Below are 144,179 nucleotides of genomic sequence, written 5' to 3'. Positions count from 1 at the left end.
TGAGCGTGCGTATTCATATCAATGTCAAAGCGTGCAATAATAACATGACGACGACGATGTCGATGGCTCCCAGGAGGAATGCGTGAGAGGTGGCGGCAGTGGTTGCACGTACTCGCTGGGTGAGTGGGTGGGAGGGGGCAGCTTGTGACCGAGGTAATTAAGGTATTGACACCTGCGGCGGGCGGGGAAGGGGATCAAGGGGACGCAGGGAGAGCTGTGGGAGGGGCTGCTGAGTGGCAGCGGTAATGTGTGGCGGGGAGGTGGCTGGCAGCCAGGGCCATTGAAGGTGCCGCGCCCCGCAGCTGGGGTGTTGGAGTTCGCTCTGTGAGCCCGCCTGCCCCCCTACCCCACACGCACAGCGCGCCCACGCTGGCCACACGTTCCTCGCACGGCCCGCACGCCCCGCACGCCCCGCACGCCCCGCACGCCCCGCACGCACCAGCAACGCGGAGACGCGCACGGCCGCGAGTCGCCCGGGAGTTTCTTGTCAGAGTTAAAAAATGGTGTAGTAGGGGGGGGGGCGATGTCCCCACCAAATTATTCAATGCCCCCCGCCCCCCTGCACCCGCCTCCCCCCCTGCCCCCCTCGCCAATCGCGCGGCCACGTGGATCGTACGGGACCGAGTCCGCGACACGCGGCTCGCGCCACCGCCAAGACTCGGGTTCGGGCGCACCGTGCCCGGGTCTGGTGAGTGGCGCAGCCAAGCACACACGCGCACACGCACACACGCACACGCGCACACGCACACGCGCACACGCACACGCGCACACGCACACGCGCACACGCACACACGCGCACACGCACACGCGCACACACCTGTCACCTGTCCCACCCGTCACCCGGGCGATGTCACCGCCGTGGCGCCTGCCACGCGGACTTTTGTTTTGTTTGGCACCGGCCGCTGCTGCCGCCGCGCCGCGTTTGATTGCAGAGATGGGGCGGGGAGGAGCGGTGGGTGTTTAATTGCGCTCCTCGGCGGTGGTGGTGGTGGGGGCTGGGGAGGGATGTGCGGGCACGGTGGAATGGTGAGGGGCGGGGATGTTGACTTTGTTTATTTGTAACTTTATGATACGAGTCAAAAAGTCAAAGTTATATCTTGAGGCGGTTCTCATCTTCCGTTCACAGCCCTGAGCCAGTGCTGGGAATTCCACATCGCTACGGAAGGCGGCAAGTCCACCCAGGCGACACCGACTGTCGTTGACTCGCCCCCACAAAGTGACAAAGCGATGCTCGTTTCAGCGACCCCGCGAGCCGCTCGCTCTAGCGCTGAGCACCTCCCGCCCCTCCCGAGTTCCCCACCGCGGCGCATGGGTTGGGGTCACGCGCCAGGGTTGGTCACGTGCATGGGTTGGGGTCACGTGCAAGGGTTGGGGTCACGCGCATGGGTTGGGGTCACGCGCAAGGGTTGGGGTCATGCGCAAGGGTTGGTGTCACGTACATGGGTTGGGGTCACGCGCAAGAGTTGGGGTCACGTGCAAGGGTTGGGGTCACGTGCATGGGTTGGGGTCACACGCATGGTTTGGGGTCACGCGCAAGGGTTGGGGTCATGCGCAAGGGTTGGGGTCATGTACATGGGTTGGGGTCACGCGCAAGGGTTGGGGTCACGTGCAAGGGTTGGGGTCACGTGCAAGGGTTGAGGTCACGTGCATGGGTTGGGGTCACGTGCATGGGTTGGGGTCACGTGCGCCGCGCGCTCCACTATGGCGCGTCTCCTCGGGCTGCCCGGTGGCCTCAACTACAGCAGAGCCACGCGTCACGTGGCTCTGCTGTCGTTGGTTCAGGCCGAGGAAGTTCTGGTGGTGTGCACGTGTGTGTTGTTGAATCTGTCCGTGCAGAAGTGCTGTTGCTGCGATGACATTCAATTGTTTACCCAGGAGAGCCACACTGAGTCGCAGGATTCATTTTCAGGAGGGTCCTTCTGCTGTTACATTGGGTTTTTAATTTTAAGATGTTATCAGTCCATTAACGATTAATTGTGTTTATTATAAACGTGGGAGGAAGCAGGAGCACCCGGGAAAAAAACCCACGCATGAGAGGGGGCCACACACTATTCCTGTACAGATGGAAACAAGATAGCAATTAGTCCACTTGCAGTACTGCCTTCTGGCAGCGCCAGGGTACGGCCCGTCCTGGACACCCACGGGAAGGGGTTTCGGTACATCGCTGCGTTTGATCCACCAGCCCTCGCTGCGGCTTCCACAGTGCTGGATAGCAGGCTACCACGTGCAAAGCCACAACTGTTCAGATGTCTCGTCCGTCGGTTACAGGTGTGAATTCGCGTCTTCATTCCGTCGGCTTTTCGAGCCTTTGACTCTTGTGCGAAATCTCAACTCGTAAATCACGATTGGAGGTGGAGGGTGGGGAGGACGGTAGGGGTGGGGAGGCGGGGATCGGGGGGGCTTGGGTGCCCTGGCGCTCCCCTCCCGGGTCCCGCCGTAGTCGGGGAAGAGCCGTGCGGATGTGGTGTGGTGTGCCGCCCGGCCTGCCACACACGCGGCGCGTCACTCACGCGCGGCTCCCACTGCAGTGACTTGCCCGGGCCCAGGCTCGAGAAGCCGGGGTGATCGCAGCTCCGCGCGAGTCTGTGGCTTTCCCTGCGAGTCTGTGGGTCCGTATGGGAGTCGCTGGTTCTCACCCGGTGGGGGGGAGGGGGTGGCGAGCCGCTCTGTGGTGGTGATGGGGTGGAGGGGGTTCACAGGCTGCGGAAGAAACTTGCGGCGACAAAGTGCACCCATGCGGCGTGAAGCACGTGGACGCGTGTGGTTGCCCGAGTGACAACGTTGGAGGCAGCAAGGAATTGCAGGGCTGCACCTGTACCCAGTCACGAAGTGTTCGGCACGCGGTGAGGCGCCCGTGCCCACGGCGCCTCGGCTCACCTGGGGAAGGTGCGAGGCGAGCGGGCGCCGCGCAGAGGAAAAACGAGTCGAGTGGCTCGTGGCGGCATGCCGCGGTCACGTGGATCCCGGGCCCCCCTCCAACCCCCACCGCCCCCTCCGCGACAGGCGCTGCTGCTCTGCTTTGACGTTTCTATTCGGGAGAGACAAACACGGCTGCCTCTCGCTGCCCCTGGCCATTCATGAACTGTCATGTTTCAATTAGAGAGTGCGATGAGAGGGGCAGGGCTGTGGCAAGGTGAGAGGGGCAGGGCTGTGGCAAGGTGAGAGGGGCAGGGCTGTGGCAAGGTGAGAGGGGCAGGGCTGTGGCAAGGTGAGAGGGGCAGGGCTGTGGCAAGGTGAGAGGGGCAGGGCTGTGGCAAGGTGAGAGGGGCAGGGCTGTGGCAAGGTGAGAGGGGCAGGGCTGTGGCAAGGTGAGAGGGGCAGGGCTGTGGCAAGGTGAGAGGGGCAGGGCTGTGGCAAGGTGAGAGGGGCAGGGTTGTGGCAAGGTGAGAGGGGCAGGGTTGTGCAAGGTGAGAGGGGCAGGGCTGTGGCAAGGTGAGAGGGGCAGGGTTGTGGCAAGGTGAGAGGGGCAGGATTGTGGCAAGGTGAGAGGGGCAGGGCTGTGGCAAGGTGAGAGGGGCAGGGTTGTGGCAAGGTGAGAGGGGCAGGGTTGTGCAAGGTGAGAGGGGCAGGGCTGTGGCAAGGTGAGAGGGGCAGGGTTGTGGCAAGGTGAGAGGGGCAGGGCTGTGGCAAGGTGAGAGGGGCAGGGCTGTGGCAAGGTGAGAGGGGCAGGGCTGTGGCAAGGTGAGAGGGGCAGGGCTGTGGCAAGGTGAGAGGGGCAGGGTTGTGGCAAGGTGAGAGGGGCAGGGCTGTGGCAAGGTGAGAGGGGCAGGGCTGTGGCAAGGTGACATGAGAAGGACCCGTGTTGAATTCAGGGGCAATGGTTTGAATCCCATTGTGAGACGGCGAGGGGTGTACACGCCAGCGTGATGAAGGGGGTGGACAGGGGAGTGGGGGTGGTGAGGGGTGGGGGTGAGGCTCGGGTTGCCGGGACGCGACCGCCTCGGTAAACTCCGCATCGCGCTCCGTCACTCGGACCGCGAGACGCCGCCAGCGCCGTCACTCAGAGCGGATCCGCGCCGCCAACATCCCCGCTCGACAAACACGCGGGCGGGCAGGTGCCAGCCAGCCCGGCCAGCCACCCTCCCTACACCTCTACCCTGCTCCCCCCGTCCCTCCCGCCCGCGCCTCCCCATGCTCCTCTCCCCTCCATTTCAACCTCCGCACGCCGCACGCCTCCGGGGGGAACGGAGAGGGCGAGGGAGGGAGGTGGGGGTCCGGGCCGGCAGGCGGCAGTGCCCTGCAGTGTGCGGCCCCCACCTGGCGGACTGCTGAGAGCCCTGCAGCATCACTGCAGCTTGACAACAGAAATCCTGAGGCTCCGCACGTGAAATTACTACAGAATGACTATATACTACCAAATAATTACGCTAATAGACCTTTACATAATTACTATGATATACCCACACAGAATTAACAAATTACCGTACTAAAACATGGCAATTTTTTTTCCAGTATCAAAACTGCCTACCGTACTACAGAACTATCACAGGATTACTAAATAATAATTATTATTATTACAGCAGGATCGATTTCGTTTATGGATGGAGTGGTGGCGCAGTGGTTAGCGCACTGCGCTATCAACACAGCGAATCGAAGCTCCTTTTCCAGTGAACAGGTCCGGGGCTCCGACTTTACCATCCGACATTGTCCAGCGTATTGAGGTATGGCCAAGGCAACCTTTATTCGCCGCTACGCTCACGACGCCGTGAAGCATGAACATCGATGCTTGGTTCCATCGCAGAGACTCGCTGCCCTACAATTGAACCTCGACGTTTATACGGCGCGCGACTTGCCCCCTGCGTGCTGCGACCGTTCTCGCTGGGCCGATGTTGCGCCCCCGTCCCGTGTTAAACGTTGCGACAGTTGCACGTTACCAGGCAGGGGACACGAGCACAGAAAAACCGGCGCGAATCCTGCCACAAGTAGCGATTCGCGGATGCTCCGAACCCACGGAGTGCGAGACCCACAGTGTCCTCGTGCATTCCAGACACTCCGGCCGCGTGACCCCTCACTCCGGCCCCGTGACCCCTCACTTCGAACTCGTGACCCCTCACTCCGACCCCGTGACCCCTCACTCCGACCCCATGACCCCTCACTTCGAACCCGTGACCCCTCAGTTCGAACCCGTGACCCCTCACTCCGACCCCGTGACCCCTCACTTCGACCCCATGACCCCTCACTTCGAACCCGTGACCCCTCACTTCGAACCCGTGACCCCTCACTTCGAACCCGTGACCCCTCACTCCGACCCCATGACCCCTCACTTCGAACCCGTGACCCCTCAGTTCGAACTTGTGACCCCTCACTCCGACCCCGTGACTCCTAACTCCGACCCCGTGACCCCTCACTCCGACCCCGTGATTCCTCACTCCGACTCCATGACCCCTCACTTCGAACCCGTGACCCCTCAGTTCGAACTCATGACCCCTCACTTCGAACCCGTGACCCCTCACTCCGACCCCGTGACCCCTCACTCCGACCCCATGACCCCTCACTTCGAACCCGTGACCCCTCAGTTCGAACTTGTGACCCCTCACTCCGACTCCGTGACTCCTCACTCCGGCCCCGTGACCCCTCACCCCGGCCCCGTAACCCCTCACCCCGGCCCCGTGACCCTTCACCTGGCTAAACAACACGCGGTGTAGACTTAAACATAGCCGCGACGTGTCCTGTCCGAGCACAATTCCTTGTATGGTCAGTGAATGTGATATATTTAACCTGCGTATATTCAATAATGTACGTGTTGTATGGGGTTGATTATAATTACACTATGTAACAATTTTTTTTTCTAGGTAGTAAGTGTTATTTCGTATGTGCTTATGTCTAAAAAGTATCTCAAATGACTATTATTCCCCACAAACTTTGCTTTTGTGAAGAGGACAGTAATATTTTGAAATTGACCTTTTTTCAATGAGAAAACGGGCGAATTTGTGTCTTTTCGTTCAGATAAAGTAAAAAAAACCACATGAATCGAAATTAACATGCATTTATACTAAAGTAATAAAAAAATTACTACAAATATTTAAAAGTGAGTAGTTTTTCGAGATTTACGATTTTCATGTAAATCACTTTCTCCAATCAGCCACCAAATATAGTCTGGTAGCGGCGTTCAAAGTCCAGTATATCCTGGTGGAAGCGCTCGCCTTGCTCCTCCAAGTACGCTCCCATGTTCTCCTTGAATTTATCAAGATGAGCATGAAGGATATGGACTTTGAGGGACATCCAACAGCCCATTGTGCCGCAGTTTTTCAACCAGCTCCACGTAGTTTTCGACCTTGTGATTTCCCAGGAATCCACTAACCACCGCAACAAAGCTCTTCCAAGTCGCTTTCTCCTTACTAGTGAGCTTCTTGGGGAATTCATTGCACTCCAGGATCTTCTTTATCTGTGGTCCGACGAAGACACCGGTTTTGACCTTTGCCTCAGAGAGCTTAAGGAAGAAGTCTTGAAGGTACTTGAAGGCTGTCGACTCCTTATCTACAGCTCTAACAAATTGTTTCATAAGGCCCAATTTGATGTGCAGTGGTGGCATCAACACCTTCCGGGGGTCCACCGGTGCGGTAGTGCGCCTTGGTGTCCCTGCTGTCCCAAAGGCACAGATAGCAGGGAAACTTGGTAAAACCGCCTTGGAGACCCATCAGGAATGCCACCATTTTTAATTCTCCGATAACCTCCCAGCCGTACTCACCATACTTCAAGGCGTCCAGCAAGGTCTTGATGCTGTTGTAATCCTCTTTGAGGTGTACAGAGTGAGCCAGGGGAAGAGACGGGTACTTGTTACCATTATGGAGCAGTACGGCTTTGAGGCTCCTGGATGAACTGTCAATGAAGAGGCGCCACTCATTCTGGTTACAGGCGATTCCGATTGCCTCGAACAGACTGGTCACATTGTGGCAGAAGCAGAGCCCATCTTGACGGGTGAAGACGCTGCAAAAGGTTGGTGACGCTTCCTCTGATCTGCGACTTGCACACTTGCATTCAACAAGTTCCACTGCTTGAGCCTAGACGTCAAGAGCTCGGCATTGGACATGGTGAGACTAAGATCTCTGATCAAGTCGTTGAGGTTTTTTGGTTGGGGTAGTATGGGTTTCTCTCCTTAGCTCCACCTCTGAAATTGTCATCTGGATCTACGTCTTCCTCGCTCTCTGACTTGCTGCTCTCTTCTAAAGACGGCTGCTCTCTCCCCGGAGGAGTGGGTACGGGGAGCTCATGGCAGTGTGGCACCGGGGCGATGGATGAAGGAAGGTCCGGATACATGATGGCAGGTGCATTCTTGCCAGTCCGACGTTTGGAAGGGTCCACCATGCAGAAGTAGCAGTTGCTTGAGTGGTCAGTGGGTTCCCGCCAAATTCTTGGGATAGCGAACTTCATGGCTCTCTTTTCCACTCTGTACCATCCTACAAACATACATTATTTCACCCATGACTAATGTGTAAGAGATTCTCACAACGTTTTTCATATATGATATATTTTTTCAATAACATTGAAGATTGTAAAACATTTTAAAATTAAAAACTTTTTAACAATTAAAAGATTTATAACAAATTTTATAACGTGAAGTTCCGAGCAACTCCTTCCGGAGTGTTTTTGCATTGCTCGCAGGGTTTGTCTTGATCCCCGACAGGCATGCTGAAATATGCCTTGTAGGCCTCACACATCTTAGCACATGCTTCCACAGAGTACTTTTTCGCTCTTGTCTTGAGAAATTGACCACAGACGTAGCAAAATGCGTCCGCTGGATGCTTGCAGCCTCTTGATGCCATCTCAGAAAAATGCAGATATGTATCCACTTTGGCAGCTGGAACTAAACTTAGCGGGTGGGCTTAAGGCCCCTGTATTTATACTACTATTTATATTACTGGAAAGTTCTAGAATGTTCTAGAAGTTACTCCAAGTTTACTCAGCACTGAATCTATCTGGAATGTTCTGGAAAATAGGTCAATTTCAAAATATCACTGCCCTGGTCACAAAAGCAAAGTTTGTGGGGAATAATAGCCATTTTTCTGTACTTTTGAGGCATAAGCAATTCGAAAATAACACTTACTACCCAGGAACAAAAATAAAAGTGTTATACAGTGTTATTCCACTATTTTTCAAGAGGGTCCTGCCAAGTAGTGGCAGTAGGGGGGAGATGTTGCTTCTGTGCGTGATCCCAATTCAGTTTGTGGGTCAATGCAGAACGGGGGGAGAACACACACACTCCACACAGAGAGGCAACCGAGGAGAGAATCGAACCAAGGAGCTTCATGCTGTGAAGCAGTCCGAGCTAAACAGAGCAACACGAACTGCAATAACAACAGCATCGTTGCCAGCAACATGATTACCATCAGGAGGCTAGCTACGTTTAATTTGGGGTGAATACAAGCTACCAGGGCAGTCGATCAGCTGAGCCTCCACTCTGTTAAGCTAATTTTCTCATATCTGAACAACTTCGAATTGTAGAACACTGCGCATATGATCTTTAAACTCGTTACAAGGAAGATGTAACACCATCACTGTGATGTGCAAGTGTGTGCACTGAGGAACCGAGGGCTGACAGGCGAGGTGCTGGCAACCCACCTCCTCGTCTTCCGTCCCAGCCTTCATTAGGTGCTCGCTAACAGAACTCGCCTCAGCCGTATGTGAGGCGATACGGAGGATATGTTTCTTCTGTGGTGCTAAAGCAGCGAGGTGGCGGAAGTGGTGGTCGCGGTGATCGTGCCGGTAAAAGTTGCGGTGGTGGTGTTGGTGTTGGTGGTGATGGTAGTCGTGACAATACCGGTGGCAATGGCGCCGTCAAGCGGCGTGGGTGTTGGCAGTGGAGGTGGTGGGAGGTAGTCTTGGTGGTGGTGCTGTGTACAGGTAAAGGGGCGTGGTGGTGGTGGTGGTAGCGATGGGTGGTGGAGCGAGGTGTGGTAGTGGTGGTGGTAGCGATGGGTGGTGGAGCGAGGTGTGGTGGTGGTGGTGGTAGCGATGGGTGGTGGAGCGAGGTGTGGTGGTGGTGGTAGCGATGGATGGTGGAGCGAGGTGTGGTGGTGGTGGTAGCGATGGGTGGTGGAGCGAGGTGTGGTGGTGGTGGTGGTAGCGATGGGTGGTGGAGCGAGGTGTGGTGGTGGTGGTGGTGGTGGTGGTGGTAGCGATGGGTGGTGGAGCGAGGTGTGGTGGTGGTAGCGATGGGTGGTGGAGCGAGGTGTGGTGGTGGTGGTGGTAGCGATGGGTGGTGGAGCGAGGTGTGGTGGTGGTGGTGGTGGTGGTAGCGATGGTTGGTATAGCGAGGTGTGGTGGTGGTAGCGATGGGTGGTGGAGCGAGGTGTGGTGGTGGTGGTAGCGATGGGTGGTGGAGCGAGGTGTGGTGGTGGTGGTAGTAGCGATGGGTGGTGGAGCGAGGTGTGGTGGTGGTGGTGGTAGCGATGGGTGGTGGAGCGAGGTGTGGTGGTGGTGGTAGTAGCGATGGGTGGTGGAGCGAGGTGTGGTGGTGGTAGCGATGGGTGGTGGAGCGAGGTGTGGTGGTGGTAGCGATGGGTGGTGGAGCGAGGTGTGGTGGTGGTGGTGTCGATGGGTGGTGGAGCGAGGTATGGTGGTGGTGGTGGTAGCGATGGGTGGTGGAGCGAGGTGGGTAGGTGGGGGCTGTGACCCTCCGCCGCCGCCATCTGTGGCGCGTGCTGCGCGTGGCGTCACGGTAAGGAGAGGTGACAGGCAGCAGAAGTCGCGACATGTGGCTCCGTCAGCCTCTCCCCCCCACTCCTTCACCCACCCCCATCACTCCCCGTGCCCCACCTCGTCCCGTCCCGTCCAAACACAGCCCGCGGCACCCCCACGTCTACACAAGACGCATCCGACACCCAGGGTCCCCTAGGACCCCCGAGGTCCCGATAACATCAGCCAGGATCTCTTGGGGTCTCCCATAGTCCTCCGCAAAATACCCAGATTCCCCTAGGACCCCCTTCGTCCATGTCCCAGCACCCGTGATCCCACAGTCGTTGATTCAACACCTGTACACACTTGGGTACCTGACGAGGCCTTCATTCAACTTCATTTTCAAGAGCGTCCTGCATTGGAATGTTTGGCCATTCCCCCCCCCCCCCTCCACATGGGAGACACTAAAACAGCCTACGCCACTCATACGAGGGGATGCCACTTACGGTCCGCACTGACGGGTTCACGAAGCAACCTTCTTGCTGTACTTCCATCCCATGGCCACCACCTCGTAGCCACTGCGAGATTAGGAAGTTTCATACAATTTCAACGTGATCCACCAACCCTGACCTCTACAGCGCTGGATGACAGACACGTCCATTGCCACCACACCCCAGAGAAGATGATGAAGGTCGTGGTGGTGGTGAATGCCGTGGTGGTAGACAAGGAAGTGGTGAAGCCCTGGTGGATATGAAGGCCGCGATGGAGATGAAGGCCCCCCCACATTCGCGCACAGACACGTGGCCGCGGGCCGCGACTGTCACTTCCCCACGCGTCACGCGAACGGCCAGACCCCCCCCCCCCACCACTCCCACCCTGGGAGGGACTGCGGACCTGCACGGTCCTTCACGGGCCTGCACGGTCAGCAGGGGGAGGGGTTGGTGGTCGCACGAGATATGAGCGCGGACAGGGCCGCGCGGCCTCGGGGCCGAACCTTTCCATGCGCGGGGAGATGCGGCCCCTCCTCCCCCTCCTCCTCATCCTCCTCATCCTTCTCCGCGCGTTCACCCCTCATCGGGGGACGGGGTGGGGCTACGGTGGCAGTCGCCTCATCCCGAACACGTGGCCGGGCCGAACTGTAAAGGGCAGAGACCGAGGGCAGCGCTGCCCCTGGGCACTGAAGGTGGAACTCGCAGAGGTAATGAGGCAGCGGCGGCGAGCGGCAGCCGGCCGAGGCTGGGTCCGCGGATGAATGTCAGCCCGTCAGCGTAACATTTGTGATATCTCGAGCAGTAAATACCAGGCGGGGAGCGGGGGTGGGGGCACGAGTTGTAGGGGGGGGGGGTGGGGGGGCAGCACAGATTGCGTGGGGCGCGTACCTGCGAGGCTTGAGAACTGAGGACTCGGTGTGACCGTGCGGTGTGGGGAGGGGAGCCGTGGGGGGAGGGGGAGACAAGGATGGAGTGGGGGAGCGATTCGATTGTCTGACGGGGGGGGGGGGATGGGGGGCACGACTGGGTCACGCGCGCCCATCCCCGCCCCACAGATTCGCTGTGCACGCAAAGTTTGTGACTGCGCAGGGGACGCGTGCGCGCACTGCTGATGGCACGCACCGTGCCGGTGGCGGAGGAGCGCGGGGAGAGCGGGGTGAGAGGCGAGCATCGAGAGAGGGGAGCGTTCAAGGAAACGCACGGCACAAGACGGGAGACGGTAGATGAGAGAAGAGAGGACGTTGGAAATGGGACGGGAGCGCGGAGGAAGGCGAAGGCAAAATAGAGAGTTGAGAGGGAGAGAAGGGGAGAGGAGGAGATGGAAGAGAGGGGAGAGCAATGATATAGCGAGTGGACAGAGGGGACGGAGACAGGGAAAAGAGAGAGTTTAGGGAGAGAGAGGATAGCGAGGGGCGAAACCGAGGAGAGTGCGAAGGGAGAAGTGAGAGCAAAACGGCGGAAAGGATAACTCGATGGAGATAGAGAAAATAAGGGAGATGGCCAAGAGAGAGAGAGCGAAGCGCAGCCCGATGGGAAAGGAGGGGGGCGTGGGGTGAGAGAGCTTGAGAGGGGAGTGAGAGCGAGGGGAGAGGCGCGCAGGACTGCGTGGCCGACGCTAAGTGCGCGTGACAGGCGGCGCTCCGCTGCCGCTCGGCCAAACGCGGAGTCGCCGCGCCGCCGCCGCCGCCACCGCCGCCTCGTCCCAGTTCATTAGCGGGTCGCGGCGCGGCGCGGCGCGGGTAATCTAATGACGGGCCCCGTGGGGCCGCGCTAAAAGCGCGCGCGCGGCCGCGACTCGCGCGCGCGCGCGAGGTGGCCGCGAGGCGAGCGGAGCGCGTGCCGGTAACGAGAGGCGACAGCCGAGAAGCCAGACCCCCTCCACCCCGCCATGCACCCCCGCCACCACGACACAACGCCCACCAAACACCCGGCCGGCAACACCAACCAACCAGAAAGGACGATGCCACCACCCAGCACCCATCCCGCACGCGCAGCGCGCAACAGCCGCCATTCGCCACGAAGTGGCAGAAACGTGACCCCAGCGCTGCACCAGGTCTGGTGCACTTTGAGGTCACGTCAAGTGGAAATGCTCGCTGGCAGGAGATCACGGGACAGACACAGGTGTCGTTTGTTGACTTAGATAACTGACAGGTGTACCACCTGTGCTCCCTACTGTGTCAACTTGCTGCGTTTTATCCGCCCGGCGCTCCGCTCATTGTGAGCGTCGCTCTGCTGCCCCTTACGATGTTAGTGGCCGACTGCCTTGAACTGCCCAGTAGCGTCCTTCACGAGTCTCCTCTACCGAGGCAGATTTTGACACCAGTCATCGGCAAGTGAAATCAGCTCCACAGCCCCCTATTCTAGCCCGTGCTGTAGCCCGTCTACCCCCCCCCCCCCCTCTATCCACTCAAACAGAAGCTGCTTGGGCGTGCGCTGGCTGGGCATGACGCAGCCAACGCAGCCTCGCCTGCCGGAGGAGCTCACCGATGTGACTGTGTCCAGATCTTTCAAGGATCTGTTACCTCTTCACATAATCCACCATAGTTAAACCCAGGATGGATCGTTTCAAATAGACGCAGATGTTCCTTCAGAGGGGTCCGGGTTTCGCCAGCAGCGATAAGGGAAGCCGAAAAAACCGGGAGCTTTGTGTGTAGAGCCACAGAGCAGGTAGCTGCCACACAGCATTACGCATCGAATGAAAAAACATGCCGCTCGACCCACAGAACCACCATACACATCTACCCACCCCAGCCGCTACCGTGTCACAGGATGCACACAGCACCCCCGATACAACAGTGAGTGGTCAGTACAGGCACGCGCAGCGTCACCCAGCACACAGGGCCCAGGGGATATCGCCCACACAGCACACGTCACCCACCCAGCACCACCAGACAATGCAAACCAACACCACCACCCAGCCAGAGCCCAATCAACGCCACCACAACCAGCACCCAGCCAACATGACCACGACTCACCGTACCACCTACCCTCTCCTCCCAATACCCGCGCCACATCCCGCACTCCCTCCTCAGCCTCCTGCTCACACCTCAAGCAATCCCTCTCGCTACCCCCAGCCCGTCACGACCCCTACAGTAATCCTCACCCCCTACCCCACCCCACCCCTAAAATAGAGATGAACACTCTACCACCTCTACCCCCCCCCTTAAAAAAGAGATGAACACTCTACCACCTCTACCCCCCACCTAAAATAGAGATGAACACTCTACCAACTCTACCCCCCCTAAAATAGAGATCAACACTCTACCACCTCTGCCCCCCCTAAAATAGAGATGAACACTCTACCTCCTCTACCCCCCCTAAAAAAGAGATGAACACTCTACCACCACTACCCCCCCTAAAATAGAGATGAACACTCTACCACCTCTACCCCCTGCCCTAAAATAGAGATGAAGACGCTACCACCTCTACCCCCCCTAAAATAGATATGAACACTCTACCACCTCTACCCCCCCTTAAAATAGAGATGAACACTCTAACCTCCTCCACCCCCACCCCTAAAATAGAGATGAACACTCTACCACCTCTACCCCTCCCCTAAAATAGAGAGGAACACTCTACCAGCCCTACCCCCCCCCCCCCAAAACAGAGATGAACACTCTACCACCTCTACCCCCCCCTAAAATAGAGATGAACACTTTACCCCCCGTAAAATAGAGATGAACACTCTACCACCTCTACCCCCCCCCTAAAATAGAGATGAACACTCTACCAACTGTACCCCCCCCCCCTAAAATAGAGATGAACACTCTAAACCCTCTACCCCCCCTAAAATAGAGATGAGCAATCTACCTCCTCTACCCCCCCTAAAATAGAGATGAACACTCTACCACCTCTACCCCCCCCCCTAAAATAGAGATGAACACTCTACCAACTCTACCCCCCCCTAAAATAGAGATGAACACTTTAAACCCTCTACCCCCCCTAAAATAGAGATGAGCAATCTACCTCCTCTACCCCCCTAAAATAGAGATGAGCACTCTACCACCTCTACCCCCCCTAAAATAGAGATGAGCAATCTACCTCCTCTACCCCCCTAAAATAGAGATGAACACTCTACCACCTCTACCCCCCCTAAAATAGAGATGAACGCGCTAACACCTCTACCCCCCTAAAATAGAGATGAACACTCTACCACCTCTACCCCCCCCCCTAAAATAGGGATGAACACTCTACCACCTCTACCCCCCCTGAAAAAGATATGAACACTCTACCACCTCTACCCCCCACTAAAATAGAGATGAACACTCTATCTCCTCTACCCCCCCACGAAAATAGAGATGAACACTCTACCACCTCTACCCCCCTAAAATAGAGATGGACACTCTACCACCTCTACCCCCGCCCCCCTAAAATAGAGATGAACACTCTACCTCCTCTACCCCCCCTAAAATAGAGATGAACACTCTACCACCTCTACCCCCCCCCCCCCTAAAATGGAGATTGACACTCTACCGCCTCTACCACCGCCCCCATAAAATAGAGATGAACACTCTACCTCCTCTACTCCCCTAAAATAGAGTTGAGCACTCAACCACCTCTACCCCCCTAAAATAGAGATGAACACCCTACCTCCTCTACCCCCCCTAAAATAGAGATGAACACTCTACCTCCTCTACCCCCCCTAAAATACACTCTACCACCTCTATACCACCCCTAAAATAGAGATTAAAACTCTATCACCTCTATCCCCCCCTAAAATGGAGATTAACACTCTACCTCCTCTACCTCCCCTCAAATAGAGATGAATGCGCTAACACCTCTACCCCCCCTAAAATAGAGATGAACATTCTACCACCTCTACCCCCCCCTAAAATAGAAATGAACACTCTACCTCCTCTACCCTCCCCCCCCCCGCTAAAATAGAGATGAACCTTCTACCACCTCTACCCCCCCCCCCCCCGAAAATAGAGATGAACACTCTACCACCTCTACCCCCCCTAAAATTGAGATGAACACACTACCACCTCTACCCCCCCTAAAATAGAGATGAACACTCTACCACCTCTACACCCCCCCTAAAAGAGAAATGAACACTCTACCTCCTCTACCCCCCCCCTAAAATAGAGATGAACCTTCTACCACCTCTACCCCCCACCCCCCGAAAATAGAGATGAACACTCTACCTCCTCTACCCCCCCTAAAATAGAGATGAACACTCTACCACCTCTACCCCCCCTAAAATAGAGATGAACACTCTACCAACTCTACCCCCCCATAAAAAAGAGATGAACACTCTACCACCTCTACCCCCCACTCTAAAATAGAGATGAACACTCTACCTCCTCTAACCCCCAACTAAAATAGAGATGAACACTCTACCACCTCTACCCCCGCCCCCCTAAAATAGAGATGAACACTCTACCTCCTCTACCCCCCCTAAAATAGAGATGAGCACTCTACCAACTCTACCCCCCCTAAAATAAAGATGAACACTCTACCTCCTCTACCCCCCCTAAAATAGAGATGAGCACTCTACCACCTCTACCCCCCCTAAAATAGAGATATACACTCTACCACTTCTACCACGCCCCCCTAAAATAGAGATGAACACACTACCACCTCTACATCCCCCCAAAAATAGAAATGAACACTCTACCTCCTCTACCCCCCCCTAAAAAAGAGATGAACCTTCTTCCACCTCTACCCCCCACCCCCCGAAAATAGAGATGAATACTCTACCTCCTCTACCCCCCCTAAAATAGAGATGAGCACTCTACCACCTCTACCCCCGCCCCCCTAAAATAGAGATGAACACTCTACCTCCTCTACCCCCCTAAAATAGAGATGAGCACTCTACCACCTCTACCCCCCCTAAAATAAAGATGAACACTCTACCACCTCTACCCCCCCTAAAATACACTCTACCACCTCTACCCCCCTAAAAAAGAGATGAACACTCTACCACCTCTACCCCCCCCAAAATACACTCTACCGCCTCTACTCCCGCCCCCCTAAAATAGAGATGAACACTCTACCTCCTCTACCCCCCTAAAATAGAGATGAGCACTCTACCACCTCTACCCCCCCTAAAATAGAGATATACACTCTACCTCCTCTACCCCCCCCCCCTAAAATAGAGATGAACACTCTACCTCCTCTAAACCCCCCCTAAAATAGAGATGAACACTCTACCACCTCTACCCCCCCCTAGAATACACTCTACCACCTCTATACCCCCCCCTACAATAGAGATGAACACTCTACCACTTCTTCCACGCCCCCCTAAAATAGAGATTAAAACTCTATCACTTCTATCCCCCCCCTAAAATGGAGATTGACACTCTACCGCCTCTACCCCCCACTCTAAAATAGTGATGAACACTCTACCTCCTCTACCCCCCCCCCCCTCAAATAGAGATGAACGCGCTAACACCTCTACCCCCCCCCTAAAATAGAGATGAACACTCTACCACCTCTACCCCCGCCCCCCTAAAATAGAGATGAACACTCTACCTCCTCTACCCCCCTAAAATAGAGATGAGCACTCTACCACCTCTAACCCCCTAAAATAGAAATGAACACTCTACCACCTCTACCCCCCCTAAAATAGAGATGAACACTCTACCACCTCCACCCCCACCCCCTAAAATAGTAATGAACACTCTACCACTTCTACCACGCCCCCCTAAAATAGAGACTAAAACTCTATCACCTCTATCCCCCCCCCCTAAAATGGAGATTGACACTCTATCGCCTCTACCCCCCACTCTAAAAAAGAGATGAACACTCTACCTCCTCTACCCCCCCCCCTAAAATAGAGATGAACGCGCTAACACCTCTACCTCCCCCCTAAAATAGAGATGAACACTCTACCACCTCTACCCCCCCCCCCCTCTAAAATAGAGATGAACACTCTTCCACCTCTACCCCCCCTAAAATAGAAATGAACACTCTACCTCTTCTACCCCCCCTAAAATAGAGATGAACCTTCTACCACCTCTACCCCCCCCGAAAATAAAGATGACCAATGTACCTCCTCTACCCCCCCTAAAATAGAGATGAACACTCTACCACCTCTACCCCCCCTAAAATAGAGATGAACACTCTACCACCTCTACCTCCCCAAAATAGAGATGAACACTCTACCACCTCTACCCCCCCTGAAATAGAGATGAGCACTCTACCACCTCTAGCCCCCCCCTAAAATAGAGATGAACACTCTACCTCCTCTACCCCCCCCCCTACAATAGAGATGAACACTCTACCACTTCTACCACGCCCCCCTAAAATAGAGATGAACACTCTACCTCCTCTACCCCCCCCCCTAAAATAGAGATGAACGCGCTAACACCTCTACCTCCCCCCTAAAATAGAGATGAACACTCTACCACCTCTCCCCCCCCCCCCTCTAAAATAGAGATTAACACTCTACCACCTCTACCCCCCCTAAAATAGAAATGAACACTCTACCTCCTCTACCCCCCTAAAATAGAGATGAACCTTCTACCACCTCTACCCCCCCCGAAAATAAAGATGACCAATCTACCTCCTCTACCCCCCCCTAAAATAGAGATGAACACTCTACCACCTCTACCCCCCCCTAAAATAGAGATGAACACTCTACCACCTCTACCTCCCCAAAATAGAGATGAACACTCTACCACCTCTACCCCCCCCCTGAAATAGAGATGAGCACTCTACCACCTCTAGCCCCCCCCTAAAATAGAGATGAACACTCTACCTCCTCTACCCCCCCCTACAATAGAGATGAACACTCTACCACTTCTACCACGCCCCCTAAAATAGAGATGAACACTCTACCACCTCTACCTCCCCCCTAAAATAGAGATGAACACTCTACCTCCTCTACCCCCCCCTAAAATAGAGATGAACCTTCTACCACCTCTACCCCCCACCCCCCGAAAATAGAGATGAACACTCTACCTCCTCTACCCCCCCCTACAATAGAGATGAACACTCTACCACTTCTACCACGCCCCCCTAAAATAGAGATGAACACTCTACCTCCTCTACCCCCCCCCCCTAAAATAGAGATGAACGCGCTAACACCTCTACCTCCCCCCTAAAATAGAGATGAACACTCTACCACCTCTACCCCCCCTAAAATAGAAATGAACACTCTACCTCCTCTACCCCCCCTAAAATAAAGATGAACACTCTTCCACCTCTACCCCCCCTAAAATAGAAATGAACACTCTACCTCCTCTACCCCCCTAAAATAGAGATGAACCTTCTACCACCTCTACCCCCCCCGAAAATAAAGATGACCAATCTACCTCCTCTACCACCCCTAAAATAGAGATGAACACTCTACCACCTCTACCCCCCCTAAAATAGAGATGAACACTCTACCACCTCCACCCCCACCCCCTAAAATAGTAATGAACACTCTACCACTTCTACCACGCCCCCCTAAAATAGAGACTAAAACTCTATCACCTCTATCCCCCCCCCCTAAAATGGAGATTGACACTCTACCGCCTCTACCCCCCACTCTAAAAAAGAGATGAACACTCTACCTCCTCTACCCCCCCCCCTAAAATAGAGATGAACGCGCTAACACCTCTACCTCCCCCTAAAATAGAGATGAACACTCTACCACCTCTACCCCCCCCCCCTCTAAAATAGAGATGAACACTCTACCACCTCTACCCCCCCCTAAAATAGAAATGAACACTCTACCTCTTCTACCCCCCCTAAAATAGAGATGAACCTTCTACCACCTCTACCCCCCCCGAAAATAAAGATGACCAATCTACCTCCTCTACCCCCCCTAAAATAGAGATGAACACTCTACCACCTCTACCCCCCCTAAAATAGAGATGAACACTCTACCACCTCTACCTCCCCAAAATAGAGATGAACACTCTACCAACTCTACCCCCCCTGAAATAGAGATGAGCACTCTACCACCTCTAGCCCCCCCTAAAATAGAGATGAACACTCTACCTCCTCTACCCCCCCCTACAATAGAGATGAACACTCTACCACTTCTACCACGCCCCCCTAAAATAGAGATGAACACTCTACCTCCTCTACCCCCCCCTAAAATAGAGATGAACGTGCTAACACCTCTACCTCCCCCCTAAAATAGAGATGAACACTCTACCACCTCTACCCCCCCCCCCCTCTAAAATAGAGATGAACACTCTACCACCTCTACCCCCCCTAAAATAGAAATGAACACTCTACCTCCTCTACCCCCCCTAAAATAGAGATGAACCTTCTACCACCTCTACCCCCCCCGAAAATAAAGATGACCAATCTACCTCCTCTACCCCCCCTAAAATAGAGATGAACACTCTACCACCTCTACCCCCCCCTAAAATAGAGATGAACACTCTACCACCTCTACCTCCCCAAAATAGAGATGAACACTCTACCACCTCTACCCCCCCCCTGAAATAGAGATGAGCACTCTACCACCTCTAGCCCCCCCCTAAAATAGAGATGAACACTCTACCTCCTCTACCCCCCCCTACAATAGAGATGAACACTCTACCACCTCTACCTCCCCCCCTAAAATAGAGATGAACACTCTACCTCCTCTACCCCCCCCCCCTAAAATAGAGATGAACCTTCTACCACCTCTACCCCCCACCCCCCGAAAATAGAGATGAACACTCTACCTCCTCTACCCCCCCCTACAATAGAGATGAACACTCTACCACTTCTACCACGCCCCCCTAAAATAGAGATGAACACACTACCACCTCTACATCCCCCCAAAAATAGAAATGAACACTCTACCTCCTCTACCCCCCCCTAAAAAAGAGATGAACCTTCTTCCACCTCTACCCCCCACCCCCCGAAAATAGAGATGAATACTCTACCTCCTCTACCCCCCTAAAATAGAGATGAACACTCTACCGCCTCTACACCCCACTCTAAAATAGAGATGAACACTCTACCACCTCTACCCCCCCCCCCATAAAAAAGAGATGAACACTCTACCTCCTCTACCCCCCCACTCTAAAATAGAGATGAACACTCTACCTCCTCTACCCCCCCCCCCCCCCACTAAAATAGAGATGAACACTCTACCACCTCTACCCCCCCTAAAATAGAGATGAACACTCTACCACCTCTACCCCCGCCCCCCTAAAATAGAGATGAACACTCTACCTCCTCTACCCCCCTAAAATAGAGATGAGCACTCTACCACCTCTACCCCCCCTAAAATAAAGATGAACACTCTACCACCTCTACCCCCCCTAAAATACACTCTACCACCTCTACCCCCCTAAAAAAGAGATGAACACTCTACCACCTCTACCCCCCCCAAAATACACTCTACCGCCTCTACTCCCGCCCCCCTAAAATAGAGATGAACACTCTACCTCCTCTACCCCCCTAAAATAGAGATGAGCACTCTACCACCTCTACCCCCCCTAAAATAGAGATATACACTCTACCTCCTCTACCCCCCCCCCCTAAAATAGAGATGAACACTCTACCTCCTCTAAACCCCCCCTAAAATAGAGATGAACACTCTACCACCTCTACCCCCCCTAGAATACACTCTACCACCTCTATACCCCCCCCTACAATAGAGATGAACACTCTACCACTTCTACCACGCCCCCCTAAAATAGAGATTAAAACTCTATCACTTCTATCCCCCCCCTAAAATGGAGATTGACACTCTACCGCCTCTACCCCCCACTCTAAAATAGTGATGAACACTCTACCTCCTCTACCCCCCCCCCCTCAAATAGAGATGAACGCGCTAACACCTCTACCCCCCCCCCCCTAAAATAGAGATGAACACTCTACCACCTCTACCCCCGCCCCCCTAAAATAGAGATGAACACTCTACCTCCTCTACCCCCCTAAAATAGAGATGAGCACTCTACCACCTCTAACCCCCTAAAATAGAGATGAACACTCTACCACCTCCACCCCCACCCCCTAAAATAGTAATGAACACTCTACCACTTCTACCACGCCCCCCTAAAATAGAAATGAACACTCTACCTCCTCTACCCCCCTAAAATAGAAATGAACACTCTACCACCTCTACCCCACCCCCCCTAAAATAGAGATGAACACTCTACCGCCCTTACCCCCCTCCCTAAAATAGAAATGAACACTCTACCTCCTCTACCCCCCTAAAATAGAAATGAACACTCAACTGCTTCTACCCTCCCCCCCTAAAATAGAGAGGACCACTCTACCACCTCTACCCCCCCTAAAATAAAGATGAACACTCTACCACCTCTACCCCCCCTAAAATACACTCTACCACCTCTACCCCCCTAAAAAAGAGATGAACACTCTACCACCTCTACCCCCCCCAAAATACACTCTACCGCCTCTACTCCCGCCCCCCTAAAATAGAGATGAACACTCTACCTCCTCTACCCCCCTAAAATAGAGATGAGCACTCTACCACCTCTACCCCCCCTAAAATAGAGATATACACTCTACCTCCTCTACCCCCCCCCCCTAAAATAGAGATGAACACTCTACCTCCTCTAAACCCCCCCTAAAATAGAGATGAACACTCTACCACCTCTACCCCCCCTAGAATACACTCTACCACCTCTATACCCCCCCCCTACAATAGAGATGAACACTCTACCACTTCTACCACGCCCCCCTAAAATAGAGATTAAAACTCTATCACTTCTATCCCCCCCCTAAAATGGAGATTGACACTCTACCGCCTCTACCCCCCACTCTAAAATAGTGATGAACACTCTACCTCCTCTACCCCCCCCCCTCAAATAGAGATGAACGCGCTAACACCTCTACCCCCCCCCTAAAATAGAGATGAACACTCTACCACCTCTACCCCCGCCCCCCTAAAATAGAGATGAACACTCTACCTCCTCTACCCCCCTAAAATAGAGATGAGCACTCTACCACCTCTAACCCCCTAAAATAGAAATGAACACTCTACCACCTCTACCCCCCCTAAAATAGAGATGAACACTCTACCACCTCCACCCCCACCCCCTAAAATAGTAATGAACACTCTACCACTTCTACCACGCCCCCCTAAAATAGAGACTAAAACTCTATCACCTCTATCCCCCCCCCCTAAAATGGAGATTGACACTCTACCGCCTCTACCCCCCACTCTAAAAAAGAGATGAACACTCTACCTCCTCTACCCCCCCCCCTAAAATAGAGATGAACGCGCTAACACCTCTACCTCCCCCCTAAAATAGAGATGAACACTCTACCACCTCTACCCCCCCCCCCTCTAAAATAGAGATGAACACTCTACCACCTCTACCCCCCCTAAAATAGAAATGAACACTCTACCTCTTCTACCCCCCCTAAAATAGAGATGAACCTTCTACCACCTCTACCCCCCCCCGAAAATAAAGATGACCAATCTACCTCCTCTACCCCCCCTAAAATAGAGATGAACACTCTACCACCTCTACCCCCCCTAAAATAGAGATGAACACTCTACCACCTCTACCTCCCCAAAATAGAGATGAACACTCTACCACCTCTACCCCCCCTGAAATAGAGATGAGCACTCTACCACCTCTAGCCCCCCCCTAAAATAGAGATGAACACTCTACCTCCTCTACCCCCCCCTACAATAGAGATGAACACTCTACCACTTCTACCACGCCCCCCTAAAATAGAGATGAACACTCTACCTCCTCTACCCCCCCCCCCTAAAATAGAGATGAACGCGCTAACACCTCTACCTCCCCCCTAAAATAGAGATGAACACTCTACCACCTCTCCCCCCCCCCCCTCTAAAATAGAGATTAACACTCTACCACCTCTACCCCCCCTAAAATAGAAATGAACACTCTACCTCCTCTACCCCCCCTAAAATAGAGATGAACCTTCTACCACCCCTACCCCCCCCGAAAATAAAGATGACCAATCTACCTTCTCTACCCCCCCTAAAATAGAGATGAACACTCTACCACCTCTACCCCCCCCTAAAATAGAGATGAACACTCTACCACCTCTACCTCCCCAAAATAGAGATGAACACTCTACCACCTCTACCCCCCCCCTGAAATAGAGATGAGCACTCTACCACCTCTAGCCCCCCCCTAAAATAGAGATGAACACTCTACCTCCTCTACCCCCCCCTACAATAGAGATGAACACTCTACCACTTCTACCACGCCCCCCTAAAATAGAGATGAACACTCTACCACCTCTACCTCCCCCCTAAAATAGAGATGAACACTCTACCTCCTCTACCCCCCCCCTAAAATAGAGATGAACCTTCTACCACCTCTACCCCCCACCCCCCGAAAATAGAGATGAACACTCTACCTCCTCTACCCCCCCCTACAATAGAGATGAACACTCTACCACTTCTACCACGCCCCCCTAAAATAGAGATGAACACTCTACCTCCTCTACCCCCCCCCCCTAAAATAGAGATGAACGCGCTAACACCTCTACCTCCCCCCTAAAATAGAGATGAACACTCTACCACCTCTACCCCCCCCCCTCTAAAATAGAGATGAACACTCTACCACCTCTACCCCCCCTAAAATAGAAATGAACACTCTACCTCCTCTACCCCCCCTAAAATAGAGATGAACCTTCTACCACCTCTACCCCCCCCGAAAATAAAGATGACCAATCTACCTCCTCTACCCCCCCTAAAATAGAGATGAACACTCTACCACCTCTACCCCCCTAAAATAGAGATGAACACTCTACCACCTCCACCCCCACCCCCTAAAATAGTAATGAACACTCTACCACTTCTACCACGCCCCCCTAAAATAGAGACTAAAACTCTATCACCTCTATCCCCCCCCCCTAAAATGGAGATTGACACTCTACCGCCTCTACCCCCCACTCTAAAAAAGAGATGAACACTCTACCTCCTCTACCCCCCCCCCCTAAAATAGAGATGAACGCGCTAACACCTCTACCTCCCCCCTAAAATAGAGATGAACACTCTACCACCTCTACCCCCCCCCCCCTCTAAAATAGAGATGAACACTCTACCACCTCTACCCCCCTAAAATAGAAATGAACACTCTACCTCTTCTACCCCCCCTAAAATAGAGATGAACCTTCTACCACCTCTACCCCCCCCGAAAATAAAGATGACCAATCTACCTCCTCTACCCCCCCTAAAATAGAGATGAACACTCTACCACCTCTACCCCCCCTAAAATAGAGATGAACACTCTACCACCTCTACCTCCCCAAAATAGAGATGAACACTCTACCAACTCTACCCCCCTGAAATAGAGATGAGCACTCTACCACCTCTAGCCCCCCCCTAAAATAGAGATGAACACTCTACCTCCTCTACCCCCCCCTACAATAGAGATGAACACTCTACCACTTCTACCACGCCCCCCTAAAATAGAGATGAACACTCTACCTCCTCTACCCCCCCCTAAAATAGAGATGAACGCGCTAACACCTCTACCTCCCCCCTAAAATAGAGATGAACACTCTACCACCTCTACCCCCCCCCCCTCTAAAATAGAGATGAACACTCTACCACCTCTACCCCCCCTAAAATAGAAATGAACACTCTACCTCCTCTACCCCCCCTAAAATAGAGATGAACCTTCTACCACCTCTACCCCCCCCGAAAATAAAGATGACCAATCTACTTCCTCTACCCCCCCTAAAATAGAGATGAACACTCTACCACCTCTACCCCCCCCCTAAAATAGAGATGAACACTCTACCACCTCTACCTCCCCAAAATAGAGATGAACACTCTACCACCTCTACCCCCCCCCTGAAATAGAGATGAGCACTCTACCACCTCTAGCCCCCCCCCTAAAATAGAGATGAACACTCTACCTCCTCTACCCCCCCCTACAATAGAGATGAACACTCTACCACCTCTACCTCCCCCCCTAAAATAGAGATGAACACTCTACCTCCTCTACCCCCCCCCCTAAAATAGAGATGAACCTTCTACCACCTCTACCCCCCACCCCCCGAAAATAGAGATGAACACTCTACCTCCTCTACCCCCCCCTACAATAGAGATGAACACTCTACCACTTCTACCACGCCCCCCTAAAATAGAGATGAACACTCTACCTCCTCTACCCCCCCCTAAAATAGAGATGAACGCGCTAACACCTCTACCTCCCCCCTGAAATAGAGATGAACACTCTACCACCTCTACCCCCCCCCCCCTCTAAAATAGAGATGAACACTCTACCACCTCTACCCCCCCTAAAATAGAAATGAACACTCTACATCCTCTACCCCCCCTAAAATAGAGATGAACCTTCTACCACCTCTACCCCCCCCCCGAAAATAAAGATGACCAATCTACCTCCTCTACCCCCCCTAAAATAGAGATGAACACTCTACCACCTCTACCCCCCCTAAAATAGAGATGAACACTCTACCACCTCTACCTCCCCAAAATAGAGATGAACACTCTACCACCTCTACCCCCCCCCCCCCCTGAAATAGAGATGAGCACTCTACCACCTCTAGCCCCCCCCTAAAATAGAGATGAACACTCTACCTCCTCTACCCCCCCCCTACAATAGAGATGAACACTCTACCACTTCTACCACGCCCCCCTAAAATAGAGATGAACACTCTACCACCTCTACCTCCCCCCCTAAAATAGAGATGAACACTCTACCTCCTCTACCCCCCCCCTAAAATAGAGATGAACCTTCTACCACCTCTACCCCCCACCCCCCGAAAATAGAGATGAACACTCTACCTCCTCTACCCCCCCTAAAATAGAGATGAACACTCTACCGCCTCTACACCCCACTCTAAAATAGGGATGAACACTCTACCACCTCTACCCCCCCCATAAAAAAGAGATGAACACTCTACCTCCTCTACCCCAAACTCAAAAATAGAGATGAACACTATACCTCCTCTACCCCCCCACTAAAATAGAGATGAACACTCTACCACCTCTACCCCCCTAAAATAGAGATGAACACTCTACCGCCTCTACCCCCCCTAAAATAGAGATGAACACTCGACCACCTCTATCCCCCCTAAAATAGAGATGAACACTCTACCACCTCTACCCCCCCCTAAAATAGAGATGAACACTCTACCACCTCTACCTCCCCAAAATAGAGATGAACACTCTACCACCTCTACCCCCCCTGAAATAGAGATGAGCACTCTACCACCTCTAGCCCCCCCCTAAAATAGAGATGAACACTCTACCTCCTCTACCCCCCCCTACAATAGAGATGAACACTCTACCACTTCTACCACGCCCCCCTAAAATAGAGATGAACACTCTACCTCCTCTACCCCCCCCTAAAATAGAGATGAACGCGCTAACACCTCTACCTCCCCCCTAAATTAGAGATGAACACTCTACCACCTCTACCCCCCCCCCTCTAAAATAGAGATGAACACTCTACCACCTCTACCCCCCCTAAAATAGAAATGAACACTCTACCTCCTCTACCCCCCCTAAAATAGAGATGAACCTTCTACCACCTCTACCCCCCCCGAAAATAAAGATGACCAATCTACCTCCTCTACCCCCCCTAAAATAGAGATGAACACTCTACCACCTCTACCCCCCCCCCCCCTAAAATAGAGATGAACACTCTACCACCTCTACCTCCCCAAAATAGAGATGAACACTCTACCACCTCTACCCCCCCCCCCTGAAATAGAGATGAGCACTCTACCACCTCTAGCCCCCCCCCTAAAATAGAGATGAACACTCTACCTCCTCTACCCCCCCCCTACAATAGAGATGAACACTCTACCACTTCTACCACGCCCCCCTAAAATAGAGATGAACACTCTACCTCCTCTACCCCCCCCCCTAAAATAGAGATGAACACTCTACCTCCTCTACCCCCCCCCTAAAATAGAGATGAACCTTCTACCACCTCTACCCCCCATCCCCCGAAAATAGAGATGAACACTCTACCTCCTCTACCCCCCCCTACAATAGAGATGAACACTCTACCACTTCTACCACGCCCCCCTAAAATAGAGATGAACACTCTACCTCCTCTACCCCCCCCCTAAAATAGAGATGAACGCGCTAACACCTCTACCTCCCCCCTAAAATAGAGATGAACACTCTACCACCTCTACCCCCCCCCTCTAAAATAGAGATGAACACTCTACCACCTCTACCCCCCCTAAAATAGAAATGAACACTCTACCTCCTCTACCCCCCCTAAAATAGAGATGAACCTTCTACCACCTCTACCCCCCCCGAAAATAAAGATGACCAATCTACCTCCTCTACCCCCCCTAAAATAGAGATGAACACTCTACCACCTCTACCCCCCCTTAAAATAGAGATGAACACTCTACCACCTCTACCTCCCCCCCTAAAATAGAGATGAACACTCTACCTCCTCTACCCCCCCCCTAAAATAGAGATGAACCTTCTACCACCTCTACCCCCACCCCCCGAAAATAGAGATGAACACTCTACCTCCTCTACCCCCACTAAAATAGAGATGAACACTCTACCGCCTCTACACCTCACTCTAAAATAGGGATGAACACTCTACCACCTCTACCCCCCCCATAAAAAAGAGATGAACACTCTACCTCCTCTACCCCAAACTCAAAAATAGAGATGAACACTATACCTCCTCTACCCCCCCACTAAAATAGAGATGAACACTCTACCACCTCTACCCCCCTAAAATAGAGATGAACACTCTACCGCCTCTACACCCCACTCTAAAATAGGGATGAACACTCTACCACCTCTACCCCCCCCCCCCCCCCATAAAAAATAGATGAACACTCTACCTCCTCTACCCCAAACTCTAAAATAGAGATGAACACTCTACCTCCTCTACCCCCACTAAAATAGAGATGAGCACTCTACCACCTCTACCCCCCCTAAAATAAAGATGAACACTCTACCTCCTCTACCCCTCCCCTAAAATAGAGATGAACACTCTACCACCTTTACCCCCCTAAAATACACTCTACCACCTCTACCCCCCCTAAAATAGAGATGAACACTCTACCACCTCTACCCCCCCTAAAATACACTCTACCACCTCTACCCCCCCCAAAAAATAGAGATGAACACTCTACCACTTCTATCCCCCCCTAAAATGGAGATTGACACTCTACCGCCTCTACCCCCGCCCCCCTAAAATAGAGATGAGCACTCTACCACCTCTACCCCCCTAAAATAGAGATATACACTCTACCACTTCTACCACGCCCCCCTAAAATAGAGATGAACACTCTACCACCTCTACCCCCTAAAATAGAGATGAACACTCTACCACCTCTACCCCCCCTAAAAGAGAGGTGAACACTCTATCACCTATACCCCCCCCCCCATAAATAGAGATGAACACTCTACCTCCTCTACCCCCCCTAAAATAGAGATGAACACTCTGCCACCTCTACCCCCCTAAAATAGAGATGAACACTCTACCATCTCTACCCCCCCCCCTAAAATAGAGATGAACACTCTACCTCCCGTACCCCCCCCTAAAATGAAGATTAACACTCTACCACCTCTATCCCCCCTGCCTCAAATAGAGATGAACACTCTACCTCCTCTACCCCCCCTAAAATAGAGATGAACACTCTACCACCTCTACCCCCCCTAAAATAGAAATGAACACTCTACCACCTCTACCCCCCCTAAAAAAGAAATGAAAACTATACCTCCTCTACCCCCCCCCCTAAAATAGAGATAAACACTCTACCACCTCTACCCCCCTAAAATAGAGATGAACACTCTACCTTCTCTTCCCCCCCCCCCCTAAAATAGAGATGAACACTCTACCTTCTCTTCCCCCCCCCTAAAATAGAGATGAACACTCTACCACCTCTACCCCACCGCCCCCCCTAAAATAGAGATGAACACTCTACCACCTCTACCCCCCCCTAAAATAGAGATTGAACACTCTACCACCTCTACCCCCCTAAAATAGAGGTGAACACTCTACCGCATCTACCCCCCCTAAAATAGAGATGAAGACTCTACCACCTCTACCCCCCTAAAATAGAAATGAACACTCTACCTCCTCTACCCCCCCTAAAATAGAAATGAACACTCAACTGCCTCTACCCTCCCCCCCTAAAATAGAGATGAACACTCTACCACCTCTACCCCCCCCCCCCCCTAAATTAGAGATGAACACTCTACCACCTCTACCCCTCTCCTCTATAATAGAGATGAACACTCTACCACCTCTACCCCCCTCCTAAAATAGAGATGAACACTCTACCGCCTCTACCCCTCTCCTCTATAATAGAGATGAACACTCTACCACCTCTACCCCCCCTAAAATAGAGATGAACACTCTACCTCCTTTACTCCCCTAAAATAGAGATGAACACTCTACGTTCTCTACCCCCCCCCCCTAAAATGGAGATGAACACTCTACCACCTCTACCCCACCCCCCCTAAAATAGAGATGAACACTCTACCGCCTCTACCCTCACTAAAATAGAGATGAACCCTCTACCACCTCTACCCCCCCCCCCTAAAATAGAGATGAACACTCTACCACCTCTACCCCCCCCCTAAAATAGAGATGAAAACTCTACCACCTCTACCCCCCCTAAAATAGAAATGAACACTCTACCTCCTCTACCCCCCCTAAAATAGAAATGAACACTCAACTGCTTCTACCCTCCCCCCCTAAAATAGAGATGAACCCTCTACCACCTCTACCCCCCCCCCCCGTAAAAGAGAGGTGAACACTCTACCACCTCTACCCCCCCTAAAATAGTGATGAACACTCTAGCACCTCTACCCCCCCTAAAATAGTGATGAACACTCTAGCACCTCTACCCCCCCCCTAAAATAGAAATGAACACTCTACCACCTCTACCCCCCCTAAAATAGAAATGAACACTCTACCTCCTCTACCCCCCTAAAATAGAAATGAACACTCTACCTCCTCTACCCCCCCTAAAATAAAGATGAACACTCTTCCACCTCTACCCCCCCCCCTAAAATAGAAATGAACACTCTACCACCTCTACCCCCCCTAAAATAGAAATGAACACTCTACCTTCTCTACCCCCCCTAAAATAGAGATGAACACTCTACCACCTCTACCCCACCCCCCTAAAATAGAGATGAACACTCTACCACCTCTACCCCACCCCCCTAAAATAGAGATGAACACTCGACCTTCTCTACCCCCCTAAAATTGAGATGAACACTCTACCTTCTCTACCCCCCCCTAAAATAGAGATGAACACTCTACCACCTCTACCCCACCCCCCTAAAATAGAGATTAACACTCTACCGCCTCTACCCCCCCTAAAATAGAGATGAAAACTCTACCACCTCTAACCCCCCCTAAAATAGAGATGAACACTCTACCGCCTCTACCGCCCCTAACATAGAGATGAACACTCTACCACCTCTACCCCACCCCCAATAAAATAGAGATGAACACTCTACCACCTCTACCCCACCCCCCCTAAAACAGAGATGAACACTCTACCGCCTCTACCCCCCCTAAAATAGAGATGAACCCTCTACCACCTCTACCCCCCCCCCTAAAATAGAGATGAACACTCTACCGCCTCTACCCCCCCCTAAAATAGAGATGAAGACTCTACCACCTCTACCCCCCCCTAAAATAGAAATGAACACTCTACCTCCTCTACCCCCCCTAAAATAGAAATGAACACTCAACTGCTTCTACCCTCCCCCCCTAAAATAGAGATGAACTCTCTACCACCTCTACCGACCCCCCCCGTAAAAGAGAGGTGAACACTCTACCACCTCTACCCCCCCCCCTAAAATAGAGATGAACACTCTACCACCTCTACCCCCCCTAAAATAGTGATGAACACTCTACCACCTCTACCCCCCCTAAAATAGAAATGAACACTCTACCACCTCTACCCCCCCTAAAATAGAAATGAACACTCTACCTCCTTTACCCCACTAAAATAGAGATGAACACTCTACCTTCTCTACCCCCCCCCCTAAAATAGAGATGAACACTCTACCTTCTCTACCCCCCCTCCCTAAAATAGAGATGAACACTCTACCACCTCTACCCCACCCCCCTAAAATAGAGATGAACACTCTACCTTCTCTACCCTCCTAAAATTGAGATGAACACTTTACCTTCTCTACCCCCCCCCTAAAATAGAGATGAACACTCTACCACCTCTACCCCACCCCCCTAAAATAGAGATGAACACTCTACCGCCTCTACCCCCCCCTAAAATAGAGATGAACACTCTACCACCTCTACCCCCCCTAAAATAGAGATGAACACTCCACCGCCTCTACCCCCCCTAAAACAGAGATGAACACTCTACCACCTCTACCCCCCTCCTAAAATAGAGATGAACACTCTACCTCCTTTATCCCCCTAAAATAGAGATGAACACTCTACCACCTCTACCCCCCCTAAAATAGAGTTGAACACTCTACCACCTCTACCTCACCCCCCCCTGAAATAGAGATGAACCCTCTAACACCTCTATCCTCCCCCCCTAAATAGAGATGAACACTTTACCTTCTCTACCCCCCCCCCCTAAAATAGAGATGAACACTCTACCTCCTCTACCCCCCCCCCTAAAATAGAGATGAACACTCTACCTCCTCTACCCCCCCTAAAATAGAGATGAACACTCTACTGCCTCTACCCCCCCCTAAAAGAGAGATGAACACTCTACCACCTCTACCCCCCCCTAAAAGAGAGATGAACACTCTACCACCTCTACCCCCCCGCACCCTAAAATAGAGATGAACACTCTACCACCTCCCCCCCTATAATAGAGATGAACACTCTACCACCCCCCCCCCCCAAATGGAGATGAACACTCTACCACCTCTATCCCCCCCTAAAATAGAGATGAACACTCTACCACCTATACCCCCCCCCCCAAATAGAGATGAACACTCTACCTCCTCTACCCCCCCTAAAATAGCGATGAACACTCTACCACCTCTACCCCCCCCCGTAAAAGAGAGGTGAACACTCTACCACCTCTACCCCCCTAAAATAGTGATGAAGACTCTACCACCTCTACCCCCCCCCCTAAAATAGAAATGAACACTCTACCACCTCTACCCCCCTAAAATAGAAATGAACACTCTACCTCCTCTACCCCCCCTAAAATAGAGATGAATACTCTACCACCTCTACCCCACCCCCCCTAAAATAGAGATGAACACTCTACCGCCTCTAAACCCCCCCCCTAAAATAGAGATGAACACTCTACCACCTCTACCCCCCCTAAAATAGAGATGAACACTCTACCGCATCTACCCCCCCCCCTAAAATAGAGATGAAGACTCTACCACCTCTACCCTCCCCCCCTAAAATAGAGTTAAACACTCTACCACCTCTACCCCCCCCCCTAAATTAGAGTTTAACACTCTACCCCCCCTTAAAGAGAGATGAACACTCTACCTCCTCTCCCCCCACCCCTAAAATAGAGATGAACACTCTACCGCCTCTACCCCTCTCCTCTATAATAGAGATGAACACTCTACCACCTCTACCCCCCTCTAAAATAGTGATGAACACTCTACCACCTCTACCCCCCCCCCCCTAAAATAGAAATGAACACTCTACCACCTCTACCCCCCCTAAAATAGAAATGAACACTCTACCACCTCTACCCCCCTAAAATAGAGATGAACACTCTACCTCCTCTACCCCCCCCCTAAAATAGAGATGAACACTCTACCACCTCTACCCCCCCTAAAATAGAGATGAACACTCTACCTCCTTTACCCCACTAAAATAGAGATGAACACTCTACCTTCTCTACCCCCCCCCCTAAAATAGAGATGAACACTCTACCACCTCTACCCCACCCCCCCTAAAATAGAGATGAACACTCTACCGCCTCTACCCCCCCCCCTAAAATAGAGGTGAACACTCTACCACCTCTACCCCCCCTTAAATAGAGATGAACACTCTACCGCATCTACCCCCCCTAAAATAGAGATGAAGACTCTACTACCTCTACCCCCCTAAAATAGAAATGAACACTCTACCTCCTCTACCCCCCCTTAAAGAGAGATGAACACTCTACCACCTCTCCCCCACCCCCCTAAAATAGAGATGAACACTCTACCTCCTCTACCCCCCCTTAAAGAGAGATGAACACTCTACCTCCTCTCCCCCCCACCCCTAAAATAGAGATGAACACTCTACCTTCTCTACCCCCCCTAAAATAGAGATGAACACTCTACCACCTCTCCCCCACCCCCCTAAAATAGAGATGAACACTCTACCGCCTATACCCCCCCTAAAATAGAGATGAACCCTTTACCACCTCTACCCCCCCCTAAAATAGAATTGAACACTCTACCGCCTCTACCCCCCCCCTAAAATAGAGATGAAGACTCTAAAACCTCTACCCCCCCTAAAATAGAAATGAACACTCTACCTCCTCTACCCTCCCCCTAAAATAGAAATGAACACTCAACTGCTTCTACCCTCCCCCCCCTAAAATAGAGATGAACACTCTACCACCTCTACCCCCCCCTAAAATAGAGATGAACACTCTACCTCCTTTACCCCCCTAAAATAGAGATGAACACTCTACCACCTCTACACCCCCCCCTAAAATAGAAATGAACACTCTACCACCTCTAACCCCCCTTAAATAGAAATGAACACTCTACCTCCTCTACCCCCCCCCTAAAATAGAGATGAACACTCTACCGCCTCTACCCCCCCCCCTAAAATAGAGATGAACACTCTACCACCTCTACCCCACCCCTAAAATAGAGATGAACACTCTACCACCTCTACCCCCCCCCTAAAATAGAGATGAACACTCTACCTCCTCTACCCCCCCCCTAAAATAGAGATGAACACTCTACCACCTCTACACCCCCCCCTAAAATAGAGTTGAACACTCTACCACCTCTAACCCCCCTTAAATAGAAATGAACACTCTACCTCCTCTACCCCCCCCCTAAAATAGAGATGAACACTCTACCGCCTCTACCCCCCCCCCTAAAATAGAGATGAACACTCTACCACCTCTACCCCACCCCCCCTAAAATAGATATGAACACTCTACCGCCTCTACCCCCCCCCTAAAATAGAGATGAACACTCTACCACCTCTACCCCCCCCCCCCTGAATTAGAGTTGAACACTCTACCTCCTCTACCCCCCCTTAAAGAGAGATGAACATGCTACCTCCTCTTCCCCACCCCTAAAATATAGATGAACACTCTACCACCTCTACCCCCCTCCTAAAATATAGATGAACACTCTACCGCCTCTACCCCTCTCCTCTATAATAGAGATGAACACTCTACAACCTCTACCCACCCTAAAATAGAGATGAACACTATACCACCTCTACCCCCCCTAAAATAGAGATGAACACTCTACCTTCTCTACCCCCCCCTAAAATAGAGATGAACACTCTACCACCTCTACCCCACCCCCCATAAAATAGAGATGAACACTCTACCGCCTCTACCCCCCCCCCCCCTAAAATAGAGATGAACCCTCTACCACCTCTACCCCCCCTAAAATAGAAATGAACACTCTACCTCCTCTACCCCCCCTAATATAGAAATGAACACTCAACTGCTTCTACCCTCCCCCCCTAAAATAGAGATGAACACTCTACCACCTCTACCCCCCCTAAAAAAGAGTTGAACACTCTACCTCCTCTACCCCCCCCCTAAAATAGAGATGAAGACTCTAAAACCTCTACCCCCCCTAAAATAGAAATGAACACTCTACCTCCTCTACCCTCCCCGTAAAATAGAAATGAACACTCAACTGCTTCTACCCTCCCCCCCCTAAAATAGAGATGAACAGTCTACCACCTCTACCCCCCTCCTAAAATAAAGATGAACACTCTACCACCTCTACCCCCCCCCCCTAAAATAGAGATGAAGACTCTAAAACCTCTACCCCCCCTAAAATAGAAATGAACACTCTACCTCCTCTACCCTCCCCCTAAAATAGAAATGAACACTCAACTGCTTCTACCCTCCCCCCCCTAAAATAGAGATGAACACTCTACCACCTCTACCCCCCTCCTAAAATAGAGATGAACACTCTACCGCCTCTACCCCTCTCCTCTATAATAGAGATGAACACTCTACCACCTCTACCCCCCCCTAAAATAGAGATGAACACTCTACCTCCTTTACCCCCCTAAAATAGAGATGAACACTCTACCACCTCTACACCCCCCCCTAAAATAGAAATGAACACTCTACCACCTCTAACCCCCCTAAAATAGAAATGAACACTCTACCTCCTCTACCCTCCCCCTAAAATAGAAATGAACACTCTACCACCTCTACCCCCCCCCCCCCTGAATTAGAGTTGAACACTCTACCTCCTCTACCACCCCTTAAAGAGAGATGAACACTCTACCACCTCTACCCCCCTCCTAAAATAGAGATGAACACTCTACCGCCTCTACCTCTCTCCTCTATAATAGAGATGAACACTCTACCACCTCTACCCCCCTCCTAAAATAGAGATGAACACTCTACCGCCTCTACCTCTCTCCTCTATAATAGAGATGAACACTCTACAACCTCTACCCCCCCTAAAATAGAGATGAACACTATACCACCTCTACCCCCCCTAAAATAGAGATGAACACTCTACCTTCTCTACCCCCCCCCCTAAAATAGAGATGAACACTCTACCACCTCTACCCCACCCCCCATAAAATAGAGATGAACACTCTACCGCCTCTACCCCCCCCCCTAAAATAGAGATGAACCCTCTACCACCTCTACCCCCCCTAAAATAGAAATGAACACTCTACCTCCTCTACCCCCCCTAATATAGAAATGAACACTCAACTGCTTCTACCCTCCCCCCCTAAAATAGAGATGAACACTCTACCACCTCTACCCCCCCTAAAAAAGAGTTGAACACTCTACCTCCTCTACCCCCCCTAATATAGAAATGAACACTCAACTGCTTCTACCCTCCCCCCCTAAAATAGAGATGAACACTCTACCTCCTCTACCCCCCCTTAAAGAGAGATGAACACTCTACCACCTCTACCCCCCCTAAAATAAAGATGAACACTCTACCACCTCTACCCCCCCCCCTAAAATAGAGATGAAGACTCTAAAACCTCTACCCCCCCTAAAATAGAAATGAACACTCTACCTCCTCTACCCTCCCCCTAAAATAGAAATGAACACTCAACTGCTTCTACCCTCCCCCCCCTAAAATAGAGATGAACAGTCTACCACCTCTACCCCCCTCCTAAAATAGAGATGAACACTCTACCACCTCTACCCCCCCCTAAAATAGAGATAAACACTCTACCTCCTTTACCCCCCTAAAATAGAGATGAACACTCTACCACCTCTACCCCCCCCCTAAAATAGAAATGAACACTCTACCACCTCTAACCCCCCTTAAATAGAAATGAACACTCTACCACCTCTACCCCACCCCCCCTAAAATAGAGATGAACACTCTACCGCCTCTACCCCCTCCCCTAAAATAGAGATGAACACTCTACCACCTCTACCCCACCCCCCCCTAAAATAGAGATGAACACTCTACCGCCCCTACCCCTGCTAAAATAGAGATGAACACTCTACTGCATCTACCCCCCCCCCTAAAATAGAGATGAAGAATCTACCACCTCTACCCCCCTAAAATAGAAATGAACACTCTACCTCCTCTACCCCCCATAAAATAGAAATGAACACTCTACCACCTCTACCCCCCCCCCCCGAATAAGAGTTGAACACTCTACCTCCTCTACCCCCCCTTAAAGAGAGATGAACACTCTACCACCTCTACCCCCCTCCTAAAATAGAGATGAACACTCTACCGCCTCTACCCCTCTCCTCTATAATAGAGATGAACACTCTACAACCTCTACCCCCCCTAAAATAGAGATGAACACTATACCACCTCTACCCCCCCTAAAATAGAGATGAACACTCTACCTTCTCTACCCCCCCCTAAGATAGAGATGAACACTCTACCACCTCTACCCCACCCCCCCTAAAATAGAGATGAACACTCTACCGCCTCTACCCCCCCCCCCTAAAATAGAGATGAACCCTCTACCACCTCTACCCCCCCTAAAATAGAAATGAACACTCTACCTCCTCTACCCCCCCTAATATAGAAATGAACACTCAACTGCTTCTACCCTTCCCCCCTAAAATAGAGATGAACACTCTACCACCTCTACCCCCCCTAAAAAAGAGTTGAACACTCTACCTCCTCTACCCCCCCTTAAAGAGAGATGAACACTCTACCACCTCTACCCCCCCTAAAATAAAGATGAACAGTTTACCACCTCTACCCCCCCCTAAAATAGAGATGAAGACTCTAAAACCTCTACCCCCCCTAAAATAGAAATGAACACTCTACCTCCTCTACCCTCCCCCTAAAATAGAAATGAACACTCTACCTCCTCTACCCCCCCTAATATAGAAATGAACACTCAACTGCTTCTACCCTCCCCCCCCCTAAAATAGAGATGAACACTCTACCACCTCTACCCTCCCTAAAATAGAGATGAACACTCTACCTCCTTTACCCCCCTAAAATAGAGATGAACACTCTACCTCCTTTACCCCCCTAAAATAGAGATGAACACTCTACCACCTCTACCCCCCCCTAAAATAGAGATGAACACTCTACCTCCTTTACCCCCCTAAAATAGAGATGAACACTCTACCACCTCTACCCCCCCCACCCCTAAAATAGAAATGAACACTCTACCACCTCTAACCCCCCTTAAATAGAAATGAACACTCTACCCCCTCTACCCCCCCCCCTAAAATAGAGATGAACACTCTACCGCCTCTACCCCCCCCCTAAAATAGAGATGAACACTCTACCACCTCTACCCCACCCCCCATAAAATAGAGATGAACACTCTACCGCCTCTACCCCCCCCCTAAAATAGAGATGAACACTCTACCGCCTCTACCCCCCCCCCTAAAATAGAGATGAAGACTCTACCACCTCTACCCCCCTAAAATAGAAATGAACACTCTACCTCCTCTACCCCCCCCTAAAATAGAAATGAACACTCTACCACCTCTACCCCCCTAAAATAGAAATGAACACTCTACCTCCTCTACCCCCCCTAAAATAGAGATGAACACTCTACCACCTCTACCCCCCCTAAAATAGAGATGAACACTCTACCGCCTCTACCCCCCCCTAAAATAGAGATGAACACTCTACCGCCTCTACCCCCCCCCCCTAAAATAGAGATGAACACTCTACCACCTCTACCCCCCCTAAAATAGAGATGAACACTCTACCGCATCTACCCCCCCCTAAAATAGAGATGAACACTCTACCGCATCTACCCCCCTAAAATAGAAATGAACACTCTACCACCTCTACCCCCCTAAAATAGAGATGAACACTCTACCGCCTCTACCCTCCCCCCCTAAAATAGAGATGAACACTCTACCACCTCTACCCCCCCCCCCTAAATTAGAGTTGAACACTCTACCCCCCCTTAAAGAGAGATGAACACTCTACCTCCTCTCCCCCCACCCCTAAAATAAAGATGAACACTCTACCGCCTCTACCCCTCTCCTCTATAATAGAGATGAACACTCTACCACCACTACCCCCCTCCTAAAATAGAGATGAACACTCTACCGCCTCTACCCCTCTCCTCTATAATAGAGATGAACACTCTACCATCTCTACCCCCCTAAAATAGAGATGAACACTCTACCTCCTTTACCCCCATAAAATAGAGATGAACACTCTATCAACTCTACCCCCCTCTAAAATAGTGATGAACACTCTACCACCTCTACCCCCCCCCTAAAATAGAAATGAACACTCTACCACCTCTAACCCCCCTTAAATATAAATGAACACTCTACCTCCTCTACCCCCCCCCCTAAAATAGAGATGAACACTCTACCGCCTCTACCCCCCCCTAAAATAGAGATGAACACTCTACCACCTCTACCCCACCCCCCCTAAAATATAGATGAACACTCTACCGCCTCTACCCCCCCCCCCTAAAATAGAGATGAACACTCTACCACCTCTACCGACCCTAAAATAGAGATGAACACTCTACTGCATCTACCCCCCCCCCTAAAATAGAGATGAAGACTCTACCACCTCTACCCCCCCCCTAAAATAGAGATGAACACTCTACCACCTCTACCCCCGCCCCCCTAAAATAGAGATGAACACTCTACCTCCTCTACCCCCCTAAAATAGAGATGAACACTCTACCACCTCTAACCCCCTAAAATAGAAATGAACACTCTACCACCTCTACCCCCCCTAAAATAGAGATGAACACTCTACCACCTCTACCCCACCCCCCTGAATTAGAGTTGAACACTCTACCTCCTCTACCCCCCCCCCCTTAAAGAGAGATGAACACTCTACCTCCTCTCCCCCCACCCCTAAAATAGAGATGAACACTCTACCACCTCTACCCCACCCCCCATAAAATAGAGATGAACACTCTACCGCCCTTACCCCCCTCCCTAAAATAGAAATGAACACTCTACCTCCTCTACCCCCCTAAAATAGAAATGAACACTCAACTGCTTCTACCCTCCCCCCCTAAAATAGAGAGGACCACTCTACCACCTCTACCCCCCCTAAAATACAGTTGAACACTCTACCTCCTCTACCCCCCCTTAAAGAGAGATGAACACTCTACCTCCTCTACCCCCCCCCTAAAATAGTGATGAACACTCTACCACCTCTACCCCCCCTAAAATAGAAATGAACACTCTACCTCCTCTACCCCCACTAAAAGAGAAAAGAACACTCTACCTCCTTTACCCCACTAAAATAGAGATGAACACTCTACCTTCTCTACCCCCCCCCTAAAATAGAGATGAACACTCTACCTTCTCTACCCCCCCCCCCTAAAATAGAGATGAACACTCTACCACCTCTACCCCACCCCCCTAAAATAGAGATGAACACTCTACCACCTCTACCCCCCCTAAAATAGAGATGAACACTATACCACCTCTACCCCCCCTAAAATAGAGATGAACACTCTACCTTCTCTACCCCCCCCCTAAAATAGAGATGAACACTCTACCACCTCTACCCCACCCCCCCTAAAATAGAGATGAACACTCTACCGCCTCTACCCCCCCTAAAATACAGTTGAACACTCTACCTCCTCTACCCCCCCTTAAAGAGAGATGAACACTCTACCTCCTCTACCCCCCCCCTAAAATAGTGATGAACACTCTACCACCTCTACCCCCCCTAAAATAGAAATGAACACTCTACCTCCTCTACCCCCACTAAAAGAGAAAAGAACACTCTACCTCCTTTACCCCACTAAAATAGAGATGAACACTCTACCTTCTCTACCCCCCCCCTAAAATAGAGATGAACACTCTACCTTCTCTACCCCCCCCCCTAAAATAGAGATGAACACTCTACCACCTCTACCCCACCCCCCTAAAATAGAGATGAACACTCTACCACCTCTACCCCCCCTAAAATAGAGATGAACACTATACCACCTCTACCCCCCCTAAAATAGAGATGAACACTCTACCTTCTCTACCCCCCCCCTAAAATAGAGATGAACACTCTACCACCTCTACCCCCCCCCCCCAAAATAGAGATGAACACTCTACCTCCTTTACCCCCCGTAAAATAGAGATGAATACTCTACCACCTCTACCTCACCCCCCCCTAAAATAGAGATGAACACTCTACCGCCTCTACCCCCCCCTAAAATAGAGATGAACACTCTACCACCTCTACCCCCCCTAAAATAGAGATGAACACTCTACCGCATCTACCCCCCCTAAAATAGAGATGAACACTCTACCGCATCTACCCCCCCTAAAATAGAAATGAACACTCTACCACCTCTACCCCCCTAAAATAGAGATGAACACTCTACCGCCTCTACCCTCCCCCCCTAAAATAGAGATGAACACTCTACCACCTCTACCCCCCCCCCCTAAATTAGAGTTGAACACTCTACCCCCCCTTAAAGAGAGATGAACACTCTACCTCCTCTCCCCCCACCCCTAAAATAAAGATGAACACCCTACCGCCTCTACCCCTCTCCTCTATAATAGAGATGAACACTCTACCACCACTACCCCCCTCCTAAAATAGAGATGAACACTCTACCGCCTCTACCCTCCCTAAAATAGAGATGAACACTCTACCATCTCTACCCCCCTAAAATAGAGATGAACACTCTACCTCCTTTACCCCCCTAAAATAGAGATGAACACTCTACCACCTCTACCCCCCTCTAAAATAGTGATGAACACTCTACCACCTCTACCCCCCCCTAAAATAGAGATGAACACTCTACCACCTCTACCCCCGTAAAATAGAAATGAACACTCTACCGCCTCTACCCCCCCTAAAATAGAGATGAACACTCTACCACCTCTACCCCACCCCCCTGAATTAGAGTTGAACACTCTACCTCCTCTACCCCCCCCTTAAAGAGAGATGAACACTCTACCTCCTCTCCCCCCACCCCTAAAATAGAGATGAACACTCTACCACCTCTACCCCACCCCCCCTAAAATAGAGATGAACACTCTACCGCCCTTACCCCCCCCCTAAAATAGAAATGAACACTCTACCTCCTCTACCCCCCCTAAAATAGAAATGAACACTCAACTGCTTCTACCCTCCCCCCCTAAAATAGAGATGAACACTCTACCACCTCTACCCCCCCTAAAATACAGTTGAACACTCTACCTCCTCTACCCCCCCTTAAAGAGAGATGAACACTCTACCTCCTCTATCCCCCCCCCCCCTAAAATAGTGATGAACACTCTACCACCTCTACCCCCCCTAAAATAGAAATGAACACTCTACCTCCTCTACCCCCACTAAAATAGAGAAGAACACTCTACCTCCTTTACCCCACTAAAATAGAGATGAACACTCTACCTTCTCTACCCCCCCCCCCTAAAATAGAGATGAACACTCTACCTTCTCTACCCCCCCCCTAAAATAGAGATGAACACTCTACCACCTCTACCCCACCCCCCTAAAATAGAGATGAACACTATACCACCTCTACCCCCCCTAAAATAGAGATGAACACTCTACCTTCTCTACCCCCCCCCTAAAATAGAGATGAACACTCTACCACCTCTACCCCACCCACCCTAAAATAGAGATGAACACTCTACCGCCTCTACCCCCCCCCCCTAAAATAGAAATGAACACTCTACCTCCTCTACCCCCCGCTAAAATAGAAATGAACACTCAACTGCTTCTACCCTCCCCCCCTAAAATAGAGATGAACACTCTACCACCTCTACCCCCCCTAAAATAGAGTTGAACAATCTACCTCCTCTACCCCCCCTTAAAGAGAGATGAACACTCTACCTCCTATACCCACCCTCTAAAATAGTGATGAACACTCTACCACCTCTACCCCCCCCTAAAATAGAAATGAACACTCTACCTCCTCTACCCCCGAAAATGGAGATGAACACTCTACCTCCTCTACCCCCCCTAAAATAGGGAAGAACACTCTACCTCCTTTACCCCACTAAAATAGAGATGAACACTCTACCTTCTCTACCCCCCCCCCTAAAATAGAGATGAACACTCTACCTTCTCTACCCCCCCTAAAATAGAGATGAACACTCTACCACCTCTACCCCACCCCCCTAAAATAGAGATGAACACTCTACCACCTCTACCCAGCTCCTAAAATAGAGATGAACACTCTACCTCCTCTACCCCACCCCCCTAAAATAGAGATGAACACTCTACCTTCTCTACCCCCCCTAAAATAGAGATGAGCACTCAACCGCCTCTACCCTCCCCCCCTAAAATAGAGATGAACACTCCACCACCTCTACCCCCCCCCCCCTAAAATAGAGTTGAACACTCTACCTCCTCTACCCCCCGCTAAAATAGAAATGAACACTCAACTGCTTCTACCCCCCCCCCCTAAAATAGAGATGAACACTCTACCACCTCTACCCCCCTAAAATAGAGTTGAACACTCTACCTCCTCTACCCACCCTTAAAGAGAGATGAACACTCTACCTCCTATACCCACCCCCTAAAATAGTGATGAACACTTTACCACCTCTACCCCCCCTAAAATAGAAATGAACACTCTACCTCCTCTACCCCCCTAAAATGGAGATGAACACTCTACCTCCTCTACCCCCCCTAAAATAGAGAAGAACACTCTACCTCCTTTACCCCACTAAAATAGAGATGAACACTCTACCTTCTCTACCCCCCCTAAAATAGAGATGAACACTCTACCTTCTCTACCCCCCCCCCTAAAATAGAGATGAACACTCTACCACCTCTACCCCACCCCCCGAAAATAGAGATGAACACTCTACCTTCTCTACCCCCCTAAAATTGAGATGAACACTCTACCTTCTCTACCCCCCCCTAAAATAGAGATGAACACTCTACCACCTCTACCCCACCCCCCTAAAATAGAGATGAACACTCTACCGCCTCTACCCCCCCCCCTAAAATAGAGATGAACACTCTACCTTCTCTACCCCCCTAAAATTGAGATGAACACTCTACCTTCTCTACCCCCCCCTAAAATAGAGATGAACACTCTACCACCTCTACCCCACCCCCCTAAAATAGAGATGAACACTCTACCGCCTCTACCCCCCCCCCCTAAAATAGAGATGAACACTCTACCACCTCTACCCCCCCCTAAAATAGAGATGAACACTCTATAGCCTCTACCCCCCCTAAAACAGAGATGAAGACTCTACCACCTCTATCCCCCTAAAATAGAGATGAACAATCTACCACCTCTACCCCCCCCCCCCAAAATAGAGATGAACACTCTACCTCCTTTATCCCCCTAAAATAGAGATGAACACTCTACCACCTCTACCCCCCCCCCTAAAATAGAGTTGAACACTCTACCACCTCTACCCCACCCCCCCTAAAATAGAGATGAACACTCTACCACCTCTACCCCACCCCCCCTAAAATAGAGATGAACACTCTACCTTCTCTACCCCCCCCTAAAATAGAGATGAACCCTCTAACACCTCTACCCCCCCACTAAAATAGAGATGAACACTCCACCACCTCTACCCCCCCCCTAAAATAGAGTTGAACACTCTACCTCCTCTACCCCCCCTTAAAGAAAGATGAACACTCTACCTCCTCTACCCCCCCGCACCCTAAAATAGAGATGAACACTCTACCACCTCCCCCCCCTATAATAGAGATGAACACTCTACCACCTCCCCCCCCCCCCAAATGGAGATGAACACTCTACCACCTCTACCCCCCCCCCCCTATAATAGAGATGAACACGCTACCACCTCTACCCCCCCCCCCCAAAATAGAGATGAACACTCTACCTCCTCTACCCCCCCTAAAATAGCGATGAACACTCTACCGCCTCTACCACCGCCCCCATAAAATAGAGATGAACACTCTACCTCCTCTACTCCCCTAAAATAGAGATGAATACTCTACCACCTCTACCCCACCCCCCCTAAAATAGAGATGAACACTCTACCGCCTTTACCCCCCCCCCCCCTAAAATAGAGATGAACACTCTACCACCTCTACCCCCCCTAAAATAGAGATGAACACTCTACCACCTCTACCCCCCCCCCTAAATTAGAGTTGAACACTCTACCCCCCCTTAAAGAGAGATGAACACTCTACCTCCTCTCCCCCACCCCTAAAATAGAGATGAACACTCTACCACCTCTACCCCCCCTAAAATAGGGATGAACCCTTTACCACCTCTACCCCCCCCCTAAAATAGAGATGAACACTCTACCACCTCTACCCCCCCTAAAATAGAGATGAACCCTTTACCACCTCTACCCCCCCCCTAAAATAGAGATGAACACTCTACCACCTCTACCCCCCTCCTAAAATAGAGATGAACACTCTACCACCTCTACCCCCCCCCTAAAATAGAGATGAACACTCTACCACCTCTACCCCCCCCCCCCTGAATTAGAGTTGAACACTCTACCTCCTCTACCCCACCTTAAAGAGAGATGAACACTCTACCTCCTCTCCCCCCCACCCCTAAAATAGAGATGAACACTCTACCACCTCTACCCCCCCTAAAATAGAGATGAACACTCTACCACCTCTACCCCCCCTAAAATAGAGATGAACACTCTACCACCTCTACCCCCCCTAAAATAGAGATGAACACTCTACCACCTCTACCCCCCCTAAAATAGAGATGAACACTCTACCTCCTCTACCCCTCTCCTCTATAATAGAGATGAACACTCTACCACCTCTATCCCCCCTAAAATAGAGATGAACACTCTACCTTCTCTACCCCCCCCCCTAAAATAGAGATGAACACTCTACCACCTCTACCCCACCCCCCCTATAATAGAGATGAACACTCTACCGCCTCTACCCCCCCCTAAAATAGAGATGAACACTCTACCTTCTCTACCCCCCCCCTAAAATAGAGATGAACACTCTACCACCTCTACCCCACCCCCCTAAAATAGAGATGAACACTCTACCACCTCTACCCCCACTAAAATAGAGTTGAACACTCTACCTCCTCTACCCGCCCTAAAATAGAAATGAACACTCTACCTCCTCTACCCCCCCTAAAATAGAGTTGAACACTCTACCTCCTCTACCCCCCTTAAAGAGAGATGAACACTCTACCTCCTCTACCCCCCCCCCCTAAAATAGAGATGAACACTCTACCACCTCTACCCCCCTCCTAAAATAGAGATGTACACTCTACCTCCTCTACCCCCCTAAAATGGAGATGAACACTCTACCACCTCTACCCCCCCCCTAAAATAGAGATGAACACTCTACCACCTCCCCCCCCAAATGGAGATGAACACTCTACCACCTCTACCCCCCCTAAAATAGAGAAGAACACTCTACCACCTCTACCCCCCCCCTAAAATAGAGATGAACACTCTACCACCTCTACCCCCCCTAAAATAGAGATGAACACTCTACCTCCTCTACCCCCCCTAAAATAGAGATGAACACTCTACCACCTCTACCCCCCCCCCCTAAAATAGAGATGAACACTCTACCACCTCTACCCCCCCCCTAAAATAGAGATGAACACTCTACCTCCTTTACCCCCCCTAAAATAGAGATGAACACTCTACCTCCTCTACCCCCCCCCCCCTAAAATAGAGATGAACACTCTACCGCCTCTACCCCCCCCTAAAATAGAGATGAACACTCTACCACCTCTACCCCCCTAAAATAGAAATGAACACTCTACCTCCTCTACCCCCCCCCCCATAAAATAGAGATGAACACTCTACCTCCTCTACCCCCCCCCCCTACGGTGCGAGTCGCGTGCTGAAATGGCCGTTACCGCTGCCACCTGCCCGCACGACACGAGGAAATTAATCAAAAATTAAATTCTAAGTTAATAAACAATGAGCACCGGAAAAAGCGCGAGGTGTTTGGGACCGAGAGCCACTGCCATGAATTATTTCTGCCCACCACCCACCCCACTCTACCCTTGCCCCATCCCTCGCCCCTCCCACCCCCTCGGTGCCCTCCTCCCCCTCCTCCCTGCTGCTCGAGGAGGAGGAGGAGAGTGCGAGGGTGTCGCGCGCACTCAGACCAGGCCATTGTTTTATTCATCCCGAGCGGCGATCTGATCTAATCTTCAGTCCTCGGGCTGGGGGAAGCGGGCGGGAGTGGGACTTCGAGGGGGCGGGGGAGGGGGGAGATGGGGGGGGGGGCAGGAGGAGGCAGAGCGAGACGCGGAGGATCGGGAATCTAATAAGGACACGGAGCGGTCCGTGACGCGACCCTCAGACCTTTGTGTAAAAAGTCAGACCCCCCGCCCCCCACCCCCCGCCCCCCACCCCCCCGAACCCTGACATTTGCCGCTCGCAACAATGCGACGTGGGGCTGGGGGGGCTGGGGGGTTGGAGGGCGGGAGCCGAGGATCGAGTCCCATCGCATCCATCAGCTGTCGCGTCCCGCGCGCGCCGAGACGCGACGTTCACCGGCACGCGTGGCACTTAGCGGGACAAGAGCACGCGCGCAGTGACACAGGGACCGTGCGCAGTGACACAGGGACCGTGCGTAGTGACACGGGGACCGTGCGCAGTGACAAAGGGACTGCGCGCAGTGACACGGGGACCGCGCGCAGTGACACAGGGACCGTGCGTAGTGACACGGGGACCGCGCAGTGACATGGGGACCGTGCGCAGTGACACAGGGACCGCGCGCAGTGACACAGGGACTGTGCGCAGTGACACAGGGACCGCGCGCAGTGACACAGGGACTGTGCGCAGTGACACAGGGACTGTGCGTAGTGACACAGGGACCGTGCGCAGTGACACAGGGACTGTGCGCAGTGACACAGGGACCGTGCGCAGTGACACAGGGACCGCGCGCAGTGACACAGGGACTGTGCGTAGTGACACGGGAACCGTGCGCAGTGACACGGGGACCGCGCGCAGTGACACAGGGACTGTGCGCAGTGACACAGAGACCGTGCGCAGTGACACAGGGACCGTGCGCAGTGACACGGGGACCGTGCGCAGTGACACAGAGACCGTGCGCAGTGACACGGGGACCGTGCGCAGTGACACAGGGACTGTGCGCAGTGACACGGGGACTGTGCGTAGTGACACAGGGACTGTGCGCAGTGACACAGGGACTGTGCGCAGTGACACAGGGACTGTGCGCAGTGACACAGGGACTGTGCGTAGTGACACAGGGACTGTGCGCAGTGACATAGGGACTGTGCGCAGTGACACAGGGACCGCGCGCAGTGACACAGGGACTGTGCGCAGTGACACGGGGACCGCGCGCAGTGACACGGGGACCGTGCGCAGTGACACAGGGACCGTGCGCAGTGACACGGGGACCGTGCGCAGTGACACAGAGACCGTGCGCAGTGACACGGGGACCGTGCGCAGTGACACAGGGACTGTGCGCAGTGACACGGGGACTGTGCGTAGTGACACAGGGACTGTGCGCAGTGACACAGGGACTGTGCGCAGTGACACAGGGACTGTGCGCAGTGACACAGGGACTGTGCGTAGTGACACAGGGACTGTGCGCAGTGACATAGGGACTGTGCGCAGTGACACAGGGACCGCGCGCAGTGACACAGGGACTGTGCGCAGTGACACGGGGACCGCGCGCAGTGACACGGGGACCGTGCGCAGTGACACAGGGACTGTGTGTAGTGACACGGGGACTGTGCGTAGTGACACAGGGACCGCACGCAGTGACACGGGGACCGTGCGCAGTGACACAGGGACCGTGCGCAGTGACACAGGGACTGTGCGCAGTGACACAGGGACTGTGCGCAGTGACACAGGGACTGTGCGTAGTGACACAGGGACCGCGCGCAGTGACACGGGGACCGTGCGCAGTGACACAGGGACTGTGCGCAGTGACACAGGGACTGTGCGTAGTGACACGGGGACCGTGCGTAGTGACACGGGGACCGTGCGCAGTGACACAGGGACTGTGCGCAGTGACACAGGGACTGTGCGCAGTGACACAGGGACTGTGCGTAGTGACACAGGGACCGCGCGCAGTGACACGGGGACCGTGCGCAGTGACACGGGGACTGTGCGCAGTGACACAGGGACTGTGCGTAGTGACACGGGGACCGTGCGTAGTGACACGGGGACCGTGCGCAGTGACACAGGGACTGTGCGCAGTGACACAGGAACTGTGCGTAGTGACACAGGGACTGTGCGTAGTGACACGGGGACTGTGCGTAGTGACACAGGGACCGCGCGCAGTGACACGGGGACCGCGCGCAGTGACACGGGGACCGCGCGCAGTGACACAGGGACCGTGCGCAGTGACACAGAGACCGTGCGCAGTGACACGGGGACCGCGCGCAGTGACACGGGGACCGTGCGCAGTGACACAGAGACCGTGCGCAGTGACACGGGGACCGTGCGCAGTTGCACACTGAACACGGACAGCGGCACGGGCACAAAAACGCATACAGTAGCACAGAAACCAGGGCTAGTGGCACAGGAACCAGGGTAGTAGCACAGGAACCAGGGGTAGTGGCACAGGAACCAGGGGTAGTGGCACAGGAACCAGGGGTAGTGGCACAGGAACCAGGGGTAGTGGCACAGGAACCAGGGGTAGTGGCACAGGAACCAGGGGTAGTGGCACAGGAACCAGGGGTAGTGGCACAGGAACCAGGGGTAGTGGCACAGGAACCAGGGGTAGTGGCACAGGAACCAGGGGTAGTGGCACAGGAACCAGGGGTAGTGGCACAGGAACCAGGGGTAGTGGCACAGGAACCAGGGGTAGTGGCATAGGGACACGGGCAGGGAGTGCTTTTGGTGAATGTCACGAAGGAGTTCAGGGAGCGACCTCTTATCCTCGCCTCTCTCACCTCCTTTCTTCTGTCATCCTTACTCCCCCACTTTGCTCTCACATATCCCACATCCCCCATCCCACCCCCCACCCGCCACAAATTGGCGTGGATCTTGATTGGGGGAGATGGAGCCGCGAGGAGGAGCCACGGATCCCAGCTCCATGCTGCGATTCGCGCCAGGAAATGAACAAAACCTCAGCGGCCAGGAATTCCACCCCGAGACGCGCGCGCGTGTGTGTTTGTGCGCGTGTGTGTTTGTGTGCGTGTGTGTTTGTGTGCGTGTGTGTTTGTGTGCGTGTGTGTTTGTGTGTGTTTGTGTGCGTTTGTGTTTGTGCGCGCGTATGTGTTTGTGCGCGCGCGTGTGAGCGCAAGTGGGGAGCGGTAGTGTAGCGGTTAGCGCGCTGCGTTATGAACCCGGCGACCCAAGTTACATTCCCTCTCCTGGCCAACACCAGCGACGAATATCTGAACCGGTCCTGGGCCTCCCTTAGGTTGACTCAGCCTCAAATAATTACCTGGTGGGTGTGTAAACATCGCCACTGGGGAGACAAAGGCAACCGGGCATGGTGCTGGCCACCCACCCCCTCGTGTGCCGTTACGGCCTTCATACAGTAGGTGCTCCCTGACAGCACTTGCCCCTACAGTCTGTAAAGGCTATACAGGGGATAGTTGTGAGCATGAACAAATGTGCGTACGAGTGAGTGTGCGTTCGTGTGTGTGCGAGGAGACATCGTATGTGTGCGTGCTTGTGTGTGTGAGAGTACAAGTGGGCAGCGGTGGCGCAGCCGTTAGCGCACTGCGCTACAAACCCGGCGACCCGAGTTCCATTATCGCTTACAGTGGGAACATCGGTAACGAAAGTCTGAACCGTTTATGGGCCTCCCTCCGCATTGGGGAAATAAAGGCAACCGAGCGTTTAGTTGGCCACCCACCCCCTCGTGTGCCGTGCGGACCTTCATAGGTGCTCGCTCACAGCATTCCCCCCCGATAACCTGTAAAAGTCTAGGACTTGTGTCTGCCTACAAGTGTGGAATCTGTGTGAATATGCACATACTGTATTTTTTTACACAGTTGCCGAACACCAAACGGCCAGCGACAAACATCACTCCAAAAATGATCAATAAGAGTGTGTACCTGGGCGAGTGGGCACTTCCTACACCCAACCTCCCACGGATCTGAGAAGCAAAAACCGAACTCCTAGCAACATCACCACTATCACCAGCAACGCTAGAAAGAGTCGTGCACAATCTACCACCACCACACATTCCACCAGGATGTTAGAACAAGCATCCACCATCTCCCCACCAGCACCCGTGTCCCTCCACCTCCTCGCGCCAGTCTAACAATATTACACTACACACGAGGAGCACCCTCCCCCTCCTCTTCCCCGGGTTTATTACACACAGCGCACCCACCCACTCCCACCTCCCTCCCCCCCACGCCTGTCTCCTCTCCTCCCGCGTCAAACGCGGCTGTAACAGATGACTACAGCAGCAGCAGCAGCAGCAATGACGCGGCGGCTGCTCCGTCTACCAGACGCACACCGCGACGGCGGTGGCGGCTGTGAGCGGGGAGAGGAGAGTGGGGAGCGGGGAGAGGAGAGTGGGGAGCGGGGAGAGTGGGGAGCGGGGAGAGGAGAGTGGGGAGAGGAGAGTGGGGAGCGGGGAGAGGAGAGCGGAGAGAGGAGAGTGGGGAGCGGGGAGAGTGGGGAGTGGGGAGAGGAGAGTGGGGAGAGGAGAGTGGGGAGCCGGGAGGAGAGAGTGGGGAGCGGGGAGAGGAGAGCGGGGAGAGGAGAGTGGGGAGCGGGGAGAGGAGAGTGGGGAGAGGAGAGTGGGGAGCCGGGAGGAGAGAGTGGGGAGCGGGGAGAGGAGAGCGGGGAGCGGGGAGAGGAGAGCGGGGAGAGGAGAGTGGGAAGCGGGGAGAGGAGAGTGGGGAGAGGAGAGTGGGGAGCGGGAGAGGAGAGTGGGGAGCGGGGAGAGGAGAGTAGGGGGCTCATCCCGCGCTGCCTCTCCCACAACAACAAATAGGGAAGAAGGAAGTGGCGGTGGTGCTTCTGGAAGAAACAAAAACGCACCAAACACTGCTGATGAGTTGCAATGTGGCTGATCCTGACACCCCCGCTGTTTAGAGTTCTCGTGCCGGGCGCATGTGGGTCTGGACAGGAGGAAGGAAAGGGGAGTGGATGAGGGGGTCCGGCTCTACCCCCCACTCCCCCCCTGGATAGTTTAGGAGCCATTCCGCTCGTTCAGTGCTATGACCCACAAAGCCGGTCGCAGTGAGGGGGGGCATCATGGATATGAACCCGCGCAGTGTGAGGGATGAGACTCGAGACGAAGACGCCGTCGTGGCCAGAACCCTGATGCCACCCCCCCCCCCCAACTCTCGCCCTCGCCACAGCCCTGTGCCAGGTCCCGCTGCTGTTGCGGGGACTTCTCCAGGCCCCGCAGAGGTCTCCGCGAGTCCGATGACCCCCCCCCCCCCACCGCCAGGGGATGAAACGAAGGAAAGCAGAGGAGTGAAGGTCACAACAAAGGAGTGGAGGTCACGGCAGAGGAGTGAAGGTCACGACAGAGTGGAGGTCACGACAGAGGAGTGAAGGTCACGACAGAGTGGAGGTCACGACAGAGGAGTGGAGGTCACGACAGAGTGGAGGTCACGACAGAGGTGTGAAGGTCACAACAGAGGAGTGGAGGTCACGGCAGAGGAGTGGAGGTCACGACAGAGTGGAGGTCACGGCAGAGGAGTGAAGGTCACAACAAAGGAGTGGAGGTCACGGCAGAGGAGTGGAGGTCACGACAGAGTGGAGGTCACGGCAGAGGAGTGAAGGTCACAACAAAGGAGTGGAGGTCACGGCAGAGGAGTGGAGGTCACGACAGAGTGGAGGTCACGACAGAGGAGTGAAGGTCACGACAGAGTGGAGGTCACGGCAGAGGAGTGAAGGTCACGACAGAGTGGAGGTCACGGCAGAGGAGTGAAGGTCACGACAGAGTGGAGGTCACGACAGAGGAGTGAAGGTCACGACAGAGTGGAGGTCACGACAGAGGAGTGAAGGTCACGACAGAGTGGAGGTCACGACAGAGTGGAGGTCACGACAGAGGAGTGAAGGTCACGACAGAGTGGAGGTCACGACAGAGGAGTGAAGGTCACGACAGAGTGGAGGTCACGACAGAGGAGTGAAGGTCACGACAGAGTGGAGGTCACGACAGAGGAGTGAAGGTCACGACAGAGTGGAGGTCACGACAGAGTGGAGGTCACGACAGAGGAGTGAAGGTCACGACAGAGTGGAGGTCACGACAGAGGAGTGAAGGTCACGACAAGCCGCCTGCGCAACTGCTGCGGGGCCTGGCAGAGAGAAGGCAGCGATGGCGAGGTTCGCGCGATGCATTTAAATGTCTCCTGCACTGTCCGTGATGACCTCGCTAACCTCAAGTTGAATGTCTCCCCAGCCGGATTGGTGGGGGGGGCTCACGGGGGGAGTCAGTGGGGCGAGGGAGTAATTCTGTTAACTAGGGGGAAGGGGGAGAAGCACAGGCCCCCACGTGACACGTGACACCCCCCACCCCTCTTGAAACCCCATCACAGTATCGGACCCCTGCAGGTAAAGAGCCCCCCCCCCCCATCCCCTCACTCGTGTTGTGGCTCTAACCGCGGCGGTGGCTCTAACCGCATAAATCCATGAGCTACGACTGCGCCCCCCCCCCCCCAACCTCCCCCCTGCCCCCCGCCCCCCGTCCCGAGCTGTGCGTTAGACGCGGCGCTGCATCGCGCGCCGCTCTGGAATCAATTTAAGCGCCAACAAAAGCGCGCGACTGGGACGCGGGGCACTTAGCGCGGCGCCAGGTCCCCTCGATCAGCAGCGCGGGGGACCCCCCCCCCTCCCCCCCACCACGTACCCACCCCACCCCCACGTATCCTCACTTCTACATTCACCGGCAGACCGAACCCCACACACGCAGCACACCGCACACCTACAGGGCACCGAACGCACGCACAGTGCAGCTCACACACGGAGCAGGGCACTCCTCGCACAGCGCACACCCGACGGGACCAGCGGCAGCGCGGCGCACACCGCACGTGACACGCAGCAGCACGCACAGAGACCCAACACACACACGCACGGAGTCTTATACACACGCAAGTTACATAGCAAGTCACACGCACACACACCTCGAACAAGTCACACACACCTGGAACAAGTCACACCTCTAACAAGTCACACACACACACCTCTAACAAGTCACACACACACCTCTAACAAGTCACACACACACACCTCTAACAAGTCACACACACACCTCTAACAAGTCACACACACACACCTCTAACAAGTCACATACACATCTCTAATAAGTCACACACACACACCTCTAACAAGTCACATACACCTCTAACAAGTCACACACACACACATCTAACACGTCACACACACCTCTAACAAGTCACACACACACACACCTCTAACAAGTCACACACACACCTCTAACAAGTCACACACACACACCTGGAACAAGTCACACCTCTATCAAGTCACACACACACAACTCTAACAAGTCACACACACACACCTCTAACAAGTCACACACACTCCTCTAACAAGTCACACACACACACCGCTAAGACGTCACACACACCTCTAATAAGTCACATACACCTCTAACACGTCACACACACCTCTAACAAGTCACAAACACTTCTACCAAGTCACACACACCTTTAACACGTCACACACACCTCTAACAAGTCACACTAACCTCTAACACGTCACACACACACACCTCTAACGTCACACACACACACCTCTAACACGTTACACACACCTCTAACAAGTCACACTCACACCTCTAACACGTCACACACACACCTCTAACATGTCACACACACCTCTAATAAGTCAAACACACCTCTAACACGTCACACACACCTCTAACACGTCACACACATACACCTCTAACACGTCACACACACCTATAACACGTCACATACACACCTCTAACACGTCACACACACCTCTAACACGTCACACACACCTTTATCAAGTCACACACACCTCTAACACGTCACACACACCTCTAACACGTCACACCTCTAATACGTCACACACACCTCTAAAACTTCACACACACACACCTCTAACAAGTCACACACACACACCTCTAACAAGTCACATACACCTGTAACAAGTCACACACACCTCTAACACGTCACACACACCTCTAACACGTCACACACACCTCTAACACGTCACACCTCTAACACGTCACACACACCTCTAACACGTCACACACACACCTCTAACAAGTCACACACACCTCTAACATGTCACACACACCTCTAACACGTCACACACACCTCTAACAAGTCACACACACCTCTATCAAGTCACACACATTTCTAACACGTCAAACACACACCTCTAACATGTCACACACACACACACACCTCTAACACGTCACACCTCTAACAAGTCACACCTCTAACAAGTCACACACACCTCTAACAAGTCACACACATCTCTAACAAGTCACATACAACTCCAACACGTCACACACACCTCTAACAAGTCACACACACACCTCTAACACGTCACACACACACACCTCTAACAAGTCACACACATCTCTAACAAGTCCCATACACCTCTAACACATCACACACACCTCTAACACGTCACACACACACCTCTAACAAGTCACACCTCTAACATGTCACATACACCTCTAACAAGTCACACACACACACCTCTAACACGTCACACACACCTCTAACACGTCACACACACCTCTAACACGTCACACACACCTCAAACATGTCACACACACACCTCTAACACGTCACACACACACATCTAACACGTCACACACACTTCTATCAAGTCACACACACACCTATAACAAGTCACACCTCTAACAAGTAACACACACACCTCTAACACGTCACACACACCTCTAACACGTCACACACACACCTCTAACACGTCACACACACCTCTAACAAGTCACACACACACCTCTAACACGTCACACACCTCTAACAAGTTACACTCACCTCTAACACGTTACACACACCTCTAACACGTCACACACACCTCTAACACGTCACACACACACCTCTAACACGTCACACACACACCTCTAACACGTCATACACACCTCTAACACGTCACACATACACTTCTAACACGTCACACACACCTCTATCAAGTCACACACACCTCTAACACGTCACACACACACACACCTCTAACATGTCACACACACACCTCTAACACGTCACACACACCTCTAAAAAGTCACACACACACACCTCTAACACGTCACACACACCTCTAACACGTCACACACACCCCTCTAACATGTCACACCTCTATCAAGTAACACCGCTAACAAGTCACACACACCTCTAACACGTCACACACACCTCTAACACATCACACACGCCTCTAACACGTCACACACACCTCTAACACGTCACACACACATCTCTAACACGTCACACACAGCTCTAACACGTCACACACACACACCTCTAACAAGTCACGCCTCTAATACGTCACACACCTCTAACACGTCACACACACCTCTAACACGTCACACCTCTAACACGTCACACACACCTCTAAAACTTCACACACACACCTCTAACACGTCACACCTCTAACACGTCACACACACCTCTAACAAGTCACACACACACACCTCTAACAAGTCACATACACCTCTAACAAGCCACACACACCTCTAACACGTCACACACACCTCTAACACGTCACACACACCTCTAACACGTCACACACACACATCTCTAACACGTCACACACACAGCTCTAACACGTCACACACACACACCTCTAACAAGTCACACCTCTAATACGTTACACACCTCTAACACGTCACACACACCTCTAACACGTCACACCTCTAATACGTCACACACACCTCTAAAACGTCACACACACCTCTAACACGTCACACCTCTAACACGTCACACACACCTCTAACAAGTCACACACACACCTCTAACAAGTCACATACACCACTTACAAGTCACACACACACACACCTCTAACACGTCACACACACCTCTAACACGTCACACACACCTCTAACACGTCACACCTCTAACACGTCACACACACCTCTAACACGTCACACACACACCTCTAACAAGTCACACATCTAACACGTCACACACACCTCTAACCCGTCACACACACCTCTAACACGTCACACACACACACACACACATCTCTTACACGTCACACACACACCTCTAACAAGTCACACACACACCTCTAACACGTCACACACACCTCTAACAAGTCACACCTCTAACAAGTCACACACACACACCTCTAACACATCACACACACCTCTAACACGTCACACACACCTCTAACACGTCACACACACACACACATCTCTTACACGTCACACACACACCTCTAACAAGTCACACACACACACCTCTAACACGTCACACACACCTCTAACAAGTCACACCTCTAACAAGTCACACACACACACCTCTAACACATCACACACACCTCTAACACGTCACACACACCTCTAACACGTCACACACACACCTCTAACACGTCACACACACACCTCTATCAAGTCACACACACACCTCTAACACGTCTCACACACACCTTTAACAAGTCACACCTCTAACACGTCACACACACACCTCTAACACATCACACACACCTCTAACACGTCACACACACCTCTAACACGTCACACACACACAACAGGATGCAGCAAGCACACCCCTCACCGTGCACCCCATATCACTCACGCGTGACGACAGCGCACTAACTCGGGTGCTTTGCTGGGGCTGATGGTAAGGTCCCCACCTCTTTGGTGGCAAGCTCCAGGTTCAACAGCAGAGTATCCACATCCTTCGCAGAGTAAGCAGCAATTACCGGTGTATCAGCATAGATAGCATGATTGATGGCACCTGGGCATCGATCAGCCTCTCATTGTATCTGTAGCAGATGGACATGCCACCGGTAAACCCATGGGTACGTAGTGAAAGGAGATGTTAAACAGTGTAGAGGCCCAGAGGACATCCCTGTCGCACCCTGAAGTGAACAGGGAATGGCTCAGACTCCTGGGCACGCAAATTCCTCCGGGCCTGTCCACCATCTCGAAGGTCCTTAATGATGATGATTATCAGAGAAGTCACAGACGCACAAAAAGCACAAATAATAACCCGTAAGCTCTGGTCTATTTATGATAAAGTTAACTTTGATCAACGTTCTACCACTGCGTGATCCAGCAGATGTCCTTGCTTGGCCATGGCATGCACCCAAGATGTTTTGTGGATGTGTCAGTGATTAAAAGCCCATAGGCTGCACAGAAATATCACAACCGCATACCATTATTGTTGAGCCGATTTGGCCCACGCCTTACAATCACTCTTGCCCAAGTGCTCGTGTCGTGACCCACTCGGGCATTAAAGTCATCTAATCAGATGACTATGTCCTGAGGGGCCACTTTAGCCAACAACAGTGGACAGAATGTCATGGAAGGCATCGGACTCGACAACTTTGCCTGCGTCCCTCCACCGGCGTTCACATTCAATTGGGACATAGACAACCACCACCACTCCGGCTCGCCTCCTGTTGATGGCGAGGCGATCCAACAACATTCTGGGACTGACGGCTTCCCACACCTCGCCTCCACCCTCTCACGCCTCCTTCAATCGCGTACTCCGTGACATTAACTCGGTGTTGTCCGATGTTGACGGTATCGTGCTCGGAGTGGAGGACTGAGTTGAGGACTCTTCACCCCTCGTGGTGGCCAGAGCCAGAACCAGTCGATCGGACCTCCCTGCATTCCTCAGGAGGTGCAAACGGTACCGATCCACCTCCCCCGCCCCCCGCCTCACCACTGAACTCTCACCCCGTGATACTCCACCCCGACGCTCTCGGGACGCTGTTGACAATCAGGGATCAGTCACGTGGCGTTCTTCACCAGGCCGCAGGTGAACGACCACGCTCATCCCAGTGACACGAACACAGCCCCCCCCCCCACACCTCCCCTCACCTCTAGAGCCCCCGCCCCTCCTGCCCTGCTCCTCGGAGCCGCGACTCGAGGCAGGCGGACAGTGACCCCACGTGGCGGCACGCCGCACTCCTCGCCAGCGGCGAGCGCATCGCGATGTTGGTGATGACGGATGATGATGGTGATGATGGCTGATGATGATTATTGAGGCTGATGATGATAGCGATGGCCTTGGAAATAATTTCAACATTGACTTCAGGTCTGACTCACGGCGTTGTTGGAGTCCAGCTCGATTTCACTGCAGATGCCAAAACTAAGTGGGGGGGGGGGGGTAGGAGGGGGGTGCTGGCAGAGGGTTCCGGCACACGTAACACTGAAAGGCCCCCCACACTCCGATGTCTGCACTCAGCCCCCCACTCGCCTCTACCCCGAGCGGACAGGCCTTTAATGCGAGGCGTGAGGCGAGGACCCCAACGAGGACCTCCCTGTCAGAAACAACCATCGCCCTCTCACCGAGCGGTGATGGAGGGAGGGGGGCTCCTGGCCTCCCCCCCCAAATGCGTGCACAGTTAAAGAGCGGGGTCAGCGGCACGGGAGAGGAGTGAAGGGAACGATGAGAATGGAGGAAGTGTGAGAGAATGGAGGAAGATGACAATGGATGGAGATGAAGGGTGTAGAAAGAATATGGGGGGAGGGGGTACTGCGCCTCTCCTCCCCCCGGAACCCGCGCCGCTGCAGACTTAGACCCCCAGTATCGATCCCCCTCTCCCCCTTCCCGCGTCTCGGCCGGATCGATCCCGTCCCCTCGCATCGCTCACGCCGCTGTGAGGCTGCGCCGCCTCCCTTCCCGTCTCGTGTTCATCTCGGGCACTCTCACCCAAGGGACTCGCGTCTCGTGCGGGGAGAGAGGGGAGGGGGGTCTCACCTGGGTACAAAGGATGCGATGGAGTGAGTGACACGATTGATGGAGGGGGGTTGGGGGGGGGGGGCAAATGAACAGCAGCCGCAGCATCATCGGTACGTGTTTGGTGTCTCCGCGTGTGGACTGGGAGACGCTCGCTTGAGGCACGGCGAGTGCCCGCTCTGTGTTTCCACTGTAACGGGGTTCAACTGGGATGAAGAACACAGGGAGCCACAAGGATAGATAAATAGGTAGGGACCCCCCCCCCTCTATCCCCTCCCCCGTCATCGGCGTCAGCGCGGGGAGGGAAGTGGGGTCCTGTCTGCAGTGGAGGGCGCGACGGGGAGGGGTGAGCGGTGGAGGGAAGGAGGAGGGGGCGGGAGCCATCGTCTCATGGTGGAGGTGGCGCGCCGCGCGTGCGTGAGACGCGCGCGACCTTTCCGCGACAACCCGGGCGGAATAACGCGACTCGAGTCCCGGCGGAGACGAGATGCGGATGTCGTCACGGCACAATACACACACCCACGTACACACACACGTACACACACACACGCACACGTACACACACCCACGTACACACACAAGCACATGCGCGTATACATGTATACAAAGACACACGTACATAATATACATGTACTCATAAACAAAAAGACAAAGATACCCAAATAGCCTTAGATTATGGGGGCAAGTTCTGTTCGCGAGCTCCAACGAAGGCCATAACGCGGCACGAGAGGGAGTGGCGTCGACCGCGCCACGCTCGACTGCCTTTGTCTCCCTAGTGTTAATGTCTATACGTAACACCAGCTACTCATATGAGGCCGAGTCGACCTAGTAGAGTCCCAAGACTCGAACTCAAGTCGCCAGTCTCGTAGTGCAGCGCGCTAAGCGCTCCAGGACCGCTCATGAATAGCTGACACACACGTGCGCCTGCACCACTCGTCACGGCCATCAGAAGGAGCGCGCCGTCCCCCGAGCGCCTTGCCCTCAGACCGCTCCCCAACCCCGCCCCCCTCGCCCATCACGGCCAAACAACGCGAATGCTCACTCCTTAAACTCGGGGTGAACAACGTTGCACTCGCAAACTTCGCCAGGGCAGAGCTCATCCAAACCACCCCGCCCCTCGCCTCGATGCCCCCATCACCCCGCCTCACCCGACCTGCCCCTCCCTCCCGTCCCGTCCTTAAATCGCCTCCGCTGTCCGTCGGTGTATGCAGCGCGGTAGTGTGTCGAGTTCGATGTCAGAGTGTTTGCGAGTTTGAGCGAGTGTGGTTGTCTAACTCGGGGGACCGTCGAGTCTCACCGGACAAATGGAAGGAGTTACGAAAGGGGTCTCCAAGTCCAATAAGGGGCCCACAGCCCTCACCCCTCACTCCGGGGCCACGTCTCCCCGTCACCCCGCAGCCACGATCTCTCACTCAAGGGCATCGCCCGCTCGAGCACAAACGGTGCATGATGGACGCTGTCGGTGAGGATGGATGAGGAATGAGGATGGATGAGCAGAAGACGCGCATGGGGAGGCTTCGCTACGCGGCGCAGCATGCGGCGGAGCGGCCGCGCAGAGCCGCGAGAGAGTTTGTGGAGGCTCCGGGGTTACAATGCCATGCGAAGCTCGCCGCAAACTCTGCCGGTGGGCACCGAGCGCAGCTCTCACATCCGCGGGGTCGTGACTACTCCCCCCAAGTGTCGTGTGACTTACCCCATGTAGCCGTGACCGAACATCGACTGTGACCCACAGCGACCCGCCCGCCCGTGCCGGGGCCACCCACGGGCGCCTCGGGGAGGCGGGGGGTGCCCATCACCGCGCCGCGCTAATTGCGCAGCGCGGGTCCACTCCACTGCGAGTCCTCCTCCATCCTAAACGCGCGGCTCCTCCCACGGATTACACCCCCAACTCGCCCTCACAGTTCCTCATCCAATCTCGCCCCCAGTTCCTCCACCACCACCACTCGCCCCCAGTACCTCCCCCCCGCGGGCCCTAATCGGTGCTGACGGCTCCCCGCAGCCGCGCTCCGTGTCTCCATTTCCCCGCGCCGCGCCAACCCTGTTACCCGCCAGAGCAGAGGAGGAAATCGCGGGCTAATGCGCCGCGCAGAAATCGCATTAGCGGGGAGGCGAGGCGAGGCGAGAGGGAAACGCGAATTCGAGTCGCGGAGAAAACGCGGAGCGCGACGCGGGGGTAGCGCAAGGAATTCACGGCCGCGTGCCGCGCGCACACAGACAAAGATCCCCCGTGTAGCCTTTGACAGGCTGTTGGGGCAAGCGCTGTCAGCGTGTAGTACATATGAAGGCCCGGTATGGGGGGTGGTGGTCACTACCTCGCTTGACCGTATTTGTATCCCCAGGGCTTATGTTTACACACCGCACGAGGTACTGCTCTTTCTGACTCCGAGGCCACCGAGGCCAGTCAGGGGAGGAGCCGAGACACGGTTCAGATCTCACTCGCCACTGATGTTAGCCGTGGTCGAGAATTGACCCCAGACCGCAGGGTTTGCAGGGCAGCGCATCTAACAAACCACCGCGGCCACCACTCCACACGCAACGTCGAGTGCACACGCACGCACCGCACACTCAGCGGGCACAGACACGCACGCGCAGACACGCACGCGCAGACACGCACGCGCAGACACGCACGCGCGGTCACGAATTCGCCCCCCCCCCCCCCCCGCGCAATCCGCAACCGGCCCCCACTCAGCCGCAATTAAGCGGGCGACACAGGATGCGGTAATGGGGGTCATAGGAAACGCATTCACGGGGAAAGTGCCCGGGTGATTGCGAGGGGGCGCTGCTGCCGGGCTCCCTAAAACAACAACGATTTGGGGGGGGGGTGTCTTCCGTTAGGGGGACGGACACGGGGGTGGGGGAAAGCAGAGCAATGAACAGCACCTCCCTCCTCCCCTCTCCCTGCACCCCGCCTCCTCCAAGCGCCCCACCCTTCGCGCAAGAGCCCAGGTGCGCGATCTCAACTCCTCGATGATCATCAACACCGAGCGAGAGGGCGCGGGGGTCAAATCGTGGTGGAGCTGCTGGGGAGGGGGGGGGGGCTCCCGGCGCAGCTCGTTCATTGGGGTGGTGTAATCGGTCATCTGTCAGTGGCCGTGGCTTGTTACGCCAGGAGGTGCAAGTTCCAGGTGTGACGACCCCCCCCCCCCCCGTCACGCGTCCATGCAGCAGGGGACAGCTATTGGTGCACGTGCCGTGGCACACGTGCCATGGCACACGTTGTTGGTGTCGGGGTAGGGGAGCCCCAGGCCATGGGTCCCTATGGGCCCCCGTGGGCCCCCGTCCAGGAGACCTTCCTGTTTACTCCACCGCTCTTAATCGCCGGGGCACGCCTAGGTGTGCGGGCCACCCGGACCCCACCCCGCACACCACGACCCTGCAAATGCCCCTACATGGCAGCGCGCGGCACGCACTGGTCCCGTAGCCCCGCGCCGGGGTGGGGAAATGTCCTCCAACTACCCCTGTTCTCTGCCCAAGCCAAGACAAACCACCCCGAGAAGCAGCGTCTCGCCCTGTGACACCTTAACTCATCTCATCATCACAAGCCATCATCTATCCACTGCTGGATTAAGATATCTAGGACATCCTCATACGTCTCAAGACTCTTTCATTCCGTAGGGTGCTGCTACATTGGGATGTTTTGTGAATTCTATTAATTGAGAGTTTGGCTTCGTGTGGGGAAGGAAACCGGAGGAAACCCATCACGCGCACGAGGGGATAACGCGCTAGAGGTCCGCACAGATGAATTTGTGATGAACCCACTTGCTGTACTGGCATCTCCTAACGACGTCGCAGCCCAGGGGGTTACAGAGTCTAACACAAGTCTCTAAGTTTTGATTTAAAGCGTTCGTGACTGCCGGGATTCATATTATTGGTTCTTTCGGTAAAGTCACGTAGAAGGGAAACAATAAGTCTTTACGTGTTCCACCAACCCTTGCCTCCAACAGCGCTGGGTCACAGGTGATAAGTGACCACGTGGGTTCGCAGATTCATACGCAGCGTGAGAATGCGCTACGAGTGGATTCACGAAAGCGCCTGCATCACCTCCTACCTCGTGCCAAGTTGAACAGATCCCCCCGCGACCACGCAACAACACCCTGTCCCTTACCCACACAAACTGACTGTTAGGGAAAGTACTGCTAGCGAGCTTCTAGTAAGGTTGACACTGCACAAGGGGGTTGACAGCGCCATGTCCGGCCGCATTGGTCTCCCCTGTGTCGATGTTTGTTATTATTTAGAACCAAGTCGACCTTCGGGAGGCCTAGAACCGGTTCCTATATCACTCGCTACTGTTTTTAGCCATGGCCGGGAGTCGAACTCCGTTCTCCGGGGTTGCAGTGCATTCACCGCTCCCCAAAGCCGAATAAACGTTGGGAATGCCTCTATTCTGCGATACATTGTGCGATGTAAATGAACGACAATTGCATCTTTTAGTTTCGCAAAACATCGTGATGTGAGTATTCGACAGCAACAAAGCTGCTGACTACAGTTTGGCTGACATTGGGTAATTGTTTCGAGAGCCACCATGGTTAATAGAGGGAATTGCGAGGACATGTTCTATCCACGGCTGGTTGAAGGCTTCCCGCACGCCGTCTTCTTGCCTGCCAGGCAGCCCATCTCGAGGCGGCACGCGTGCCGATGGTAATACCAAACTCTCCCGCCAGGCGGCAGCCTGAGCCCTCGATTCAAGGAAGCAAATTTCGTAGCCAAATTAAGTGCAGACGCATATTTAATACGACGGGTTTTTGTTTGTGCACTCAACTCGCTACACTCAGAGAACCCGGTTCAATCACGGACAGTGGCTGAAACGTGGATCTGAACCCAGGGTCTGGGCGTTGCCGGCTCAGCGCTCCCCACTTCTGAGTCGCTGCAAGTCGCACGCAAGTCAACCCTGGGGGTCGCACGAATAGAGCAACCGATAAATAATTATTATAATAGGACACCTTAGTGCCAACGTGGACCAACATCCTAACCCACAGCCCGATCAGAGCGCCCAACGGAGAAGTGGAGGAGCTAAACGGGGCCTCCACCAACGCCCAAAATTAGCTCGATATCCTGGACCTTAATGTTTTGCATTCAGCCAGAAACAGTCGCATGCACCCACCGCACAAGTGGTTAACAGTCTTATTTAGGTTTATATAGTGCCTTAATTCAAGGCGCTTTGGAACAACTATAAATTTTTACATAAGGTGATAATGATTACAATAAAGCGTGGGGTTATTCACAGTGGTGGTGTCGTTATGGTGACAGGAGAACAGGTGGGAGTGGTTCATGAGGGGTTGAAGTAGGGGCAGTTATAGGGGTTGGGGTAATGATAGGGGTAGGGGTAGTGATAGGGGTAGGGATAGTGATATGGGTTGGGGTAATGATAGGGTAGTGATAGTGGTAGGGGTAGTGATAGGGGTTTGGGTAGGACTGGTCGTAGCTGGGGGGCGGGGGCAGGCAGTATCAGCAGGATGGGCAAGGGAGAAGAGATGGGGGTTGTTTTAAGGGAGGAACGGAAGCAGGTCAGTGAGGCTGATTGTTTTCTGTGCAGTGGGAGTTTGTTCCAGTGAAGGGGCGCAAGAAGAGAAGAGCGAGACTGGGAGCAGGGCGAGAAGAATAGGAGCGATTCAGAGCGTAGAAAACGGGATGGGACAGAGTAAGATATCGCCATCCCATTCAATGTGAGCCCAACAACCAAGATCCACCGCGCTAGGGAAGGGACGATGGCCGGTGTGCGAGAAAACTGAAGAGTGGCAGCCAACGGAGGGAATGCGCCCGGGAGGAACGTCCGCAAAGAGGAGATGGAACGATGAGGTGGGCCCGCGTGCACGAGGCGCCGGCTGGATTGTTGCATCGCAGGACCGCAAGGGGATGGCGGTGGCTTGTGGAGGTGCTCATCCAGCAGTTGAGTAATCACGGCTGATGGGAGCATTAGCACCATCTGCACAATGTTTAGCAACGTGCACCTCCGGTTAGCACGTTTGGCTACGTACGGTGCGAAAGAGGTTGAACATACAACGTGCATACGTATACTTGTACAGCCCTCGATTAATCCACTGCGAGATGAGGGCCTCTCTACATTGTGCATGTCATGGAGGCGAATTGACCATACTTCACCACAATGGTCAGTGAAACCGTGAGCAGTTTCACGAGACCAAGGAAGTCCAGCACGAGGGAATATTTTGCTGCCCTCCACGTAGCCCCGCAACCTGTAACACCTGTTATGCACGGTGGTGACCCATCCCAGCAAGGACTGCAGACGCAAGCCGAGAGCCCAACCACGAACCCACGGCCGAGACGCCGACACGCGGCTACCCTCTGCTGGCGGTCGTGGGGATGAGACCCTCTCCCTTGGACCCTAGATCAGGGATGGCGAGGGTTCACCATCAGCCATGATCAGTCCACTGCAGGTTGAAGGCGTCTAAGTGGAATCGTCGCCATCTCACGGTTTTAAAATCCATCGATCCAACCAGCACACGAGCAAATTACATTGCTCCATCTCCACAGTGGGACGTTCTTCTCCAACGCGTCCCAATCCTTGGCTGCCACTCCCTGCCAGTTCGAGGTGTTTCTCAAACTGCAGTCCTCGCGGTCCACCTCGGAAACTGTAGGGTTACAAGCTGCACGTGCCTTATGATTGTGAAACGTGTTATGTGGAGAGCTGTAGGGATGTTGAATAGCAATGCAATAACGCGAGAGATGGCAACGGAGTTGGAGAGCCCTTCCTCAAGCAGTGGATAGACCCTGGCTGGCGACGATGGACACCCATGACACTTGCAAGAAACCATTTCCCCCTCCAAAGAATGCGTCCTCTCGTCTCTCCCAGCGGGAGACGCCACCACGCCTGCCGATTTGCGTCTGCAGAGTGAATGTCAAGGGAGAGTCTCAGTCTACGGAAGTTGCCTCCACTCGACGGCTCCTTTGGAGGGTATACCTAATCACCCAGGAATGTCCTTAACGCTCGTGACGTCACTCCACATCGAACAGCCCCCCCTCATTAATATTCATGAGCAGGTGACGTCCTCCAAATGGACCCCCCCCCACCCCTCCTCATTAATAATCATGAGCGGGTGACATCACTCAATATGGAGTACTCCCCTCTTCACTAATAATCATGAGCAAGTGACGTTACTGCTCATCGAACAGCCCACCCTAAATCATGAGCAGGTGACATCCTCCAAATGGACACCCCCCCCCACCCATTATTATTAGCGACTATAATGAGCCAAGAATGTCTGTGTGCAACGCTCGTTACGTCACTCCACGTCGACCCTCATTAATACTCATGAACAGGTTACGTCCTCCACATGGACCCCCCCCTCATTAATAATCATGAGCAGGTGACGTCACTCCACATGGGGGGCCGAGGCGCCTCCTCCCCCCTCCTCGGCGTCAACTTAGAACCCTCACTACAAAGGCAGAATCCTCACGTCACGTGATCTCCGTCACGCTGTTGTTGAGACATCGAAGTAAAAAGGACGTCATGATGAACAAGGGATTATAACCTTAAAATTTAGTAGGTGTGTGTCACCGCGCCCTGACCAATTGCACACGAATGGATGCAATGAATATCACGTCGCGGTCTGCTTTTCGCTTGCAAGTTTCAGATTTACTGCAATGTACCCGTCCTTGGACGGGCAAAAGGCGAGTTTGGCATATTCTACCACGCAGGCCAGACGTCTTCAGAGGACGGTGCGAATACCCACACTTTACCCCACCGTACACGACCTACCGATGCTCATATTCTACAAAGGGTTTTCATTATCTAGCGAATGGCTTGAAAATGTACCGTCCAATTTGATTCATTGCGAGGCCATTACGTAAGTGCTTTAAGCAATAATCCACGTTTTAAAACTCAGCAGTGGCATCTAGAAGATGTGCACTCGTGTTTATGTTCCGGCCAATATGTCGAGCCGGTGGAACCGGGTAGAGAAACATTACGGCATCAATACAGCGATTAGTTGAGGGGAACTCACAGAGATATCAGAAACAGAATCTGTGTTTAGACTGAAGTAATCCCATGAGCTGTGAAGGTTTTTTTCACAGAGGTCCAGTCGGAGCGGGTCATGATATTGATAGCTCATGAGTAATAATGGGGGGGGGGGGGTCATTAAGATATGCATTCGGGGACTTATATTATATAAATTTAGTGGGGAGGGGGGCGGCTCATGAAGAAACTAAATGTTGTTTCTCCTCAGCCCCCCACCACCCCTAGGAGTTGCTTATGAATGAAGGTGGAGCAAGGCAGGTGGGGTGGGGGTGCACTCCTGTTCATGGGGGGGGGTGTACTGATTAGTAATGTAATTGAGGGTAATCGATGCAAAGAATCCACGACACGAGTGTGGGACCGCTGGTAATCGATACTTTCATTTCCGTGCCAATTCGCGCGCGCGACAGCCAGAAATGTGTGAGCGCCCGGCACCTCACATCCACAATAGCTACCCTCGCAGTGGCTCTACGAGTCGCCACCTATTTGCAGGCCACAGACCGCCTGTAAAAAAAAGCACAATAATTTCCAAGGGAAGTTGTGAATCCGTGCGGGTAACGAATGGTGCCCTGATTATTCGATTGGCACGGTCGGTGGTGGCGATTCCATTAAAATTAAATTGCGCCACCACGGCAGAAGTTGGTGGCACTTAATGGAGCAGAACTCTCAGTGATTTATCTCCGCGACTGATAAGAGGGACTGGCTTGAGAGCCTCGCTCGTTTGAAATGGCCATCACTCTATTCACTGTTGTGGCCCGGAAAGTTCCCTAGGGCCCCGCGGTGGCGAGATGCTAACTCCCTCGCCTGGTATGCGGGAAGTCGTGACCCTGACGCCCGTATATTTGGAGTTTGCATGTTCTCTCTTTCCCCGTGGTCGCGCAGGGTTTTCTCCGGGTTCTCGGGTTTTCCCCTCCACATTTATAATCAACGTCACTCGTTTATAATATTTGGATGCTATACATTTCCACGTGATGATAAGACACTTCTTTGAGCTATCATTTGTGACCAGGTCCTTTCTGAAAAAAAAGCTCTATAGCTCTGCGGGCCTTACCTGGTCAAATAAAAAAATGTTTTTTTTTTAGTAAACACTCTAAACTGGGACCATTAAAGTGATGCCACCTCAGGTGGCACCGGCGAGTGAGACACCTGGCCCAGGTTCACGGCGGGAGGACACGTGGCTCCTCGCTCTCGCTGGCCACTGGCGGGGCACGTGGCCCAGCCTCCAGCGACTGCTCGTTCCAAGCGAAGCGGCTCAACACAACACAGACGCGTGGACTACACGGTGTGCAACCTAAGACAACACGGGGCCACTCGATTGTGTGCGCAGCTCGAGTTAACACGCGCATCAACTAAAACATATTGTATTCAAACATTGTTTTTATTTCACCAGGCAAGGCCCACTGAGCTATGTAGCTCTTTTTCAGAAGGGACATGGCCACAAGTGATGCCTCAACGAAGTGGCTTATCACGTGAACACTTATAGCAGACAGAGGGGAAAACAGATAATAATCCACGCGACCACGGGGAGAGAGACGTAAACCCCAAATACACGACAGGGTCGGGATCGAACCCGTACGCTCGTGCATGCCAGGCGAGGGAGTTAACATCTCGCCATCGTGGCGACCAACCCTGCTGATGAGACACTCAACGTCGAACCCAATCTAGAGATTGGCTTGTATTGAATGAATGTTGCTGAAATTGTGTGGCTGATGGAAATGTACAAAAACACTTATTTTTATGCTTAGGGACAAATATATCCGAATGGGTTGTATCGTCTGCTCTATTGCAATAGTACATATTTACATCAATTAATCTGAGCGTCATTAATTAGTGCGAATTTTAACAGGCGGAGAAGCCATGGCGACGCTGCTCGGGCAGCCCCCGGGGTCCTGGCGTCCGCGGTCACGTGACGCGGCGAGGGCGAGGCGGAGCGCGGCGCCATGGCGGCGCGGAGAGGCTGAGCGAGAGGAGGAGAGGGAGCGAGAGAGGAGAGGGGATCGAGTGGGGGTAGCGGAGGGGATAGAGGAGGGGATAGAGAGAAGAGCGGGACGAAAGACAAGAGAGGCCTCCTCGCCTCGGCCCCGACCCGTAGTGGTGGAGGATCTCCTCGGCCCGGCCCGGTGAGTTGGGGCCCTGACTCCGGACCCCGCGACGCGCGGCCTCGGCCCCCCGAGAAAGAGGGGAGAGGGGGCGCACTGGGGTCCAGGGTGATCAGGGGGTTTCGGGGAGTCACGGGGGTGCAGGGGATTATGAGGTTGCAGGGGGTCAGGGCATCCCTGGCATGAGGAAAAGTTCGGGGAAATAGGGATTATGGGTTTATGGGGTCACAGGGGATGCGGGGATTCGTGGGATCAGAGGGTTCGGGGGATACTGCATTGGAGTACCAGGGATTCGTGGGGTATAGGGGTTTAAGGAATGTCGGGTGATCGGGAGTCCATGGCATCAGGGGTTTCGGAGAATCGCGGGATAACAGTGGGGTCTTTGGGATTATGAATCTAGGGGATCAGAGGTTCACGGTGTACAAGGGTTTTATGGGATCAGGGAGGGGTCCCTGGCATCAGGGGTTTTAGGTAATTAGGGCATGGGGGGGGGTCACGGGATTTAGAGGATAAGTGGTGTGAGGAATTCACTCGATCGGGGCATCAGTGATTCACGGGGTACCGGGGTGTCGGGGATAAGGGATTCAGGGGGGTAACTATGGATTCAGGTTATCGTGGCATCGGGGGTTTGTGGTATCCAGGGGGGTGAGTCGACTACGGGGTCGAGGAGATTGAGGAGATGAGGGATTCCGGATGGTTTGGGGCTGTAGGAGATAAGAGGGATCACGCAATTCTAGATGTAAAGCTTTCGTGACTGCTAGGATCCATACTCTTTGGTTCTATTGGGTAAAGTCACGTAGGTGAAAATAAAATAACAAAAAAATAACGACGTTTCGGCCACAACACAAGCGGCCTTCATCAGGTGAAGGGACGAGACTGTCTGGAGGACAGCGCTGGAGTTGTCCTCCAGACAGTCTCGTCCCTTCACCTGATGAAGGCCGCTTGTGTTGTGGCCGAAACGTCGTGATTTTTTTGTTATTTTATTTTCACCTACGTGACTTTACCCAATAGAACCAAAGAGTAGGGATCACGCAGTTCATGGGATCGGGGGTTTCAAGGGTTCAGCTAGCGGATCATACGGGATCCGGGGGACCCCATAGATCCCCTTCTTCCACTTTCCAGTGTCGCCCTGGGCCTCTGAACCCCCCTCTTGACCCTCCGGTCCCCGCAAAGCAGGTGGATGCCCCCCCCCCCAACCCCTCTGGAGTGAGTGATGGGCGGTGGAAGCTGGGAGTGGATGCGTGGCTGCGCGTGTGCGTCTCGGCTTCTGCGTCGTGGGCGACCGATGATTCGGTGATTGCAGGGTGAGTTCGGTTCTGCTATGTGTGTGTCTTTGTGTGTGCGAGTTTGCAGTGTGTATGCATGCGCCTGGTATTTGTGGATGTGAATCGAGTGTGTGAGGCTGTTTCTGTGTGTGCGTTTCTGGTTGTTGGTGCTCTGGTCGTTGTGTCACTGCCTTTTGTGGTGCAAAATTATTTGTATGTGGTAGTAATTGTGTTGGTGGTTATGTTACTGTGTGTTCTCCATAATCACTCCACCATTATAATCACCACCGTCATTACCACCATCTTTATCATTCACCTCAACTCCATTACAATAAACTACACCACCATCATCAACTACTCCACCATTAGCATCATCATCTACACTACCATTATAACAATCGGCGCACATCAATGACATCACCATTATCACCATCGTCACGTGTTGGTGATGGTTTTGTCGTGCTGCCCTGCCCTAGCCGCGATCACAAACTACCTGCCGATGCCCTCGAGGCACCCGGTCGCCTGTGCGGCAAACACAAACAGGTGCCCAGGAGTCGAGACAGTGGAGCGAGCCCAGCCCCTGTCAGTGGAAGATGGTGGGAGATGGGGCCAAGGAGAGGCCCCCACTCTGGCCTGACGAGTGGCTTGGTGGTTTCGGGAGACGTCTCGGTGGCAGTGATCTAGCCACTGTGATTAAGATCCCCTTTAAACAAGTGAGGGATTCCTTGTCGGGCAGGTATGAGATGAGACGGGGGCTCTGTTTGATATGCGAGAAATCACCATGCCTCTTGCTTTTTGCAGGAAGGGAACCCCCCACTTTGTTCCCGGCCAAGACAAAACAACGATGATTGCAAAGTAAGTTTTCTGAGTGGTCTGTGGATGAGTGAGCGCAGGGACTGCGTGTCGCGTGTGAAACGATGACCGCTCGGTGTGCGCCTAAGTTCGGTGCGGGTGTTGCGTGCGAGTTGAGTGAGTAGGTGTGTGTGTATGTGCGTGTTTGTGGAGGGTCGCGCTTGAGTGTGAATTGACGAGCGTGGACTGTGCAGTACCCGCACTTTGTTAGTCTCCTTTTCTTTAATAGCACACGTGGCCTACAACCGCACACCATCATAATCTACGGCAACACGACATCACCGACTACAACTACGGTACACACCAAAGGTTTACAACCACAGTTACACAGCACAACTACACACAAAACGGTCTAAAGTCATACGCGTGCTCTGCAACTCCTTCCACCATGGCGGACAACCACAGATGGCACGATTAAAATCGCACAACCACAGACAGCACGATTACAATCGCACAACCACAGACGGCACCATTACAATCGCACAACCACAGACGGCACGATTACAATCGCACAACCTCAGACGGCACCATTACAATCGCACAACCACAGACGGCACAATTACAATCGCACAACCACAGACGGCACCATTACAATCGCACAACCACAGACGGCACCATTACAATCGCACAACCACAGACGGCACAATTACAATCGCACAACCACAGACGGCACCATTACAATCGCACAACCACAGACGGCACAATTACATTCGCACAACCACAGACGGCACGATTACAATCGCACAACCACAGACGGCACGATTACAATCGCACAACCACAGACGGCACGATTACAATCGCACAACCACAGACAGCCATGCAGCACGATGCTCTAACCACATTCCATGGTGGTGAACCACTACAGCCGTGCCCTGTCATGGTCTGAAGTCACACACACAGCAACATCCCAGTGGAATGTGTTTGCAGTTCACTGCGTTTCTGATACAATCACAATGCGAGAAGCGGACAGCTGCACGTGTGGTTGTGTGCAATCGTTGGTGTGTGTTTTGGCGTGCAGCCTTTTGTGTGTAGAGGTGTGCGGGTGTGTGTGGGTGATTTTGTGATCGTTGTTGACTATCACTTTGGATTGACGATGACTGACTGAGATAAGGTTAATTTGTGTGGGTGTGTTTCTAATTGTGTGGGTGTGTCGGTGCGCGGTTGTGTTTGTGTGAGGGTATGTGGGCGTGAGTGTAAATGTGCTGTTGTGTACGTGGGTGTGTACCAATGTATTTTCCTTCACGACACTGAGATGCGGAGGGAGAGAGGATGTCCTTGTGCGTCGGATGTTGCGGCCTCTCCCCCACTTTGCTAACAATGGCTAAAAGAGTTTGTAAGTTATACCCCTCGTCCCACAGGCCCTGAAGCCTTGAGCTACAGGCAACAGCTGCGCAGATTGAAGCTTACAGTTAGAAAATGCCGCTTGGCATAGAGAATACGGCGCCACGTCCTGCCTGCGTGCTCGCCACGGAGTTGGCCCTTGAGGAGAATCCTTAAGGTCATTTGGCTTTCCGGAAATAATCCGTTACGAGGGTAGTTTACTCTCCTGCGCGGGGCTTGGTGTTTCACTCGTGTGTCGGCACACGGCAAAGGGCGGACGCCCAGGGGCTCACCGCTTCGTGAGGTTTCCAAACAGGCCCTTCGTCTTGTGACTCGACGAGGGTCGAAAGTTCCGAGTGTTCCGAGTGTATTCTTTGGGAGCACGGCAACTGTCGCGCAGTCGGGATAGACCGAGAAAAGACAGATCACACACGCACACACGTGCGCTCAAAACAAGAGAGAGGCCACCGCTTGTTTGTTCCGAAGCGAAATCTGCGTGCGTAGGCAGCGCGACCGATGGGCACAAAGCAGATGCTCCCAGGTGGTGCAGCCGGTAGGGGGTTGTGGTGGTGATGGCGGCATGTGGGGAGGGGGGCGGGAGTCAGGGTGGTGGTTGACGGGTGAAGTGGTTGCCCTTGAAGTGACATCACGAGTGTGACCGCACGAGAGGCCCGAGGAATGCGGAGAGGGACCTGAGAGTGGCCGTTTCTGTTGGGATGGCCGGCCGGCTGGCTGGGTAGTGGAGGGCGGGGGGAGGTAGTTGAGGGTGGGTGGGCGGGGTGGCTGCTAGTGCCATGGTGCCCCGTGGGGCGCAGGCCCCATGACCGCCTGGCACTGCACAACGCTCCCCCCCTCCACCTCACCCGCCCTTTCTACCTTCCGGGCAAAGCAGCAGAAATAATTAATGCGGCATTTGAATAAGAAAAAAAACAGGTTTCAGAAAACATTGATTTTGGCTCGGATTTGATGCATGGTGGTGCGGCGATGGCAGATGCAGGATTATTTTATTTCGACTGATAAATCACCTTGTGTGAAATTAACCTAACGCTTGGCTTGAACACTCACACGCATGCATTTAAAAGCATGCATGTGCGTGCATTACCATGACCTGTTTAACTCCCGAGATGCCACCTAAATGTGGCTCTTGTTGTCGCTGCCACACAGACAGCAGCCGTCGTGATTTAGGGGCCGCACATCACATACTCGCTCGCTTAATTACCATTTTAGCCAGAACCGTCCCTCTGATAGCAGCGGAGGTTCGCTACGATTGAGAGCGCTATCTCCCCCATGCCACACGGTCACCGACGTTCTTTGCCCGTCTTCGTTGTCGTCGTTTAGATGTCGCGTGTGTATAGTGTACAGTGTGCGAGTGGTGCACAAGCATTGCTTTGTCGAACTTCTTGCGACGCGGTAACATGGCCCAGCTGCAACGCGTTCGCCACATGTTGCAGAAATTTTCAATTCTCAGTCGATCGGCCACCCTGGTTATCACTGCGGGTACACGGACCGTAATGTACAACCTGCCTTCTGCCTCACTGCGGATGTTAAAGGCCCCGTGACGTCATTAGAAAAGAGAAGGCCATTGTGTGCCGGCGTTATACTCCAAATTTGAAACAGTGCCTGCATGTTGCTCAATTGGAATTACGCGGCAACATTGCCCCCTACTGTGAAGCAACTGCAGACTGTGTGAACGGCGCCTTCCTTCTCGATGGCCTTGTGCGATAAGAATGCACTCGGTTACTATTATAAAATTAGCATTCATTATTTGAGGCTGTGCGTGGCCATTCAGGGCCTTCCCGTGCCGGACAGATTTATTTATTTCCAGGCCGTCTGATGGCCGCGCGTTGTCACTGCGACCCGCTTAGCCACACTGTGCGCAGATTAGCCACGGAGCACTTCTCAGCGAGCAGGGGTGAGCGGAAACAGTCGGGATTGGAGCTGTGAAGCCTGACCCTGCTCCCTGTCTAAACAAAGTAACTTCCCAGGTCCACACTGCCGAGAAACGCCGCAGGCCTCCTCCTCTTCCCCGCCCCCTCCACCACCCCGCTTCCCTCACTCTGCGTGACAGAGTGGGCCGTGATGTAAAGCCTGGAGGAAGCTCTGTTCCCTGGCAGTGTGTGCGTGCATACATGTGTGCGTGATCGACTGTCATCCGAGACGCGGTATGAATGGGATGGCCAGTGGCGGTGTAGTCTACCCCTGACCGCGTAATGCCGTGCGTGACACCTCGCCCATCTCCTCCACAAAGCCCCGGGTCGCTCTGTCTGCTGCAGCCTGCGGAATGCGATCCCTCCTTTAAAGACACTTGTACCTTCGCAAATTGTTTCGACCGGGCTTTGTTTCTCCTCCTGATTTTTTGCCGAGGCTGGGAATCTCGCAGACTCTGTGTCAACTTAAACCCTAACTCTAACTTCCCCCACCACTCCCCCCTCCGCCCCACCCATTTCCACCGAGTGGGCCTTTTGAGCAGGCACGGCCGAGTTGGCTGTGCCGTGGGGCGAAGTATTCCCAGCTACCGTGTTACTACGAGGTTGGAGTGAGTGTTGCAGGCATGCCTCGTTGGCCATTGCACAAGCGCCTGGCTCGGTGTGCAGAGGCACCTGGGCCCACGTGGACCCAGTGAGATATGGTACAAGGAAGGGCCTTTAAAGGGAGGCCAGTGATACCATTGGGTGCTTTCTGTGATAAGAGACATATAGTGGTGGTATAGGTGATAATGTCTATGGTTATAATGATATTGGTGGTGGTCATAGTAACTTTAACCATAGTGGTGATTGTGGTATTTATTACTATGGTTTTGATAATGACAATGATTAAAGCGGTGTGGTAGTCATATTGTTTATGGTGATGGTAGTGGTGGTGACAGTGATGGTAACCGTGATAGTGTAAGCGATGGTGATGGTAGTAGCTGTGGTGGTGGTGGTGGTGACAGTGATGGTAACCGTGATAGTGTAAGCGATGGTGATGGTAGTAGCTGTGGTGGTAGTGACAGTGATGGTAACCGTGATAGTATTAGCGATGGTGATGATAGCAATGGTAGCAGCGGTCGAGCTGGCCATGCACAACGAGCAGGGTACGGCCGCGACTCCGTTTGGTGTGACCTGCAATACCCAGGGCTCTGTCTCTGCGACTCGTCAGCATGCCATCACCACCGCGCGCCGCTCTGTTGTGCATTAACAGCCGCTGCAGTTGTAACGGCAGCAGCTATTGGCCCCGGCGAGAGAACGCGGAGATGCGGGCGGGCGGGCGGGCGTGTGTACAGTGCCAGAGAGGAATTATTTACAGCGAGACGCGAATAGCACGTGTACATCAAGAGCGGAGATGTGGGAGGGCAACCATGCGTAGTGGAATAGATAATGACCTTCCATTCTACAGAGAGCACAACTCGTGATTTTTACAGGACGCCCCGAGTCGGCTTGAGGAAGATGAATGAAATGCAAATACGTTGGCCTTAAAAGCCGCTTAGTCAGAGAAAAGATAAAAGGATGTAATTAGGTTCCCGACATGTCAGGCTCGCTGCGGCAAAATAACCCGAGCGGCGCTAGTAATTAACACCCGTGAAACTCGCCGGCGCTAACGATTGATGAAATGTTTAATTAGAGGTGGCGACAGCGTAGGTCGGCAGGGCCTGTGCCACGCTGCGCACAGCCCTGACGGGCCCCGTCACTCGTGTGCACGCGCGCGCTCGTCCTGCGTGCGACGACACCGGTTTCCCCGTCACCTGATAGAGGAGTGACCCGGCGGTAAGTCTCATTCCGCCCTCGTCTCTCCGGGGACAATGCCACGCGATTGTTCGAGAGAATAATGACGAGCGCTCACGGCAGGGGTGGGGGTGGAAGTGAGGGGACCCCCCCCCCCACCACTCCTCGAGTCTTCCCGGCCAACGGCGAACAACGGGAGGCACACACCGCGCCCCTGTGGGTTCGGGTTATGTGTTGTGACTTGAGCACGGAATGTACGCGTATTCACACTCTGCGAGTATCAGCGCGTTTTGTCTTTTCAAAAAAAGAGGCCAAGAGTAAATAATCCGGATCCGTGCCCTCGCACATCGTGAGCGTAAGAACCAACGTTGATTATTTTTCCACTGCTATTTGGCCAGGATCGACATCTCCTTAGGCAAGGGCTTCCTCCACACAGCCGCAGTGCACTGGGTTTATGACGAGGTTCAGCTGTGGTGGGCCCGCTCGCTTGGTTCGCGTGGCCTTGGTGCGAGCGCGCTGGAGGGAGAGGCCGTTCACAGACGCGCACCGTCTCCGCGCCACTCACTGCGCCGGTCCCAGCGCGGCCTCTCGGGTTTTTTTGTCACCATGCCAAAGGATGCATTTTGTGCGGTGGGCAGGCGGGAGAGCGGGTGTGACGTGCTACTTGAGGGGCCAGTTGTGATGAATTGGGAAACGGGAACAAAAAAGCTTTTATGTGTCGGCACAAAGCACCGAGTTCAGTCTGAGTTCAGAGAGGTGCGGCGAGCAAAGTGGAGGGCAGGGGAGCTAGCGCCCACCCTCGCTCGCAGTGGCCGCAGAGAGAGATGAGATTCTATCCCAGCGTTCATTTTGGTCGGGGTGGTCCGGGCTGGTGACCGGAAATCTCACTCCGGCCGTGGCCACCGCTCGTCTCGTGCCACCTCCTCCTGTCAACAGGCAACCCAGAAAAATATGCGGCCAGAAATTTAGCCCTAGTTTTCATGAAGGAATTGGGTTACACAGAGCTTCTATATGTCATCGCTCAGAACAGTTGCAGAGTGATCACCACGGAGTGAGTTGGTGCAGTCGGATTATTTAAAAGAGACTTTCTGGCTCTTTACAAAACAACTACTGGGTATACCACATTCGCTGGATTATGAGACGCAGGCCATACCTGTGCCGAGTGTCATTAAAGTTATACAATGCTTGACACGCACACACCCACACGTACGTGCGTGCATACCAGGTATTTTAAAGCAAACCAAAGTTTGCTTTAAAGCACCAGGGGAAAGCATGTCTTATAATCTGGGGAATACACTAATAATTGAAGTGATGTTTTGTTATGAAGGTAATATTTTATCGTGTGATTTTGTCATAGGCTAAGCAGGTTTGAGTCTGGATAGTGCTTGGGAACGGGCCATTACGGGAGAGGAAGTGCCCCTGAGCGATGGGATGGGAACGGCTCGTGCGCAGGTGCTGGGTGGATTCTCGCATCGTGGAACCTTGAAGGATGGCGGAGACTTGGGGAGGCCTTCATTGAGCATTGTCGCTGACCATGGCTGAGGATGAGTTTGGTTATAACTGATGTTGCCCGTGGTGATGTGCGTCTCTGTGTGTGCGTGTGTGCGTCTGTGCCTGTTGCCGTGCAGGTGAGCGCGCGGTGGAGATGGGCACTTGCCGTCTGCCAAGCCCCGCAGAGCTCGACGCGTACGCACGCAAGGTTGCTGACCGCCCGCTCACCGTCAAGATCTTCTCAGGGAACGTGAAGGTGCCCCAGCGCAAGGTGACGCGCCGCCGCATCAACGGCCTCGAGGTGCCCAGCGCCTCTGCCAGTGCGCAGCGCTACAGCCCCTACCCGGCGCCTGGGAGCCGCTACCAGGGCCTGCTGGCGCTGGTGACCGCCGTGCCGCAAGCCTCCGCACCCAAGTCTTCGTCGTCGCACGGCAGGAGAGTCCGAGACATGTCACTTCCCGGAACGGGTAACGTTCCGTCGTCGGGTTTCACGATGCCGAGTTCCGGTGCCGGCGGGGTCGGCGGGAGGGACAAGGCGAGTGCCGAGGCAAGGACGCGCGAAGCGGCGGCGGCAGCGGCGGCCTCGCTGGCGCTGCCTTGCGCCGGCCGCCACCCTGCCGCCGTGGCCGGCGGCTCGCTGCAGTCGGGCGCCGTGCAGACGCTGCACAATAACGCCTTCCCCAAAATGGACGCCAAAGAGGTGGCGCCCATCAGAGTTCCGCGCGCCATGGCCGCGCCGCCCGCCGTCGCGTCCCACGCCGCGTCCGCCCTGTGCGACGGCGGCCTGCCGGGGGCCTACGCCGGCAAGTCCAGCACGGTCTCCTACAACCCCGGCGGACACTTTGTCAAGCCACCCGAGGCGAGCGGCGGCGGCCTCAAGGCGATCCACCTCCCCCCGCTGTGCCATTCGGCGCTGCCCACGCACGTTCTGCCTTTCCCGCACCTGGGCGCGGGGGGGCAAGCGGCGGGGGGGGCGGGCATGGCGTACGATGCGCAGAAGCCGCGTGCCGTCTTCTACTCTGCGTACGGGGCGGTCGGCGGCGGGAAGCCTTTCGACCCGGCGCTGATGCCGCCCAATGTGACCATCTCGGCGCTGCCGCGCAACACGCCACACCCCTTCTACGCCAACCTCCCCTCCATCGACGCCGTCGTGAAGCAGATCACGGCGCAGAGCCTGGCGCAGGCCTCGCAGCAGGGCGAGACCTCCGTGTGCCAGATCGACGACATGCGGCTCAAGGGCCACGACCAGCAGAAGGGGGGGCGTCCCGGCGCCGTGGACTGCCTGGGCGGGCCGCTGGGCTCGCTGATGGGTCCCGAGCTCGGCTCCGGAGACCCGTCCTCACGGGGGTGCGCCCCCCAATTCGGCGCGGTGTCGGACGCGCAAGGCGACGAGTCGATCGTCGAGAGACTCCTGTCCTTCTCCACGGAGATGGGCAACGTGCCGGCGGGCGTTGGCTTCCACTTCCCGTCCCCGCACTGGCACGGGGGGATGCCCCCCCTCCCCGCCGCCCCCTCCTCGGCTCAGGGCTACCAGCAACAAACGGGCGGCTCCGGCTTCCCGCCCCCCCCTTCCAGCGTGCCTCAGTCCGTCGGCATGGGCAACGGATTCATGTCGGCGCACGGTGGCGGCAACCAGCCGGGGCCCAGCCGGGGGGCGGCGGTGGGCTCCGCCTTCCACCACCACAACCACGGCCACCACCACCACCACCACAACGCGGGCCACACGTGCGGCGGTACCATGGTCCAGCAGCAACAACAACAGCAGCAGCAGCAGCAACAACAACAGCAGCAGCAGCAGCTGCACACAAACAGCGTGGGGCCCTCGGGGCAGAGCTGCCGGGATGTGAACACACAGCCCAGCACAAGTCTACCTCTGGCCCTGTCGCTAGGCCACGGCCCAGCGCAGCTCACCGATGCCGGCCTCGGCGCTGCCGCTGTATCCGCTCAGGGCTTCCTGCACCCCTCCCACCACCACCACCACGTGCGGCACTCATTCATGCCGCCGTCTTCCGTCGGGAGCAAGGTGGCGTCCGCCGCAGCACAGGGTCACCACAACCACCAGCACCACCGCCAGCTGCACCACTGCCCCGGCTCGGCAGCCGGATCCAGCATGGCCCTGCACGCCCACTCGCTGGCGTCGCAGAATGCCCTGTCCCTGCACCCCGCCGCGCAGATGTCCCACCCTTCCCTGGGCATGCCGGGGCAGGTCTCCCACCTGTCCCTGCCCACCTGCACCGGCATGCCCATGCCGACTACGTACGGGGGACCGGGCCTGCCCTCCTCCGCGCAGGGCGTCGCGGGCAGGGGCAAGGCCGGCGGGCCGACGGGGAGGGATGGCCTTCCCAGCGGCATGCACGTGGGGGGGCTGTCGGGCCCCGAGAGGATGGAACACATGGGGGTGCCCACACAGAGCCTCTCCGAAACCTACGGGGGGTGGCCCGGGCCCAGCTAGACCTGGCCCGTTAGCGTGGGCTTCGCGATAGTCTGGGGGTCACGCTCCCGCTGCGCGTACGCTCGCTGTAACGTCGGGACAACCCGGAGGTCACGGTCGAGGAGGCCAACGGGGCCGGCGCCTCCGCACACGCGGGCCGGGCTCAAGGGCCCTCGAGTTGCGCAATTTAGGTTGGGTTGCCTGCGCCCTCGCCCGTGGCCACGTGGCGAAGGTGGCGAAGGTGGCGGTGGGGCTGGCGCTCCGACGTGAATGTTACCTCACGTTTGATCCTAATGCGCGGAGTCGTGCCAGAGCGAGACGGGACACGGTGATGCGGTAGTGGGCGGGGGAGGAGGGGATACTGGGACCGGCCTTGCGGTGTGGAGAGCCACGTGGGGGTGGGGGGGCAGGAAGGGGGGGGGGGGGCAGCAGCGTGAGGGCAGAGCAAGGAGCCAGCAGCCGCCGGCCCGTGCTGAATGTAGAGCGCTTTGCACTCGTTGCCAGTACGACGACATATCACTCCAGCATCCTGCACACTTGAACGCGAGCGCGGGCGTGCGTGCCGCGGCGTCCCCCCACCATCCCTCGTCACCCCCCCCACCATATCCAAACCGCCCCCCCCTCTCCTCGCTCCACCCTGTCACACTGCTCCCCCTCACCTCCCCCAAGCCCTCCCGCCACTCCCTCAATACCCTCCCCCCACCCCGCACCTCTCCCATCTCCTCCGCATCTCCCGCCTCGCCCTCTCGCTGCAGCGCGCCCACGCAGCTTCCTGCATGTGCTGCTGCTGCTGCCGGGTGCAGCATTACCTCTCCCTGCTGCCCTGTGCTGCCTAGCGCGCATCTCCCTGCTGCTCACTCACTTGCTCCCCACCCCCCGCCCCCCCAGGTGCGCGCGGGAAGCAGAGCTGCCCTCGCAAAAGCAGTTATTAACACTTGATTGGATCGTCTCTTTTTGTTATGAAGATTTAGCCTTAATCCTGTACTTTTCATGCTGTGACCGGCTTATTAGCGTAAGCTACTACTCGTAGGTGCATTAATTAAAATGTGATCTTTAAGTTGTGATCGTTAAGTTAATCGTTTAATTTTTTTGACCAAACGGGAGACGCCGTCGCGCGCCGCTGCCACCGCTCTTGGAGTACCGCTGTAGTTGCCTGGGGGGGTTGGGGGGGAGGAGGAGGATGGAGGCTGTTGATCAATGCTTGAATCGTGCAAATGCATCTCCTCGTCGTGTTTACAACTCGTGTTTCTGTTGAGGGCGCCGGCTCAGCGGCGGCACCACCCCCACTTGGAGCGGAGGGGCCCTCGCCGTGACGCCCGCGGTGCCACTGCTGGCGCCCTGCTTCACGCGGCGGCCGTGAAATTCCCAATAATCGGAACCAAATCGAGACATTGTGAACACGAGAATATATAATAATAAGAATAATAAGAATACTACGTTAATAAGTACGTTAAAATAATAAATGCAAATAAAGAGCTGATCTGACGCTGGCTGCTGGTGCTTTGTGAAGGGGGCCCTGGGGCTGCATCGAGGCAGGACCCAGGCTTTAGGTCCGCGTGTGGGATGCGATGCAACCTAGCGGCGGCGTAGCCGTCGAGTGTGCAGGCGGTGCAACTGCACGGGGACTTGGCAGGTCCCGGAGGGGGCCAGGGCGAGAGGGGGCCAAGCTCGTTACACCACTGCTATGAGCGCAACACCGTTGGTTTCGCTCAGCAATTTCCTCGCTCATTAAGCACTGAGGTGGTGTTTGTCTCCTGCTTACAGCTCTCAACCCTTCCGCATTCCTATGGCGGGGACGAGTCCGTCGAAAAGGAAAAAACTAGACTTCCCCATGAGGTGGTACTCGTATCTACTGCCAGAGGGACGATGGGATGAGTCAGGCCCAAACAGGATTTGAACTCCCAACGTGCGTCTTGCGAGCCGCTCGCTCAACCGCCGAGCCACCTCTGGCTGGCGTGGATCCGTGGAGCCTGTGGGGGCGCCGCTCGCTCAGAGCAATGGGCTCGCCGTGCGGAGCCACCGCGCACCGGCAAGGCAAGCCAAGACGCCGTGTGGGTGGGAGACGGCCTTAGGCCTGAACGGTGGAAGGGAGTTGGCTGTTCCAAGTCCAGACGTCAGACTTCACTCTGGCTGACGGCCTCTCCTCCGCAGGAGAGCTCCGCCCGCCATCTCTGTCCGGCGTGTTGAGACTCCGTCGTGTTCTCGTGTGCCGTCTTCTGGCCACGTCAGCTCCCGTAAACGCGTGCCAGCGCTGTCTCTCAGCACAAGCACTCACTCGTCGATGTCATCTCCTTCCACGTCCGTCTTTGTCTCCCTCGCCCTTCCCGAGGAGGTACGGCGGCAAGGCCGCGTGTGAGCCCCGCGCCACGAGGGGCCCACACGCGGTCGACTGACCTCGTTCTGCAGCATTGTGTGCCATTCAGAAGTTCTGTTCATAATTTTCTTGTCCGTCCTTTTTCTCAGCACCCTCGTGCGTTTTTGAGTTCCGTTCCTAAAGAAGCTGCCGACACGTGGAGCGAAACTTCGCGTTGCTCGGCACGACACAACCGCATCGGAGCGGCACGGCCTCTCCCGCGTCGCCCCGTAGTCGTTCCGCTTGTTCACCCAGCAAAGCCTCAACGAGTCTCAGCTGCTTTTCAGGAGGATCCTGCTAATTTTTCGCAGTTATGGGCCACGTTGCTGCTGCAGGTGATCCCAGTTGAGTAATTTGTCAGCATTGGGATGTTTTGTCCAATACCGGTTACATTTTTAGCTTCCGGAGGAAACCGGAGGAATCCCCATGCAGACCGGGGGGAGAGCATGATTGACTCCCGATCACTAGAGAAAAAAAACTGATTCCTATATAGCCTGAACAGACTGTTGGGGCAAGTGCTGTTAGCGAGCACCTATGAAGGCCGTCACAGCACACGAGGGGGTGGGTGGCCAGCACCACTATCAGCCGCCTTTGTCTCCCTCGTGGCCCGAGTCAGGGAATCGAATCCAGGCGCTTGTTGCTGTGAGGCGCGAGCGTAACCACTGCGTGGTCTGTGCAGCCACGCTCTCCGTGCGGTCCAACGGCCTGGCGTCTTCCGCTTCCCGGTTCCGGCTCCCGTGTAATCCGTCCCGTGTGTCGTCTCCGCTGCAATCTCCGCGTTGTCTTTGTCCACTGGCTCAGTCCGAGGATCCCCCGTCGCGTCCCCTCCATCGGCGCCTCTCGTCAAAACGTTCTGGGCTTCGTTTGGTGTTGGGACCATCGTGGTGGAGCGCGAGGCAGCCTGCCCCCACGGTGGAGGTGTTGCCGCTGTGGGGTGTTGCCCAATTGAGTAGCGCGCTGGCAGTCTTTAACATGTGGGATGTTGGGACCGTTCAAATCTTATTTTCTGTGCACCAGGTGAGAAACCCAGAGTGACGGTGACGCTGGCAAACGCCATCGCAGGATCTGTCAAGCCGAGCTCGCTGTGAGGCAGACGGCACGTAGCGTTTTATCGTTAATACACAACCGCAGCATTAACCAGGGCGGCCGTAGGGTGAGGGCGCCGTGGTGGATGACGCAGTGTGTGCTGGTGCTCTGGTTGATGATGTTGTGCGCGACGGTGATGACACCCGCAGTGTTATCCAGAGCGGCCACTGAGTTCGAACTGTGAACCTGTGGGACGAGCGGGTGATGGTGCCCCTCCTCTCGCTCGGCCGCGTCGCTGCCCCGGACGTTGGGACCGGACGCGGCGGCCTCATGTCGTGCCCCGTTCTGCCGCTCGACCCCCACATACTTTATCCATGAGCCTGGGGGTGGCACCTGAGGGTGGCATAGCTTTACCTCAAATTTCTCATGGCCAATAACAATGTTTCATGCCATAACTGCTTGAAATTAGCGGGGTTACGAAATTATTTTCTGTGATTGGGCACGTAGAGCGTTGCTCCCGCGGCTCGTACCGAGTTCCACTGGCATCACGGACTAATCCCGTCGCTCACCACTTGCACGTGCCGCTACGCGCCTGGAGCCGGAGGTCATTCCCGTCCTGCCCTCTGCGTCTCGTCCGTTGCTCGTGTCCGACTCGTGTCGTCTGGACGTCTGCGAAGCAGCCACGCACGCGCAGACTGCACTCCGGCACGGCTCGGCAGTCGTGCGTTCACCACTCGTTGCAGAGGTTAGCGGTTCGACACCGGCGGCCGCCCTGGTTAAAACCGCGGTGCGTGTTTACCTTACAAATGCATGCCATCTGCTTCGCTCTGGACGTTGAAGATCCCCGTGACGTTATTCGCTAAGGCAGGCCGATTGTGTGGCGGCGTCATGGTCCAACTTGACCAAATCTGACAAATTGCACCACAAATTACTTGACTGTGAATGTCTCGTGAGGATTTAGGCACAGCAGCCGTGACCCCCCCCCCCCCCCGCCGCGTAAACTCGGCAGGACCCTCCTGGAAAAGAGTCGCGAGACTCGGCAAGGCTGGGTGATACGAATCATGGAGAATGGAGCCGACTAAATCGCCCGCCTCAGCGCTCGTGCCCCCCCTCCCCTCCCCACCAGGGGGCGGCACAGTTCGCGGCCCCACGCAGCTCCTCCGTCAGCAGTGGCAGTGAGCTTCAAGCCATTCGTGTTCAACTCTTGGTCACTGCCCTGAGCCAGTGATAAGAGATTCCACGTTCGTATGGCGGAGGCGAGTCTTTTCACATGACAACCGCTGTTGACTTACCCCACAAAGCGATAAGTACCAATTTTATCCTCCCCCCCTCAGGGATGATGGGCCGGGCCGAGTCGACCCCCTTTCCCCAACCCGGATTTGAACTTTGGGTTTTGGAGCACACGGGGGGTGGGGGGGGGGGGGACACGGACATCGTGGGGCACGGAAATGAGGGTCCCCGCATGCCCCTCGCCCGGGGTCAGACCCCAGTGAGGCTTCTCGCAGTCGCTTGTATCCAGCTTGCGTGTGACAACAATGAGTGTGACAATGTGAGTGTGACAATGTGTGTGACAGTGTGTGTGACAGTGTGTGACTGCCCATACCTGGGCAGTGTGCTTATGACCGGCTCCAGTTTAACAGCAGAGGTCTCACTCCGAATCAGTCGAGCGGCAATATCTTTTCATCGGTTGCGTAACGCTGTGTGGAAGCTACCTGGTCTGTCGCTCCGCACTAAGCTTCAGGTCTTCTCGGCCACGGTCATTCCCTCCCTTCTCTACGCTTGCGAAACGTGGACCCCCCTAATGAAACATCTTCGCCGGTTGGAAACATTTAGGCTGGCCTGCCTACGATCCATCCTGGGTTTAACCAGACTGGATTGTGTGAGGAGCTCACAAATCCTTGAAAGATCTGGGCAAGGTCCCATCGGTGAGCTCCTCCGGCAGGCAAGGCTGCGTTGGCTGGGTCATGTAGCCCGCATGCCCAGCCACCGCATGTCGGCCGAATCAAGGGGGCTAAACGGGCGCGGCACAGGCTAGAGAAGAGATGGAGTGACGTGGTACAGGAGGACGTGGAGCTGAGTGGACTCGCCGATGACTGGTACCAGCGGTATCAAGATCGGCCTCTGTGGAGGAGGCTCGTGAAGGACGCTACTGGGCAGTTGGAGGTAGTCGCCCTCCAGCAACAACGGAGGGCGGAGGAGCGACGCTCACAACAACGAGCGGAGCGCCGGGTGACTAGGGCACAGCAGGTTGGCACAGTAGGGGGCACAGGTGGTGCATCAGCCAGTCATCTCAGTCGACCCGTGGCACCTGGGTCTGCCCCGTGACCAGCCAGCGGGCGTTCGACACTTCACGTGGCCTCAAGGTGCACATGGCCTGGCACAAGCGTCGTGGTGACGTCACCCCCACTTAGTGGCGAATGGCGGTTGTTGTGACAATGTGTGTGACAGTGTGTGCGAGTGAGTGTGAGTGAGTGTGTGTGACAATGTGTGTGACTGTGTGCGAGTGAGTGAGTGCGACAATGTGTGTGACAATGTGTGTGACAATGTGTGTGACAATGTGTGTGACAATGTGTGTGACAATGTGTGTGACAATGTGTGTGACAATGTGTGTGACAATGTGTGTGACAATGTGTGTGACAATGTGTGTGACAATGTGTGTGACAATGTGTGTGACAATGTGTGTGACAATGTGTGTGACAATGTGTGTGACAATGTGTGTGACAATGTGTGTGACAATGTGTGTGACAATGTGTGTGACAATGTGTGTGACAATGTGTGTGACAATGTGTGTGGTGGGGAGCGGTAGTGTAGCGGTTAACGCGCTGCGCTATGAACCTGGCCACCCGGGTTCGATTCCCGCTCACGGCCAACACCAGTGACGATTATCTGAACCGGTCCTGGGCCTCCCCTAGGTCGACTCAGCCTCAAAAGAGTACCTGGTGCGGTGGATAAAAACATTGCCACTGGGGAGACTAAGGCGGTCGGGCGTGGTGCTGGCCACCCACCCCCTCGTGTACCTTTCTGGCCTTCATAGGTGCTCGCTAACAGCACTTGCCCCTACAGTCTGTTGAGGCTATACGGGGGATCTTTATCTTCGTCTTTTGTCTTTGAGAATGTGCGTGAGGGTGTGTGTGTGAGAATGTGTATATGTGTGCAGTTTCCGTGTGCGTTCGTTTGCATGCGTAAGAATGTGTGTGAGACTGCGAGTATGTTTGTGTTTGTGTACGTGTGTGATGCATAGTTGTGGGGAGCGGTAGTGTAGCGGCTAACGCAGCTCCAATTAGCACGGTTGGCTACGTACGGTGCGAAAGAACTTCAATATACAGTACAAAGCGCGTTTTGCTACGAATCGATTCTCGCTCACGGCCACCAACACCTTTGACGAATATCTGCACCGGTCCTGGGCGTCCCCTAGGTCTACTCAGTCTCAAATGAGTACATGATGGGATGTGTAAACATTTCCATGAGGGAGACAAAGGCGGCCGAGCGTGGTGCTAGCCACCTACCGCCTCGTGCGCCGCGCCGGCCTTTGCAGCTGTTCGCTAGCAGCACTTGCCCCGACATTCTGTTAAGGCTATACGGGGATCTTTGTTTTTTCCCTGGTGGTTGCGAGTCAATCATTGACATCTTGCCCCACGCGCTCCCAGTCATGAGACCCCACAACAAATGAGACCCCACAACAACAGGGCTGGTACGGGGGTCGCCTTGAACAGGTGCCACGTCACGTTCGAGTTCCACTGCTGGATGAAGGCCTCCTAACGCCATGCATTCTGCTGACGAGCGTTAAGTCACAGCAGCAGCCTATAACACTTGCTATGCTTGTTGGTTATCCGACGCATTCCGAGGGGTTTGGTATTCGGCTCTGATGCTGATGAGGCCGTCAGAGTAGAACCTGGAAGTCACGAGTTCCCGACTACGCAACTGTTGCAGGTTCTGGCAGAGGGAAGGAACCGATGGGGAGGTGCGGTGATGGTCGTGGTGCTGTCGGTGGTCGTGGTGTTGTCATCAACTGCACCAACCCTGGTCACCTCTTCCAGTTGACCTTGAGAGAAAAAAAACCCCGCAGTTGAATTCCCCACTGAATGTTATGCCGTTCGCTGGGAGACCACAGTAGGTCCACGTCGCACAGTGACTTTGTGTAACCAGCGTGAGACCCCAGAGAGAGCGGAACAGGAAATATGGGTCTCGTTTGCAAGAGCGACGTGGGTCACCATAATTTACAAAAGCAAAGACGGATAGCATAAAACGTTACAGCAACGAAAGTGAAATCAAAACAATCACAACGGTGTCGCTCGACGGCTCCGAGTAAGACGAAGAGACCAAACCACGAGTGGGGTGGGAGAAAGGCGACTGGTGTCGAGGCGTCCGGGTGTGTTGACACACCCGGACGTTGTGTGCCGGGCGTGTCAACATAATCTATGGTCGCGGACCCGGACCCAACTGTAATAATTCGGCTCCCAACGCCTCCCCAACCACGCCCGAGTCGCTCGTTCACAGGTGTGGGGCCACGCGAGGGCGGACAGAGGAGTGGGGGGTTCGGCTCCCCCAACTCGCACCTGGGCACACTTGTGCGGCGCGGCACGGCTGGGTACCCCCCCCCCCCCCGACACGCGGAATGAGCTGACTGAATAGAGAGCGGAGGGGGGCAAAGCTCCTGGCGGTGGCGTGGTGGGCAGGGCCCGGCAGCCCGCACACCTGGGGGGCAGGGCCCGGCAGCCCGCACACCTGGGGGGGGGGGGGCAGGGCCCGGCAGCCCGCACACCTGGGGGGAGGGCAGGGCCCGGCAGCCCGCACACCTGGGGGGGGGGCAGGGCCCGGCAGCCCGCACACCTGGGGGGGGGGGCAGGGCCCGGCAGCCGCACACCTGGGGGGGCAGGGCCCGGCAGCCCGCACACCTGGGGGTGGCAGGGCCCGGCACCCCGCACACCTGGGGGGGGGGCAGGGCCCGGCAGCCCGCACACCTGGGGGGGGGCAGGGCCCGGCAGCCCGCACACCTGGGGGGGGGCAGGGCCCGGCAGCCCGCACACCTGTGCCGCACAGCACGCCGGGCGCCCCGCAAGCTGCTGCACTTTGGTTCCGTTTCCACGCGAGACAGGCATGAGCTCATCGTGAAGCCGTCACCGGCAATTACCCATTAGCGACCCGACACGCCTGTGCCGCGTGGGGGAGGTGTGTGTGTGTGTCTCGCTATGGGTGTCTGTGCGCGTGTATGTGGACGTGTGTCTTTGTTTTGTCTGTTCAGCGGTAGTGTCGTTGTTGGCGCACTGCGCTACGAACCAGGGTTCAATTCCCGCTCAAGACCAATAAACAGTTGAATATATAAACTTGTTTTGGGCCTCCCCAAGCTCGACTCAGCCTTAAATGCGTACTTGGTGCGGTGTGTAAGCATCAGACAAAGACGGCCGATCATGGTGTTGGCCACTCACCCCCTTCGTGTGCCATACCGGCCTTCATGTGGGGGATTATTATCGTTGCTCTCCAACAGCACTTGCCTCCACCGCCTGTTAAAGCTATAAGGAGAATATTCACGTTCGTGAGAGTTGTGTGTGTGCCGCGCCGGCCTTCATAGGTGCTCGCCAACAGAACATGTCCCATGGGTTTGCATGGCTATGCGAGAAATCCTCGTTAGCTTTTTAGATTGTGTTTGTGTGTGAGAGAGCAGTTAAGTGCACGTGGCCTGGCACGAGCGCCGTGGTGATGACACCGCCACTTATCCGGTGCGTGTTTATGACCCGCGTGTGTGATTGCGTCTGTGTGATTCAAGGATCATACGTGCGTTGCGATAACAGCGACCTGCAACAGCAAATGGCCCGAGTTTACGCGACTCATCAGGCCAGGCAGGAGCGGCTGCCTACAGTTAATGGGTGGAAAGGTCGCGCAATGGCGACCCAACCCGTGCCTCACAGAGAAAAGCCTGCGAAGACCTGGCAGGACCCTCCTGAGACATTCTTGAGACTCGGCGATGCTCTCCTGGGTAAACACGTGTAACCTTACTATTAATAGGTGTGCGCGCACGTGTCTATTTAAGTGTGGACATGTGTGCGAGCGCGTGTGTCATTTGCGTGTGAAATTGTGCTTGTGTGCTTGTGAACATCAGTGCTCGCCAACAACACTTACCTTGAAAGTCTGTTCAGGCTATCCGGGGGATCTTTGTCTGTGTGCGTGTGAACCGGCCAGGTGATTCAGTGGGAGAGCGAGCTGCTCGCGATTGCAAGCTTGCGAGTCCAAATCGCTCAGGGTCAATAGAACTCGTACTGCTCTTTGGGGAAGTCAACAGTGGTGGTTCGATCAGAGACTCGCTCCCCACCATAGGCATCCCTGCCGCTGGCTCAGGGCTGTAAACAGGAGATGCGCAGAATATTATGCCACTCTTTTGTGTGGTTCTGTATGTTTGTGTATGGATATTGGTATCGGTATTTGTATGTGCTGGTCAATATTTTCAACATTTTATGTATTGTATATAGGTGCGTTCACCCTGGAAAGCCTCACGGAGTCTCAAGGTTATTTTTCAGGAGGGTCCTGCCAAGTTTTCGCATTAGGGGGCGATGCTGCTGCTGTGTGTGATCCCAATTGAGTAATTTGCAGGTAGCTTTTCAGCATTAGGATGTTTGTTCAATACCAGTTGCATTGTGTGTGTGCGTCTAGCAGCTATGGGAGGAAACTGGAGCACCCGGAGAAAACTCCATGCATCCATACAAACCCCACACAGCAAGCAGCACGAGTCGGGAATCGAACTCAGGCACTTCTGGCTGTGAGGTGCGAGTGTCCGCACTGCGCCCGCACTGTGGGTGTCATGGTGTCCTTTGTCCGCGTCTCTGCTTCCGTGGGGAGCGGTAGTGTAGCGGTCAGCACACTGCACTACGCCGAGTTCGAGTCTCGCTTACGGCCAACAACCAGGGACGAATATCTGAAAAAGTCCTGGGCCTCCCCTAGGTCGACTCAGATTAAAACGAGTACTTGGTAAGAGCCCATTGCTGCTTGGAGCGGTGGCACGTGCGAGAGTCCTCGCTTTCTTGAGCTGCACAGGCCATGATGGCGTGTAGGAGGCCGTGATGGCGGGGAGGAGGCCGTGATTCACTCATCTTACACTGACTCACTCACACATCATACACCGACTCAATCATCATACACTGACTCAGTCATACGCTGACGCACTCACACATCATACACTCACTCACACAACCACTGACCCATCATACACTGATTCACTCATCATACACTCAATCATATGCTGACTCACACATACACTCACTCACACTACTACTGACTCACTCACACATCATACGCTGACTCACACATCATACGCTGACTCACACATCATACGCTCACTCACACTACCACTGACTCACTCACACATCATACACTGGTAGTGCCATGCTGCCAGCTATGGCTGCAAGTTTGGTCGTACATGTTATGTATATCGTTTATTGTTAAATTTGAATCACAGTTCCTATGATTACTGTTGTTACATTGTTTTTATAGCTTTATTTTGGTGATTTCGAAAACATATAGTTAAGCCATGTTGCTTGCGAAAGTGCGGAGTTGATAACTTTAATCTAAATTGCCTTATGGTTAAATTTTGATTTAAAGCTTTCGTGACTGCAGGGATTCATATTCTTACCGAAAGAACCAAGAATATGTCTTATGGTTGTTATTGTTTGACTTGCATCACACTGGGATTTTTGCACACAGCGTTTTGATACGGTGGGGTTTTTTTTCTGGAAGATTTGCTGGTTTATCCAGGATATTTCTGTTGCGTGTCGTCGCTTTAAGATGTTCTCTGTTCATATTTTGTATGTTGCGGTTGCACCCGACTCAAGAGCCGCATGGCTAACAGGGCTATATCTAATAAATGAAAACTTGAAACTTGAAACCTGGTGCGGTGTGTAAATATCAGCACTCGGGAGACAAAGGTGTTGTGTGACCACCCACCCCCACAGGTGCCGTGCCGGCCTTCATAGGTGCTCGCTAACAGCACTTGACCCTACAGTATGCTCAGGTTTTACGGGGGATATTTGTATCACTATGAGTGCACTCGCACAGAGTGAATGTGCGCGAGGCTGCCAGACCAGACTCCCCAGTGCTGAACCCCGAGGCTCCGGGGTGAAAACCATTGCGGTGTGGGCAGTGGGGGAGGTGGATGGGCGTGATACCTGCGTGATGGGGGCGGGGGGTGCGCATGAGTCAAGGTAAAACCACACCGCCGCGTTCACCTGTCGGCGACACGCGAAGAGACACGCCGTGCCGACTCCTGTACTGCCCGCGAACTGCCCCGTGATCTCAACGAACTGCTCCGTGCTGACTCCGTGCTGTACACGAACTGGCCGCGTGTTGCCCCGTGCTGTAAGTACTGCTTCTCGCGCCGTCTCGCCGCCCGTGCCGTTGCGCTGCCGCGATGATGGAGGAGCTGTCAGTCCCAATTACGCGCCGGGGTGTGCGGTGGTGGCGGTCGTGGCGGTGATGTCTGATGCAACACAAAGATGACGGCGTGGGGACGCATCATCTCCATCATCATCAATATCATAAACATCAACAGCATCATGATCATCACCACGACCATCACCAACATTAATATTCGCCATCATTATCACTGTTACCACCACCATCACAAAATTTGAGCGCGTTCCGTATCAAGCCTCGGGGGGCGGGGGGGCGCTGGGACCCCCGCTGAGTAGTGCGGATCTCCCTTGGTACGGCCCCTCTCTGCGGGGGGGGGGGGGGGGTCTCCCGATCCTAACAATTGACTCGTGCGGTTGAGTCCGGCACCCTTCGCTAATGAGTAACGCGCGGAGCCATAAAGAGCGACTCATTATAGATACATCCGCTGCAGAGAAGGGGGGTGGAGAGAAGGGGGGGCAGAAGAGGTTGTTGATCAGATGTGGCAGCAAACGAGGAGACGGCACACCGCAACAGTGGAACTCCTAGTGAATTTGTGAACTCGTGGTGAATTCGTGAACTCGTGGTGAATTTGTGAACTCGTGGTGAACTCGTGGTGAATTCGTGAACTCGTGAATTCGTGGTGAATTTGTGGTGAACTCGTGAACTCGTGAATTCGTGGTGAATTCGTGAACTCGTGGTGAATTCGTGGTGAATTCGTGAACTCGTGGTGAATTCGTGAACTCATGGTGAACTCGTGGTGGACTCACGGCCACGGCGAGCGGTGTCCACCGCACTCGCTGGGCTCCCGAGGCAGTAACTGTAAGACCCGGGCTCCGATTTCAAGTTGCTACTCAACCCATATCCATACGAGAGAAGAACAACGCCCTGACTCTAACCCTAAAGTCAAACTCTACCCCCAAACCTAACCTAACCCCAAAGGAGACCCCCAGTGCGGGTTAGGGTCCTGCGTGACCCCAAGCACTCCCCGCGTGCGAGGTCGGGCGGTAGCTGACCCCGCGGAGAACGGTGCAGGGGCTGCAGCCGAGCGACGGACACTGGGGGGGGGGGGGGGGGGGGTCCCGAGTCCCGAGTCACGGGTTCAGGGGTCGGCAACCTGCGGCTCTTTGGCTGCCCCCTTGTGAGCAGCCTTTTTTATGAAACTGAAATCTTAATTTAACGTAAAGATAATGTATTAATTGTGGCAGGGAATGGATGACGATGGCATGCCTTGGTGACAACAAATTGTACAAACTGTGTTGTTAACGCATAACTAAGGGGGGGGGGGGCAAACTAAATCGACGCAGTTTATCCCATCACCTACCTTGTTTATTTAAGTGAGAATGTGCGTCGTTGTTGTTGTCATCTTGCTGTACACCAGCTGCTGTGTTCGTGCACAAGTATCTCTGCGTGCTCTACTTCCTCTTCTGCTTTGAAAGGTCGCCAACCCCTGGCCCACTTCAACGGCGCCCCCCCCCCCCCCCCCACGGCTGGAAGCTGCTGCTGATATTCTCCATCGTGGATGCCCCAACGTAGATCCCCCCCCCCCCATAGCCTCTAACTGCCTGCTAGAGACAGTGCTGCGAGCGAGCAGCACCTATGACGGCCGGCACGGCACACGAGGCGGTGGGTGGCTCACACCACGCCCGGCAGCCTTCGTCTCCCCCAGTGCTAATTGTTAACAGACCGAATTTGGTACTCGCGTGAAGTTCAGTCGGCCTGTGTTGGAGCGGTGGCGCAGTTGTTAGCGCGCTGCGCTCCGGACTCTGTTACCCGAGTTAATTTTTCGCCCACAACCGACATCGGTGACGTATACTTTAACCGGTCCTGCACCTCTATCCCATAGGTCCACTCAGCCTTAAATGAGTACCTGGTGCGGTGTGAAAACATCAGACAGCCGGCCGGTCATGGTGTTGGCCACTCACCACCTGGGTAGACGAAGGCGGCTGGGTTATCGTGCTAGCCCCCCCACCCCACCCAAATGTTCCATTTCGGCTTATTTAGGTGCTCAGTAACAGCACTTTCCCCAAACAGCAGCCTATTACGAGTTTACATGGGGCACCTTTGCCTGTGTGCCGGCGTCACCTCCACCACGCCGGCACACGTGGGTGCGGGGCCCGGGGGAGGTTATGGCCTCGTGGCGTCGCGTCACGTGCTTTTATTTTGTTTCTCCGCCAGCCGCTGAGCTGAAGCCAACTTTAAACTCGACTCCAGCAGCTGCTGCTGCCGAGGCTGGAGGCGAGAGGGAGGTTCCAGGAATGCGGGGGGAGCCGCCCGCTCTCACGGCGAGGCCACGCGTGCACGTGGCCACGCTCAGGCAGGCAGTCGCCCGTTGTTGTCGCGGTTGTGGTAAAGGCGCAGGCCAGCAATTGCCTTGCTCGCGCCGCTGCTGGCCGAAGAGCCTCCACTTGAGGGAGCTCTGGAGGCTATTTTAGTCTCTTCTTCGACGCCGGCCAAACACGGCTTGGAAGAGGCGGGAATAGCCACGCTTTAGCCCATCACAACCCGAAATCACACGGGGCAGCCGTGCAGTTGTAGTTGCATTGTGGAGAGGCCTTCATCCAGCAGTGGCTCGAGCCTGGCTTACGATGTTGAGGGGTCGTCCCCTACTCCCTTCCTGAGTCCAGCCTCGGTCGTGGACCCGCCAGCGGTTCGGGTGACGCCACGGCTACCGCTGAACAAACAGCGAAACCTGAGTCAACATCACTGACTCAACACGACACACATCCTCACCATCACAACTCACACTATCACAACTTTCATCACCATCAGCACCCCCTGTGAACCTGGCCATCTGTTCTCTTCGTAACCATGGCTAGCGTCAGTGACGAGACGAGGGATCCTATGAACCTCCGCTAGGTCGACTCAGCCTTAAATGAGTTCCTGGTGCGGTGTGTAAACGTCGGCACGCGGGAGACAAAGACGGCCGACCATGACATCGGTCATACCACCCCCTCGTGCGTCGCCCCGACCTTAGAAGGTCTCGCACAAAGCACTTGCCCCACCAGTTACACGGGATGTCTGTCTTTGTGTGTACAGTACACTTGTGTGTTTGTACAGGTTTCAACAGGTCGTGTTTTGTCTTTGTATACACGTGTGTATGTGTGTATACACACACGAGTGGGTATGTTATGTACTGTACACGTGTATGTGTGGCGCGTACTCGTGTGTGCAAAGCATATAGGTGTGTGTGTGTGGACATGCGTTCTGTGTACTCGCTAACAGCACTTGCCCCAACAGTCTATTAAGGCTATACGGGGGATCTTTGTCTTGTTTTGTACACGTGTGTTGGTACATGAGTTATACACACACGTGTGTATTTGTCTTATTGACCTCTGGGCCGTAATAGGTTCTCGCTTGGAGTACTTGCCCCAACAGGCGATACGGGCGATCTTTGTATGATTCACCTGCGGGGAGTCGAGTGCCTATGTGAGTCCCCCAGTCCGCGAGCGCGCGCGTCGCCAAATTCTCGCATAGGGTCAGGGCAGGAGAGTGAGGCGAGACAGAGGTGGGCAGGGAGGCAGGTGAGCAGGGAGGCAGTTGGGCAGGGAGGCAGGTGGGCAGGGAGGCAGGTGGGCAGGGAGGCAGGTGGGCAGGGAGGCAGGGAGGCAGGTGGGCAGGGAGGCAGGTGAAGCAGGGAGGCAGGTGAGCAGGTGGGCAGGGAGGCAGGTGGGCAGGTGGGCAGGGAGGCAGGTGAGCAGGGAGGCAGGTGGGCAGGGAGGCAGGTGAGCAGGGAGGCAGGTGGGCAGGGAGGCAGGTGGGCAGGGAGGCAGGTGAGCAGGGAGGCAGGTGGGCAGGGAGGCAGGTGAGCAGGGATGCAGGTGGGCAGGGAGGAGACGGGGAGGTGAGTGGTGACGTCACAGCCGCCAATCACAGCCGCTGGAGGCGCTGTCACCGCCGCTCGCTGCTTCTCCCCAGGCCGCGACTCGCAGGTGAGGGTCACGAGGGTGAGGGTCACGAGGGTGAGGGTCACGAGGGTGAGGGTCACGAGGGTGAGGGTCACGAGGGTGAGGGTCACGAGGGTGAGGGTCACGAGGGTGAGGGTCACGAGGGTGAGGGTCACGAGGGTGAGGGTCTCATCTCGTTCTTACCTCACCGGGATTCTCGCTCCCTAGAAGAGAGAGGTAAAGACCGACGACCCCTTTTACTCCAGTCCTGCTGTGTGTGTGAGTTACTGTGTGTGTGAGTTACTATGTGTGCGGGCTGTGTGTGAGTTACTGTGTGTGTGAGTTACTGTGTGTGTGAGTTACTGTGTGTGTGAGTTACTGTGTGTGCGGGCTGTGTGTGAATTACTGTGTGTGTGAGTTACTGTGTGTGTGAGTTAGTAGGTGTGTGAGTTACTGTGTGTGTGAGTTACTGTGTGTGTGAGTTAGTAGGTGTGTGAGTTACTGTGTGTGTGAGTTACTGTGTGTGTGAGTTAGTAGGTGTGTGAGTTACTGTGTGTGTGAGTTACTGTGTGTGTGAGTTACTGTGTGTGTGAGTTACTGTGTGTGTGAGTTACTAGGTGTGTGAGTTACTGTGTGTGTGAGTTACTGTGTGTGTGAGTTACTGTGTGTGTGAGTTACTGTGTGTGTGAGTTACTGTGTGTGAGTTACTGTGTGTGTGAGTTACTGTGTGTGTGAGTTACTGTGTGAGTTACCATGCAGCTGCAATGGCTGCTTTAGGTACGCGGTCCAGACCTCCCCAGAGACCCTGGCTGACAGAGGAGGTGTTCAGGATGGTTGAGAAAAAGCGACAGGCCCACTGTCATCGGCTACAGAATCCCACGTCAGAGAATGAGGAGGCTTACCGCAGCCTTCACTCGGAGGTTCGGAGAGCCGTGAGGCGCTGCAAGGATGGGTGGTGGTCGCGGGTTGCTGAGGAGATGGAGTCTGCCTCAGTGGCCCGTGATCACAAATCTCTATTTAACTCCATCAAAAAAGTAACCTGCAGCGCCACACCTATTACCATCATTAGGGGAAAAAAACGGTGATCCAATCTCCGACCCCCAGGAACAGGTTTGCAGATTTGCTGAGCATTTCTGTGAGGTCCTGAGGGAGGGAGGGAAAATCCCTCAGCCAGGAAAACATCGTGGCACAAAGTGAGGATGACCCTGCTGAGGCTGCGGTGCCTCAAATATTGGAAGAAGTCACCCCCTGTGAGTGGCTGGCTGAGGTGCCATCTGTTGAGGAAGTACTGAAGGCGATCCGGAGTCTGAGACCAGGAAAGGCAGCGGGCAGAGATGATCTCCCAAGCGAAATGCTGAGGGAGGGTGGCGTTTGTGCACAGACTGCCCTATATGACATCATAACAACAGTCTGGACCACTGGACGGGTTCCGCAGGATTGGAAGGATGCCCTGGTGGTCCCCCTTTTTAAGAAGGGGGACCGCACAGATTGTAACAACTACAGGGGCATCTCACTCCTCAGTGTTCCGGGAAAGGTCCTGGCAAGGATTATTCAGCATCGCCTTGCCAGGCACGCTGAGGAGAGGCTTGCGGAGCCCCAATGCGGTTTCAAGAAAGGGCGGTCCTGCACAGATGCCATATTTTCTGTCCGTCTGCTACAGCAGAGGTGTAGGGAATTCCAACAAGACCTACATCTCTGCTTTATTGACCTGGTCAAGGCCTATGATACCATCAGTAGGCCTGGGCTCTGGGTCGGTCTTCGTGCTTTTGGAGTACCTGACCCTCTGCTCACGATCATTAAGGACCTTCATGATGGTGAGCGGGCCCGGGTAAAACTACGTGGCCGGGAGTCAGAGCCATTCCCTGTACACCTTGGGGTGCGACAGGGATGTCTTCTGGCTCCCACATTATTTAACATCTATTTTGACCACGTAGTTCGTGAAGCCTTCAATAGCTGTACCGGGGGAATCTCCATATGGTACAGATATAATGGGAGGCTGATCGATGCCCGGGTGCGGTCAAGGGATGGCTCCCTATTGCTCAACCACGTTATGTATGCTGATGATTTGGTAATAGCTGCTCAGTCATAGGAGGAGTTGGAGACGCTGCTGCTGAGACTGAAGCGTGCCACTAAGAGGTGGGGCCTTACCATCAGCCCCACCAAAACTAAGCACCTGCCTGGGTATTTTGTACCATCGGACACTCCACCCCCACAACTCCCAATCGGTGATGGGGCAGTTGTGGAGAGAGTGGAGAGTTTCCCATACCTGGGCAGTGTGCTTATGACTGGCTCCAGTTTAACAGCAGAGGTCTCACTCCGAATCAGTCGAGCGGCAATATCTTTTCATCGGTTGCGTAACGCTGTGTGGAAGCTACCTGGTCTGTCGCTCCGCACTAAGCTTCAGGTCTTCTCGGCCACGGTCATTCCCTCCCTTCTCTACGCTTGCGAAACGTGGACCCCCCTAATGGAACATCTTCGCCGGTTAGAAACATTTAGGCTGGCCTGCCTACGATCCATCCTGGGTTTAACCAGACTGGATTGTGTGAGGAGCTCACAAATCCTTGAAAGATCTGGGCAAGGTCCCATCGGTGAGCTCCTCCGGCGGGCAAGGCTGCGATGGCTGGGTCATGTAGCCCGCATGCCCAGCCACCGCATGCCGAAACAGCTTTTGTTCGGCCGGATTGAGGGGGCTAAGCGGGCGCGGCACGGGCTAGAGAAGAGATGGAGTGATGTGGTACAGGAGGACGTGGAGCTGAGTGGACTTGCTGATGACTGGTACCAGCGGTGTCAAGATCGGCCTCTGTGGAGGAGGCTCGTGAAGGATGCTACTGGGCAGTTGGAGGTAGTCGCCCTCCAACATCAACGGAGGGCGGAGGAGCGACGTTCAGAACAACGAGCGGAGCGCCGGGTGGCTAAAGCACAGCAGGTTGGCACAGTAGGGGACACAGGTGGTGCATCAGCCAGTCATCTCAGTCAGTCGACCCGTGGCACCCGGGTCTGCCCCGTGACCTCCTGCCAGCGGGCGTTCAACACTTCACGTGGCCTCAGGGTGCACATAGCCTGGCACAAGCGTCGTGGTGACGTCACCGCCACTTGGTGGCGAATGGCGGTTGTTGTTGTTGTATGAGTTACTGGGTGTGTGAGTTACTGGGTGTGCGGGCTGTGTGTGAGTTACTGGGTGTGCGGGCTGTGTGTGTGAGTTACTGTGTGTGTGAGTTACTAGGTTTGTGAGTTACTGTGTGTGTGAGTTACTGTGTGTGTGAGTTACTGTGTGTGTGAGTTACTGTGTGTGTGAGTTACTAGGTTTGTGAGTTACTGTGTGTGTGAGTTACTGTGTGTGAGTTACTGCGTGTGTGAGTTACTGTGTGTGTGAGTTACTAGGTGTGTGAGTTACTGTGTGTGTGAGTCACTGTGTGTGTGAGTTACTGTGTGTGTGAGTTACTGGGTGTGCGGGCTGTGTGTGAGTTACTGTGTGTGTGAGTTACTCTGTGTGTGGGCTATGTGTGTGAGTTACTGGGTGTGCGGGCTGGGTGTGTGAGTTACTGGGTGTGCGGGCTGTGTGTGTATAAGTTATAAGGTGTGCAGGCTGTGTGTATGAGTTACAGGGTGTGTGGGCTGTGTGTGTATAAGTTAGAGGGTGTGCAGGCTGTGTGTGTATAAGTTACTGGGTGTGCAGGCTGTGTGTGTATAAGTTACTGGGTGTGTGGGCTGTGTGTGTATAAGTTAGAGGGTGTGCAGGCTGTGTGTATTAGTTATAGGGTGTGCAGGCTGTGTGTGTATAAGTTACTGGGTGTGTGGGCTGTGTGTGTATAAGTTACAGCGTGTGCAGGCTGTGTGTGTATAAGTTACTGGGTGTGCAGGCTGTGTGTGTATAAGCTACAGGGTGTGCAGGCTGTGTGTGTATAAGTTACTGGGTGTGCAGGCTGTGTGTTTATGAGCTACAGGGTGTGCAGGCTGTGTGTGTATAAGTTACTGGGTGTGCAGGCTGTGTGTATAAGCTACAGGGTGTGCAGGCTGTGTGTGTATAAGCTACAGGGTGTGCATGCTGTGTGTGTATAAGTTAGAGGGTGTGCAGGCTGTGTGTGTATAAGTTACTGGGTGTGCAGGCTGTGTGTGTATTAGTTATAGGGTGTGCAGGCGGTGTGTGTATAAGCTACAGGGTGTGCAGGCTGTGTGTGTATAAGCTACAGGGTGTGCAGGCTGTGTGTGTATAAGTTACAGGGTGTGCAGGCTGTGTGTGTATAAGCTACAGGGTGTGCAGGCTGTGTGTGTATAAGCTACAGGGTGTACAGGCTGTGTGTATAAGTTACAGGGTGTGCAGGATGTGTGTGTATTAATTATAGGGTGTGCAGGCTGTGTGTGTATAAGTTACTGGGTGTGTGGGCTGTGTGTGTATAAGTTATTGGGTGTGCAGGCTGTGTGTGTATTAATTATAGGGTGTGCAGGCTGTGTGTGTATAAGTTACAGGGTGTGCAGGCTGTGTAAACTATAAACTATAGGGTGTACAGGCTGTGTGTATAAGTTATAGGGTGTGCAGGCTGTGTGTGTATAAGCTACAGGGTGTGCAGGCTGTGTGTGTATAAGCTACAGGGTGTACAGGCGGTGTGTGTATAAGTTATAGGGTGTGCAGGCTGTGTGTGTATAAGTTATAGGGTGTGCAGGCTGTGTGTGTATAAGCTATAGGGTGTGCAGGCTGTGTGTATAAGTTATAGGGTGTGCAGGCTGTGTGTGTATAAGCTACAGGGTGTACAGGCTGTGTGTATAAGTTATAGGGTGTGCAGGCTGTGTGTGTATAAGCTACAGGGTGTACAGGCTGTGTGTGTATAAGTTATAGGGTGTGCAGGCTGTGTGTGTATAAGTTACAGGGTGTACAGGCTGTGTGTATGAGTTACAGGGTGTGCAGGCTGTGTGTATGAGTTACAGGGTGTACAGGCTGTGTGTGTATAAGCTACAGGGTGTACATGCTGTGTGTATGAGTTACAGGGTGTGCAGGCTGTGTGTGTATAAGTTACAGGGTGTGCAGGCTGTGTGTGTATAAGCTACAGGGTGTACAGGCTGTGTGTATGAGTTACAGGGTGTGCAGGCTGTGTGTGTATAAGTTACAGGGTGTACAGGCTGTGTGTGTATACGCTACAGGGTGTACAGGCTGTGTGTGTATAAGCTACAGGGTGTACAGGCTGTGTGTATGAGTTACAGGGTGTGCAGGCTGTGTGTGTATAAGCTACATGGTGTGCGGGCTGTGTGTATGAGTTACAGGGTGTGCAGGCTGTGTGTGTATAAGCTACAGGGTGTACAGGCTGTGTGCTTCCTCTCCGGTGTCGGGTTCGGTAGCAGTGGACTACAGCAGCCGTCTCACCGTCGTCTTGGCTGTTGACATAGCTGGTGTCAGTGTGCACAGCTGCCGCCCGCCCCCCCCCGTCTGGTAGCGAACTTCACAGCACTTGCCTCAGCGGCCACACTTTGCCACCGAGAGCCACAGCCCCCCCCCCCCCAATTCGGCAATGATGGTACTGCTGGTCTTTAATGATTTGAAGGTGGTCTTTAATGATTTGAAGGTGGTCTTTATTGATTTGAAGCTGGTCTTTATTGATTTGAAGGTGGTCTTTATTGATTTGAAGGTGGTCTTTATTGATTTGAAGCTGGTGTTGATTTGAAGCTGGTCTTTATTGATTTGAAGCTGGTGTTGATTTGAAGGTGATCTTTATTGATTTGAAGGTGGTCTTTATTGATTTTAAGCTGGTATTTATTGATTTGAAGCTGGTCTTTATTGATTTGAAGCTGGTGTTGATTTGAAGCTGGTCTTTATTGATTTGAAGCTGGTGTTGATTTGAAGCTGGTCTTTATTGATTTGAAGCTGGTGTTTATTGATTTGAAGGTGGTCATTATTGATTTGAAGGTGGTCTTTATTGATTTGAAGCTGGTGTTTATTGATTTGAAGCTGGTGTTGATTTGAAGGCGGTCTTTATTGATTTGAAGCTGGTCTTTATTGATTTGAAGGTGCTCCTTTTTATTTGAAGCTGGTCTTTATTGATTTGAAGCTGGTGTTTATTTATTTGAAGCTGGTGTTGATTTGAAGGTGGTCTTTATTGATTTGAAGCTGGTCTTTATTGATTTGAGGTTGGTCTTTATTGATTTGAAGCTGGTCTTTATTGATTTGAAGCTAGTCTTTATTGATTTGAAGCTGGTCTTTATTGATTTGAAGCTGGCCTTTATTGATTTGAAGCTGGTGTTGTTCTAGGAAAGCCTCACTGAGTCTAGAGACTCTGACGGGAGGGTTGGGACGTTCGGCACTGAATTCTCGTGGGAGGGGAGCACAAATCACACTGAGGAACCAGAGAGATGGGGACGCACGGCTCAAGATTCCCCTGCGGTCATGGACCCAATGGCGCACTGCCCGCTGGTGGCTGCCACTGCTGAGGGGGGGGGGGGCATTACGTGGGAAGAAGGGAGCACGCGATGGAACCGACTCCGGTCCCTCTTGAAAAGGAGACTCATGCTGGCCTCTTGAGTTCCCACCGGGTTAAACAAAAACATCGTTAACTTTACACAAATCGGGACTTTTAATGGTTGTTTGTGTTTCGAAAAGACTTCCGGATTGTCTAGGACCGCGAATTCAAAAGGACGACTGTCTCTTGGGAAGAAAAAAAAACAGAATATGTGGACTCCCCTAGACGACCGAATCCCTCTCTCGATAGGGGACAGGGGCCGGGCCCCTCTGGGGCCGCCAGGGAGCGAGCGGTGCCTCGCTGGGCCCTGCTGGGGCTCGGGGTCCCAGAGGCGCGGCGGACAGGAGGAGAGGGAAGCAGGGAGAGAGAGAGGAGCCGCTGCGTGCTGCTGCCCCATTGTGTTGTTGTTGTAGGCGCTGATCAGCTTCTCCCTCTTCTCTCTCTGGCTGAGGTCGCCGTGTGGGGGAGGGGCCGAGAGGGGCTCACACAAAAGGGCCCCGCGGGAGGCCGAGAGGCGACGCCACTTTACTTCACCGTCGCTCCGGGCCGCGCCGCTGTCCGCGTGTGGGACTCGGGGGCCCAAAGGGGTTCCGTCCAGGGGGTTCGGGTCCCCCGTGTTTAGTTGTGGGGCCTCCCCGACCCACGGAGCTCTCAGTTTCGTGGGTCGCGAGAAGGAGCTGGAGGTGGTGGTGGCTGCAGGGCCCCAGGTAACTCGGCGTCTTGCTCCTTGGGACCACGGGATGGTTGTGCGGGGAAGTCGCTGCTGCTGCTGTTGTTGTTGTTATCTGCAGAGCGAGATTATAGACTTTGTGTCGTGGCAGCCGCGCTCCCATGGTTACATGTGGCAGTGTAGACATCGCTATCGGAGGTGATTGAGGAGATTGCTGTGGTGGTCGCGGTGGTGTCGATGTGGCTCGAGGCGATGCTGATGGTGAAGGTTATGGAGGAGGTGGAGAGAGTTGCTGTAGAGGGTACCGTCTCGAACGCATGCGACAGTCTCTGTCAGTCTCCCTGTCTCTGTGTGTCTCCCTGTCTCTGTGTGTCTCTGTTTCTGTGTGTCTCTGTGTGCCTCCCTGTCTCTGTGTGTCTCCCTGCCTCTGTGTGTCTCTGTGTGTCTCCCTGTCTCTGTGTGTCTCCCTGTCTCTGTGTGTCTCTGTGTGTCTCCATGTCTCTGTGTGTCTCCCTACCTCTATGTCTCCCAGTCTCTGTGTGTCTCTGTGTGTCTGTGTGTCTCCCTGCCTCTGTGTGTCTCCCTGCCTCTGTGTGTCTCTGTCAGTCTCCCTGTCTCTGTGTAACTCCGTCTCTGTGTGTCTCTGTGTGTCTCCCTGTCTCTGTGTGTCTCTGTCTGTCTCCCTGTCTCTGTGTGTCTCTGTGTATCTCTGTGTGTCTCCCTGTCTCTGTCTCTGCCTGTCTCCCTGTCTCTGTGTGTCTCTGTGTGGCTCCCTGTCTCTGTGTGTTTCCCTGTCTCTGTGTCTCTGTCTGTCTCCCTGTCTCTGTGTGTCTCCCTGTCTCTTTGTCTCTGTGTGTCTCCCTGTCTCTGTGTGTCTCCCTGTCTCTGTGTGTCTCTGTCAATCTCCCTGTCTCTGTGTGTCTCTATGTGTCTCCCTGTATCTGTGTGTCTCTGCCAGTCTCCCTCTCTCTGTGTGTCTCTGTCAGTCTCCCTGTCTCTGTGTGTCTCTGTGTGTCTCCCTGTCTCTGTGTGTCTCCCTGTCTCTGTGTGTCTCCCTGTCTCTGTGTGTCTCTGTCTCCCTGTCTCTGTGTGTGTCTCTGTCTTCCTGTCTCTGTGTGTGTCTCTGTCTTCCTGTCGCTGTGTGTCTCTGTGTGTCTCCCTGTCTCTTTGTCTCTGTGTGTCTCTCTGTCTCTGTGTGTCTCTGTGTCTCTCCCTGTCTCTGTGTGTCTCTCTGTCTCTGTGTGTCTCTTGTATGTCTCCCTGTCTCTGTGTGTTTCCCTGTCTCTGTGTGTCTAGCTGCATCTGTATGTCTCTGTCAGTCTCCCTGTCTCTGTGTGTCTCTGTCAGTCTCCCTGTCTCTGTGTGTCTCTGTGTGTTTCTGTGTGTCTCCCTGTCTCTGTGTGTCTCTGTGTGTCTCCCTGCCTCTGTGTGTCTCCCTGTCTCTGTGTGTCTCTGTCTCTGTGTGTCTCTGTGTGTCTCCCTGTCTCAGTGTGTCTCCCTGCCTCTGTGTGTCTCCGTGTCTCCCTGTCTCTGTGTGTCTCCCTGCCTCTGTGTGTCTCTGTGTGTCTCCCTGCCTCTGTGTGTCTCCCTGTCTCTGTGTGTCTCCCTGTCTCTGTGTGTCTCTGTGTGTCTCCCTGTCTCTGTTTGTCTCTGTGTGTCTCCCTGTCTGTGTGTCTCCCTGTCTGTGTGTCTCCCTGCCTCTGTGTCTCCCTGTTTCTGTGTGTCTCTGTGTGTCTGTGTGTCTCCCTGCCTCTGTGTGTCTCCCTGCCTCTGTGTGTCTCTGTCAGTCTCCCTGTCTCTGTGTAACTCCCTGCCTCTGTGTGTCTCTGTGTGTCTCCCTGTCTCTGTGTGTCTCTGTCTGTCTCCCTGTCTCTGTGTGTCTCTGTGTGTCTCCCTGTCTCTGTGTGTCTCTGTCTGTCTCCCTGTCTCTGTGTGTCTCTGTCTCCCTGTCTCTGTGTGGCTCCCTGTCTCTGTGTGTCTTTGTGTGTCTCCCTGTCTCTGTGTGTCTCTGTCTGTCTCCCTGTCTCTGTGTGTCTCTGTCTGTCTCTGTGTGTCTCTGTGTGTATCTCTGTCTCTGTGTGTCTCTCTGTCTCTGTGTGTATCTGTGTGTCTCTCTGTCTCCCTGTCTCTGTGTGTCTCTGTGTGTCTCCCTGTCTCCCTGCTTCTGTGTGTCTCCCTGTCTGTGTGTCTCTGTGTGTCTCCCTGTCTCTGTGTGTCTCTGTCTCTGTGTGTCTCCCTGTCTCAGTGTGTCTCCCTGCCTCTGTGTGTCTCTGTGTGCCTCCGTGTCTCCCTGTCTCTGTGTGTCTCCCTGCCTCTGTGTGTCTCTGTGTGTCTCCCTCTCTCTGTGTGTCTCTGTGTGTCTCCCTGTCTCTGTGTGTCTCTGTGTGTCTCCCTGCCTCTGTGTGTCTCCCTGTCTCTGTGTCTCTGTGTGTCTCTGTGTGTCTCCCTGTCTCTGTTTGTCTCTGTGTGTCTCCCTGTCTGTGTGTCTCCCTGCCTCTGTGTCTCCCTGTCTCTGTGTGTCTCTGTGTGTCTCCCTGTCTGTGTGTCTCTGTGTGTCTCCCTGTCTCTGTGTGTCTCCCTGTCTCTGTGTGTCTCTGTCAATCTCCCTGTCTCTGTGTGTCTCTGTGTGTCTCCTTGTCTCTGTCTTTGTGTGCCTCCCTGTCTGTGTGTCTCTGTGTTTCTCCCTGTCTCTGTGTGTCTCCCTGTCTCTGTGTGTCTCTGTCAATCTCCCTGTCTCTGTGTGTCTCTGTGTGTCTCCCTGTATCTGTGTGTCTCTGCCAGTCTCCCTCTCTCTGTGTGTCTCTGTGTCTCCCTGTCTCTGTGTGTCTCCCTGTCTCTGTGTCTTTGTCTCCCTGTCTCTGTGTGTCTCTGTCTCCCTGTCTCTGTGTGTCTCCCTGTCTCTTTGTCTCTGTGTGTCTCTCTGTCTCTGTGTGTCTCTGTGTCTCCCTGTCTCTGTGTGTCGCTGTGTCTCTCCCTGTCTCTTTGTCTCTGTGTGTCTCTCTGCCTCTGTGTTTCTCTTGTGTGTCTCCCTGTCTCTGTGTGTCTCCCTGTCTCTGTGTGTCTCCCTGGCTCTGTGTGTCTCCCTGTCTCTGTGTGTCTCCCTGTCTCTGTGTGTCTCCCTGTCTCTGTGTGTCTCTGTGTGTCTCCCTGTCTCTGTGTGTCTCCCTGTCTCTGTGTGTCTCTGCCAGTCTCTCTCTCTGTGTGTCTGTCAGTCTCCCTGTCTCTGTGTGTCTCCCTGTCTCTGTGTGTCTCTGTCAATCTCCCTGTCTCTGTGTGTCTCTGTCAATCTCCCTGTCTCTGTGTGTCTCTGTGTGTCTCCTTGTCTCTGTCTTTGTGTGCCTCCCTGTCTGTGTGTCTCTGTGTTTCTCCCTGTCTCTGTGTGTCTCCCTGTCTCTGTGTGTCTCTGTCAATCTCCCTGTCTCTGTGTGTCTCTGTGTGTCTCCCTGTATCTGTGTGTCTCTGCCAGTCTCCCTCTCTCTGTGTGTCTCTGTGTCTCCCTGTCTCTGTGTGTCTCCCTGTCTCTGTGTCTTTGTCTCCCTGTCTCTGTGTGTCTCTGTCTCCCTGTCTCTGTGTGTCTCCCTGTCTCTTTGTCTCTGTGTGTCTCTCTGTCTCTGTGTGTCTCTGTGTCTCCCTGTCTCTGTGTGTCGCTGTGTCTCTCCCTGTCTCTTTGTCTCTGTGTGTCTCTCTGCCTCTGTGTTTCTCTTGTGTGTCTCCCTGTCTCTGTGTGTCTCCCTGTCTCTGTGTGTCTCCCTGGCTCTGTGTGTCTCCCTGTCTCTGTGTGTCTCCCTGTCTCTGTGTGTCTCCCTGTCTCTGTGTGTCTCTGTGTGTCTCCCTGTCTCTGTGTGTCTCCCTGTCTCTGTGTGTCTCTGTGTGTCTCCCTGTCTATGTGTGTCTCCCTGTCTCTGTGTGTCTCCCTGTCTCTGTGTGTCTCTGCCAGTCTCTCTCTCTGTGTGTCTGTCAGTCTCCCTGTCTCTGTGTGTCTCCCTGTCTCTGTGTGTCTCTGTCAATCTCCCTGTCTCTGTGTGTCTCTGTGTGTCTCCCTGTCTCTGTGTTTCTCTGTCAGTCTCCCTGTCTCTCTGTGTGTCTCATTGCCTGCCACCTGTTCCTCGTAGCCTGTCTCGATGTGCGTCTACAGGACCCCTCTTGCCTGTGTCTACGTCTACAGGATACTAACTAGGAGGAGATGGTGGTGGTGCCGTGCCGGCCTTCATAGGTGCTGCTCGCGAGCAGCACTTGCCCCAGCAGTCTGTAAAGGCTACAGGGGGATCTTTGTTTGGAGGTGGCTGTATAAGTGGAGGAGGAAGTCGCGGTAGTTATAAAAGAGGTTGCGTTTGATGAAGTGGCTACAGTAATGGAGGATGTGACTGGTAATATTGGGTAGCGGAGGAGGTGGCTGGGGTAGTGGATGAGGTGGCTGGAGTAGCGGAGGTGGCAGGGGTAGTGGATGAGGTGGCAGGGGTAGTGGATGAGGTGGCAGGGGTAGTATATGAGGTGGCTGGGGTAGTGGATGAGGTGGCTGGAGTGGCGGAGGAGGTGGCAGGGGTAGTGGATGAGGTGGCAGGGATAGTGGATGAGGTGGCTGGGGTAGTCGATGAGGTGGCTGGGGTAGTGGATGAGGTGGCAGGGGTAGTGGATGAGGTGGCTGGGGTAGTGGATGAGGTGGCTGGGGAAGTGGATGAGGTGGCTGGGGAAGTGGATGAGGTGGCTGGGGTTTTGGATGAGGTGGCTGGGGTAGTAGATAAGGTGGCAGGGGTAGTGGATGAGGTGGCAGGGTTAGTGGATGAGGTGGCAGGGTTTGTGGATGAGGTGGCTGGGGTAGTGGATGAGGTGGCTGGGGTAGTGGATGAGGTGGCAGGGGTAGTGGATGAGGTGGCTGGGGTAGTGGATGAGGTGGCAGGGGTAGTGGATGAGGTGGCAGGGGTAGTGGATGAGGTGGCTGGGGAAGTGGATGAGGTGGCTGGGGTAGTGGATGAGGTGGCTGGTGTAGTGGATGAGGTGGCAGGGGTAGTGGATGAGGTGGCAGGGGTAGTGGATGAGGTGGCAGGGGTAGTGGATGAGGTGGCTGGGGTAGTGGATGAGGTGGCAGGGGGTAGTGGATGAGGTGGCAGGGATAGTGGATGAGGTGGCTGAGGTAGTGGATGAGGTGGCTGGAGTAGCGGAGGAGGTGGCAGGGGTAGTGGATGAGGTGGAAGGGGTAGTGGATGAAGTGGCTGGGGTAGTGGATGAGGTGGCAGGGGTGGTGGATGAGGTGGCAGGGGTAGTGGATGAGGTGGCAGGGGTAGTGGATGAGGTGGCAGGGGTAGTGGATGAGGTGGCAGGGGTAGTGGATGAGGTGGCTGGGGTAGTGGATGAGGTGGCAGGGGTAGTGGATGAGGTGGCAGGGGTAGTGGATGAGGTGGCAGGGGTAGTGGATGAGGTGGCTGTGATAGTTGGAGGTGCGTGGGAAGTTTGGGGCCCAGCTTAATGAGAGCAGCGGGCGGCCCGGGCGTCTCCATGGCGACGGGACCCGGGCTCTGCCGAGGAAACAAAAACGCGGCCGAGTTCGGTGCACGGGTCCAGTGGTGGTGGTTGTTGTTGTTGTTTCAATAGTGGTTGCTGTGTTGGTGGTTGTTGATTTAGAAGTTGTTGCTGTGTTAATGTTTTTGGTGACTGTGTTGGTCGCGGTTGTTGGGGTACTTGCAGGTAGAGGGTTCTGATTCTGAGGTGGTGTTTGGGACACTGTCGTCTCTTGTTGCACCGGGGGTGGTTATCGTGGCAGAGGTTTTCATTGAGGTTCTTGTTATCACTCACGGATCCTTTCGATCACATTCTAACGCCTTATTTTAATTAAAACCCACCCGGGGTCACAACACAATCTTTTCTGTTGACGTTCGGTAGGTTTAGCGGTAGCCGTGGCATTGGTAGTTGCAGTTGTGTGGCTGTCGACCGTAGTAGTCCACACGACAGACAGCGCTGCCCCGCCTCACAGCTCCGTGATGCTCGCCACCATCACCCCACACCGCCGCCGCCGCCACATTCCCTCCCGTGCCACACATTGTTGTACACACGTGTTACCGGTTCTGTGACACACACACACAGAGACACACATTACACACTGGCTCAACACAAACCACACAATGGCAGGATCGTTTATCCTCCCGTAACCCCCTGCCGACATCATTGTTCTCGTGACGTTCCTTCGGTAGCGATGCTGCTGATGCTGCTGCTGCACCTTTGGATCCCGCCGATGGCGGAGGGCATTGTGAGTCGAGCGTGGCCGATCAGCAACCCCAGACAGGGGTCGCCAAACGTCGTCAGCCCCGACCACGTCTCCTGCACCTTGCATTAGCGGCATTAAACACGCAACACACACGCCGTGTACAGCAGTATTAACCAGAGACACTGTGTACACACGGTGTGTGTCTACTGTGTGTACACAGTATGTACACACATGCTGTGTACGCGCAGTATGTGTGTACACAGGAGTGTACTCGAGCCTGGAACAACGCAGTATCTTGTACGCAGTATTCACTAGACTTGTTACTGTGTACTAACAGTACACTGCAGACTCTCTGTGTTGCCAGTTCACCATGTACACTTAGTAGCAATAATCAATTACAGCCATTTTTAAGTTCACTGCTGGATGAAGGCCTCTCGCTACTGTATTAGTCATGGGACTTGTTTGATGAAACTTCACCACACTGGTCAGTGCGAGTAGGTGAAGTTGGGGTCTTGGGGTGGAGGGTGGGCAAGACCGGTTCAGATATCACTTTACCGCGGGTTGCCACCAGTCCGTGTTTGACACGGGGATGGTCCTGGTGTGTAAGCATGTGTGCTTGGGTGACCGAGATCTGGTACCGGTTTTGGCGTGTGACATTTATTACAGCCTTGAGAAACAGATCTGAGCCCACTGAGAAATGTGTCTGCGTTTATATTGTGGAAAAAGGTGGCAGCCTAATTCTCCACTGATGTTAGCAGTGGGTGTGGGGAGTCCCCAGTTTCAATTTACTTAACGATACATTTGGCCAAAAGTCATTAGTGGGCTAAATTTGTCAAATGTTATTACATCAAATATTGTCAAATGTTATTACATCGGTAGACGAGACCTCCCTCCCCACCCACACCTGGAATGCTCTTGCGGCGGTCATTTCTGTGCGTTCGTGTTGCGTCTCGTTCAGATTTCAATTCATTATTTGCCAACCAGAAATGCAGCCGTTTCATAAGAATGACATGCATAATGAAACATCTCCTTTTCAGTTTATTTGTTTGAAATTCAACCGTGTTTATGATTTGGGTTTGTCCATGTTGGTGCATTTTTTACCAATCTTATTACATTGTTTTTTTTTAATCTATGGGATGAAACTTATGCAGAACAAACAGAGAGAATACACACTGCACACAGAAAGGAGACCAAGTCGGGAATCGAACCCAGGTCCTTCTTGCCGTGAGGCACGAGAGTTACCACAGCACCACCCTGCTGCGCGATGCTGCCAATGAATCCGTAACATTTTGTCCGATAAAGTTTCTCCTCACCTTGGCTTAAGACTTCAAATGACTGAATTCCACATCAGCATATAATAATGTATTGAATGGCGTATTTTCTATGCTTTGGTGGTACATGTGTATTTTTCTGTTGTGTTGGATTTGCTTAAACCCAGGTTTTAAAAATACACGTGTGATCTCATCTCTGGACTCTAACCAGGTTAATATCAAGGCCATCAACAATAGTCCACGGCCCTTTTAATTAAAAGTTTATTTTGTTTAACCGGGTGTGAATTCAACAGACCAAGGTAATAGTCTCATTTGTAAGCGTGACTTTGGTCAGCACAATGGAGCAAATATAAATCACAATACTACTGGATGAAGGCCTCTCCTTGCTGTGTCAGTCATGGTGGTTGATCATGTTTCACCGTGCTTTTCAGTGGAAGTTGGTGAATGGGGTGGGGGCCCAGGACCGGTTAAAATAAAAATCCCCACGGCTGCAAGCCATGGCCGGGAAGGGAACGCTGGTCGCGGGGTTCAGAGCGCTATGAGCTAACCGCTGCGCCACCACTTGACCTTTAAATGTCCTCGACTAAGCTAAAATTAGAAGTAGCAAAACTCGCTACATACTTAGACAAATGAAAATTTGTCTTCTGTTTTTCATTTATTGCGTCATAAAAAACCCATGACGTTTAAATCCGAGTCCTGGTCTTGAGTGAGATTAGTTTTGCAGAAGAATCTGTTCAACCAATTTAACAAAGTTTTATACAAACTAACAGCCATACTCTCCAGCAAAACAGGCTTTTTTTCCCAGTCACTGTGTTCGGTCCTGATTGTACCAGATGGGTGTTGTGTCTAGGTTTTGTCTGGTTGTTGTTTGGAGGTATTGTCTGGCTGGTTGATGCGCCGCGTGTTGCTGCACTGTGAGGAGTGTTTCTGCAGCATGAGTTGGTGTATACGTCTCACCCCTCTGTACCAAGGGCAGCGATACAGCCGTAGTGGAGTTGTGGTCACGGTTGTGGTGATACGGTCGCGGTAGCGGTTATTTGGTTATGGTGGTGGTGATGCAGTCATGCTTATCGGGTCACGGGCGGCGGCTTTTTTAGTCACGGCGGTGGCGATATGATCACGGTGATGGTGGTAGTGTCGATGCCATACGTGTGTATAAATGTGCCTCTTTGTTTTTATTATTTCGTCCTCTAGAAATGCCATCTAGAGCCGTGCAGCGGGAGACCGTGCACTCTGACGCGCAATTGGAGCCAGATTGCGGTGCGTACGCTGCTCCCAGCCACGGTCTGGGATTTTCCCACGCTTACAGCGGCGGTACCGACTTGTCCGGGGCCGTGGACGGGAGCTCGAGTGAGGACGAGGAGCCAGTCGGGCGGTGGGACGCCAGAACTTACCGTGGCCGCTCGCGTTACGGTGACACGCGACTCCTCACCTCCGCGACTCACAGCGGCGGAGTGGCGAGTCGCAGGGAGGGAGGATCCCGGACCACGGACCACGGTGCACAGGTGAGTCCGCGGACCTGGAGGCTGTCTCCGCCGGACCTGTCGTGGTTCATGTCTCACCACGAAAAAGATAGCTGCAGCTATGGTGGTGCTAGTAGTGGAGTGAGTGATTCTAGGGAGTTTTTACCCCTCTTCCACTGGCACATCCGAGCTGAGCCATCGCAGGGCCATTGCAGTACAGGTGGTTTTCCACTGGCTCTTTGCCATGCGGAGCCACAACCAAACCCTGATACGCTGGGTCCACAAGGCACCTGAATCTAGCTCTGGGCCAAGCAGGGCCGAGAGTGAGTCTAACGACTGGTGTTCATTACGTGTGATGTCAGTCAATACAACTCAAGTGCAGCGTCACCGCATTGTCTACACGCGTCTCGATTCGTTCATTGCATGCACCTCTTGCCTCCCTGAGCTACGCCGGGCTGGCTCGGCACCCCCCCAAGCATCGATGTATTGTACAGTGGAATAGCGATGTAAGATACAAGAACCTGGGCTTGCTACCTAGAAGTGGAGGGATCCATCCGAACGGAGATAAATAACTTGGTGCTACGTTACACACTTTCCCATTCGCCTACAAGGATTTGATGTGGCTCTGCGTGTTTCAGTGCGTACATTTTATATCATTAAATTATTTTACTTGGATTAAAACTTGAGATGAAACATCTTGTTTCCAAGGTTTTAACATCTATTGGTTTCACTTGCCTTGGTATGGGGTGGTGTAATGTGATGTGGCTTGGTGTTGTGTGTGTGGCATGGGGTGGTGTGTAGTGGTGTGGTATCACATGGCTTGGTGTGGTATCTTGTGTGTTGCAGATAGACATGGGCCAGGCGAGTCATGACAAGTCATCCATGAGCTCGTATCTTGGCAAAAGAAACATTTACACAGGTAATGAGGTCATCAGTCATGTCCACCACCATCGTCATCATCATCACCTTGAATTTTGTTTGTCAGGTTACCCACTTATAATATTCAAAGTCAAAAGTAATGTCCTTGTTTATAGCGGTGAGCTAGTGGTGGAGATTCCGAATTCCTATGGTTGTGCCGAGACTATCCATAGGACAAGCACTCCTCACTTCCCCACAGTGGTAGTTATTTTACCGACCCTAGAGGGATGATTGGCTAAGTCATCCTCCGATCAGGATTTTAACTAAAGACCTTCATATTGCGAAGCCACACACTCTTCCTTGAAGCCGCCTGACTTGAGAATTCCTTTATTAACATCGCCAAGTGTTCTGCACCGAGTGTAACAATCTGATCCTTTTGCCCATACATTTTGGTCTCGTTTATAATTGATTACTTGGTATTGTAATTTTGGAAGTGATTATGAACAATAGTGCAGTTTTTAGCATGCTGTACTATCAACCCGCCAACATGAGTTAAATTCCTGGTCTAGGCTAACATGAGGTGCGAATGATATCTTAGCCGGTTCCGAGTCCCTTGTCACTCCACATTGACCAAAGCGGTGAAGTAAGGTCACGTTGATCTGCATGACTCACACGGCATGCCTTCATCCACCAACGAATTGACAAAGGGCTGAAAGTTATTATTTTATTTCTAACTAATATCAATTATTCACCGAACAAATTCTGAATTTCTAGACTTTTGCCAGCACCTCACAAGCTATGAATCCAAAGCACCCAATCGCACATGTATTTCAACACACGCAGGTGATTGTTTTGACGTGGATGTTTGGTCGATGGTGGTGATGTTAATGATGCGAATGAATTATGTTGCTAATGACGATGCTTTTGCCTCCCAGACTCCGTGCTCATGTCTGGGACTCTGGGCAGGAGCAGCTCCGTGCGTGAGCGTGCGCAGAAGTTCCAGGCAAACGAATCATTGCCCTTCCAGTTTGGTACTGACTACACTCTGGAGCACAAGGAGCGGCTGGGCCTGGCTCGATCCCAATCGCAGAAGATCGCATCGAGCGGCTCAGAGCACCGAGCAACTCCAAACTCGTTCAGAGGCAACAGGAAATCATCACCACCACCATCATCCTCATCCAAAGACAGCCAGAAATCATCACCATCGTTATCATCAAACAGAAATAGCCATAATTCATCACCACCACCATCCTTAAATAGAGACAGCCGGAAGTCATCACCACCATCCTCAAATAAAGACAGCCGGAACTCATCATCACCACCATCCTCATACGAAGACAGCCGGAAGTCATCACCACCATCCTCATACAAAGGCAGCTGGAAATCACCACCACCATTCTCATACAGAGACAGCCAGAAATCATCACCACCACGGTCCTCATACAAAGACAGCCGGAAGTCATCACCACCACAATCCTTAAATAGAAACAGCCGGAACTCATCACCACCACCATCCTCAAATAGAGACGGCCGGAAGTCATCACCACCACCATCTTCATACGAAGACAGCCAGAAGTCATCACCACCATCCTCACACGAAGACAGCCGGAAGTCATCACCACCACCATCCTTAAATAGAGACAGCCGGAACTCATCACCACCACCATCCTCAAATAGAGACGGGCGGAACTCATCACCACCACCATCCTCATACGAAGACAGCCGGAAGTCATCACCACCATCCTCATACAAAGACAGCTGGAAATCATCACCACCACGGTCCTCATACAAAGACAGCCGGAAGTCATCACCACCACCATCCTTAAATAGAACCAGCCGGAACTCATCACCACCACCATCCTCAAATAGAGACGGCCGGAACTCATCACCACCACCATCCTCATACGAAGACAGCCGGAAGTCATCACCACCATCCTCATACGAAGACAGCCGGAAGTCATCACCACCATCCTCAAATAGAGACAGCCAGAAATCATCACCATCGTTATCATCAAACAGAGACAGCCGGAACTCATCACCACCACCATTCTCTTCCAAAGACAACCAGAAATCATCACCATCGTTATCATCAAACAGAGACAGCCGGAACTCATCACCACCACGGTCCTCATACAGAGACAGCCAGAAATCATCACCACCACCACCACCATCCTCATTGAAGGAGGACCGGAAATCATCTCCGCCATCATCGTTCAGAGCGACTTGGAAGCCTTCACCACCACTCTCGAGACCGAGCCGCACATCATCTCCACCTCCCTCCAGAGAGACCACCAAGTCATCGCTCCTCTCCAGTGACCACTGGAAATCTTCATCCCACGGTGCTTTGCTGCCGCAACCCCAGAATACATTGCAGTCGTCCGGCAGCGGTTTCCAGCAGGTACAAAGTGAATTGCAGCCGAATCCGGATGGGGATGCCGGTGCATGTCAGGATTGGCAGATCACGGACTCTGCCCAGCTGCCACAGGAGGGCGCATGTGTGGGAGTGCTCGGCGAGAGGCTGTCGCTCAGGGAGATGGAAACACAGAAGCTGGAGCCTCCCACCGCTGACCTCTCGCAAAGCCCACGGAGGGGGTTTAAAGTTCGCCTGGCCCCGGATGAGGGCGACACTGAAACCCGGACGCGGCCCCCCACTTGCGGCACGCGGCCCGGAGACGCGCGCTCCTCTATTCGTCCGACGCCGGCCACTACCCCGATCGGATCGGGGTACGTGGAGGAGGCACGATGCGTGCGCCCTTCCGAGCTCGCCATCGCGCGCAGCACAAGCGGTAGAGACGCGAGCGGCGCCGCCCAGTCCACCCTTGGCGCCACCGCCGCGCACTCCACTCGCGCGGTTTTCCACGGGTTTTACAGTGAGCGTTTAGGGAACGGCACGACCGCGCGCGGCGTCCGAGACGTCTCCCCGACCTTCACCGTGGACAGCCTGCTCTCCTCGTCGCTGCTGTGTGGCATCCAAGGTGCCAGCTCTCCGAGCCGGGAGGCGGCCGTCGCAGTCGCGGAGGCCGCCGGAGACTCCGCGACAGCGACGGCCGCCCCCGTGCCGAGACCGTTGACACGGAACTCCTCGGTGAGGGGCAGCCGCGTGTGGGGCGACCGGGGAGCGGACTCGCCCTGCAGGAAGAGGCTCGAGTTTTCGACGGCGCTGAGGAGGAGTGCGTCCCAGTACGCGCTGCGCAAGGAGAAGGAGGGCGAGGCCTCCGACGCCGCCACCCTGCGCCGGCCCGTCTCGCTCCATGCGATGGAGAAGCTTAGCGACGGCGACTCGCTCTACGCATCCGGCAAGCCCCACGCCCGGCCCGACGGGCCCCTTGGCCACGGCAAGGCCACCGTCGGCCTGGCCGCACCCAGCGGCGGTACGAGCAGCCAAGACGTGCCACATGGGGTCGCCGCCGCCAGCAGCCTAGACGGGTCGAGCAGCGATCGCATTGCTGCACCGCCAGAGTCGGCTTCCCCGCGCCGAGGGGAAGTGGGGACAACCGCGCCGAGCAGACGGCAGCCACCATTCATTGTGCCACCCGTCACGGTGCCACCGGTAGGCGCGCCCCCGGCCGACGCGCCACCGGCCAGTGCGCCGCCAGAAGCAGCCAACTCGGCCAGCTTTTTCCGCCGGAAAGGAGGACCCCGGATAATTCGCATGTGCAGGCCCAAGTCGTGGTGCTCCTTCCTCACCGAGACACAGATGAAGAAAGCGAAGGAGGCGGAGGAGGAGGATGCGGAGGAGAAGGAGGAGGCTGAGCCGGTGTCGGCACAGCCACAGGGCTCCGTCCCCAAACGCTGCATCTACCTGGATGTGAAAGCGACGAGAGGCCGTACGGACAACGCTGATGACACTGAGGGTAGCGATCCCGGGCGGTCGGAGCCTCCCGACAAGATGGAGCGTCCTCCTCATCGTGCTGCGGAGGAGGACGACGACACGGAGGAGCCGAGCGATGCACGGGAGGCCGAGGGGACCTGGGCCCTGGGAATGAATATGAAGAACTTGGATAGCACCGGCACTTTGCACCTGAACCGGCGTAGGGCGATTTACTTTCGGCGAAAGCCGGCAAAGCGACGGGAGCAGGCGGTACCAGCCGCCGACACCGGCGACGGCATGGACGGTGCCAGCAGATCTGACAGTGTCGCTCGGAGCGGCGAGACAATCTTCCAGGACCAGCGAGGAGGTGGCGGTGTGCGCCGGTGGGAGTCCCGGTCGTCGAGAGATTCGTGGGTAAGTTGCGATTCCTGGTAATACCATTCCGCCACACTCCCCTTGCCCATACAGTGGCATATCGAGTCTGTTGCAATCTGTGTTCATGGTTGACCGGGTGCTGTGGCAGGCAGCGGCTAGTGTAGATCATGCCTGTGGTAGGTGACAGCTGTCACGGATAGCGGCGTAACAATTTTCTTCGATAAATTATCATGATTCCCTTCGATAAATTGTCATGATTCCCTTAAAGAGTCATGACGTGAACGTAGCAGCCTTGGGTTGGCTATGGGAGTCGGGGAAACCTTCCAACGCCGTTTGACACACGCATCGTATTGAAGAACCTATATAAATTGGTGGTTTTGCATCGTTACTCCCTCTAGTGGTGGGGTGGGGAGCACGTGGGGCGATGAGAGAGAGGTGGGGGGGGGTGCCGTGTGCGTGCGATGGCGTGAGTTTGCTCGCGCTGGGCGTTACCGTTTACTGCTGTGAACTGCGTAAACAAACCCGACCGATATCATCTGGAGACAGGCTACTACAGTGTTCCTATATAAGGGCCTCTAGGTCTGCGTTCGCAAAGAACGCCGGCCCCAGTTACACGACCTAGTTTATATATATAACGTGTACCCTCACGTGTTTACGCGATAGGCGCAAGGCCACTTTTCTGCCAACGGACACGCTGACCGAGAAGCGGCAGCCGCGGGGAATCAGAAGTCGAGTTTTGCGCAAAGCCCACGTGGCACGTCGCGCTAAACCCCGAGGGCCGCGTGGGGCACACCGGTGCGTTGGTTTGTGTGCTCGGTGCGAGTCTGCATTACGCACCCTTAAAGGCTCCCCCGTGTCTCTCGCCGCCGCGTCCTCTATGTCCCGCCGCGGCCCACATTCCCGCGTCCTCTCTAACGCTACCCCACGGGCCGGTGGGTGGGGAGCCATGATGAAGCTGTGATAACATTCAGCTCGCCTTCAAAACTGTCGCAGCCGGTGTGCGGTGTCTAAATGCGACCGCATCTCAAGAGGCCGTGCGGCAACGGTGAGCGTGTTTTCTTTGTAGTGACAAAGAAAGAGGCAGTGAGTCCATAGGCAGAAGGAAAAAAGGAAGTTCTTCAGCCAGGACATGAACAGGGGAGGGTGTCGACAGCATGGATGTTTGGGGAAAGCAAATTCCTAAAGAGTGGCATGAGCAGCCTCCCACTGAGTGGAGTTTGACTGGGGCTTCGACAGAGATCCTTGGCTGCTGGAATGGAGAGTGCTTGGAGGTGGGGAGTGTGGTGAGATGAGAGGGGAGAGATAGGAGAATCAGTGGAGGTGGGGGTGGAGCTGAGTGAGATAGATGAGAGGGGGGAGGCAGTAGAGGCAGGAGACTGCACGGAGGTTGGGCAGTAGAGTGAGCTGAGAGGGGAGAAGTGGGCGAGCGTATGGAGGGGGGGGGGCAGTTGAATGAGATGAGAGGGGGGTGATAGGCAGGGGCTATTCCAAAGAGTTTATGGTAAAAACATTTGACTACGATCCGTGCAAAGCTGTGTGGCTCAAAGATTCACCCCGGGCAAGGGTGCCGAGCCGGCACAGGTGCCACCAGCCCAGAGTCAACGTCAGCATTTGCGCTACGAGTCACTTGTGAGTAGACCGGGCGCTCGAGTGCAGCGAGATCCTAGTCTCTGGCCACTCACCAAAGTCCACACAAAGGAACCATCATGGTTTGCTTGGTTATCACCTAATTTGGCGAATTCCAGCTCTAAGAAAAAATATAAACATTTCCATTTGATTGCCACGCGATGAATGCCTCCGTAGCAGGGCACGCCAGAAGTTGGCACCATCTGACGTAGACAAGAGGCGATTGCAGACACCTCGTACATTGTCCTGTCATGCTAACTTCGAGTGGTCATCCTCTATTACAAGGTTGGTGCACTGTTGTCTCTGAGCGTTATTAATGAAGGTATCTTTATCATGACCGTATGCTGCTGATTGTAATCGCCAGCGAAACATTGTACTCAAATTGTAAATATTGTTGGTTTACTCTCCTCAACACACCGGTGTGCTGAAGTAATAACTAATTGGCACATTTTGTTTACGTCACAAGTCTTAGTAATTGTCTGCGTCGGGTGGTGATGGGTTAATGACACATTTATATTTGCGCGATCTAGCCCAAAATAACCTTTGTTATGAAAATGACAAAAGGCACAAAAATATACGAAACATTAAATTCGTGACAAGTCATCTCAAAATCTAATTGTAGCACGTATCAATTTATGATTTTAAGATACAACCGTTTGCAATTGGCGCCGATGCTAAGTGGACTCAGGCGAGATTGACACGAGCTGGCGGCGATGAGCCATTTGGGACGTGACGCGGTCCTGGGACGGCGCGAGCCGCGAGGCTGAGCGAGCGCAGGTGTCGCGTGCGGGGACGGGGTGGGGGGAGAGCGGCCGATGAGCCGATAGCTCCTGCCCCTCCGAAGACTCTCTTCTCACGCCGATTGTACTCGCTACCAAATAAGGGAAGCGTGCACGAGGGCCACCCACCGAGGGCTGGGCGGTGGTGGCTTTGGAGATGGTGGCAGCGCTGCACCTGAAGGGTTGCATGGCGCTTGTAGCAGTTCCTCGCGACAGCGTGGTGCAGGGGTTCCTGTCCCGCTGCTCCCGTTCCCTCCCACACAAAACTAAACGCTCCTTAGTTATAAAGAAATTGGCCAAACGTTGCGGCATGAAACCCTCCCCAAAAAGTCTGGAGACTTTACCGAGGCTTTCCCGCATTAATAAATGACGTTATTATTACAGTATATTATTTTTGTAGGTTAACGTAGGGGTGGGGGGGGGTGAATCGAGAATTGGCAGCTTTCCCGCACCGAGAGGGATTCCGTCCCACGCGATGGCGAAGTGCCGCAGAGGGAGCCCAGGGTATTGAGGGGTTCCAGGCTCGGGAAGAAGGCGGGGGGGGGCCTCCAGGCCTCGGTGTTGTTCACCAATGTGTGTGCCGTGGGGGTTGATATCTACGCTGATATATCTCTGCGGCGCGTGCTCGGGTTGTACCACAGTTTGTTTGGCACGATGTCTGACGTTTCGCTCTTTAATTTAGCTGGGAGCTTCTTTAATTTATCTGGGACCTTTTTCAATTACGAAGGAGCTGAACGATACAGCTCCTTCAAGACTCTCTTAAAGGAAGCCCCCAACTCGTGGACCGGAACGTCGGGCACGCTGCGACCCAATGTGAGCGGGGACGGCGTTGAGGGGCGGCTGGGCCCCAGTGTCTAACTGGAACACGTGAGAGAGATGATCGGCCCCTGAAGTGCAACAAGGATGCGTGAGAAATGCAGCTGGGCTCCGAGGATTTTGTGAGAGGTAGCCTTGGGACCCAGAGCTGACAAGAGCGGGTAAGGCAGGACGCAGCCGGGCCCTGGAGACGGTAGCTACCTGTGGGGAGCGATGGCGGGGCCCCCGCACTGAGCCGGCACAGGTGTGGGGGCTGCGCAGGTGAGAAGCTGAGAGGCCGTGTGATGTCATAACGGTGGTCCGCACAGGGCTAGGCACACTGACGAGTTGCCGGCAGATTGAGAATGTCTGGTATGTGGAGGCAAAGCCCCCTAATTCCACGAGGGACCATGGAGGCCTTAAGTAATCAGAGCCCGCTGCATTCCTCCTCCTCCTCCGCGCCAAGTGATTCAAAGCAGCGAGCTCTGGGCACAGTGGCGGCCTGAGCGCGTGCGAGCGCGCGTGCGAGTGTGTGTGTGTCATACGCTTGAGTAGTGCGTGAGTGTGTGTGTGTGCACTTAGCTTGGCACAAGTGCCGTGGCGACGTCACCGCCACTTAGTATTGCACAGCGGTTGTTGTTTTTGCGTGTTAGATCTTCTCCGGATAGCCTTTCACAGAATTTTGAGGCAAGTGCTGTTAGCGAGTAGCACCTATGGAAGCCGGCACGGCACACGAGGGGGTGGATGGCCAGCAGCACGCCCGGCTGGTGGGTGCAGTGGTTTGCGCGCTGCGCTACAAATATGGCGACCCTAGTTAGATTCACACTTACGACCAGTAATAGGGGCAAATATTTGGCTCAATTGAGTGCCTGGAGTGGTGTGTAAACAACATCAGCACTGGGGAGACAAAGGCAGCCGGGCGTGGTGGTGACCACCCACCCTGTCATGCGTCGTGTCAGCCTTCGTAGATGCTCGCTAACACACTTCCCCCAGCAGTCTGTTAAGGCTATACGTGTAAAATTTGTCTTTGTATGGGCATGTTCTTGTGTGTAATCCCTTTGTGTGATATGTGAGCATGTGTGCCTTCGTGTGAGTGAGTGAGTGTGCGTGAGCGCGTGTGATTCTGTATGTGTAATCCTGAGTGAGTGTGTGATCTCGTATGAGTGCTTGCTTGAGGGTGTTGGTGCCCTCCCGTGTGTTGGCACGAACTCACGCACTCACCCATGCTCGCACACGCGAATGCAGCAGCAGCAACAGGTGACCCCGTGCGTCAGCAGCGCTCGGGACCCTGAAATCAGCAGCGGAGATAAAACTTGACAAAGTGATGCACTTACCCACACTCGGCCAATCGGATCGCTCGGCCGGATTTAGAGAGCGGAATGACGGGGAGAGGTGGGGGAGGAGGGATTTTGGGAGGAGTCACAGAGATGTGGGAGCCTAGGATGGAAAGTGGGAGTCGAGGAGAGGGAGGGAGGGGAGGGCAGGCGGGGCCAGCCGAGGGTGGGAGTGGGATGGTAGCGGGAGACCTAACGGTGCGGACAGCTGTGACGGCGGCCGCACTCTCCGCTGGAGCCGCGCCGGGTCAGGAAGGGGAGCACGGGAGAGTGAGGATGGAGGCAACAATGGAGGCAGGGGTGGAGACAGCAGGGCAGGTGAAGTTGGCGACAGAGTCCGTCTCGGGGCTGTTACCGATGAGCGAGGAACCGGCTGCAGCGCAGACCGAGGTGAGATCCCCACACTTCTTTCGGGGGCTGGGGGGTGAGGACGCTGCAGAAGTGAAGATCAGACTTCAGGCAGCCATGCGGTGCCGCTCGTGACCAAACCCGCACCGAGCGGATGCTGTCACCGTCGGTGGGCTCGTGTCCTCCACTGTCTGTCCGTGCTCGCCGTGAACTTTAGACAGAAATGTGGGCTCTTCCCCTCTCTTCTCCTCCCCCTCGGAGCCCCTCATGTCGCACCGGTGTTATCTGTCCCGTGAGGTTGTGGCAGTGAGTGTGTGCGTCTTTGGGAGAGCGGTAGAGTCGCGGTTAGCGCGATGCGTTAACAACCCGGCGACCCGACTTCGATTCCCACTCACGACCAATAACGGTCTTAAATGAGTACCTGGTCTGGTGTGTAAACATTAGCATTGGAGAGACAAAGGCAGCCAGGCGTGGCGTTGGTCCTACCACACCTTCATGTGCCTTGCCCACTTTAATACGGGCTCCTTAACAGCACTTGCCCCAACAGTCTAGCATAGCTCCGTAAGGGTGGGTAGTACCGCTCTAGACGTGGTGTCTGGCCGGCCACCTCCGGCTCTCCACCGCCCACCTTCCCGCGGTCCGCTCGGCGCACCTGGTGTGACTCACACGCCGTGGTTGTCACCCAGCACCATAGCGGCTCTTCCTGTTGATGGCCGGGGTGGGGGTCGGCTTTGTTTCTATGGGGGGGGGGTCTGTCTGGCTCATCGCTCTCCGTCTGGCGTCGTTCCTGTAGCTGTGCGGGGAATCGCGCGCTATCACAACACAGACAAGGCTGCCGCAATAATATTTGTCTCCACTACGACTACCGCTGAACACTTACCGTGGCGCGCCTGGCCAGAACTCCACCCAGATCAGTTGCCTAATAACAACAACTGTCAACAACGTGGACCTTTTCGCCAGTAGTTTGGCGAGCAAGAATTTGCAGGTCTGGACATTTACCTGTAGCCGTCCGGGTGGCTCAAGCGGTAGAGCGAGAGGCTCGTCCCCACTATAGGAATGTGTAATTTCCACCACTGGCTCGGCAGGGCTGTAAGCAGGAGATGAGCACCAATGCCTCAATGCTCATTCGAGTAGGATACCATTTTGATTATTCGACTGCGTAGTGGCTGAATGCGACTCTGTCGAGAGAATCAGCTCTCGCTGAGCAACGGGGTCACCCGCTGGTGCCCGAGCTGGATCCCAGTTGCCTGTGTGCCCCCAGTGTCCTGCTGGTTTACCTCTCCACCCACCCCTCCCCACCAAATCCGCTTTGGAGGCGAGCGTCGTGCCGCATTTAGCCTCGGATCAAACGCGGTGGCCGAGCGAGAGGGCTTAGTGGCACGGTCCCCACGTGACCCTGGGCTGTCGGGGGCAGCCAGAGGTCACGGGGTGGGCACACGCACTCTCTGAATATCACACGTGCAAATAACACGCACACACAAATACCCCGCACAAAAATACCTCGCGCACAAATATCTCCACACACACACAAATATCCTCCATACAAATACTCTACACACACATACACCTCACACAAATACTCACACACACGCACACACAAATGCACTGGACACAAATACCCAGCAAAGGCATTTCCCATGCGTGCGAGGTGACAGGCGGCGCGTTCACCTGGGTCCATCCGTGCGCGACACTATCGCGCACCCCCCCCCCTCCCCGTGTGTGTGCGGTGCCCCTAGGTGGCCGCCACTGCCCACAATCGGCCTTCAAGCCCAGCGGCACGGCGCGGTGCTTTCCATTCATCGATTCCCCTTTCAATCGGTAAATGACGGAGAGACGCGTGCCAGGGTGGGCTCTCCTTGTGATGCGACGGGACGGGGGGGGGGGGGTGAGAGAGAGACTCAGGGCGCGGGTGGCTAGCGATCTTGGCTTCAGGCTACTGACAAAGTGAGAAATGCTTTTTGCTTTCAAGAAAGACGGTGAGCGAGCAAGCCAGCAGGTCGTAGGGTGGATGCCAGCCGAGGGGGACCGACGGGGCCCACGCGTCAACAGTTTCCCCTCGGGGTCCACCTCGAGATGTCCCGTCATCCCCAGGGAGGTGCCGTAGGAAGGCAGGAGGGCTGTGCGGGTCCGTGTGGTGTCGCGGATAATAATTAAATAAGCGCTGGTATGCGGATCGGCAGTGTTTTTTGCAGATAAAGCGCCCGCGTCGCCCGTTTTGGTATCGAGAGTTGTGAGCGAAACGTAGATAAATGAGTTCGACGCCATGGAGAGACGCGAGGGGAGAGGGCTCCTTATAAGGCGGCGTGTCAGCATAGCGACACGCGGAGCCACGCACACACACACACTGGCACGTACTAAAACACTCGCACACACTCGCACAATAACACACATGCACACGCTGTCACACATGCACACTAAGACTAGCATGTACACTGACACCCACACTAACCAATACGCTAACCCATATCCACACAAACACACCGACACATTGATAAAGTACACGCATGCACATCCTGGCTAGCACTCTCACACACTAACACTAACATACAGCAGCGCATACTTGTACCAACAAACCACCACTTTAACGAACACAAACCCACATTGACAAACAACAGCATACTCGCACCCTAACACGCTCACATATGAACACACAAGCACAGACGGACGCCACCGTATAGCCAGTGTACCGCTTAGTCACACACCCTGACGCCACCGCGCATCAACACCCCCATTCCAGTGCACAAAACAAAGACAACGACCCCGTAGAGCCTGAACAGACTCTTACAGCAAGTGCTGTTAGCGAGCATCTATGAAGGCTGGCACAGCACACGAAGGGGTGGGTAGCCAACACCACGCCGGGCTGCCTTTGTCTCCCCAGTGGCGATGATTTTACACACCGCACCAGGTACTGATTTGAGGCTGAATCGACCTAGGGGAGGCCCAGCACCGGTTCATATAATCATCACTGGTGTTGACCATGGGCGGGAATCGAACTCTGGTCGCTGGGTTCATAGCGCAGCGTGCTCACCGCTACTACACCACCGCTACCCATTCCAATGCACACCCAGCCTACACGAACCTACACGCACGCAGTCTCAAGAAAACGCACCAATGGACACGTGTACTCCCAACCTCAACACGCGGCTATGCAAAGATCCCCCGTGTAGCCTTAATACACTCTTGGGGCAAGTGCAAACACGCGGGGATACACACACACACACACACCTCCGCCAAACACAGACGCGCACACCAGGTTGGGGAGGGGGGGGGGCTGCGCAAGGGTGGGGGGAGCATCACCCGAAGGATCGGGTCGGATGCATTCTTCGGAGTAGAAGCGTGTGACCACCTACACCCGTGCTCGCCCGCCCGCTCCCACCTCCCACGTGGGGAGGACGGAACCCCTTCGTGGAACTTCGCACGCTCTCTTGGGAGGAACGCCTTTTTCCGAGCCTGGGCCGATGAGTTTTCCGGCAGGAGGCAGGAATGCCGCCGGCACGCGGAGTCCGGGCGCTCCCACCCGGGCTCCTCGTGGCACCTCGGGGATGCCCAGAATTAAGGGCCCCCCCCGTGTCCGGTTGTGACGCCGTGATCCGCGCGGCTCGATAACGGGCGAGCGGTGCGACGTGCCGCCCGTGTTCCCATATCTCCGGCGACGCGGTAAATCGTTGCCGCCGCTCTCGGCCGCGATTTGGTTCGGCAATCGATTCGTTTCTCTCCTCGTTTGTCACGGTCCCCTTTTTCTTATTTCTCTGTTCGATACAGAACGCTTGAGACCGCGTCTCAAGACGATGCGCAGAAACGAAGTGCGTGTTTATTTAATACAGTACAGAGAGCGAGAGAGGTAGTGAGTCACAGGCGGTAGAGAAGGGGAGGGTCTTGGGCCTGGACTTGGTTGGGAGTTGACAGCACGGCTGGCAGGGAGGAAGCAGTTCCAGACGACAGGGGCAGCGGAGGAGAACGGGGGCAGCGGATGAGAACGGGGGCCACCTTCTCCTTGGTCCCGTCTTGTTTGTAAGCTTTTGTCACCTCCAATTCAATGAACAGATTATTCTCATTGGCAAGATTCATCGCATTTATTGTCAACGCCAGAATCGAGTTCTACCAATGAATCGGCGCATCCAAGGCTTAATTCCACACTCACGAGTTTGTGGGTGGCTGATAGACAATAGTAGGCACGTGACTATCAGAGGGGGTATACCGATTGTGGTATGCCGGGTTGCGTAAATATTTTCTGGGTCTTCGAGATTGGAGATGGGCAGCAGCCAGGGTGGGGGGAGGTGGCTCAGCTGCAGGAACAAACCGCGGTGCGCGTGCGGCATGGAGCGCAGCACGGAGCGCGTGACCGAGCGCCACTCTCTCTGGGAAAAAAAAATAACTGGAAAACGCCTCTCATTGCATAACGTCCCCGAGAAAGCGGTGTCGGAACACATTTGCTGCCCGGCGGTGAAATTGTGCCGGATGCCGGAGTAGCCGGTGCCAAGCTTCTACCGCCCACGGCAGGGACTGGGGGGGGGCTGTGACGCGAGCGGGAGGCAGGAGTGGGGGGTCGGCTGAGTCAGTCGCCGTGGTGGCAATGCACGCCTGTGAATCCTACGTTTGCCGACGAGGGTTGGTGGATCACATACAGTTTTGTGAGGCTCCTTCGTAGCGGTTGGGAAACGGTCGTGCGGGTTTTCTCCACATCCAGTTTTCTCCCCACACGTACAACAATCCCAACATCATTCACTGGCCTGACATTCCCAAAGAGTAGGACCTTCCTCTGCAGTAGCCGTGAGACTCCGCAAGGCTTTTCTGGGTAGATGAACACCACCGTTGTTATTACGCATTGCCGTCCTTGTGCAGAGTGCCACATGTACACGTGGGGATCGTGGCACAGTGGTTAGCACTACCTCGTGCTATCAACAATAACATTGGCGAATATTGGAACGGGTCCTGGGCGTCCCCTAGGTCGACTCAGCCTCAAGTGAGTAGTGTGTAAGCATCAGCACTGGGGAGTGGTACGGGCCACCCACTGGCCACCCACCCCCTCGTGTGCCATTCAGCCTTCATAGGTGCTCGCTCCCAGCACTATCCCCATCAGTCTTTTTTAGGCTGTATTGGGCGATCTTTGTATACATGCTGGTACGTGCGGCATGAGCAGAGAGCGGCATGTGCAGTTGTGCGTGTGCGCACAAACCCCCATCAGATGTGTTTTCAGAGAGCGAGAGAGCGGGTGAGTAATTTATTTATTTGGACTCCGTGGCTCACCGCCCACTGGGACTCTCGTATTTTCCCACTGAGTCAACAGCAGGAGAGGAGCAGGAATTTCATTTTACGTTCAATGTGCATTTGTTAGGAGCGGTGAATGTGACCCTGGGCCGAGGAAGGGGCCTGTGGGGAGGGGGAACCCCCCCCCCACCCTCTCGGCTCTGTGGATGTGAAACATCTGCAGTGCTTTGTAATGTGAAACGACAATGCGTTAGAGTGCGGCCCTCCCGTGGAACACGCTAAGCCCGGCGCTGTCTCTCCGAATAAGCCGCGCCGTCACCGTGCTAACACCTGCCAAAAATACACCTGCACGTACACACATGCGTGCCCAAACACACGCGCGCACACGTGCACGCGGGACGTACAGAGAACACGCGGTGGGGTGAGAGCGCAGTGTGCTGGAGGAGGTGGACATTGCGGCTCGGTTTGCTCACTCCTGCCGGCGTCAGATACCCAATTTTTCTGACTTTGAAAATGACAGAGCAAGTTCCTTAATTGGGATTCTGCAGACAGCAGCCATTGTTGCCCCCCCTACTTGCAGACTCATGCCCCTGGTCACTCCTGCAAAGGAGACTCATCCCCTGATCTCTTGTTCTCACTTGATTCAACAAAATAAACTTGAATCACTCACTCCTCCATCCACACTCGCTCCTTCAACTTCACCAGTCCTACTTTACCCTTCTCATCGTCCACCAGCACCTCTTGTTATTCTCCCATGACATACCATCACCTCCCATCACACCCTAACACCCCACCTCCCCCATCGTCCCCCATCACAGACCATCACCCCTGCAGCTCATCTCACTCCATCAACAACCCCATCACCCCAGTGGGCTGGCACGCAGACAAGCTTGGCGGCGCTGATGGTGGCGCTGGCGGATCTGGGAAAGGCCACTCACAGAGCCCCTCTTTGAGCCAAACAAACAGAGAAGGTCACTCGGCTGCCTCTCAGTAAGCCCTCGCCTTTTGTTTTATAAAAGTCGCCCCCTTGTTTTTCGCAAACACCCGGCACAGCCGCGCTTCTGTGGCTCAAGGCCACGGCCACGGCCACCGCCTCCGCCACCACACGGGGGGGCGTGGTAGAGGTGGTGGCCATGGGAGTTGAGCGACGGCGCGATCGCCGCTCATCTCCTGCTTGTCAGCAGGGCCGCCCCCTCCCTAGCAAGGCCGTTGGACCACGGGGAGCTCTGCTTCTCCGAGTCCCCCACGCTCGCCCTCCATTGCACTTGCCCCTCCGCGCGAGCCCTGGGTGGTGGCGTGGTGGCGTGGTGGCGTGGTGGCGTGGTGGCGTGGTGGCGTGGTGGCGTGGTGGCGCGGTGGCGCGGTGGCGTGGTGGCACTGTGGCACGGTGGCACGGTGGCCATGCCATACGTGGGGTAATTACGCGTATGTGCGGTAACTGCGGGGCGTAGATTCCCTGAGCGGTCCTGCACTGCCGTGCACTGCCCTCGGCATTTATGAGGAATTTCCTTCCTGACACGCGCAACTACACACAGCGCTTATAAGCGTGCGTGCGTGCGTGTACGCATTCCCACGTTGTTCCCACGTTCGTTCTGAGCTCTGGGCAGCGACTCCAGACCCCCGCTCCCAATCCCGCGCGGCATCTCGCGCCACCTCCATGACTCGCGTCCGTCAAAGTCGAGCGCCTTCGGCTTTTCAACTGCCTTCGTCGTAAACCGCTGTCATTGCCAGCGGCCGGCAATAACCGCTTTCGTGGAATCGTCGTGGTTGCGTCTCGTTTGCGGCCGACAGCTTTGCGTCTATGCCCTGCGGCATCTTTCCAAGGCGCCGCGCCGCTCATTGGCGCTCGGAGACCAAATCGCTCCACCGGCGCTCAGGACGCGACGGTGACGCAAGGATTCTTGTTTCAGGTCCCCTTGTTTTGATTAAAAATAGCGCCGTTTAGCTTAGTGGCACCAGGCAACGTGGGCGTTGTCACAACACGGCCCGGAATAGCCGTGACGGCGGCGATGTTGACGGGCGGTGGCGACGTCGGTGCGGGAGGTCGCGCTCGCTGCTGGACGACGTTGGCTCAACCCACCAGGACCAGTCGCCGACCGCGGTGGACGAGGACGGGCACGGGTTGGCGTTCGCTGTGGCTTAGATTAACCTTCTGCCCCCGTCTCTCTCTCTCCGGCTCAACATTCCGGAATATTTTCTGCGAGCGATCATTTTGAAGAGTTCGTTTGCCAGAAAACCCTGAACGTTTGTAGGAAATTCCCCATTATATTTATGGCTGTGTTTGCCTTGGCGGCTGGAGTAGAGATCCTCTCTTTTGGGAGCGGCCGCAGTAAAAACTTCGGGCTGAGTGAGTGCAGGGAGTGGGCTGGCGGAGCGCTCCGTCTCACCGTCCCCGTAAATCCAGAGGATGAGCTGGCACGGGGCCCATCGTGGGCCGGATGGGGCCTGGTGTCCCCCTCTGTAAAGCCCAGACCTTTTTTCTGGCCGCCGTGGGGCAAGGTGCCGTGTGGGCAGGAGCCTTCGTGCCTCGCCGAGGAATTGAACGCAGCGGAACATTCCTGCGCCACGTAAACAGGCGGCGCGTAAACGGGCGCTCCGCGTCGCTGCTCACGTCGCCGCTCGGGCCTGGGACTCGCGACTCTTCTAGGGTGCCTGGCTCGAAGGCGTGAGGCCAAAGTGATGCACGCCTCCCGCTCGTCTCATCCCATGCTGCTCTCTTCCGCAGGCCAACGACGGGGTGGACGGAGGCCGAGATGGCGACGTCGCGGGAGCTCGCGACGAACGGGCAGGGAAGGGGGACGAGGTCGAGGGCACGGCCGGCCCCGCCGACGGACGGGAGGCCGCGTTCGGGACGATGAAGGACGACCCCCCCGCTCCCGGAGAGGATCCCGTTCACCCGGCGGTGACGGTGGTGGCGCAGGGCGACCTCGGGGCAGACGAGGCTGACGGCGCGATGTTGACGAGACCCCGGTCTCCCGACGGGTGCGATGCCACCACCGCCTCCGCTGCCGCCACTACGGAGGTGAATGGGCGCGGTGAGACTCCCGGCGCAGGCTCGACTGTGCAGCTGGAGCTGGGAGACATCGAGGACGAGGAGGTGCTGGATAAGATGGTGAGTGTGGAGAACGGCATGGCGCTGGTGGCGCGAACCACCGGTGTTGTAATAATAACAATAATAATACAACCGCAAGGTGATTTACGGACTGCAGAAGAGACGGTTGTGATTATTGCATCGGTAATCCCATGTCACATGACACCGCCCCCACTCCCATTCGTGTCCACCTATCCCACCACCCCCTCTCTCAGTTGAACGAGGAGCGCGACGCCGACATCCGCAGCCGGATTCGCGCTGCCCGGCGGGAGCTGCGGAAGAAGAAACGAGGTGAGGCACCTCGTTGTCACGAGCCAGGGATGGGGGGGGAGCGGCCGTGGGGTCGCGAAAAGCTCACTCTCCACTGAGCGGGGGCGGCACTTCCCTGGCAGCCGACACAGTGGAGGGTCATTGCTGACGAGCGTTGTTAAAATCTCGTGGAACAAACAGTAAATGAACCGGTCATCGGTTTTGCGCACACGCAAACACGGACACGTCTCTAGCAACAAACACGGCGTGTTTAGCGTTTAAACTGAGAAACGAAGAGAGCTGCCACGGTGGTGGAGTGGTCAGCATCGCACTGCTGTCCTTGCAGTCCAGAGAACGCCAGTTCCATTCCATCTCCCGGCTCGGCAGTTTACACAATAGGGCGAGTTTATTAAATCCCCCTCCCGCCGCACGTGCGTCCAGACAGCGGTGTAAAAGGGCACACCACGGTTAGTCGATAGGTACGTGGCATGTGCTGGGGTAAAGCGTGGGTACGCCCCACCTCTTCCACGACGTCTGGTTACCGTGGAAGTGTAGGCCAAATACCCTCTAGAGCTCCCTTCTGCCAGCAGTGGCGCGTGCAAGGCAATTGTAGGGCTTCACCTTTCCCTTTTGGCTGAGGCGCGAGGGGAAATGAAACGTTTGGCGCATTTCATCACTTGCATTCTACTGGAAAACGGTTACCGGCTCCTGACCTTCGTAACCCCGGCTACCGACGCTGCCATGCGCCGGCCGACGCCGCGGGGCTCCCTGACCGACCGAATGCCACTGGATTGGGACTCGGCCCCCCGCCGTCACCTGCAAACGCCACTAAACCCTCCGCTCATTTACGATTTCACTAATCCTCCACCGCCGCTGCCCTCTGCTTCACCGCCACCCCTCGTCTCACCGCTACCCTCTGCTGCCCCCTGCTTTCTCATAGGCTGCGATGTTCCTGACTCGGAGGAGGAGGAGGGGGAGAGTGAAGGTAACGCGAAGAACTGCCTGCGCCGTTAGCTCCGTCTTTTCCTCTCTCTTTCTCTCGCTTGCCGTGCGCGTTCTCTGTCCTCCGTTCTTTCTTGAGACTCGCGGCGCTGGGACCTTGAGGGTCGGCGCTGATCCTTTTGCTGGGGGCTCTCTCATTGTTGGGCTCGAGCCATGGAGCCGGTGGGGAGCTGTGGGGTGCGGGGTCGGATCGGGCCACCGGGAATGCAGGACCCGGCAGCGTAGCCGGCGCTGCAGGTGGCGGTATCAGTCGCTCGCCACGACATAAATCTCACCTCTCGTCGGCTGGAAAACAATTTGTAAGTTGAGCCACGGTGGAACCGGTTTATTGGGTAAATGCCTGGTGGCCCTGTTCTTAACCCTGGCTGCTGTACAGCTGCTGTGTGCTGTGCCCGTGGCATGTGCTGTCCTTTAGTTCCTGTGTGCTGTGTCAGCGGCTTGCGTCACTGTTTAGTTGCTGTGTCACCGTGCCAGAGGCCTGTGCCGTTGTGAGTTTCCGTGTCACTGGCGTGTGCCATTTCGAGTTGCCATGTGCTGTGCCAGTGATGTGTGTGTGCTGAGCTAGCGTGTGCCAGTGATGTGTGTGTGCTGAGCTAGCGTGTGCGGTGATCAATGGCATGTGCTATGTTCTGGTTGATGTGCCGCGTGACGGCTGTAGCCGAGCGCGAGACATGTCACGTCACCTCACTCGCTTGTTTTTGTTTCCTCCGTCCGCGATCAAAGAGCAAATACAGAAGGGGACGGCGCGGTCGCCGGGCTCGGCGATCGTACCGAGGACGCCGGAGGTGCGGGGGAAACGGGACGGCCCTGCCCCGGGTACCGGCGGGCAGGGGGCGGCACGTAGCCCCGCCGCCACGTCCGGTGAGACTGGAATGCATGTGCTTGTGTGCACGCCTCGTGAGCGTACGTGCGTGCGAGCTTGCGTGGTTGTGAGACCGATGGTGCAATTCGTGGAATTCGCAGGTATGTGTGTGTGTTTATGTAAGCACGTAATTGTGGGGAGCGGTAGCATAGTGGTTAGCGCGCGGCGTTACGAACCCAACGGCCCAGTTTCGATTCCTGGCCACGGTCAACACCAGTGGTGATTATCTGAACCGGCCCTTAGCACCCTAATAGGTGCTTGCTGACACCTGCTTGCCTTTGACAAAATTTCACCAGATCTCGGAAGCTAGGCAGGGTTGGGACTGCCCGTTGCTCGGATTGGCGACCGCCGTGAATGACACCGGCGTCACGGGCTGCTGCGGGGCGACATCATCAGCAGGCAGCAGTTCTAAAATACATTTAATAATTGTTATACTGCACTATGTTCCACCATCTACGCTTCCCACCGTCATCATCCCGCATTGCCCAGCCTGGGAAAAGTTGGCCAAACAACCTCTGAGTGCTACACGGAGTGCAGAGATGCTCATCCAGCAGCGGATCGACACAAACGGCCGTGCGCGCATACACAGCAACGTTCGTGTCCGCACAGCCGAGCAGCGAGCAGCGTTTCTCTTTCTGTGTCTGCGCCATTGCAGGACACAGCAGCAGCAGCAGCAGCAGCAGCGCCGCCGCGACCTCCACGGCCGGCACCACAGCGGCAGACAAGGCCAAGGCCGCCCTGAGTACGTCCACAGCGCCAACGCCACCGGCACCCGCTCGAGACGCTCGCTGTGACAGCTGTGCCGTGAGATGGGAGGGGAGAGGTAGGAGAGTGCGTGGAGGGGAGTAGAGTGAGATGGGAGGGAGAGGTAAGGGAGTGCGCGGAGAGAAGTAGATTGAGATGGGAGAGAAAGGCAGGGGAGTGCATGGAGGGGAGTAGAGTGAGATGGGAGGGGAGAGGTAGGGGAGCACATGGAGGGGAGTAGAGTGAGATGGGAGGGAGAGGTAGGAGAGTGCGTGGAGGGGAGTAGAGTGAGATGGGAGGGAGAGGTAAGGGAGTGCGCGGAGAGAAGTAGATTGAGATGGGAGAGAAAGGCAGGGGAGTGCATGGAGGGGAGTAGAGTGAGATGGGAGGGAGAGGTAGGAGAGTGCGTGGAGGGGAGTAGAGTGAGATGGGAGAGGTAGGGGAGCACATGGAGGGGAGTAGAGTGAGATGGGAGGGGAGAGGTAGGGGAGTGCATGGAGGTGGAGTAGAGTGAGATGGGAGGGGAGAGGTAGGGGAGCACATAGAGGGGAGTAGAGTGAGATGGGAGGGGAGAGGTAGGGGAGTGCGTGAAGGGGAGTAGAGTGAGCTGAGCGCTGCCCGCCATGACGACTCTGCGTGCTCTATGTTGTCCTCGCCTTTGACGCGGAACAGACGGCGCCGCAACGGTGCAGACCGCACGGACGCCACCGACGGGCCAGACGGCGCGCACCCAGCCCACCCCGCCCAGCTCCGGGCCCCGCGTGGGGAGGTGAGTGACGAGGACGGTGGGGGGGGGGGTGGGCGAGGGGGGTGGTGAGGGGGGCACAGCCCTAGGCCCTGTCTGGGTTTTGACAGTCGGTCGCTCTTCATCGTCAATGTTAATGATTCACCTGTGCGGGTCTAGCTGTACAAGCTACTGCAGGAAACTAAGATGGGGATTTTGCTTCTGGCGTGATAGGGGAATGCAGGTAGCCACGTTGGGCTACCCATCGGTCTGACCCCGCCCAATGGGCTGTCTGAGCTGGAGCACCTCGTGGGTGGAGGAGGAGGCCGAGGGGGCTCGTGGCTGCGTCTGATTGACCGCTCCTGTCGAGACTCGGGGATAGGAAGGGGGCTCAGTGTGGAGTCTCTGCCAGGAGGGACCACTCGGGGTTGGTGCTGGAGGCTGGATGCTCCCACACTTTGACTTAAGCTCGTGAAAAGACCGCCAGCAGCCTGGTCGAGGCACTGAATTGTAGCTGGGCGGGAGCTGGTTCTCTCAGGGGTGGAGGTCGGGCGAGCTAGGACAGCGCGAGGCAAGGAGGGGTCGACTTGAGTGCCGCCCGTTCCGCTGTCGTCAGCATCTTCGACCGCGAGGACTCGTCGCCGGTGGCCCACGCCGGAATCCGGAGCCGCGAGGCCACGCCGCGGGGTCTCCCGGGGTCGCACGGATCCAGGGGGTCGCAGGCTCCGAGCCGCCGAGCCATCGTGGAGCGACTGGAGCGACAGAGCGGCGGGTGAGCGAGATGGCGCGAATGAGATGGGTCGGTACAACGTCGGCGTCAAAATAATGGGCGCTAGAATTGAATCGCGGCGATTCGCAGAGCAGCGCCGGCTCGGCGTGCGAGCGCCACGCTCCTGCACCACCAGGGGGCGTCTTCGTCCAGCGTGGAGATGGAATTTCTGATCGCTCCATCCGAAACGTGCGTCAAATCCCGTGCGTAAGAATCGATGTCTTTTGATGTCGCGTGTGTGTGGTACAAAAACGTCGAGGGAACATGCCCGAGACGACGGAACGATCGATTCTGGAATTGGCTTGTGCTGATGGGTGACAGCTTTGGGAGGCCTTCATCCAGTAGTGAATTGATCGTGGCTGATCATGATGATGTCTGTAATATCACGTGACCCCTCCAGCCAGTAGAGGGCTCTACAGTTACCAGAGTGTTAAACAAATCACCTATCAAAGAATTCGTGATGGCCGGTTGTCGCCCGTCGCACTTGCTGCTCCTAGCGGCGCCGGAAGGAACCTGCGCCCCCAGCATGGAGTGACTCGAACGGTGCCGCCCAACGCGACCCCGCCGCCCGGATCGCGTTCGTTCTGAGCGACCGCTGAGTCGCGCGTGTGTGCGTGCGCTTTGTCGGGCCTGCAGGCAGCAGAAGACGGCGTCGCCGGTCAAGCTGCAGAGGGCCGGGAGCTTTGGGGCCACGACCATCAAGCAGATGCTGCTGGAGTGGTGCCGTGCCAAGACTCGCGGATACGAGGTGGGGCGCCGGCGCAGACGGCACGGCGCCATCACGGCACCGTGCACGCACCCAGTGCTGCACGCGCGCAAAGACAACGATAGCCGCAGAGTGACGGCGCTCGTGCCAGGCTAGACACGCTTCAAGGCCATCGCATAAAGTGCGGAAGGCTCGCCATCGGCAGGAGGAGGTCGCGGGACAGACCCGGGTGTTCTGGGTTGACGGACTCCCTGTACGCACCGAACAGACGAAGCCACGTGTCCCGTGTGTGTGTGTGTGTGCAACCCTGTCCCCCCGCCCTGCGTGGTGAAGCACGTGGACATCCAGAACTTCTCGACGAGCTGGAGCGACGGGCTTGCCTTCTGCGCCCTCATCCACCACTTCTTCCCGGAGGCCTTCGACTTCTCCGAGCTGGAACCGCGCAACCGCAGGCACAACTTCGACCTCGCCTTCACCACCGCCGAGTGAGGCTCGCGCACGCACGGGCACGCGCTCATGGGCACGCACGCACGGGCACGCACGCTCAGGGACGCACGTCAAGGCTCACAAACACGGCTCAAACATGGCTCAAACGTGGCTGTAAAAGGAAGAGCAGACAGAGGAGTCGGAGCCGCGGTCACGCCGCGTGTCGGGGCCCGGCCACTGGGACTCGTGGCAGAGCTCGCAGAGGAGAGCCACGCCGAGTCCCGAGACTCCTTTTCAGGAGGGTACTGCGTGAATGTCGCAAGCTCCCGTGCCCTACGTCCTCAGCTGCCCTGGGCCCTTCGCCCGTCCTGGTGGCCGCCCTTGCAAAAGAGACAAAGCTGCAGGTTGCCTTCAACGGCTTTCATTAAAGGTTCAATCAAGGACCCGACCACGACTCCGTGCTCACGGGGACGAGCGCCACCTTGTGCTGCGTCTGCCCCGTTGCTGGAACAGCGCTAAATTACCAAGCGAGTACGCCCACCCCCCTCCTCACCATCACTGCCGTCGCAGCCCCCCTACGTCCTCTGCGATGGGGGGCAGCGGGGGGCGGGTGGGACATATTGCGCTTGACGCTTCCGAGGAGGAACCCTCGGGGGGGGGGGGGGGGGCGGTGTACGGCGGGGTCACCCCCCGCCAGGGTTAATTTTTAATTGCCGCGGATTAAGTTTCACTTTGGATCGGAGTCTTCCCTCTGTGCGACCGAATGGAAGCGACTCGTGCGTATGTGTGCGCGTGCGTGGCCGCAGGGTTGAGCGCGTGCGTCCGTCTCGCCGCGCGTCTGCGTGCCGCCTGTGGTTCCGCGCGCTCGTGTATTTGCAGGCGTGTGTTGCATGCGTTTACTACTAATGAACTGCATTTGTGTGTGCATGTTACGCGTGTTTTCTCGATGGGCCCTATGTTTGGGGTGCGGGGGTGTGTTGCGCGTGTCTTACTAATATGTTGCACTGTGTGTGTTTCCATTTGTGTTGCACGTTTTGCGTGCTGCACGTGTGTGTTTTGCGTGCTGCATGTGTGTGTTTTGCGTGCTGCACGTGTTGCGTGTCGCGCTCGCGCGTGCCTGCACATGCTGCTCCTGCGTGCGCGCCACCCCGCGCGGCACCGCATCTGGGCGCTGCCCGGAGCAGGAAGCAGGTCGGCTGCCCTCAGCTGCTGGACACGGAGGATATGGTGCTGCTGCGCGAGCCCGACTGGAAGTGCGTGTACACGTACGTGCAGGAGCTGTACCGCTCGCTCGTCGAAAAGGGCCTCGTCAAGACCAAGAGCCGCTCCTAGCGGGCGGGCACGCGCGCCCACGCACGCGTGCGCGCACACGGTGAGGACGGCGAGCGCGCAAAACGGGCGCCCCTCGCCCACCGCGCACGGCCGTGAGTGGCGCCCCTCGCCAGCCGGAGGAAGAAGCTGCCCCCTCGCTTGGTCTCTTGCGTCACGGTTCTTTGTCTCTAACCCCGACCGCCGGCTCCTCCGCTGCCGGCCATGGCGCCGCAATCGCTGCCCACGAGACGACGGTTCGCCGGTTTCCGCGAATCTAGAAACGTGTGAGTGAGACGCGTTTAGGCCAACGCTTGGGAACAAACCTTCCGATTTGAAGCAATGCGAATGAGATGGTGAAAACGAGACGAAAATGCATCAGTAGTTGAATCAACTCGCGCCTCCCTCACGCGGCTGGAGCCTCCAAGCCCTCGCACAGGAACCCCCTACGCCATCGGCAGCCAGGCTCAATCCACAGCGAGACGTCAAAAGGGGAGGTGGGGGGAGGGTCCCTTTCAGCCCTGACAGAGGCGAATATTGTCCCTGGATTTTTCCCGGATGGGCCAAACGTCCTGGTTTGGCTGAGACGGTCCCAGATTCCACCCCACCCCCTCTGCCCCCGAATCGTTGTGAAAATCGTTTTTTTTTGTTACCAGTTTAAATTGTTCTGGCTTCACGCTCGACTTGGCTTCGAGCAGTGGGCGGAGCAACTCGAGTAGTGGGTGGGGCTACACGAACAGTGGGCAGGGCCAGGGTCAGAACGAGAGGGAGGTGCGGCCAGATCACGGTGATGGCTTTGGACCCGGTCCCTGTGCCCACGTCCCGTCTCATCCATCTCGAGCCGATTTGTAAGCGGCGGCCTCCTTCTTCAACTCCCCCCCCCCCCCCCGCTCGTTACCAGCAGACGTTTCTGCTTGGGGTCGAGTCGGAGGGGCGCGAGTTAGGGGGGGGCCGTTTGTCAGGTCGCGTTGGCTCCCGCCGCGACTCGCGACGCGTCGCCTCGTCGTGCGGTCCCCCGCGGCCCGGGCCACCCGCCCTCCGTGGTGACGCTGTCACAGCGTCTCCCGGGACCCGGCGGGGCCGGGCCCCGCCACCGCCTGCCGCGGGGGCGCAGCTTGGGATAGCGCAAATTAAGGGCATTAAATCACGACCCCAATGTCTGGCAGTCGGAAGTGCTCTCGTCAGCGTGCGAGCCACGGCTCAGGGCGGCTTTCCAGCAATGCTGATCCCCCTCGCTCCCCTCCCCCCGTCTCTCTCCGTGCCTACCCGCTCCTCCCTCCCCTTCCGCTCTTCCCCCCCCATCTCCCCCCCTCCCCTTGGCCCGTCGCACCTCCCTTCCCCTCCCCAGGAAGCTGGCGGCGTGTGACCCCCTGCTGGAGGTGGACGACATGCTGAGGATGGGGCCGCGACCCGACCCCAAGTGCGTGTTCACCTACGTGCAGTGGCTCTGCCAGCACCTCAAGAAGGTGCAGGCGGCAAGGGGCGCCGCCACCACCGCCGCCACGGCCCCCGCCGCTGGTGCCCCCCACCCCCCCGCTACCTCCAAGTCACTCTAAGCCAGGTCACTCTTAAGCCAAAGCACTGAAGCCAAAAGCCATCCTAGTTACGGTACCGCAGTGGTGTTGTTGTTGTTGTTGTGCGTAAACGCAGCCATATGCTTGGTATGATGCTACGATCGTCGTTCTCACCCAAAAGTGGTGTTACACTTTGCGAGCCGCTCCTCGTCCCGGCCGCATGAAGGAGCTGGCAGCACATCTCCGGCACCGCTGCCTCCTACAGCTGCTGCTGCTGTCGCCAGTTGGCCGTGAGCGAGCAATCGGACGCCACCGTGACTTTATTCCTGGATGGGCGATGCCACTCGGGGAGGGTTTTTGGGGTTCCGGTTCCTGGCCGTGGGGCCTCCGGCGACCACTAGAGCCCTCGCGCCACCCACAGTCTCTCCACCCCGCGCCTCTTGCGCCAAGCGAGCGGCCGCGAGGGGCATCCTGACCTCTCACTCGATGACCCCGTGGGGCCCTCGGTGACGCCAGGATCTCGGTGAGCGGAGTTGCGGTTTCACGGTGTCTTAACGCACGTGCACACGGCGCTTGCAAGGGGTGTCACACTCCGTGTGCGTGTGTGTGTGTATATATAAATGTGTGTGCATAGCTCACGTTGACACGTATATGCGCACGGGCTGCGTTTGGGCGGTGGTGCTGCCCGCGCTGCTCGCTGGGTTGTATATCCTGCACCGACTCACGCTCGCTTTGCTAAGTTATCGTCGTGACGGATGTCGCGCGCCCCCGCGCGGGGCTTGGCGACGGTGCCAGGGGGCGGCTTACGCTGGGGAGACTTTGGGGCCGCATCTCGGCGAACGTTCACCTCTCGTCCGCTTGTTGCCGAAAATGCACCGACGGCTCCGCCGTGGACTGCGCGCACTGCGGCGTTTTGGCCGTTAGGTGGAGATGTGAAGTTGGCGATGAAACGGAGGCGGGGAGACGCACGCGGTGTGGAGGGAGGCGCACGCGACGACGTTGGCCTCGTTACGGCATGGCCGTGAAGGGGCAGGATCGTGACCGGGGTGTCTCTCTGACTCTGATCCCACCCATTTACCTGGCCTGATGCCCCTCAATAATCGCATCTCCACTTCTGACTCCAATCCCAACCTCAACTCTGACCCCAGTCCTGACCCCGACCCTATCCCCGAATGCTGGCCTTGACCTCAACCCTAACTCTGATCCCACCCTTAATCCCGATCCCGTCTGTGGCCCCGAGCCCACCCCGGCCTCCGGCTCCGCCCGCGTCTCCTCGCCTCGCCGCTGTTTCCCGTGCCTCCGGCAGAGGGCGCGGCGCCCCGCCTCTCCGTGTCTCTCCCATGTACCCCGCGTGTTCGCCGCGTGTCCCCCGCGTGTCCCCCGCGTGTCCCCCGCGTGTCTGCCGCGTGTTTCCGTGTCTCCGCGCGAAATAAACCCACTCCTCGCGGAGCCCATCATGGGACCAGGCTTGACTGATTCTCATTCTCTGCGTTTCACGGCGAGTGGTGGTCGTGGATGTTGTTGTGGTTGTACTTCGTTGTTGTGAGGACAAGAAGCCAGCTCTGTAGTCGTGTAACCTCGTTTAGACGGGTGGGGGAGATATAAGGCGATGAGGCCACTTGATGGGCATTGTTAAAGAGAAGTTAAACTCTGAAGGGAATGTCAGCAAATCGGTTGGTGAACCCTTCTTTGGACATCTTTTGAGTGGCATCTCCTCGTGGGTGGCTGTGGCTTTCTACAGCTCCTACGATGTCATCCGTCAAGCAACACACTCATTAGAACGGAAATGGACAAAACGTACCTCGAGTATCTGGGCTCGGTGAGGCTTGCCTGGGTGAACAAGCGGAGTGGTAGTAGTAATAATAATAATAATAAATAAATAATCGGGAGGTGCCGGTGAGGACCGCGAGCGTGGTGACGTCATGACGGAGTCCCGAGACAACTCCTGGCGGGTTGTCGTGTTTCTTGGGAGCGGTGGCGCGGTGGTTAGCACACTGCGCTCCGGCCACGGTGAACATCAGTGGCGAATATACGAACCTGGTTCTGCACTTCTTCTAGGACGACTCGGCCTGAAATCAGTGTGGTGTGTAATCATCAGATATCCTCAACATTGGGGAGACAAAGGCAGACGCGCGTGGTTCAGGCCACACTACCTCGTGCACCGCACCGACCTTAATCGATGCACGCTCTGTGACTGGACTCAGCACTTGCCCCACCAGTCTGCGCAGGCTACTCGGGGCGCCTTTGCAGAGTTGAGCTCTCGAGAGATTGACGTCTCGAGGCGCTGCGCTCACAGCCCCCACGCGTAGCTTCGCGATTCATTATTCATTGGGCGTGAGAGCCACGCGTGTGGGATGAGGATGATCGTGATGTGAGGATTATATTTGGACTGTGCCCATTAAGGCCCGCGTGGAAACAACCTGCCGGGCTCTGAAGTCGTCGCTGTTTATCATCGCGTGCCCTCTTAGCCCGGGCAGAGTTAGCAAAGTGCTGTTAGCGAGCACCCATTAGGGTGATGGGGCCAGCACCAATCCCGGTCGTCTTTGTCTCACCACTGCTGACGTTCACACTTTGTGGCGGCGCTGCCTGGCCCTCGTTTTATAACCGCAGCGGAGCAGCCTCAGCGCCAGAGCATCAATTAGACGCCTCGGCGTCCACGGCGCTCGTTGACTTGGACAACGAAAGTTTGAATCGACACAATCCACTTTAGTGTGGGACGCGGTGGTGCATCGGTTTGCACGCCGGGCTACGTAACGAACCCGGCGACCCTGAGTTCGATTTCCGACCACGGATAAAATCTGTGGCGAGTGCTATCCGATCGGGCTGTTGGGTCCGGCAATTCACGAAACCGTTTTGACCAGCGTGGTGAAGTATGGTCAAACAACCCCCACGACCGAAAGGGCGTGAGAACCCTCAACTCAGTCGTAGCTTCTTTCATGCTCAGTGAGTTTCTGCTTACATAGAGGCTGTCCGCGATCTTGTAACGCATCTCTTTATCCAGATATTCCCATTGATACATCTACAAATGCGTGATTTATGTCAAACCGGAGTTCCAGGCTTATAGCGGCGAGGTGGGGATTCGCACATCGCGAGCACGTGTGGAGTGAATCCCCTCCGCGGTGGGACGTGACACGCGATAGGCGGCACGAGGGAACACGGCTCGGTCCGTGACACGGAACCGTGAAGAACGCTCGGGAACATAGTGGTACAACGCGTGCGTGCAGAATAAACAGCTCCTTCGAGACCCACACATCATCGCACCTCCCGGCATTCCTCTTCGAAGACACCGGTGGTGGAACCATCGACCGCAGGAGGACATCAGCAGCATGTCCATACGCGCATCTCTTTCATAAATGGAACATTTAAGAGACAAGCCAAAGTTGCCCTCTTTGAACTGAGGAGGAGGAGCAAACGACACGAACGCTCTCTCGCTCTCTCTCTGCTGAAGCCCTTTCGTCGTGGCGAGCAGCTGACCTCGACATTGGCCATTCAGCTCTTGAACCACAGCGCTGCTGCTGCTGCCATCAACAAGATATAAACCGTGGCGCCGAGACGCGGTGGGCAGAGAGCGCGGGCCAAGGTACAAGCACGTGAATAATAACAATCATCTTTTTCTTCAGCCATGGCCACTCCACTGCTGGATGAAAGCCTCCACAAGCCTGCTCGGCAAGGACGCGCTCTTTAATATTTGGGTCCTGTGCGAATGCGCATGCCACGTGACGTACCAAGACGGATCTTAAATATGAATCTGGGACGGGTTTAGTCAATCGCCTGATCATCAGGCACGTGCAGCGCGTGACGCGGCTTCATTTGTTTTTCAACCGGTAGTCGATGAGCCCAGACGAGATATTTCACTCGTCTGTGATTCTGGATCCAGTTTCTCTCTGTGGCCAATTGATAGTGAATTACGTGACGACGGTCCACGTGATACACGGCCAATTAATCAAGCCATGAATTGGCCATGTGACTAAATCGGTTCGGCGGTACCGATTCCTTGTAAAAAATGTTTCTTAAATTCCCGTCGGATGCACCGCAATGTATGGGGAACGCGTTGCGCAACGCGGCCACTGCCTCTGCCTCTCAGGGTCCGCCCCGTGGCTCGCGCCGCGCTCCGGGGAGGCGGGGACCGCACCTCGCGCGGCGCGTGAACTCGTTCACCCGCGGTGCACACGCGCACGCCTTCCTCGTGAACGAGGCGCGAGTCGATTAGAGTCGTCTCCGCCGCCCTGACGAGGTGGGGTGGAGTGGAACCGCCGTCACTTGCGGCGCGCGCGACGACGGGCGCTTCACGGCACCCCAGGGCCCACCGCCCCCCCCCCCAACTCCGAGGAGACGCGCGCCGCGCGGACCCCGCCGAGGAAGCAGCAAAGGCGGCCGCGCCTCTCGCGAGGTATAAAACGCCGCCGCATCCCACGGGAAATAGAGGGGAGAAGTATCCGGGACGACGCGGCCTTGAATGTCGCGTTGTTACCCTTGTTATTATTGCGCAACGGTCAATAAACGGGAATTTGAATTGTCCCCAGAAGATTTGCAGACTTCCCAGAACAGCTGACGCACAAAAAAAAAAGAACGATTCTGGGTAAATCGAGAAAGTTGACAACCACCGAGGATCGCGTGGACGGGCCCGAGACCACGGCGGGGTCGTCTCAGGATCTCCCGGAGAGTGACGTGGCGGAGAGTGACGTGGAATCCCCGGTGCTGCATCATTTATTCGGGGGCCTCCCTTCCCCCCCCGCTCCCCGTCTCCCTGTCTCTATCGCCCCCGCCCCTCACCAATCCAGCACCACCACAGCCGCCATCCCCAGGCGCCGCTTGTTGCGGAGCGCGCCGGCCGAGCGGCGAGGCGGCTCCACGGGGTCGCCACGAGGCCGTGGCCATCGATCGGTCGTCTCCGCTGCGCTCAGTCCGCCGTGATCTGCTCAATTATTCACGGCGCGTTAAAGCCCCTTGCGTGAGTTCGAGCAGAATGCGCGCGGGGGTCCGGAGCCACTGGGATTTGGCAGGTGCGGGCTTAATGGGAAATATTGTACTGTACTGTGCTCCCACGTCTATGCTGCCCACATTAATTGCCACAAATCATCCTCACGACTACTATCATCATTACCATTCCACAATCCTCATCACCATTCTTTCTCGTCATCATCACCATCATCCGCATTCATTACCAGGGTCAAGGATGTGCCGTGAGTTGCCACCGTGGGCCGGAGGCACCGTGACCTCCTGATCCTGGAGACCCGCTTTGGGCCCTTCCTTTCTCCTTTCCCTGGGTCCGCCGATCCCCCGTGTTTCCCGGTCGGGCGCTTCGGCTCGGGCTCTTCCCCATGGCGACGCGCGATGGCGCTCTCGGTCAAGGCGAGGAGTCGGTGACCTCCGGCGCGATCTCTGCCCTGCCGCTGCGTGATGCCGCTCTACCCACGTGGTGGGGACGTCAGCTCCGGGCCGGCAGCACGCGAGCGTTTGCGCTGCTGCACGCGGCCTCTCAATTTGTCAGAAATCCCCATGCAGTGGAGGCTCTCCTCATTGCGAATCTCATTGAGGAGAGTCCCACTGAGAGTCTGATGGAGAGTCTTAGAGTCGTATAGGGAGATAACCTTATATTTTATTTTGTATGGCTGATGTACACGCAGAGCAACG

The 144,179-nt window shown here is 54.9% G+C and overlaps 2 protein-coding genes across 7 annotated transcripts; both read left to right on the top strand.

Annotated features, from left to right (window-relative positions):
* Positions 1 to 69,008: 69,008 nt before the first annotated feature.
* On the top strand, positions 69,009 to 81,810 carry LOC116939240 (uncharacterized). Of its 2 annotated transcripts, XM_076062923.1 has the most exons (4): positions 69,009 to 69,286; positions 70,439 to 70,569; positions 71,332 to 71,385; positions 78,032 to 81,810. In XM_076062923.1, the coding sequence occupies exon 4, from the start codon at positions 78,049 to 78,051 to the stop codon at positions 80,344 to 80,346; it is 2,298 nt and encodes a 765-aa protein (XP_075919038.1). In that variant the 5' UTR covers positions 69,009 to 69,286; positions 70,439 to 70,569; positions 71,332 to 71,385; positions 78,032 to 78,048; the 3' UTR covers positions 80,347 to 81,810. The 2 variants fall into 2 exon arrangements, with proteins under 2 accessions (XP_075919038.1, XP_032803296.1); XM_032947405.2 differs by lacking the exon at positions 70,439 to 70,569 and having other exon boundaries at positions 69,010 to 69,286.
* Positions 81,811 to 91,902: 10,092 nt separating this feature from the next.
* On the top strand, positions 91,903 to 140,004 carry LOC116939239 (uncharacterized). 5 transcript variants are annotated; one of them, XM_032947403.2, is made up of 15 exons: positions 102,441 to 103,120; positions 111,748 to 112,058; positions 112,863 to 112,935; positions 113,810 to 117,099; positions 129,876 to 130,262; positions 130,457 to 130,532; positions 131,431 to 131,475; positions 132,216 to 132,353; positions 133,010 to 133,177; positions 133,771 to 133,867; positions 134,439 to 134,594; positions 135,228 to 135,339; positions 135,631 to 135,782; positions 136,908 to 137,095; positions 138,380 to 138,495. In XM_032947403.2, exons 2-14 carry the CDS (start codon positions 111,750 to 111,752, stop codon positions 137,053 to 137,055), a joined length of 5,151 nt encoding a protein of 1,716 aa, XP_032803294.2. In that variant the 5' UTR covers positions 102,441 to 103,120; positions 111,748 to 111,749; the 3' UTR covers positions 137,056 to 137,095; positions 138,380 to 138,495. The 5 variants fall into 5 exon arrangements, with proteins under 5 accessions (XP_075919019.1, XP_032803292.2, XP_032803293.2 ...); XM_076062904.1 differs by lacking the exons at positions 102,441 to 103,120; positions 136,908 to 137,095 and adding an exon at positions 91,903 to 92,047 and having other exon boundaries at positions 138,380 to 140,004; XM_032947401.2 differs by lacking the exon at positions 136,908 to 137,095 and having other exon boundaries at positions 102,440 to 103,120; positions 138,380 to 140,004.
* Positions 140,005 to 144,179: the final 4,175 nt, after the last annotated feature.

Source organism: Petromyzon marinus, chromosome 5 (assembly GCF_048934315.1).
Source record: "Petromyzon marinus isolate PM22_M1 ecotype Great Lakes invasive population chromosome 5, UKy_Petmar_22M1.pri1.0, whole genome shotgun sequence".
NCBI lineage: Eukaryota > Metazoa > Chordata > Hyperoartia > Petromyzontiformes > Petromyzontidae > Petromyzon > Petromyzon marinus.
This window is presented reverse-complemented; position numbering and strand designations above follow the sequence as displayed.

Coding starts and splice junctions, on each gene's coding strand:
- LOC116939240 (XM_076062923.1), top strand. CDS start 78,049: ATGGGCACTTGCCGTCTGCCAAGCCCCGCAGAGCTCGACGCGTACGCA.
- LOC116939239 (XM_076062904.1), top strand. CDS start 111,750: ATGCCATCTAGAGCCGTGCAGCGGGAGACCGTGCACTCTGACGCGCAA. Junction 112,059..112,862: donor CCACGGACCACGGTGCACAG/GTGAGTCCGCGG, acceptor TGTGTGTTGCAG/ATAGACATGGGCCAGGCGAG. Junction 130,533..131,430: donor GCTGCGGAAGAAGAAACGAG/GTGAGGCACCTC, acceptor GCTTTCTCATAG/GCTGCGATGTTCCTGACTCG.